This window comes from Chelonia mydas, chromosome 4 (genome assembly GCF_015237465.2).
Source record: "Chelonia mydas isolate rCheMyd1 chromosome 4, rCheMyd1.pri.v2, whole genome shotgun sequence".
Classification (NCBI taxonomy): Eukaryota; Metazoa; Chordata; order Testudines; family Cheloniidae; genus Chelonia; species Chelonia mydas.
This window is the reverse complement of record NC_057852.1, coordinates 81,676,062-81,820,240: the sequence shown is the minus strand read 5'-3', so window position 1 is coordinate 81,820,240 and position 144,179 is coordinate 81,676,062. Positions and strand designations below refer to the sequence as shown.

Genomic DNA, 144,179 nt, shown 5'->3' with positions numbered 1-144,179 from the left:
GACAGTCTGAGGCCCTGTTCTTAGGCTAAGGCCTTTGGCTAAGCAGCAGAGGCAGCCATAAGCTGGGAAGTGAACGGTCACATCCTCACATTCCAAACTAGTCACATTGAAATAAGGTGCTACTGGGCTGTTAGGAATACAATCCTGTCCTGATAATGTCTATCGCCTCCAGAGAAAGAGAAGTGCCTAGAAGATGTAAAAGGAAACTTAGTTTGATAGCATCCTGTCTGGCAAGAACTCACTTATCAATAGCTGGGATGTGAAATCCTCACTTCTGTATTGTTTTCTCATTATAGTTCCCACTTTGCTATTGTTTGTCTGTATAATCTCCGTCTGGTTCTGTGATTGTTCCTGTCTGCTGTATAATTAATTTTGCTGGGTGTAAACTAATTAAGGTGGTGGGATATAATTGGTTACATAATCATGTTACAATATGTTAGGATTGGTTAGTTAAATTTCAGGAAAATGATTGGTTAAGGTATAGCTAAGCAGAACTCAAGTTTTACTATATAGTGTGCAGTCAACCAAGAAGTGAGGGGGTGGGTGTGTGTTGGGGAAATGGGAACAGGGAATGGGGGTAAGGAAATTGCAATCATGTTTTGCTAAAGGGGGAAATGGGAACAGGGAATGGGAGTGGGGAAATTGGAATCATGTTTGGCTAAGGGCAGAAATGGGAACAGGGACACAGGTGTAAGGCTCTGTGGTGTCAGAGCTGGGAAGGAGGATACTAAGGAAGGAAACTGGAATCATGCTTGCTGGAAGTTCACCCCAATAAACATTGAATTGTTTGCACCTTTGGACTTCGGGTATTGTTGCTCTCTGTTCATGCGAGAAGGACCAAGGAAGTAAGTGGGTGAAGGAATAAGCCCCATAACACACCACACAACTGTTCAGCATTTCCTAAACACATGAAAGTTAAGTTACAAATACTTGGTAACCAAGATCCTGCATTCCAGTTATAATCCTGGATTTTTATTTAAATTACATTACAGAACACCAGAATAAAAGTAAAGTAGAATGTCACTTTAAATTGCTCAGACTTTCACACATGAAAGTCACACAGTTTTGCTATCACTGTCCTGCATTTTTTTTTTAAATGGATAAGTAAAATAGGTCCTGAGCTGTAATCTAACCTCATTGTGCCTCTCTGGCACAGTAAAAAAGCAAGAAAGCACATAGACCTTCCTAGCTGAGGATTCTGTTACTGTAATTTACAATAATGGTATGTCTACAGTACAAAATTAGGTCGAATTTATAGAAGTCGGTTTTCTAGAAAGCGTTTTTATACAGTTGATTGTGTGTGTCCCCACACAAATGCTCTAAGTGCATGTAGTCGGCGGAGTGTGTTCACAGTACCGAGGCAACCGTCGACTTCCGGAGCGTTGCACTGTCGGTGGCTATCCCACAGTTCTCGCAGTCTCCGCCACCCATTTGAATTCTGGGTAGAAATCCCAGTGCCTGATGGGGCTAAAACATTGTCGTGGGTGGTTCTGGGTACCTATCGTCAGGCCCCCGTTCCCTCCCTCCCTCCGTCCATGAAAGCAAGGGCAGACAATCGTTTTGCGCCTTTTTTCTTGAGTTACCTGTGCAGATGCCATACCACGGCAAGCATGGAGCCCGCTCAGCTAACCATCACCGTATGTCTCCTGGGTGCTGGCAGATATGGTACTGCATTGCTACACAGCAGCAGTTTATTGCCTTTTGGCAGCAGACAGTGCAGTATGACTGGTAGTCGTCATCGACATAGTCCTGGGTGCTCTTTTAACCAGGCGCCTGGGCAAACATGGGAGTGACTCAGCCAGGTCATTTCCCTTGTTTCGTCTCGTGGCGATTGAGTCCTACCGGCAGTGCACTGTCTTTTAACCTGCAGCCAGCAGAAGATGATGGCTCGTCGTCATACTGCACCGTCTTCTGCCGAGCACCCAGGTGTTGACAATGGCTAGCGGTCGTACTGCACAGTCTGCTGCCAGCAAGATGTATAAAGATAGATGAAGTGGCTCAAAACAAGAAATAGACCAGATTTGTTTTGTATTCATTTTCTCCTCCCTCCCTCCCTCTGTGAAATCAACTGCCTGCTAAACCCAGTTTTGAGTTCTATCCTTGAGGTTTTGAGTTCTATCCTTGAGGGGGCCATTCAGTTTCTCACAAAGCCACCCCCTTTGTTGATTTTAATTCCCTGTAAGCCAACCCTGTAAGCCATGTCGTCAGTCGCCCCTCCTTCCGTCAGGGCAATGGCAGACAATCGTTCCGCGCCTTTTTTCTGTGCAGACGCCATACCACGGCAAGCATGGAGCCAGCTCAGATCACTTTGGTGATTAAGAGCACATTAAACACCACATGCATTATCCAGCAGTATATGCAGCACCAGAACCTGGCAAAGCGATACTGGGCGAAGAGGCAACGTCAGCGTGGTGACGTGAGTGATGAGGACATGGACACAGACTTCTCTCAAAGCACGGGCCCTGGCAATGTGGGCATCATGGTGCTAATGGGGTAGGTTCATACGGTGGAACGCCGATTCTGGGCTCGAGAAACAAGCACAGACTGGTGGGACCGCATAGCGTTGCAGGGCGATTCCCAGTGGTTGCAAAACTTTCGCATGCATAAGGGCACTTTCATGGAACTTTGTGACTTGCTTTCCCCTGCCCTGAGGCGTAAGAATAGCAAGATGAGAGCAGCCCTCACAGTTGAGAAGCGAGTGGCAATAGCCCTGTGGAAGCTTGCAACGCCAGACAGCTACCGGTCAGTCGGGAATCAATTTGGAGTGGGCAAATCTACTGTGGGGGCTGCTGTGATGCAAGTAGCCCATGCAATCAAAGATCTGCTGATATCAAGGGTAGTGACCCTGGGAAATGTGCAGGTCCTAGTGGATGGCTTTGCTGCAATGGGATTCCCTAACTGTGGTGGGGCGATAGACTGAACCCATATCCCTATCTTGGCACCAGAGCACCAAGCCAGCGAGTACATAAACCGCAAGGGATACTTTTCAATAGTGCTGCAAGCACTGGTGGATCACAAGGGACATTTCACCAACATCAATGTGGGATGGCCGGGAAAGGTACATGACGCTCGCATCTTCAGGAACTCTGGTCTGTTTCAAAAGCTGCAGGAAGGGACTTTATTCCTGGACCAGAAAATAACCGTTGGGGATGTTGAAATGCCTATAGTTATCCTTGGGGACCCAGCCTACCCCTTAATGCCATGGCTCATGAAACCATACACAGGCAGCCTGTACAGTAGTCAGGAGCTGTTCAACTACAGGCTGAGCAAGTGCAGAATGGTGGTAGAATGTGCATTTGGACATTTAAAAGCGCACTGGCACAGTTTACTGACTCAGTTAGACCTCAGCGAAACCAATATTCCCACTGTTATTACTGCTTGCTGTGCGCTCCACAATATCTGTGGGAGTAAGGGGGAGACGTTTATGGTGGAGTGGGAGACTGAGGCAAATCGCCTGGCTGCTGGTTACACACAGCCAGACACCAGGGTGGTTAGAAGAGCACAGGAGGGTGCGGAGCGCATCAGAGAAGCTTTGAAAACCAGTTTCATGACTGGACAGGCTACGGTGTGAAAGTTCTGTTTGTTTCTTCTTGATGAAACCCCCCACCCCTTGGTTCACTCTACTTCCCTGTAAGCTAACCACCCTCCCCTCCTCCCTTCGATCACCACTTGCAGAGGCAATAAAGTCATTGTTGCTTCACATTCATGCATTCTTTATTCATTCATCACACAAATAGGGGGATGACTACCAAGGTAGCCCAGGAGGGGTGGTGGAGGAGAGAAGCACCAGGAGGGGTGGTGGAGGAGGGAAGGACAAGGCCACACAGCACTTTAAAAGTTTAAAACTTTAAAACTTATTGAATGCCAGCCTTCTGTTGCTTGGGCACTCCTCTGGGGTGGAGTGGCTGTGCGGCTGGAGGCCCACCCACCACGTTCTTGGGCATCTGGGTGAGGAGGCTATGGAACTTGGGGAGGAGGGCGGTTGGTTACACAGGGGCTGTAGTAGCGGTCTGTGCTCCTGCTGCCTTTCCTGCAGCTCAACCATATGCTGTTGCATATTGGTTTGATCCTCCAGCAGCCTCAGCATTGAATCCTGCCTCCTCTCATCATGCTGCCGCCACCTTTCAGCTTCAGCCCTCTCTTCAGCCCGCCACTTACTCTCTTCAGCCCGCCACCTCTCCTCCTGGTCATTTTGTGCTTTCCTGCACTCTGACATTGTCTGCCTCCACACATTCGTCTGTGCTCTGTCAGTGTGGGAGGACAGCATGAGCTCAGAGAACATTTCATCACGAGTGCATTTTTTTTGCCTTCTAATCTTCACTAGCCTCTGGGAAGGAGAAGATCCTGTGATCCTTGAAACACATGCAGCTGGTGGAGAAAAAAAAAGGGACAGTGGTATTTAAAAAGACACATTTTATGGAACAATGGCTACACTCTTTCACAGTAAACCTTGCTGTTAACATTACATGCACAGCACATGTGCTTTCGTTCCAAGGTCGCATTTTGCCTCCCCCCACCACGTGGCTAGCCCCTCATCCCTCCCCGTGGCTAACAGCGGGGAACATTTCTGTTCAGCCATAGGCAAACAGCCCAGCAGGAATGGGCACCTCTGAATGTCCCCTTAAGAAAAGCACCCTATTTCAACCAGGTGACCATGAATGATATCCCTCTCCTGAGGATAACACAGAGACATAAAGAATGGATGTTGTTTGAATGCCAGCAAACATACACTGCAATGCTTTGTTCTACACTGCAATGCTTTATTCTACAATGATTCCCGAGTACGTGCTACTGGCCTGGTGTGGTAAAGTGTCCTACCATGGTGGACGGAATAAGGCTGCCGTCCCCAGAAACCTTTTGCAAAGGCTTTGGGAGTACATCCAGGAGAGCCGCAAATGCCAGGGCAAATTAATCATTAAACATCCTTGCTTTTAAACCATGTATAGTATTTTAAAAGGTACACTCACCAGAGGTCTCTTCTCCGCCTGGCGGGGGGTATTGGCTCCAGGTCCAGGATGAGAAACAGTTCCTGGCTGTCGGGAAAAATGGTTTCTCCGCTTGCTTGCTGTGAGCTATCTACAACTTCATCATCATCATCTTCCTCGTCCCCAAAACCTGCTTCTGTGTTGCCTCTATCTCCATTGAAGGAGTCAAACAACATGGCTGGAGTAGTGGTGGCTGAACCCCCTAAAATGGCATGCAGCTCATCATAGAAGCGGCATGTTTTGGGCTCTGACCCGGAGCAGCCGTTTGCCTCTCTGGTTTTCTGGTAGGCTTGCCTCAGCTCCTTAAGTTTCACGTGGCATTGCTTTGGGTCCCTGTTATGGCCTCTGTCCTTCATGCCCTGGGAGATTTTGACAAATGTTTTGGCATTTCGAAAACTGGAACGGAGTTCTGATAGCACAGATTCCTCTCCCCATACAGTGATCAGATCCCATACCTCCCGTTCGGTCCATGCTGGAGCTCTTTTGCAATTCTGGGACTCCATCATGGTCACCTCTGCTGATGAGCTCTGCATGGTCACCTGCAGCTTGCCACGCTGGCCAAACGGGAAATTGAAATTCAAAAGTTCGCGGGCCTTTTCCTGTCTACCTGGCCACTGCATCTGAGTTGAGAGTCCTGTCCAGAGCGGTCACAATGGAGCACTCTGGGATAGCTCCCGGAGGCCAATACCATCTAATTGCGTCCACAGTACCCCAAATTCGACCCAGCAAGGCCGATTTCAGCGCTAATCCCCTTGTCGGGGGTGGAGTAAAGAAATCGATTTTAAGAGCCCTTTAAGTCGAAAAAAAGGGCTTTGTCGTGTGCACGGGTGCAGGGTTAAATTGATTTAATGCTGCTAAATTGAACCTCAACTCCTAGTGTAGACCAGGGCTCAGTCATTCGGTGCACTTCTGCCCAGTTCAGCTGGATCTTCCTAAGCCAAGACCTACCCATTAAGGCTGGGTAATTATCTCTCACCACAAACAGTGGCAATTTAGCAGCCTGTCCATTGAGCTCCACCTTAACATCAGTAGTGTCCAACATGGACACAGCTTCTCCCGTATATGTCTTCAGAACTGGGTTGTTTGTTTTTTGTTTTTTGGTTTTTTTTTTGCTTTAAGCAGAAGATGCTGTAGCTTCTCTTTATCCACAGTCTCAGAGACTAGTGAGACAGCTGCACCGGTGTCCAGTTCCATGCATATAGGTTTCCCGTCCCACAACAGGGTTACCCAGTATTCATGTCAGCCCACTGCCAAAGACAAAACGTGGAGTGGCTCTTTTTCTTATGATGAGGTGTCTCCTTGGTCATCCTGGGTCTGCTCTAGGGTATGCAGATTTCCCTTTTTGGTGGGCCAGACCACAGGCCTCTTTTTCTTTTGTTTACAGGCACACTCAATGTGTCCCTTTTTGCCACAATGTCGACACACCAGGTCCTTACACCAGCATTCTGATGCCTGGTGATCCGCCTTACCACAGCGGTAACATTCCTGACTCTCCACACGTTTTGTGGGTAGGTTCTTGTGACACCGCATGTACCCTACGGGATGCACTGATGTATTGTGCCTCCTTCGTAGCCAGTTCCACGGAGACTGCAATGTCAACAGCCTTCTGTAAGGTAAGCTGAGCCTCTGTCAAAAGGCTCTTCCGCATAGCTTCACTGTGCAGGCCACACACTAACCTGTCATGTAGGGCATCATTTAGTATCTCCTTAAATTCACAGTGTTCTGCAAGCTTTCTCAAAGTTGCTACAAATTGTACAACTGTTTCATCTTCTTTCTGGTCTCTTTTGTGGAACCTATATCTTTCAGCAATTACCAATGGTTTTGGAGAAAAATGGGACCCCAGGATTTCCACAATGTCACTGTAAGATTTAGTCTCTGGCTTAACAGGGTGTAGTAAACTGCGTAGCAGGGAGTAGGTCTTAGCCCCTACAACACTTAAGAATATTGGCACTTTCTTCTCTTCTGTAATGTCATTTGCAATAACAAAAAGCTCAAAATGCTCAGTACATACATGCCATTGCACTATAGTCTCTTCAAAAGATTCCAGTGGCCCTATAAGTGTAGCCATGATTTTAGTTTCAGTTTGCACCATCAGTGCAAACAAGCCAATTCTTACCCCCTTCCAGCAGCAAAAAGGGGTTTTTTTTGTACCTTAACTTCTACTTCCTTCTGTTGCTGGGGCCGCACAGACATCCCATCCCTAATAATTGCTTTCTGACCAGGCAAGCTGACTTTGACAGAAATGCATTTTCTGACAGGTGATAAAACCACAACAATGCTTAAGCTAACATTGGAACAAAGTTGTTATTTATCTTACACAAAATAGGAGAATATAATTCTTTAACACATTTTTTCTAGAGCATAACCAAAATTCATTTAATGTTTATATATATTTAATATAATATTTAATGGCCTATTATGGGATTTACCTCTGACTATCAGGTGAAAAGTATTTGCTAATATCATATTCTAAAGGAGTGAGGAGACTGATTCAAATTTCTCCCCTTTGGCCCCTGAAGAATACACAATAAGCTTAAAAGCCTTGACACATTTATGGAGCACAAATTAGTCTTATTTTGCAGACCATTGTCCCCATAAAGCTCCCTTCAGTATTGATATCCTCAAAGACAGGTATTTCCAAGCAACACAAGTGGTCCTACAAGTATTCTGGGCACATACAACAGCCAAGGTTGGAGCTGTGAGCTAAACATCAACAACAAAAACTAACTACTTATAGAAAAGAAAAAAAAAAGAGAGAGAGAGAAAAGGAGTAGCCTAAATTTTGCATCCATTTGTATATCTAAGAGATCTTAGATTTTTAACACAGCAGCATTCAGGTCTTGAGTTCCAAATGAGCCTCTCTACTTACCACACCCTCCCTCCCACATTTTACTGTAAATGTTAATTTCACTTTCCACTATTTTAGAATTTTAATAAAACAAAGCATGTTTTCCAGTAAACATGAAGGAAATACCATAGTCATAGAACCATCTGATTTACCTTCTTTTACTATTCATTCTTCCACCAATATATAATTTGCCCTGTGTGGACATTTAAAGACCTCATGGCACTTTTTGTAAAAATAGGATTTTGCCCTAGTGTCTTGGGTCAAAAATATCCACAGTATCATACACTGTGTTGTGTACCAGTTTGTTAATACCCTCTACCTCCAAGGAGCCAAATTTCAATGGCTCTGGGTGTACCTGATGTCTGGACCCTGCAGTCCTTTCTTAGGCAAACTTCTCACTGAAGTGAGTGAAAGTGCTGCCTGAATAATGATTGCAGGATCAAACCCAGCATCTCTAAAGTACCTTGGAATCCCTGGGAATAAAAATGCAAGATATTACTGAAAGTCAATGAATATTTTTATTTTTAAAATCACAGTAAATATATATGCTGCATATTTTAAAGTTACATTGGTACAGTACATCAAAATGGTATATTATACAAGTTCAGTGCTGTCCATGATATGTAATTTGTCATCTAACAGCACTGAAAGACAAAACATTTATTAGTAAACTCTGAAGTGCATGGATGTATTGGGACAAAATGCACTGCATAACAGCAGTTTTCTTACAAATGCTCTACATCACCTCATCTGCCAGCTGTGGGTGAAATGAGAGGCAATTAAGGACAATATTAAATCACAGCTCAGAAAATGGGTCTCTTTATAGACAGCCAGCTCCTACAGATACGTATATGCTGATATCAATAATTTCCCACAAGGTAACATGTATCAGCTATTTAAAAGTTCAATACTGTGCTGGAGATTTCCAGTTCAAAATCTTGGGGCTCTATTGAGAGTTTGGTTGATGGCTCAGGAGGCGATATCTGGGTGTTGAGTTGGTAATACTTGTTCCAGGGAGGTTTTGCAAAACCTAAACCAAAAATAGGTCAGAATCAAGGTTCTGCTTTATCTGAAATGAAGTGATTTAAAGCTTTTGGTTTCTTCACTCACACAGCAACAATTTTCCCAGGGCAAAAAGTGTCAACTATACTTATAGGAATCACAACATTAATCATCATTTTGTATTGCCCTGGCACATACAGGCCCCAGTCAGAGATCAGAGAGACCAGGCACTTTAGCCACATGTAATTAAAATACAATCCCTGCCTTTTTATTCTGTGTGTGTGAGCCCCTGATAACAGGAAGAAGCCTTCTGAACTTTTCTCCATTAAAGATAATGGAGACTCATTCAGTATCCCTTGTATTAGCTAAAACAACCTCATTTGGAAAAGTTCATGGATCAAAAGGTGGAACTCTCTACATGAGATCAGAGATGGGATGGGCATGTTGTGGCCAATCCTCACCTTGCAAGACATTGATACAGCTGGTTAAATACAGTCTATCCTTGCCAGGAGCTAGGATTCACAATGTGACAGAGAGACTGCTGAGACTCATCAAGCCCTCGGATCGCTACCCCTTCCAGCTTCTCCACATGGGCATCAATGATACTGCCAAGAATGACCTTGAGCAGATCACTGCAGACTGTGTGGCTCTGGGAAGAAGGATAAAGGAGTTTGAGGTGCAAGTGGTGTTCTCCATCCTCCCCATGGAAGGAAAAGGCCTGGGTAGAGACCATCAAATTGTGGAAGTCAACGAATGGCTATGCAGGTGGTGTCGGAGAGAAGGCTTTGGATTCTTTGACCATGGGATGGTGTTCCAAGAAGGAGGAGTGCTAGGCAGAGATGGGCTCCACCTAATGAAGAGAGGGAAGAGCATCTTCGCAAACAGGCTGGCTTACCTAGTGAGGAGGGCTTTAAACTAGGTTCACCGGGGGAAGGAGACCAAAGCCCTGAGGTAAGTGGGGACATGGGATACCGGGAGGAAGCACAAGCAGGAGAACGCGAGAGGGGAGGGCTCCTACCTCATACTGAGAAAGAGGGACGATCAGTGAGTTATCTCAAGTGCCTATACACAAATGCAAGAAGCCTGGGAAACAAGCAGGGAGAACTGGAAGTCCTGGCACAGTCAAGGAATTATGATGTGATTGGAATAACAGAGACTTGGTGGGATAACTCACATGACTGAAGTACTGTCATGGTTGGATATAAACTGTTCAGGAAAAACAGGCAGGGCAGAAAAGGTGGGGGAGTTACATTGTATGTAAGAGAGCAGTATGACTGCTCAGAGCTCCGGTATGAAACTGCAGAAAAACCTGAGTCTCTGGATTAAGTTTAGAAGTGTGAGCAACAAGGGTGATGTCGTGGTGAGAGTCTGCTATAGCCCACCAGACCAGGGGGATGACGTGGATGAGGCTTTCTTCCGCCAACTCACAGAAGTTACTAGATCGCAGGCCCTGGTTCTCATGGGAGACTTGAATCACCCTGATATCTGCTGAGAGAGCAATACAGCAGTGCACAGACAATCCAGGATGTTTTTGGAAAGTGTAGGGGACAATTTCCTGGTGCAAGTGTTGGAGGAACCAACTAGGGGCAGAGCTCTTCTTGACCTGCTGCTCACAAACAGGAAAGAATTAGTAGGGGAAGCAAAAGTGATGAGATTACTGGTTCTGTGGATGAAGGGAAAGCAGTGGATGTATTGTTTCTTGACTTTAGCAAAGCTTTTGACACGGTTTCCCACAGTATTCTTGTCAGCAAGTTAAGGAAGTATGGGCTGGATGAATGCACTATAAGGTGGGTAGAAAGTTGGCTAGATTGTCGGGCTCAACGGGTAGTGATCAATGGCTCCATGTCTAGTTGGCAGCCGGTGTCAAGTGGAGTGCCCCAGGGGTCGGTCCTGGGGCCGGTTTTGTTCAATATCTTCATAAATGATCTGGAGGATGGTGTGGATTGCACTCTCAGCAAATTTGCGGATGATACTAAACTGGGAGGAGTGGCAGATACGCTGGAGGGGAGGGATAGGATACAGAAGGACCTAGACAAATTGGAGGATTGGGCCAAAAGAAATCTGATGAGGTTCAATAAGGATTAGTGCAGGGTCCTGCACTTAGGACAGAAGAATCCAATGCACCGCTACAGACTAGGGACCGAATGGCTAGGCAGCAGTTCTGCGGAAAAGGACCTAGGGGTGACAGTGGACAACAAGCTGGATATGAGTCAGCAGTGTGCCCTTGTTGCCAAAAAGGCCAATGGCATTTTGGGATGTATAAGTAGTGGCATAGCGAGCAGATCGAGGGACGTGATCGTTCCCCTCTATTCGACATTGGTGAGGCCTCATCTGGAGTACTGTGTCCAGTTTTGGGCCCCACACCACAAGAAGGATGTGGATAAATTGGAGAGAGTCCAGCGAAGGGCAACAAAAATGATTAGGGGTCTAGAACACATGACTTATGAGGAGAGGCTGAGGGAGCTGGGATTGTTTAGTCTACAGAAGAGAAGAATGAGGGGGGATTTGATAGCTGCTTTCAACTACCTGAAAGGGGGTTCCAAAGAGGATGGCTCTAGACTGTTCTCAATGGTAGCAGATGACAGAACGAGGAGTAATGGTCTCAAGTTGCAGTGGGGGAGGTTTAGATTGGATATTAGGAAAAACTTTTTCACTAAGAGGGTGGTGAAACACTGGAATGCGTTACCTAGGGAGGTGGTAGAATCTCCTTCCTTAGAGGTTTTTAAGGTCAGGCTTGACAAAGCCCTGGCTGGGATGATTTAACTGGGACTTGGTCCTGCTTCGAGCAGGGGGTTGGACTAGATGACCTTCTGAGGTCCCTTCCAACCCTGATATTCTATGATTCTAAAGTGGATGGGAACCTGGGAGGCAGTGACCATGAGATGGTCAAGTTCAGGATCCTGACACAAGGAAGAAAGGAGACCAGCAGAATACGGACCCTGGACTTCAGAAAAGCAGACTTTGACTCCCTCAGGGAACTGATGGGCAGGATCCCCTGGGAGAATAACATGAGGGGGAAAGGAGCCCAGGAGAGCTGGCTGTATTTTAAAGAATCCTGATTGAGGTTACAGGGACAAACCATCCCCAAGTGTAGAAAGAATAGCAAATATGGCAGGCGACCAGCTCGGCTTAACAGTGAAATCCTTGCTCGTCTTAAACACAAGTGGAAGATTGGACAAATGACCAGGGAAGACTATAAAAATATTGCTCGGGGATGCAGGAGTGAAATCAGAAAGGCCAAATCACACTTGGAGTTGCAGCTAGCAAGAGATGTTAAGAATAACAAGAAGGGTTTCTTCAGGTATGTTAGCAACAAGAAGAAGGTCAAGGAAAGTGTGGGCCCCTTACTGAATGAGGGAGGCAACCTAGTGACAGAGGATGTGGAAAAAGCTAATGTACTCAATGGTTTTTTGCCTCTGTCTTCACGAACAAGGTCAGCTCCCAGATTACTGCACTGGGCAGCACAGCATGGGGAGGAGGTGCCCAGCCCTCTGTGGAGAAAGAAGTGGTTTGGGACTATTTAGAAAAGCTGGACGAGCACAAGTCCATGGGGTCGGATGTGCTGCATCTGAGAGTGCTAAAGGAGTTGGCGGATGTGATTGCAGAGCCATTGGCCATTATCTTTGAAAATTCATGGCAATCGGGGGAGGTCCCGGATGACTGGAAAAAGGCTAATGTAGTACCCATCTTTAAAAAAAGGGAAGGAGGAGGATCCGGGGAACTACAGGCCAGTCAGCCTTACCTCAGTCCCTGGAAAAATCATGGAACAGGTCCTCAATGAATCAATTCTGAAGCACTTAGAGGAGAGGAAAGTGATCGGGAACAGTCAGCATGGATTCACCAAGGGCAAGTCATACCTGACTAATCTGATTGCCTTCTATGATGAGATAACTGTCTCTGTGGATGAGGGGAAAGCAATGGGTGTGTTATTCCTTGACTTTAGCAAAGCTTTTGATACCATCTCCCACAGTATTCTTGCCAGCAAGTTTAAGAAGTATGAGCTGGATGAATGGACTATAAGGTGGATAGAAAGCTGGCTAGATTGTCGGGCTCAACAGGTAGTGATCAATGTGGCTCCATGTCGAGTTGGCAGCTGGTATCAAGTGGAGTGCCCCAAGGGTCAGTCCTGGGGCCGGTTTTGTTCAATATCTTCATTAATGATCTGGAGGATGGCATGGATTGCACCCTCAGCAAGTTTGCAGATGACACTAAACTGGGAGGAAAGGTAGATACACTGGAGGGTAGGGATAGGATACAGAAGGACCTACACAAATTGGAGGATTGGGCCAAAAGAACTCTGATGAGGTTCAACAAGGACAAGTGCAGAGTCCTGTACTTAGGACAGAAGAAACCCATGCACCGCTACAGACTAGGGACCAAATGGCTAGGCAGCAGTTCTGCAGAAAAGGACCTAGTAGTTACAGTGGACTAGAAGCTGGATATGAGTCAACAGTGTGCCCTTGTTGCCAAGAAGGCCAATGACATTTGGGGATGTATAAGTAGGGGCATTGCCAGCAGATCGAGGGACGTGATCATTCCCCTCTATTCGACATTGCTGAGGCCTCATCTGGAGTACTGTGTCCAGTTTTGGGCCTCACACTACAAGAAGGATATGGAAAAGTTGGAAAGCAAAGTCCAGCGGAGGGCAACAAAAATTATTAGGGGACTGGAACACATGACTTATGAGGAGAGGCTGAGGGAACTGGGATTGTTTAGTCTGCGGAAGAGAAGAATGAGGGGGGATTTGATAGCGGCTTTCAACTACCTGAAAGGGGGTTCCAAAGAGGATGGATCTAGACTATTCTCAGTGGTAGAAGAGGAGAGGACAAGGAGTAATGGTCTCAAGTTGCAGTGGGGGAGGTTTAGGTTGGATATTAGGAAAAACTTTTTCAGTAGGAGAGTGGTGAAGCACTGGAATGCGTTACCTAGGGAGGTGGTGGAATCTCCTTCCTTTGAAGTTTTGAAGGTCAGGCTTGACAAAGCCGTGGCTGGGATGATTTAGTTGGGGATTGGTCCTGCTTTGAGCAGGGGGTTGAACTAGATGACCTCCTGAGGTTCCTTCCAACCCTGATATTCTATGATTCTATATTACTCTTCTTGTTGCTCATCAGGATTTTAAAAGGAGCATTGAATTTAATGTCATTCTTTCTCTCTCATTGTTACATTGGCTTTACCATCTCATGCAAAATAAGACCTTCACCAAACATTATTGGCAAGCTGCAAGACTTCACTCAGCCAAACTATCTCATTTTGCTAATTATTGTGTAGCTGCTATATTCCAGCAATGCTCACATGTTGTCTGACATTGGAATTAAGTGCCTTCTCTTTGGGGGAAGAGCTATGCAATCTTTTTTTTTTTTTCTGGCCCTAAAGTGCCCTATTTCATACTCGTTCCTAACCATCCCAGAAAGCAACATTGATATCTGTCACGTCTTAAAAAAAAAAATCACCCTTTGTAAAATCCAAAGTCTCGTGGTAGCATTGAATATGAGAAGGAGCTAACTGCTATCCTGGTCACTTGGCAAATCAGTGGCCAAAAACAACAACTTGGACCAATTTTATTTCACCTGAGATATTTTACAAGATTTTATAATTGCTTGTCTCTCTATTTTATGTCTTTTCTCTCCCCTTTCCTTTACCCTTGTCTTTATCTTCTTTCAGGATATATTCTATTGGCCAGATTCTGCTGTGACTTAAATCCTGTGAGACCCCATTGATTTTAATGATACAGACCTGGAATATTAAAATCCCACCACTCATGCGTGGAATACCCTGCCCTGTAAACTGAATCAAATGGAATAAGACTAAGTTCCTGACAAAAAGAAGGCGGTTTCATTTTTAGGTTCACGGCTGTAAACTAGGGCAAAATTTGCCCCTCGGCATCTAGGTCTTGAATCAGAAAAAATATTTGACTATATGCTTAACCTTAAGAATTTGCTTAAATCCATCCCTATTCAGCATGTATTTAAAGTGCCAGATTGGGGCCCTACAGGTAATCTTACATATATACACTTAAATAGATAAAGCTGAGTTACATGTTTGTACTCTGGAGCAGGGTGGGAATTCCACATGCTTTAGCTGTTATACAAAGTTATTTTTAATCAAAATCCATTCAATCAAAAATTAGGAAATGACACGCTAAATAAAGCCACTGTGTAAGGCTGTCTATGAATGATTAAACTGTCATTAAAGTTGCTTTAAATTATTTTAAATAATTAAAATACCTATCTGGAAAAACACATAGCTGGAATTGAAAACTCTGCGTATATTGGAGAGATTTTCTACTTCCCAGAGCATGCTATGCTCAAAGTGCTTCAGTGAAGCTATACAGTGCTTCAAAGCTAAAGATTAAATAATGGAAGCAAAATTTATGTCTGGCATCTCTCCGCTGACTTTTAAGCAGTTACACCAAAAATGAATTTGACATGAAGAGCCCTATTTTGCCCAATGCTAAATCCTCTTACCACCACTCCTGCAGCACAAAAAGGATTGAAAGCCACCTTAAAGGGGCAGCTTGGGACTTCGCTTGTGTAGGGGAATCTCTGGGTGGAGTAGAGCTGGCATAGCCAGCTTTCTGCCACCTGCTCCTGCCCCCTGGAGTACAGGTTATGCCAGGGGCAGGAGAGTGCATGGCTGAAACGTGCTGCACTGACAATCCTTGCTAACATGGCACTGGGTGCTTAACCAGCTCCTGTTTGCTCCAGGGATAGAGAGGCAGAAAAATGGCAAAATAATACCCCTGTTTCCCCTTTCAGATGCATTAAGCAGACCCCTGGTTATCTGAGAATTAAGCCCAGAATTCTTCAGTTCAATAGCATTTGATAACCTTGTAACAAATGAGGCCTCATCCTTTTCCCAACAAAGTCAATGGAAGGAGAATTTGGACCATAATAGGCTTACAAAATCATACTTAAATATTAGTTAGAAAGATGCAGCAAGAGGCTGACATAATCCTACCACCATTTGTGCAATAAAACACTCATGCTATCTGAATCCACCGTAACACACTACATTTTTCCCTGCCGGAAGAGAAATGCTGCTGTATCTTTTCTGACAGTTTTGTCATTTAACATAATGAGTCCGCTGTAGACAAAATATGTTTTTTTCAATATTTATGACTCATTTTAAAACACAGTTTTAATCTAGTCTGAATGTTGCACCTTCAGTTAGGGCAACATTTAGCTTTCACTTTATTTGTTAAACTTCTGAATGTTAATATTCATTATTTTGTAAACCCAGTTTGGTCCCCAATTCTTCTTCCATTAACCTTCCTAGGAGCAGAAACAGTCCTCTGTGTATTATATAGATTGTCTTCCACTTAAACAATGGGTGAAATCCTTCCCCACAGAAGTCAATGGTTTTTGCCATGGACTTCAAAGGGTGCTAAGATTTCACCTTCTATCGAATTCATCCTTTAATTCTTTTAAAGTCACAATGAGGAAGAATTTGTCTCTCTGTATGTCATCTATAATCTGAGAAATAATGTTATATGACACACCAAAAGAAAGTCTTTTACATTTATGCAGCATTTTGAATTCTAGAATTTCTTTCTTTCCTAATGAAAAGATATTGTTATGATTCAAAATAATTTCAATCTGTTTTTATTTCATTAAAGTTCCATCACTTATATGGAGCTTCATCAAGGCATTACATTTTCTAGTTTTGGATTGAGTGGATTTTGAAAAAGAAACTGTTTATAACAGTGTAAGCAGATGAAGTTCTCACCATGCTCCAAGTACACTGCATAAGTTTCACATTTACCAGTTTCCTTGGCTTTGCCTTTATTGTTAAATAACAAAAGGTAAGCACAGGGAAGCAATACAGCCTATGATAGGGCACTAGAATGGGAATCAGGATACCCAGTTCACTTCCCAGCTCTTCCATTGGCCTTCTGGGTGACCTTGGGCAAGTCACTTCTCTCCCTGTGCCTCAGTTTTCCCATATGTAAGACCGGGATTATGATACTAACTTTCTTGGTAAAGTGCTTTGAGATCCATGGATAGGAGTTAGGCATTATTATAAACATCAGCCCAAGCTTCCTCCTGAGCTTGGCTGTACCTAGAGTTTGTCTGCAGGACACTTTCTCTTTCTGTCCTTACCCTTAATTCCCTATGCCTCAAAGCAACACTCCTACCCCTCTCATACTTCTGGATTGGAGTTAATGGGACCCACCTGACCTGACAGGCATGAACTACAACACCATCACCAGCACAAAATTCCAGGGTGGAATACCTGGCCCCAATTATTGAGTGAAGTCAATTCGTCTCTTGAACCTACCATCCTCTTCATAGGAACTCCTGAAATGTAATATATTCTCACGTTATTGCAATAACTGATTATGGGGAAAGATTAAAACAGCTAATTAAATTAAAATTTCTGAATTAGTAATGCTACATGTTAATAATTCAGTGGCCTGAAATTAGCATGATCTCCATCACAACTTAATTTATCCATAATAGTTAAACTAGTATATATACTCATATTCTTTGCTGAATTTCACTATTTTAAAATAGTAAATAATTAGTAGTCTAAGCATACCAAGTATGCTATTCTTGCAATACTTAAAATTCAGTGTGTTATAACTAGCATATAGTAGCACAGAACTATCAGCAAAAAGGAGTAAAAAGGAAAAGAAAGGCTTCTGGACAGGGTGTGGACCCGCAACATGGGGGATCAGTGCAACATAGAATAGCTGGTACTCCTTGGTTATTGGTGGAGGATATGTCACTATCAAAGGTATATTGTATGCTATTCTCACAACCAGACTGTGCAGTTAATACTGTTCCTGAAACAATGAGACTGACAGGTATATATATACATTTTTCTACCTTACTTAAAAATTTTCTGTTATGTAAAACAGAAATCAGATTCTGTTTAATATTAAGCATAGGCAATTCTGTTTATTTGGGATGCATAGTGGTACAATGGGCCTGATTCTTCTCTTATGAAACATTAACTGTTGACTTTAGTGGTGATCCCCATTTGCACAACTGTAAATGAGATGAGAATGAAAATCTATGACCCTGCCTTTACAGATATATAGTAGAGCCCTCAGAGAGCTTGGTGGCCTAGTGGTTAGCACACCCAGTTTTCAGTCTCTTGCCTTCTAGCAGAAAGGCCCCTCGGTCAAGTTCCTCACCCTTGTATGTAGCGTATCCTCACCTTAAGGTTTTTCAGTGACTCACCCATTCCTTACTAGCAGGGGAGGTGGGGCAAAAATAAGGTTTATGCCCCTTCTGCAACAAGGGAAGTTGGTAAGGGATCCCTGGCCCTTCCACTCCACCAGGCTCTGACCCAGCGCCTTGTGAGGGACAACAATGTCCAGCACTCTGGAATGCTCCAGAACTGCCTCTTTGGTCACTTCCTACCATACATCTCCCCCAAAGTCTCCAAGTCCAATGTAAGATAGTCAAATAAAAAGGGGAGGGGAGATAACTAATCCTTCAGCCCCTACTGGTCTCAGCAGATGGTCTTCTTCCTCACAGTGAGGCTTCTTCAGCATCCTTGTTCAGGGTCCCTTATAGCATTGATGCCTTCCTCCCTGGCTTTCTCTCTTCTGAGTTGAGTTGCTCCCTTTGAAGCTTTTTCCTCAGCTGGAGCACGTTCTGCAGGCCTGGCTGGGTGGGGCTACCTGGGCCCAATGTGGGGTTTGTACACCCCAACCCAAGGCATGAAGGGTTTGTTTATCAGTTATGTTAGTTCAGTCAGACACCTAAAAACGCTGTTGAAATGTAGGCTAACATCTTTGAAGCAGTGTGAACTGATCATGTCTTATCCATGTATAGAAGATGGCACGCCAAGAACTTCAGTACAGGTAAAAACTGAAACTATATATTGCAATCCTATCCATCAAGTGCTGTGGCCAGTGAAGGAGTTCTCCATAATTTAAAACATTAATGAACATTGACAGAAAACACACTATAAACAAGATGTGTTGGGAGGCACTACGGAGAAAGGTAGAGTGGTCCTAACAAATGATATTCACAGTACACAGATGTGTCTTGCTGCTCCAATAACAAATCTATAATCCTGACTTTTTGCAATGATTCTACTCATTAGCCAACACCTCTAGCAAGACAGTAAATAGGTGAAGAAGAAGAAGAAGAAGTGTGTATGTTTTATTGCTGGAGAATTCCCTCTGCACATACCAAACAAATGATGGGTCCCAAATTATGACAGTGCTGGGAATGCCAGCCCATTTTCAAGGAAGCACTTTTTAAGGAACATATAATGACAAAGAGATGATAGAGTTTCTTAAAGTCTCAGTTTACAAGGATGGAACTCTAGACACCATCTTCTGCTAATAGTTCTTCTAACTTTAAAGTTCAGCACAATTGTGAACTATCAGGACTGAGGATCTAGTTTCTCTGCCCAGTCCATTGGTTGGGCTTTTGCAACCATATGCAGTGTACATCTGAAAAGGGTGGTGTAAAGAAAACTTAATTTTTGCACATTTCCAAAAAGAATAGTCTCCTTTCCTGCTCCAGCATTTGGTGCAGTAAAGCCATAGGTGAAAGTCGTTCTTAAAATGAAAAATATTGATTTTTACCCTCCATTCTTTAGATATGTTTTCCATTACATGCCTGAAGTCTTCATCTACCTTTATTGATAATACCTTGGATAATGTTCAGACAATGAACACACCTGCAAAGACATGAGGTCATGGTTCCTTTTTAAGTATGCAGAAAAAACCTAGCTGGGATTCTGACTTAGATGCACAAAGTCTACTTTCTGAACTTTGAATGAATACTGACAGTGTGTTTAATATGTTTTCTGTAGCAACCACTTTTAAAGCCTACTCTATTTTTATAGAAAACAGTTTTGTGAATCCACCATTGGTGAAATAAAAGCTGCTGACTGATTGGAACTAAGTACCCTGCTACTAATGTAAGCTTTCTATTTTCAAAAGACAAATTAGGCTGTAAAATACAGAACATTTTTAAAAACTTGCATCTGGGGAGACCTGCAGTTTCATAAGTGGAACAGATTTAATTCACAACTTTTTTAAGTCTTTGAAATATTGCTTGCATTTAAATGTATTGTATTGTCTCACAAATACTTATTCAGCTAAAGGAACATTGTTTAAATCCCAGCTAACACATACAAGGTCAAAGGAAAAGCAGAAGCTCTGCCAACTAATTAAACACTGAAAGTTCATGAGAAGAGAAAGACAATTGGTAAAATTAAGGACAAATAAAAATGGTCATGTACATAGGGCCTCCCATACACATGCATCTCCAAACACTTAAAAGACGAGGGGTACGATTCTGTGCCATACCCCTTAGTCCCTGGCAGTATAAAGGAGCCTTAGTGTGAATGTCACTATAACAGATGCCCACTTCAAGGCCCCTCTACATTGCTGGAGCAATATAAAGGAGAATTAATGTACATGTGAATCAGGTCCCGTGTGTCAAATCTTCTCAGATTTGAAGTTAACGGGACTGGGATATGTTCCTAAGTGCGCATGGACCGCTTCACCCACATCTGAAATGCAGCTAATGGTGGGGTGGAAAGGCATTAGCAACCATTCTCTTCTGATAATGCTTCACAGCCACCTTTAAGATGGAAAGGTGAGAAAAGCTTCTCCAAATGAAACTGCTAGAAAAATGTAGATGGGAATAATGTGTAATCAGAGCCCAACGTTGAAATGAAACCAGGATACTAGCATTAAACACCCCCCCCCCTTTTAAGGTCAGGCTTGACAAAGCCTTGGCTGGGATGATTTGATTGCGGATTGGTCCTGCTTTGAGCAGGGGGTTGGATTAGATGACCTCCTGAGGTCCCTTCCAACTCTGATATTCTATGATTCTATGATACCCTGGCAAAAAGCAACACAGTGGTTGTAAGTATTCAGGTCCTGGATCTTGTCTCATCTGAAGTTGTCACACAGAGCCCACTAGCACCATTATCTGTTCACTGCCCTCAATTACAGACCAATTCTGTGCAGTGTTCAGGACCTGATGGAACTGGGCCCTTGGTATCCTCTCTCTTTCTTTGTTTCTCTCGTCTCCTGAATGTATTTATGGAACAATTTAACTCCAGATGCTAGCATTTTCCTTTCTTCCCTGCCTTATTTGATTCCTGGACTCTGACTGCTGGAATATATTTAGTCCTTTCAGTCACTCCCGTTTCTTATCAATATTTTGTTTGTGCGGGTAAGCTCTTTCATCAATCTTCCTTTCAGCCACATATTTTAATCTTCGTGTATATTTAAAGTGCATTGGAATGACTAGTCTTTCTATTTGCACTAGTGAGAATTTTCATTTCCACTACCCAGTATCTATCCCCTTTCCTTGTGGGTCAAATTGAACTCTCATCTTCCCAGTTACTCATAAAAGCAGCAGAACACTTATGCAGTCCTCCCACACCACTACCTCTATTGTGCTGCTGTGCTTTGATTGTAAGTTCAGCTAGTAGATGAAGTGGCTTAGCCTGTGTTTAAAAAGCACCTTGTAATTGTATGGCACTATGAAAAATGATCTCTGAAGTTAGAGGGCAATGATCCAGAAGTCAAAGGGAAACTTTTATATTCAAGTCAAGCCAAAAGACTGAAAAGTTTTTAGTTTAAGCATCAAAATCTGGGTATTCATATTCTTGTAACTGTTTACAATACACAATGAAAAAGTGTGTGCTCTCTGTGGATTCTAACTCAGGAATGTGATCCTCCTAGGACAAGAGTTCAACATTTAGCACCTGACTGTCAGATGTGCTGAGCACCTGCACCTTCAGCTTACCTGTTTTGATGTTTTTTTTGCTAACACACACATCGCAATAGCAACTCTGTCTGTACTTTGTGCCTTGTCTACACTCAGGCTACGTGCACTCACTACAGAGGACCCCTATGACAGGTGGTGAGTGATTCCAGTATTTAGTCACCCTGAGATTTATATTCCATCCTGGAACTGTGACTTCGGTAACACTTTACTCCTCAGCACAGTGATGCTCGCAGTACTGGAAGCTTTCAACTTCATCCATTGTTAAACAAACAGTAGTCACCAGACACCTGATCCTCCACTCTCCAGCTATACTAGTATAACTCCATTGACCTTGGTGGAGTTATTCCTGATTTAAACTAAAGATCAAACATCAGGCTCTGTGACTTTTAAAGGAACCTAGTCATAGCTTCTCTCTTTTCAGAGATATTTCATTAGTCACATATTGCTCCATGTCTTGAGACCTTGGGTGTGTCTCACTAAAGACAATGTCTTTAGAGGCCCTTATGCACAGTACCAATAGTGCTTACCATGCCTCCTTGGGTGGCAGCAGGAAAGGTATATTCCAGAATCATTTCTACCAAACAGCACCAGAACTAGAAACATGTAGAGCAGAAATTACAGACAAATACTTTTGATTTCAGGTTTCAGAAAAAGCTTCCTGCACTTCATAGTTTGGTCTGATAGAAATCATCAGTCAGCTAAGAGCTTTTTAAAGCCCCTCTCATCTTCAGCCTTTTCCTGAATCACCCTTGACGGGTAACTGGTCAACTACTTAAACTGATACTTCTGCCCATTTTATACTTCCTTCTATTTTCCTCAGTTTAGAAAAAATTCTGCTCATATTTTACAAGGGAGAAAGACTAGATGGGTATATTCATAGGCTTCTGGTCTATATTGCATTTTGTACAAAAGACCAATCTTATTTTAAGGGGCTGAATTTCATTTCCTACATTGACACATGTAGGCTTTCTGTAGCCAACAATCTAAAATTAATTCAGGAAATCTATATTTATTTATTCAAATCCCACAAGGAAAGCATTTTTTGCTAAGCTGATGGGTTAACTAGAAGTGGATTCGACTGCTGAAGTACCAATCCAGCCCTTTAAAGCAGGAAACAGGCTTTTCTGGAGGAAAAATAGAAAATATAGACTCTGGGACACATTCATCCCAGATCTAACTCAATTGGCCACAAAGCAATTACACCAAGTATGAATTTGGCTACCTTTTTCAGCCCTCCCATCCTGCTTAATCTTTTCTACTTGGCTTCATTTGGTATCCTCAGAAATATCATACTCTATTCAATTCTTGTCCACCTTTATCTGTGGGTACTATGTTTCCACTCAGATACTGTTAATAAGTACAGCATAAGCTAAAATCACTGAACCCCTAACTGCAGATGAGACTTAGAGAGAGCTTGCATAGGACATATTAATCAGGTTCCAGCAGACTTGTGGATCCGTGGAAATAGAGAATAGTTAGAATTCAAAATCTTTTGGCACTTATCAGAACTATAAAAGGTTTTGTAGATAACTGTAGAGGATACATTTGCAGTTCATGGTTCTTGTCGGCTTATTTAAGAATGTATGTATATGCCAAAGCAGCTCACTTGGCTGCAGAAAAAAAAAGTATTCATAAACGTTCATACAGATAAAAGCTGTAGGTCTGCTAAGGCAGTATACAAAAGCCCTCTGTTCACATTCCATAAACATTGGCATGAGTGAATTTATTGACAAATAATGTTTGTGAAAAGCAAGTGCACCACAAATACCTGTGTGAATTCACCCAAGTATTCATGCTGAAAGTATCCATACAGACATCTTGAAAGCTTTTTTGTGAAGAGAGTGTTTTGTTATTTCTATTTTTAAACCATTGACCACTGTTTGTGGATGCAATATGTGTTAATCAGAGAAAACAGCTTTTTAAAACCATAGGCAAAAACTTTCAAACTTGAATGCTTAAAGCTAAGCAAGTCCACATTTAGGTAAATAAATAAGTTGCTGCATTTTCAGAGGTGCCGAGAACCTGTACTTCTCATGGAAGTCCATTGTACGTTAATGGAGGGTGCTTAGCACTTCTGAAACTCTGACCATGTATTTAGGTGCCTAACTTTAAACACTCAAGTTTGCCAACATTTTTATCACAACAATATTTTAACAAATATACAAAGCCCACTAAGGCACAGTCTTAAGCATGCCTTATGGTTTCTGAAGGATCAAAGAATTTAGTTTTCAAAACATGGCTTATCTGTAGTGCAAACAGAGATTTAGATTGTTAAAGCACATTAAAACAGACATCAAAACTAAATGAATGATTTTTTCCTGAACAATATTCATTTAACTAGAGACTGTAGCAATTGAAACATGCCAAATTTCTAAAAAAAATAACCAACAAACTTTAAACATTCATAAATAATGCAATGTACAAACACTAGGCACACCAACTTCATCATAAATGACTAAAAACTTGATCTAATACTTAAAAATGTTCCCTGATTTTGTTAGATATGTTTACAAAGTATTTTTAAAGGGGGAAAAACCCTCCATTTTCTTTCATGTCCTCTAACAGGCTAACTATCAAGTACATTAATCTGACTAACATCTGTCTGGATGTTTATGCTTTAGATACAGAATTTATATATTTTTATATTTAGAAATAGTCAGGTGAACTTAACTATTCTTTTGAAGTAAAACTTACAAGTAAACCTTCAGAGCTGTGCATTCATTCTACAAACTGCTCAAGTACATCTGTTTAGTTGGCTTGATTAGATTTGATTCACTGTAAACATTTCATACTCTAAATGTAGGGCTTCTGTTTTTCAGGATTTAGTTTATTTTTAGTCATTTGAGTTCTATATAAATGTCAAAAAATGGGTTTTTTTCAGTTTTTTCTCTGATACTGTAATGAGAAGACTTTTTCATGTACTTTCCAAAATTATTATCTAAATAGGTTTCAGAGTAGCAGCCGTGTTAGTCTGTATCCGCAAAAAGAAAAGGAGTACTTGTGGCACCTTAGAGACTAACCAATTTATTTGAGCATAAGCTTTCGTGAGCTACAGCTCATTTCATTGGATGCATTCAGTGGAAAATACAGTGGGGAAATTTATGTACACAGAGAACATGAAACAATGGGTGTTACCATACACACTGTAACAAGAGTGATCAGGTAAGGTGAGCTATTACCAGCAGGAGAGCGGGGGAGAGGGGGGCGGAAACCTGTTGTAGTGATAATCAAGGTGGGCCATTTCCAGCAGTTGACAAGAACGTCTGAGGAACAGTGGGGGGGGGGGGTACCAGCAACCACACAACAGAACCACTAACCCAGGAACCTATCCTTGCAACAAAGCCTGTTGCCAACTGTGTCCACATATCTATTCAGGGGACACCATCATAGGGCCTGTCATAAATATAAAGGGAAGGGTAAACCCCTTTAAAATCCCTCCTGCCAGAGGAAAAATCCTCTCACCTGTAAAGGGTTAAGAAACTAGGATAACCTCGCTGGCACCTGACCAAAATGACCAATGAGGAGACAAGATACTTTCAAAAGCTGGGGAGAGGAAAAAACAAAGAGTCTGTCTGTGTGATGCTTTTGCCAGGGACAGAACAGGAATGGAGTCTTAGAATTTAATAAGTAATCTAGCTAGATATGCGTTAGATTATGATTTCTTTAAATGGCTGAGAAAATAAGCTGTGCTGAATAGAATGGATATTCCTGTCTGTGTGTCTTTTTGTAACTTAAGGTTTTGCCTAGAGGGATTCTCTATGTTTTGAATCTAATTACCCTGTAAGTTATTTACCACCCTGATTTTACAGAGGTGATTCTTTTTATTGTTACTTCTATTAAAATTCTTCTTTTCGAGAACAGAATGCTTTTTTTCATTGTTCTTAAGATCCAAGGGTTTGGGTCTGTGGTCACCTATGCAAATTGGTGAGGATTTTTACCAAACCTTCCCCAGCAAGTGGGGTGCAAGGGTTGGGAGGATTTTGGGGGGAAAGACGTTTCCAAACAACTCTTTCCTAATAAAATTAACCCAGATAAACGTTTGGTGGTGGCAGTGGAAGTCCAAGGGCAAAGGGTAAAATAGTTTGTACCTTGGGGAACCTTGACAGGGCCTAATCACATCAGCCACACTATCAGAGGCTCATTCACCTGCACATCTACCAATGTGATATATGCCATCATGTGCCAGCAATGCCCCTCTGCCATGTACATTGGCCAAACTGGACAGTCTCTACGTAAAAGAATAAATGGACACAAATCAGACATCAAGAATTATAACATTCAAAAACCAGTTGGAGAACACTTCAATCTCTTTGGTCACTCGATTACAGACCTAAAAGAGGCAATTCTTCAACAAAAAAACTTCAAAAACAGACTCCAACGAGAGACTGCTGAATTGGAATTAATTTGCAAACTGGATACAATTAACTTAGGCTTGAATAGAGACTGGGAGTGGATGGGTCATTACACAAAGTAAAACTATTCCTATCCCCCCCCGTTCCTCAGACATTCTTGTCAACTGCTGAAAATGGCCCACCTTGATGATCACTACAAAAGGTTCCCCCCCACCCCCACTCTCCTGCTGGTAATAGCTCACCTTACCTGATCACTCTCATTACAGTGTGTATGGTAACACCCACTGTTTCATGTTCTCTGTGTACATAAATCTCCCCACTGTATTTTCCACTGAATGCATCTGATGAAGTGAGCTGTAGCTCATGAAAGCTTATGCTCAAATAAATTTGTTAGTCTCTAGGGTGCCAGAAGTACTCCTTTTCTTTTTATCTAAATAGGATCATTTTAATTTTTATTATACATACAATAAATTAGGTTAGTTTAAGCTCTATTTAGTTAGTGAACCCCAGTTTAGTGTTTATTTCCTAGTGCATTTCAACATAGTACTGTTTCAAACACCACTACATGAAAGTGCACTAGGGAACCTTAATGCACAGCATCACGGTCTATAGGGCCAATTAATGTGCAACACAATTAGTGCACTTTAGAAGTCACACCCCCATAATCTGCATTAATGCTCTGTGTAGACAAGACATTAGATACAAGGAGGGAGCAAAGACATTGCCTGAATAGACAAACTGCACTAGGAAAAGAGTGAAGTCATAATGAATTGAATAACCATTTCTGGTGCTTATTGGGTAAACACATTTTTATGTATTTAATTATTTTAATTTTAATCTGGGGTGTTTTATCAGTGTTTATTGGTTAAAACCTAAAATCAGAAGTCCTAAGTACATGTTATCAAAACATAAATATTGAATGATCCCAACAGCTCAGAAATTGTTGTTGGCCACACCTGAAGAAGAGTGTGCAACAACAACATTGTAACAAATATTAAAGCCATTACTTCGCAATGGATTTCATCTTTTCACTTGAGTCCAGAATTCAAGGATTTTGCTCTTGTACTTCAACAAAGTTCCAATTGCTAATGTTAACAACAGGGTTGTATACTTGAAAACTGTAATTCTATTTTCTGAGAAAGAAACTTGCAGTGAACCCATGTTGATATTAGTGTATAACATCTATTTCAGCCTGTTTAGCATTTGTCCATTATTTCCTTTTCATATGTTGTAACAAATTGGTCTATAAATATCTGTGCAAGAAAGATTGTAGTTGCCAAAGAAACACTTTACAGAATATCACTACCTAAAACACCCTGATTCTCATTTACATTAAGGCCCCTTTATACTACTCTGAGAGTATAGAAGTACTTTAGTAAATAGAGCTCTAAGCCAGAAAATTAGTATCTGGATTTCGAAAACCCCAATGTAACGGGGAAACAAACTTCCAGAGCACACCCTCAATGGAAGAGATTGTGTTGCACCCTCTCCTGTCTGCCATTCTGGTTCTGCAGCAACCTGAAGCTTCCATGGCCCAGCCTTCTAGCCAGGTCACCTTTCAGCTTCAGTCCCCTTCCAGCATAATCCAAACAGAAAAACACAAAGTCTCACGGCCTTTACACCAGGCCTTAAGTCCCCAACTGGGACTCAGTCTTCGCCTTTTTTAGTCTTCTTCCCCTCTTTCAGGGGGAGAGGTAGGGTAACCCAGGCCCACTCTCTCCTCTGGGCTGAAGCCCAGAGATAACTGTGTTAGGCAGCTGCAAACTACTCCTTACAAACCATCACCACTTCCCTGGGCTGCTCCTACCTTTTCCCTCTTTATCAGTGTCTCTCACAGGGCTGAAGCCTCCACCACTATTCCTCCCCAGGAGTGGTCTCCTTGTGCAGCTTTTTCCCCAGCCACAGTCTTTCCCCAACTTTTCTCCAGGCCTACCTCTTTGGAGCCCTATCCTCCTTCTCAGCTGGGCCTTATACTGAATTGGGTCTTACCATCTCCCTTCTCCCGCAGGTGTAAACTGTTGGGCTACTTAAGCCAGAAGACTGTTAACCTTTATTTGCCAGTGTGGGGTATTCATCTCATCAGACCCAGATCTTAGGTTCTTTAGATCTGAGGTGTAAGTTTAGCCAAGTCTAATCACAAGGTCCATTTGTAAAATTCAGATCCAGCTGTAGGTTTGGATTCCAAAGTATGTCATTTCCTTCCTCAAAATTTATAGAATGTGATCTGGGATATTGGTTGGAGCCAACTGTAATTGTAGGCATGTTATGAATCTACCTTTTTGACTTCATCAGATACTGTACCAAATAATAGGGTGGTTGGATGTCAAGTGCACCTCCACATAATAAGACTCTCGAAACAATTGGTTGAAAATAAAAGTCTCATTTACAGAGCAGTTGAGACCCACCCTGGGATGTGTATCCTTTGCATTCACATCGGGCATTTAGTGGGCCTGAGCTTTCTGTCTGGAACCTTGCCTGAAATAGATCATATCGCATGGCCAGAACCATTACAACCACATAGCATAAAACAGCACAATCTAGAGACTGACAGAACCCATTTGTCCATCAATACCAGTGGCATAGACAGCAGCAGTGAAAGCTTTGCTATACTTTCCTAATTATTGATTTTTATGTTACAGTAGCATATGGAGGCCCATGCAAACTCATAGTAAGAGATAGTCCTTGAAGCACTGAAAGATTGTTACTTGCACAAGGAAAAACTATTGTTACTTGCACAAGCACTGAAAGATTGTTACTTGCACAAGGAAAAACTATTGTTACTTGCACAAGGGAAGGCTATAATGGCTGGGAATTGAACCAAGATCCCCTGGATCCCATTCTAACCCACAAGATCAGCCTGCCTCTCACATCTTCTAATGCGTTTCTACCCTACCCTATTTAATCTATTTATCTAGGTTCTTCTAATGTTGAACTGGAAGGACTGCTTCATTCTGGAATGAAAGTGTAATCACATCTCACTGCCCTTTCACCCTATTGCCTCTGCTGAAACTGCCAAAGGCTCCCAATGGTGGTGGTAAGTTTCGTGATGTGGACATTTTTCTATGGAGAATTGGACAAACCACCAACTGAAGTCTGTTTTGGCAGGAGGAGAACTTTTTCAAACTTGCAAAGGGTTCAGGTTAGATTTGGTTTAGGTTGAGTTTTGGTGGAATGTCTAGTTTGTATTTTATCTAAACTGACTTACTCACCCTCTGGTCATCAGGTATACAAAGTATTACCAACCCCAAGCATACAAAAAATCATGAGTCAGGCCTCAAAAATTATGAGAAATTTTTTAAATAATAAATTCAGGGCTCCTTTCTGAGCCTTTAGGCTGCACTTGAGTAACATTTTCTCCAAAAACATGAGGGCTGCAAACTTACTTTAAAAATACATGAATAACTTGAAAGCTGAGATTCTCACCTAATCCCATGAATCCAGGAGTTTGGGCTTCAAGAAAAAAATTAAAATATGATTTTATCAAGAGACTCACTATGAGAGTTACCATCATGATATATATACACTGTGAAACTCAGTATAAAACATTTGTGACATTAGTACTTGCCAAGATATGTCATTGCAGCACACATCTAAAACGTAACAGGATATAGATTTATAGGTTAGATATAGGTTACTTATGCTATACTTTATTAATTGTATTATAGTAGTGGCTAGAGGCTAACCAAGAACAAGGTCCCATTGTGCTAGGCACTCTAAAAGCAGAGTAATAGATGGTACCTGCCCTGAAGAGCTTACAGTCTAAACAAACAAAACACAAAGGCCAGGGGAAAGAGATACGACAGGCAAGTTGAATGAACAGAGTGATGGCTGGCAAACTTCATGTTAGTGCCATGATTATTTTGTTTTAAACTCTTAGGGAGGGGTTTAGTTCAGGATTAGCTAAATAAAAAGCCAAAGGGGGGCAAGGGCAGGAGGGAAGGGAGAACGGGAGGCACTTGGAGCAGGTGAAAGTTGAGACAAAGAGACTGTGAGGGAGGAGACAAAAGGAGGCGGGCGCAAACAGCCAATCAACAGCGGGGGCGGGGGGGGAACATCCAGCCAAAATTGCAACAAGAAGTCTGATGACATCCTCACTGTCTGAAGGGACCCAACTGCTTCTGGGGCTGCTCCTGGCAGCTTGAATTTGTCTGGCTCCTCCCTGCCATTTTTCTTCTTCAAACCCACATGCCTAGAGGGAAGGGGAGCCCAACATGGGTCCGAGTGCCCTCAGAGATGATGGGTTATCTCCCCAGCACCGTTCTGGGAGGTTTGGCGGGAGGGATTGGCCCTGGCTGAACACATATTAAACTGTTTGCACCACGATATAAAGTTCTTTTTTCCTCTGGTTGTTACGTTTATGGTGAAGGATCCTCAAAACTTAGCTTTGTGTCCTAGTCCTTGGGTTGTCTTTCTGCCTTTTGCTTGGATGCCTCTGTTCCCACAGGTGAATCTTCAACTAGACTGTGAGCCCATGCCTGCATATTTGTCACATTTAAGCCCAGATCCTTTCTTCCTACCTTTCATTTTCTCCCACTCCACTCCTTTTCATTTGTTCTTGGTTACTTTCCTTTTCTTGTGTTTAAAAAATTAATTGAATTTTTTTAAATAAGCAAAAACAGAGAAATGAAAATGTCCTAAATGTAAAACACTGTTATTTGAAGTAAAATGAACTGAGTGAATAGGCAAAAAATGTCTAAAAAGAAAACTGTTTCTTTCTACTGATGATAATTCAAGTCTGAAAAGTTTGCATATATTTAAAGGAAAAGACCCGTATCTTATTATTTTTGATAGTCTTGTTTGTTTACGTTATACAAAATTTATCCACCTCATCCCATCTCCACCTACTAAAAGTATTCTCCATCTGCAGTAAATGGTGCCATCCTCACTAGGACCAGTAACTTTCTGAAACACTGAACTAACAGTAGAATTGCAACATATTTACCTTCTGTTCCTGAGGAGGGAAATACTGTAAAGAACATCATTCTTGAGGTATTTGAATGCAAATTTTTCAAATGTAAGTTGCTCTGACATTCAGATTTGTTTTTATCTCTAAATTATGTAGAAACAACAGATTTTAAGACAGGAAAGAGTATGAAATGTTACTAGCTAAAGAAGCTCTTGTTTTCGGTGTTGAGAACAAGAAATATATTACTAATGAATCTTCTAGATTACGCTTAAACGTGATATACATTGTGTTTATTGTGCCTGCTGGCTGACGAAATGTGTCTAATGTGCCCAATGTCCCCACCACCTAGCCAACCTGTCTTTTTGTCAGCAACATATACTCTATGGGCACACTGGCACCCACTTGATGGAAGGTTTCAGTCACTCGCTTCCATGGTACCTTCCCCACCTCCTCTCTCAAACTTTCTTCTGCGGCTTACACTGGTGAAAGTTGGTGTAGATATAGACCGTAAAGTGAGTTTGCTACGTTAACTTTGCAAAAACAACTATAACTAATTCATAGTACTTAGGCTTAAGTCTAAAGGTACACTGCAGCACAAGGAAATTACATTTTCAGTGACCTTCACCCTTATAATGTACAGCTAATAAAAAAGTGAAATATCATTGAGTCTTGTAGAAAGGCAGCTAAATTGGGCAGAGCACAATTGTTGGATTCCAACAATGTCCTGACTCTCTATGTGACACTGAGCAAGTCTCTAAACTATTCTGTACCTCACTTGCACCATATGGAAAAGGATGACTAATGATACAACCATCTTAGAGCCCTTTGAGCTCTACAAATAAAAATGCTACACATTAACTATCATTTTTCTATGGTAGATATAGGTAGGAAAATGTCATCTTCTCAGATCTATGCCACTTTTACCAACTGCTATAACAAAGCCCTATAAAAATGTGAAAATAATTTACCTCTTTTCTCACCATTTGTTAAATGCAAGACAAATTAGAGCAAAAGTGCCACCTAGTGACATATAGCCACAATGATTTCAGGTTATTTAGGAATATATGAAAAGCAATCTCCCTTTTCGTATAATTTAATTGAGCATGGAGTGGACAATGACAAAGAAACTAGACATTTTCAGATATCTGTGGTAACCTGGACAAGGGCTCCTTTCTAGGGAAGAAATTCATGCCACCTCTTCTCCTACCATTAAACTGGCGGTTATCATTTTTAAATGCCTCCATCAGCCCATTCTGCATAAGCTGACAAGTTCATTCTTCACTATATGACCACTTACTGGTGAACAGAATCAAAACTGTTAATCAAACCCAAGGTATTATTTCTAGAAATATAAATACAGTGCAGTGAAAGGGATGCATGGATTGGCAGGGGCTGAGCATAATCAATGGAGCAGACCTTTCCTACCTTAAGGCTACTTTTACTGCTACAGAGGCACAAAAAGACTTAAAACTGGCCTGAGTGGCCTATTGAAAAATCCACTGATGTAGAATAGCAGGAAGATGACAGCTAGCTCCTGCCACCACCACGGCCCCTGATATCAGGCTGTGTAGGATAGTTGCTGTGCTCCAGTGATTCCCTAGGGGGTTGTTTCTTCAAGGCATCAGTTAGATCAGTTCCTTAGCCTGGTCTAAGGAAGCCACAGAATCATAGAATATCAGAGTTGGAAGGGACCTCAGGAGGTCATCTAGCCAAAGCAGGACCAGTATCCAATGTTTGCCCCAGATCCCTAAATGGCCCCCTCAAGGATTGAACTCACAACCCTGGGTTTAGCAGGCCAATGCTCAAACCACTGAGCTATAAAGATCAGGAAAGTATAAAGATGGCACATCTTTGCAACTCACCATGTGGCATGCAGCCACATTCACTCCCTACTTACCCAATCACCTTGAGTCATTAGCTGGATCCCAGGTCTGGAGTCATCATGTTGATTGAGGCTTCCAAAAAAATATTGTATCAATTGGGTAGCAAGCCAGGTACCAGGTGGGAGCTTCTGTTTTCTCCTTTTGTCTCATTATCACTCCTGGTTTACAATATATCTTTCATATTGCATATACACAAATGAGTCCAAAGTGGTGTGACTGGCTGGTTTCACTCTCTTTTTAATGGGGTCGTCTCCCCCAACCCAGCTCAGCTCACAAAACAAATTTAATTTTATACTCAGTACTTATGACAAACAGGAATAGCTTTTTCAAAGAAACTACAACTTCATTCACAACATAAAAATCACAGGAAAAATCTCTCCACTTATTATTCAAGTAGATGCTGGAGCATAAATATTTAATATCCTATTTCTAGTATTTTCTTGTCCAAGAGAGCCAAATGCACATAGCCCTCCATTGGAAGGGAAGTGGACTTGAAATAGTGCATAATCCAGATTTTTTACAAATTAAATCAGCCAATGGATTCTCCCTACAGAGTGAAAACTAGGCAAGGATTGAGAATCCACATTTCAATTTAATTGGGCAAATTCTTTCACTGTAAAGAACTGCCTTGCAAATAATTTTTGTTCTACCCAGTCCCATGCTTTCAAACATTTGATGCACAGTGTTTGTCTCAGCAGGATAGTCATTTTCTATTGTAAATCACAAACAGCATCCCAAAAAGATTTCCTTTAAAAACATTAAACCTTTAGCTTGTAAAATGAGAAAATCCGGATTATAATAATTTTAAATCACATTAAATCCCAAAGCATCATTCTTATTTCATTTCCATTTTTTATTTTCTCCCTCTGTCTTCTCTCTGGACAGAGGCAGTTGTTTAATGCAAACTAGATATTAAACTGATGGTAGGCTATATATCAACCTAGCGAGCCAGACATTCTGAACAAAAGAAAGCTGTAGCTCACCAACATGTGAACTTCCCATTCTTGAATAATGGCCAGGTTTTTCAGCTGAATAAATAAGCAACCTTATCAATCCCTCCCCTCAATGAACTTCTGCAAAAGGAGAGAGAGAGGGAGGGAGAGAGAGAGAGAGAGTCAGGCTGTAAATTTCTTTTGATCTTTATTATAGATCATTTTCTTATAATGCCTCCGGACATCAAAGCTCTGAGGGTGCACCTCTTTCCCTCCCCAATGTGAGTCAGCCTCCAGCAAGCTATAATAGAGCTCTGAATTAGGAAAAGGCATTTAATATAACTGTGAAGGGAAGTAGGTTGTTTCTGTATGGTTCATATCTCTTGCTAAAATAATATATCATTTACATTATTATGAAGGGTGGCCTTCAAGGAGAACAGGCTAATGGATGGTTGGTAAAAGGATTTTAGAAAGACCTTGGAGGAGAATGAATTTGCTGGATGCACCAGAAGGGGAGAGTGGCAAAGAACAATTGAGGCCTATCCCTGACTAGAGGCACTAGGACCCATCACAATACAAATAGTAAGTAGTGATGACGGTAGTACAACATAACTGGTGCTAAAGCAATTCTTTCACCTCCTTAAAATTGCTGGATCTTTACCAGTTGCACCCACTGAATTGCATTGTGTTTTCAGCATAACTAGAGGCCATTATGAATGTTTCTTTTTGAGAGCAATGTTATTTTAGAAGTGTCAACTACATAACATTGTTTACTGCCAGAAAGACATTTTGTCATAACAAGGGTCCAGATCTTTATACTGCAGTCAGAAAAATGTTAACTATGGGAGATTTAGGAGGTGACGCAAGTGTCAATTTAATCACAGAACCTTAGTTTTGGGGTCGGGGTATTCTCCGATTAACATACGTAACTCCCATAAATGTAACTTGAGGTTGCACTCATAAATCCTTCACACATTAATAGAAGAATAAATTAGTCTCTTTGACTGTAACTTCTGTTTTTCAGGTTTCATTTGGAGACCACTCAGCTCAGTCAATCCTCCAAAAAGGTTCATTTGGGTTTTGATTTACAAAGAGTCTTTACTAGCATTCATCTTATGAACTCTACAACGGTGGCTAGGCACTCAGCAAGTTCTTCATTTTAAAAAGAAATTAGCATAGAAATCTCTGCTTCTCTACAGCAAGAGCTTCATTTGCTGAGAAATCTCAAATTGCTGATCTAAATTTGTCTGAGGCTTTCCATTTTCTGACTGAAGTTGTTGAAATTCTTGTTCCTTTTGTGTATTGACTTTTCTGTATTTCTGCCTCTTCCTCTGCCTGCACCACTACTAGTTATCTGCATGGAGAATTATTGTCTGAAAGCAGAGTTTCCAAAGATTCTCCTTTTGATTGAAGAGTTGTCTCCAATTCTGGCTCTCTCACACAAATGCCCCCAAAGAATGGAATTTGCTTCTTTTATGTGCTCATTTGAATGTTCAGCAAATTTTAGCCATAAGTTAACTTTATTCTTAGATTCTCAAGCTGAAAAAGCAAAGGTTTTGTTACAGCTGGAGCAAAAATTGAGGGAAAATAGCAGCAGCAACAGCAGCAAGCAGCTTGTGTTTCATGCTGTCTTAGGTCTCTATCTTCTGAAACTCCGAAGTGACAAGGCTAATCCTACCTTTGGTTATTTTATAAAGTAAGGTCCTTAAGCATGCTTAATTCCTATGGACTTCAACGAGATTCAGATCTGCATCCCAGTCAATGCTCTATACACTGGACCGGACTTCCACTCGTAGGACTATATTGTCTCAGCCCTTACACCCCAATTCAGGAACACTTTCCTTTTCAGCACTTAAGCACATGCTTAAATACTGTTGAAGTCAACAGGCCACATTAAAAGTGCATGCTTAGGTGTTTTTCTGAATTTTGCTGTAGTCAGTTGCAAAGGGAAGTAAGGGGGAGTAGAGCCTTATTCCTCTCTTGGCCCTTCTCAGATTATGACTGGTTGTGGGTAAGAGAGGAGGAGAGTAGAGACTGCTCCCCACTGCAAGCAAATGGGCAGGACAGGAGGAGAAAGACAGGGAGTGGAAGGAACCTTAGGCCTGGTCTACACTGGGGAGGGTCAGGGAGGAGATCGATGTAAGTTACGCAACTTCAGCTACGTGAATAACGAAGCTGAGGTCGAAGTACTTAGATCTACTTACCACAGTGTCTTCACTGCAGTAGGTTGACTGCTGACTCTCCGCCGTCGACTCCGCCTACGCTTCTCGCTCCGGTGGAGTACCGGAGTCCACAGGAGAGCGCTCGGCAGTCGATTTATCGCGTCTTCACCAGACGCAATAAATCGACCCCTGCTGGATCAATTGCTCTGGAGGTAAGTGTAGACATGCCCTTAGTTTCTCAATAGCTGGGCTCCTCCAAAGAGTTGAAGTAACTGAGGTATTGCAACACTGAGCACTGAGATACTAATTTTAGGCACCTAGAAAAGCACTGGAGGAACAATGGGATCCACAAACCCTGAGTTAGGCATCCAGGCTTTCAGTACAATGAATGGGAAGAGAGGTGGCTAAGAATGGGATCCACAAAAGCCAGCATGCTGTGCAGGGAGCCACCTAACTAACCAAAGGGAGATGCCAAAGATTCCTGCCCCTTTTACAAATTTAGGGGCCTAAATCTGGGCTGCAGGGAGGTGTCTATCTCTGCTTGTGATCTACAACTGGGAACCCCTCTTCTGGAGTCAGGCAGCTTGGACACCTACCTAACCACAAAAAATTGAAGAGGAGCAGGAGCAGCTTATATCCTTTAGCCCCGTGGTTTGGGTACTCACCTGGGAAGTGGGAGACTCACTTGGGAAGTGGGTGCAATTCCCCGCTCTGTCTGACGAGCAAAGAGTTTCAGATGCACATACCCCCACCTCTCAGGCGAGTGCCTATAGAACTGAGTTATGGGTTATTCTGATGTGAGGCTCCTTCAGTCTCTCCTGCTGAAGTTATTTCACTTTAATTAAATATCAATTGAGCTAAAGAGAGTGGAAATCACTCTATAGTCCAGTGTTCAGGGCACTCAGCTGAAAGGTAAGGTAGGGAAACCTACTCTACCCTACCTCAGATCCCTTGTCCTTATCAGGCAAAGTGAGAAATTGAAGGGGGATCCCCCAGCTGCTGGGTGAGTACCCTAAATACTAGGCTGAAGGGAACATCTACTTCTTTTTCAGGGTTAGGCAGTCTCTAGGCACACACACACCAGATCAGGCAAGATTGGCAGCCCTCCACCTATCTTCCCCTGGTTTATGGATGGTGCTGGCATTTAGGTAAGAAATAGACATCTGGACACCTAAAGTAAGGGAGTGTGCATGCCCAGAGGCAGAAACTTACGGAAGCCTACGGAACTTTTGCACCAAAACTAACTGAGTTTCTATGCCTGCAGGGTTAGGCAGCAGCCAAGTAGGGGTTTTGTGAATTGCAATAGTGTCTAGATCTGGGGTTTAGACACCTACAGGTATGTCTACACAGTGTTTTAAAGTTGTGGCTTGGGCCGGAGGTTGGTCTCTGAAGCCGACCCCACTCACTAGGCTTCAGAACCCAAGCCATAATGTCTACACAGCTATCTTTAGCATGGTAGCACAAGCCCTGTGAACCTGAGTCTGTTGGCCCAGGCTGGGAGGCTCACTGCCATGGGCTGCGTGGACATCCCTGTGGCCCTTTGTGGATCTGGCCTTTACTTCCTCCCCTGCCTGTGCCCTGAGAAAGGGGGAAGCAGAGGAGGAGTTGTGACTTTTTATTGCTATATCAACAGCAGTTATGAAACTGCCCCCCACCCCCACCCCGAGTTTCATACCACATTTGGGTGAAGTTTGCAGCAGGAGGGAAGTTTCTGCCCCTCCTCCCCGCACTGTCCTGCCCCACTGCCGTCTGAAAGCACAGCTCTGCCCCTGCCCTGTCCCCCACCCCACCATAGAGCCACCGCGGGCCAACCTACTTGGGACCAGGGGCCTGCCTCCTGATCTGCTGTGCAGACTTAAGCGGGGGCTGATGTCGGGGTGTCCCTCTCCCCCTGTCCATGTCCCACTCCCCCTGCCCATGCTGAGCTGGGATGGGGGGACAGGGAGCCTGTCTGTGCTGGTGCCTCTGGCTCAGGACTGGGAGCTGCGGCTGCTGCTGTACTGGACAAGCATTCAGGCTCCTAAGTGCTCAGCTTAAACAGACAGCGCGCTGACACACACACAGTCTCCCACACACACTCCCCACACACACACAAGGTCCCTCAGTACACTGTCTCTCCCCCACAATGTCTCTCTCTCTCTCTCTCTCACACACACACACACACAGAGAGATACCCCCCACAACACACACACTTTCTCTTACACACACACTTGTATTTTTATTGTTGTTGTTGCTTCTTGTTACTTTCTGTCAACATATGCAATGCACATATATTCTCTGTAATTTTATTCTTTCAAAGTTTGTTAAGGATTGCAGTACAGTTATATTAGTTTTTTGGCTGGTCTGTGTCTTTCATAATTTTATTTCTCTTTTATGCTTAAATTTAATTCTTTGTGTAGTGAGTTCTAAAATGCCTAACCTGTCCTGGCTGCAGTAATTATCATTATTACTTTTATTACCATATTGTGCTTTGTCATTCATTAGTTGAAATGGTACAATCAAAGAATAGTGTGCTTCTAGAGTGTAATTTAGCTTGTACTCACCTTAGCAGTGCCAGTTTAAAAACAAAAACAAAAACATTGGCTAAACACACAACTTTAGTCACTGTGCAGATGAAGGTCACTGATTTTCAAATTGTATTTTTAGTGATATCTGTAAAATAATTTAAAATTTGTACAAAAATAAATGTGGTTCCAAGTTGGGGGGGGGGGCGATGATGATGATGATCACTAATAATAGTGATGATGGAGTCAAATATTAGTGAGTCACGTACATGACTGTGATCAGTAACCATAAATGCCAAAATAGCTAGAAAAATAAATTCCCTTTCTTAATAAAAGAGAAAAAAACTTAATCACATATATTAAAATTAAATAAATACATTTTAATGGAGTGAAAAACAATTGACTAAAATAGAGGAGATAATGGAAGTAACACAGAGTGTGTCTGTTAGAGAAAGTAAGCAGATTTTATTTCTATGTATTTATCCCTACTAAAGATAGCGTACAAAGTATCAAACCTGTTTCTCTGATATCTGTGTTAAGGCTTCAAAATTGATACCTCAAGGTTTGGGATTGGGAATATCTTGCTGAATTATCTCCTGATTGTTCTAAATTTACATATTAACTTAAAATATGCTTTAATTGGTGTTTGCATATATTTTTTCTTTTTTTATATAGGAATTAATACAGTGCTCCTGTCACCTAATTTCTACATTATTATCTACATACACTCACACAAAAAAACACCCTAGAGATTTCAGGTGCCTAAGTAGCACCTAGAATCACAGTTAAAGTTGTCCCATCCCCCTCCACCACCATGACCAAAATCTGAAATGGTACCCTGCCATGCTGCCCAGCAAGTGGGGGATTAGAGCCACAGCTCTGGTCTTTCCTCAGTTCTAGCAAGGGAATAAACATGCACATAGCCATGTAACTCATTCAACAGTGTAAGGGAGGTTCTCGCCCCCTCTTGCTCCCTGAAAGGGGGGTATAGCCTAAGACACAATTTAACCCAAGATTTTGATTTTAAATTCATGGGTGAATTGTGATTTTGCGTAAACTTGGATTTTTAGTGACAGACTACGAGCATGCACAGGAGAGTCCAAGGGAGTAAGAACCCGCCTTTGCATGGTTGTGCACTCCACGTCACGATCTACCCCAAAGCTGAGGTAAGGCACCCTCTAGCCTTGGATCTCAAGGCATTGTAAAGCATGAATTGAGAGCCAAATTTTGATACCTTTACTGGCTTTGATTAGCACCCTTCTTCTTGAGTAATCTCATTGATTTCAGTAAGACTACTCTAAGAGTAAAGAGGATACCAAACATGAAAAAGGGCACCCAATCTCTTTACACACAGGCAAATCAAGGACCTGAGAAGTTCAGTAACTTTAGGCCTTGTTTACACGACACAGTTAGTCGACATAAGCTGCCTTTTATTGACCTAGCTGTGCATGTGTCTACATTTAACTTTGTCTCCTGCTGCTGTATATGCCCTGTTATGGTGACACAGCAACACCACCTCCCCAAATAGTGTTGAGTGGTGGTTGACATATTGAGGTCATTGCATTACCTATGTTGATTCTAACAGTCCTCCAGCAGCTGTCCCACAATGACTGCCACTGACTGTTCTTGTCACAATTATTAATTCCACTGCCCAAGGATCAGGGAGACCAGAAGCCACCTCCCCACCTTAATAACTCTGCATACTTTTAAAAGCCTTTTTCTGATTGCCCAGCTTGGCAAGTACACCTAGCAGCTCTCCCTTGTTGTGTGCAACTGCCCACTTCACCTCCACCTTCCACCCCAGCAGCAGCTTTTCTCCCATTGGCTCACAGACGTTATGCAGGGTACAGCAGACAGCTAGAACAATTGGGATTTTTTTCCTCAAAGAGATCCAATCTTGTGAGTAAACAATGCCAGCATCCCTTAAATCTACCAAAAAGCACATGCAGTTGTCATTCTGTACCTATTAAGCCAGTAGTTTGGATCTTTCCATGATGATGTCAAGGTGCTCTGTGGTCACCTTCATGAGCTAGGGACCAAGTAGTAGGCTGAGAACGCAGAGAACATGAAACAATGGGTGTTACCATACACACTGTAACAAGAGTGATCAGGTAAGGTGAGCTATTACCAGCAGGAGAGCGGTGGGGAAAAAATCTTTTGTAGTGATAATCAAGGTGGGCCATTTCCATCAGTTGACAAAAACGTGTGAGGAACAGTAGGGGGGAAATAAACATGGGGAAATAGTTTTACTTTGTGTAATGACACATCCACTCCCAGTCTCTATTCAAGCCTAAGTTAATTGTATCCAGTTTGCAAATTAATTCCAATTCAGCAGTCTCTTGTTGGAGTCTGTTTCTGAAGTTCTTTTGTTGAAGAATTGCCACTTTTAGGTCTGTAATCAAGTGACTAAAGAGATTGAAGTGTTCTCCGACTGGTTTTTGAACAGAGTGATACTTGACTCCTCCTTCAGATAGATCACCTATTTCCATCCCTTGCTACCCATACACCCTCCAAATCACAGACCATGGTGGGCTTACCTCGTGTAAATAGTACCATTTCAGCACTTGGTCATGTAAGTTTAATTGCTATTGACTGAGCTTTAGCTGGTCTCCACAAACCACCTAGAAGTCCAATGGCATGGAGATAGGTCACCAGGTCAAGATGGTATTCAACCAAGAGTTCTGAAGGAACTCATAAATGAAATTGCAGAACTACTAACCGTGGTATGTAACCTGTCACTTAAATCAGACTCTGTACCAGATGACTAGAAGATAGCTAATGTGATGCAGATTTTTTAAAAAGTCTCCAGAGACTATCCAGGCAATTACAGGTCGGTAAGCTTAACCAGTACTAGGCAAATTGGCTGAAACTATAGTAAAGAACAGAATTATCAGTCACATAGATGAAAATGATTTGTTGGAGAAGAATCAACACAGCTTTAGTAAACAGAAATCATGCCTGACCAATCTATTAGAATTCTTTGAGGATATCAGCAAGTATGTGGACAAGAGTGATCCAGTGGATATAGTGTACTTGGTCTTTCAGAAAACCTTTGACAAGGTCCCTCTCCAAAAACTGTTAAGCAAAGAAAGCTGTCATGGGATAAGAGGGAAGATCCTTTAATGGACCAGTAACTAGGTTAAAAAAAAAGAGGAAACAAAGGTTGGGAAAAAATGGTCACTTTTCAGAATGGAGAGCAGCAAATAGTGAAAGTGAATAAGTGAAAGTGAATAAGGAAATGTTATTTACCCCTTCACATAACATAAGAACCAGGGGTCACCCAATTAAATTAATGGGTAGCTGTTTAAAACAAACAAAAGTAAATACTTCTTCACATAATGCAGTCAGTTTGTGGAACTCACTGTCAGGGGTTGTTGTGAAGGCCAAAAATATAACTAGGTTCAAAAAAGAATTAGATAAGTTAATGGAGGATAGGTCCATCAATGGCTACTGGCCAGGATGGTCAGGGATGAAACCCCATGCTCTGTCTCTCCCTAAGCCTCTGACTGCCAGATGCTGGGATTGGATCACTCAATAATTGCCCTGTCCTGTTCATTCCCTCTGAAGCATCTGGCACTGGCCACTGTCAGAAGACAGGATACTGAGTTAGATGGACCATTGGTCTGACCCAGAATGGTTGTTCTTATAAGTTCTGCTCCAACCAGCAATTAGTCTATAAGTGTGGAGGAGAATAAACCACGGTCAGCACCAATTCAAGAAAAGTGAATGCTGCTGTTGTGTTTACAACCCCATTAAAAATCTGAAATCCCATTTCAGATTTCAATCTTAGAAGTAGCTGTCAAGGCAACTTTCAGGCAAAGTTACAGAACATTAAAAAAAAGAGATAATGTTATGATGCGTAAATAACCCATTCACTGACGGATCACCAAGGGATCTGACTAGATTTCCTTCTGATTCTTCATAAAAAAAAAATTTTTTTTGAAGAAATAAGTCTAAAGTAAATATAAAAGACAAAATGTAAAGATTTGTTTGTGCAGTGCTTAGCTGCTACAGGGATGGGTAGTATAGAAATATCTATGTATGAAGTTTACTAAACAATTATAGAAATTGTGTGCCATCCTTCCTTGTAATAATCTAAATGTTACTTCAGGAGAATACATATTCCACTAACAATGATCCCCTAGCCTATTAACCTCCTCACATCACCAATGGTAAATAACCATCTCGTCACCAAACAGAGCTGAAAAATGTTTTGATATTGAATCCCAACCTGAGGCTAATGACTATTGAACTTTGTAGAGGCAGCATCAACCAAGACTGTCCTGAATTTTTTATGCTTTTTTTCTGAACCCAGAATGTATCTGTGTCCATTCACCTCTTTCTTATGCTACAGGCTGAGAGCCTTTTCCCACTGAAGAGAAAGGCAAATCTTCTCACTGACTTCAGTGGGAGAGGGACCAGGTCCAGGAGAATGATTATTGGTATGCATGTGGAAATCAACGGTTTAGAACATAGTCTTTATTATTCCAGATCAGTGACTATAAAACAGGATTTTATTTTTATTGATCTTTTTATTACATACGATAGTAAAGTCAGTTCATTCTTGCATTTCTGCCTTACTAAGTTTATCTGCTGTGCTTTAGACTAAAGAAGACCACATTTTACAGTATTTCAACATGTGTCACAAAATTGCTTTCAGGATTATTGTTTCATGCCATGATTTAGGAATCCAAATATTTTCAAGCATGTTCTTGTGCTACATGGTTTTTTCTAGAATCCAGTCTGCATATTCCACCACTTTTGTATAAACACCTGGTTGTTCTGGGCAAGAGCATCCTTCACCCCAGCTGGTAATGCCCACCACATACCAGATATTCTCATGTTTGCATGATAATGGCCCACCTGAGTCTCCCTGTATCACAGAAGGAAAAGACAGGATGTGCAAAAGATGGTTTTGGTTAGTACTTCTTTTACAAAGAAGGGCCGGATTCACCACAGCATTACTCCCATTTCAGACCATTCTAAATCCATCCGTTTCCATGGAGTTGCACTGCATAACACAGGCCCAGATCCACAAAGTTATTAGGTGCTTAATTCCAACTGATTTCAATGGGAGCTAGGCACCTAAATGCCTCTGAAGATCTGAGCTACAAGGGTGAATTAGGCTCATGTGTTTCAGGAAAGTTAACTTCTACATATTTTTCATTCAGTTAGACCAATTTCTACTCGATGTTATCCAGCAGAGTTCCAACCAATATTTACATCTGCTTGTTTAAAGCCTAATGAAAATACACATTTGCATTTCTAATTAAGAGTTTCTTCTCCTTTATATACTAGTGGGGGGGGGGGAAGATGCCAATTCGCAGGCTTTTATCTTGTGCTCTTCATCTTAACATCTCTTTGTCCTCAGCCTTTTGACTAAAGTCAAATGTAGCATAAACTTTCTATCTGGTTTGTCCTCTGTTAGGGAGACCATCTCCTCCCCACTGCTACTGTACTGTGCCAAGAAAGCAGGTGCATTATTGTTCCTGCGTGTTAACTGAAAAGGGTTCCATCTTTGTCTCAGTCATCTATGCTTTTGGCAGATACAAGTGAGAATTTATGTTATCGCCATGCATATATCTATGCATCCATCTATTTCTTAATAGCTGATGCTATTTTTAAAGTGTTTCTACAAGATTGTAGCCAGTGATTAGAATGCACGATTGGGCACTTATCATCCCATTACCTTACAAGCATCCTTTCCACCTTCTCTATAACCAGCACATATCATCTTGTCGTTTATTCTGTCCTGCTGATATCTTGTCTGGCACTCTTCATTTGATATTAGAGGAATAGTAGCCTTCTGAAGAATATCTTGCACTTGATCTATTAGCAACACAATACATGGCTAAGATCACAGAAGTGTCAGTTGTATCAAAACAAGGAAAATAAAACTCTAGGAATCCCAACATAGAGTTATTACAAAGAGGGCGCACTGAACAAGAGCCCACTCAACATGAACGTGCAAGCACCATGGGCCAGAATCTGCTCAGATAAGGCAGTGTAAATCCAGAATAATGCCACGGATTGTTGACAGAGCCAGTATGGGATGGCAAGTTAAGGTACATCATCAGCCCCCATGGGAGAAGGGGTAAAGGTAAAGTATAGGTGTCATATGTTGTCACTTATAAGTGCCCCTGGTTGCCTGTCTAGCCACATATTAGGCTGCCCCTGGTCACTATTAGTGTGGCCTCTGGGTGTGATGCAACAGGCTATGGTGTGTGGCATGGCTATATCTTGAATTTACTATGCTGCTTGCTCTGGAACCCCTCAATGTCCTTTACACATGGCATATTGTCTGTCTCCACTGAGTACGTGTGGGTTCCTCCTCACCTCCCCCATATTGCTGCTAAAGTGCTGAATTGAGGGTTATCACCAGCTACTCACTGTGGATGCTGTACTCCGTGACACCCATGCTGATGGTGCAGTTATGCACCATATTAATATCTACCCTGTTTTCCATATTTGCATCAACAAACCATGTGCGCAACTGGCTACTGTGAATCCACTGTTCCCTGAGGCTTTCAGGAGAGGGTCCCTTGCAGACTGTAGTCCTGTTTTTGCAAGTAGTTGTGAGCACAGCATATTATAAATAATTATGTATCTGTGTTACAGTAGCATCTAGATTCCCCAGCTGCAACAGCTGTGGTGCTCAGGCCCTAGCTCAACACATGCAGATATGTGCATGCATTCAAACTGACAACAGTGATAGAGGCACTTAGTCATTAGATTAGAAGGAATCCAACGTATATTTTATTTGTGTAAGTTCATCAAATTTCACATTAAACATTAGCTCTCAAATCAGAGTAGGAAGATGGGTGAAGGAGCGATCCCTATGTAATATTATAATGTATACGATTTTAATCTTTTAGTGTTCAAAAGCAAGGTACAGGGCTATACAAACAAAACTAAGCTCAATCTTTTTGTTCCTGGGCTTGCTCTTTAGACAGACTGAGAGGGAAATATCTATTTTAGCTACATATTGTTGTCTAGATTAACAAACAGCTAGAAACTAAAAGATTATACTGGATTTCAGTACTTAACATACTAAAATCTACATTTCAGATCAAGGTTGTATTCTCAAGCATTTCCATTTCTTAAATCACAGAATTAGGGTCTTTGTGAGTAACCTCTTGTAATTTTAGTCAATAAACTTAGCATTGTTTAATAAGTCTTTGAAACTCACTTTTTATAATGGAGATTAAAAGAATTTGGGGCAATGCTGGGGTTATATTATAGTGGGTGCCTGGTGGCAATACCTGTAACAAAGGTCATGATAGAATTTTCTTTAAAAACACTCTAGCCCTGAGTCTGATCATATATACACCAATGTGAAAGAAGAACGTGCCGCTAATAAAATCAAAAGAGTTACAACGTGTAAAATTTGAATAAGTGATATCAGAATCATTCATTCATGTCACATGCCTATAACTTTTTGGAAACTTCTACTTTGATACCAACACCTTCTTCTTTGGCAATTTCAACCCAAAGTGAATATTTTTGAGAAAAATTTGTACTCCATTTTTTTTAGCTGTGGATCAGTGAATTAAAAAAAAAGGACCTGATTTTCAGTGAGGCCTCAGCCATACCTATATAATTCTGGCAAAGTGCAGCAGCAAGGTTGTCCAATAAGTAGCAAGACCCATTTCAGAGGGGTTCTTTTAAAAAAAAATTTAAAAGCTCAGATTTTTTAAACAATTTTTTAAAGGAATAGATTCCATAACACAACTCCAGTGGGCCCAGGTTCCTCCAAGTGACCCTTCCTAATGCAGCTCCAACTCTCAACTGGAAGCTGGGGAGTTTTACAAAGGGCTCCCCTACCCAGAATCCTTTGGTAGGAAGAGAAGATCCTCCCCTGTCTCTCTGGATGACTGACAGCCCAGCCAGCCAATCAGCTCTTTCCCCCTCACTCTGGGTTCTACAAGAGCTCCACACCCACCATAATTATGTTCTGAGAGCCACTTATTTAAGATATCATCCCTCACGCTATTTCCTGTCATGATATGGAGTTTGCTGAAGTGCCTTGACTCAATAGGCTAGATTGTGAACCATCTCCTCACAATGGTCAGGGGAAATATTCATGTGAATAACTGCTCACTAAGATGAGTAAGGGGTTCGCAATCTAGCCCCAGTAAGAAAAATTACTCAATTGTGTAAACGTTTGAAGGACGAGGCCCTAAATGTATAACAGGTACACGGATGCACTTTGGAATGGATATCCTATGGACCAACAAATCGGCATCATTTACCTCATTATCACATTTCCATCAGTGTATGTGACATATGTTTGTAACTTGTTGGGAATGCACTGAGCATACAGTCTGAAGTGACACAACACAAGGAGTAAATTGCACTCACAGTTGTAACATCAGTAAGGCTTCTAGAAGACGTATACAGTATAAATCTAAAGGGTCCTTGTATAGTTTAGGAATAGTCTTATTCATGCACACTCATTCTGGTGGGAGCTCATTTAAGTAAAATAGTGAGCAAATGCACTGCCTTACGTGTAGAGTGAAACCTCAGTTCCTGTTCACAGGTATCAGCATGACATGGTCCTTAAAAATATAGGTATTCATGGGTTAAATATTTGTCTGTACCTTGTTCTTTTGTGTAACGCCATCCGGTCACCCGGCAGTCAGTATAAATGTGTTTGTTTCTTCTTTTGATGGCAAGCATATGGGCTTCCATCTAGCCCAGTATCCTGTCTTCCGACAGTAGCCAATGCCAGGTGCCCCAGAGGGAATGAACAGAACAGGTAATCATCAAGTGGTCCATCCCCTGTCGCCCATTCCCAGCTTCTGACTCCCCCCAGACCCCATCAACCATATATTCTAGTAAAGGAACCCTAGCTTCATGCACAGCAGTGCTGAGAACTACCATTAGGTCACCCTGCCAGGCTTCCAAATTTAGAGAAATAATTTTATTATAATGTAATATTCTATGTACCAGTAAAATTCATAGGCTTATCAAGTTTCATTAAGGCAATGTCATATCCAGTTTCTGCGATCACATATTGAGGGTGAATAATAATCTCTTGGACTTTGAAGACAGGTGTATCCTCATTTATTTCTGATAGTTTTAAAATGCCAGCATAAACATGCCAAATGTTGGGATTCTCGAGACTAAAGGAAAAAGACAAACAAGCAATCTCAGGTTCAGAGAATTTCACTATTTTATATTGTTTGCAGGTGCCAATGTTTTCAGTTACCCCTGGGTGCACAGAGGAGAGCACTGATGCCATTCTTTCCATTGCTGCATTTTCATCGTGTCAAACTAAAAAGAGATTCAGCTTTTCCCTCTCCTCTGCTTTGCATGTCTCCTGTTCCTGTTCTCATTTACATTCCCATCTTCACATCAGCTTTCTCTCTCCTTTATATTCCCCTTCTTTCTGATCCCTTTTCATCTTTCTCTCTCTCTCCCTTCTGGTCTCTTTTTAGTCTCTCCTCTCCTTATTTTCCTTTCTAAGGGCCTGATCCTGATCCAAGCCACACTGAAGTCAATGTGAATCTTTCCATTGACTTTAGTGTGCCATTTTTTATTAGCCAAAATAGAATTGGGAATGTAAATTCCAGTAGAGTATATTCAAAGATTTATCTAATATAGAGATGACTCTTACCACTAAAAATTTTGCTGTAAATGTAGAGGAGAAAATGTAATTGCATAGAGCTATATGAAAAATTCCAGTTCATTTCTCTAGATTCAAATTTCACATGAGTGCAGGTACTAGTGACTTTGTATGAGATTTTTTGATTTCAGTATTATACTAGTAAGTCATTGTTAAAAGTTCAGTAAGTGCATAAATTAAGTAATATAAATTCTCTTAAATTGATTTGCTACAGAAAGTTTATATGTGAACTGGAAAATATCAGTTAACTAATTTTCCATCAACAAAGTAAAGCTATTTTTTTTAATAGGGTGCTCTCTTGTCTTTTAAAATATTGGTAAGGTTCTACTCCTATAAATAAACTTTTGATAACATGCATGTAAAGATAATCTTTACACTATTGGACTTGACACTCTGGGCCAGAGTTTGACACCCTTAGGTAAGACTACTTACAGAGGTCCATGTGACTAAAGGTAGCCAATGTTACTGGATCAATGCTCGCCGTCTTTTGGGCCTGTCACCTGTCATCTCCTTCATGTTCAGCATGGTTCCCACAGCACTGGGGCAGCATCCAGAGACAGCACTTTCATCACTAACTGACAGGATGAGCTGCTTTTTTAAAATGTAGACAGCCCAATGAGGCAAAGGGAGCAGCTGAATGTCAGTTGTGTATATCTGGTCTCCAAAATATTAATGGCTTCGTGTGTACTCACCAACTTGTCAACGGTTAAAGGTATGTATTGTATGTTTCTATGCACTGTAGCATTCAGTACTTGCTGGCTGCACTAAATTCCACAGTAGTTTTACAATTCACTAATAATTAGAACATAAAAATAACTGATTCATACAAAGAAGTTTTAGAAGAGGGGACAGGCTATACGAGTCACTTAAATTGAAGCATTTCAAATGTAACATCCTAGTAATTATACTCTAGTGATTAGTTCCAGTGTAAATCCCTGTTTCCAGGAATTTTTAAACAGAGTAGGGCAGAATCTCTGAGGAGCTCCAGCCTCTTGACACTACTCCAGGCAAACAGAATGGAAATTGACCAGATCTTGCCAGCTGAGAGTTTCCCTAGCATTGCAGAGTCCTCAGTTAGCAAAGAACTAGTTCCTATGTCTCACAGCCAATGTTGGGGGATGTGCTGCGGGAAGAAGAGGGCATGGATACAGTGCTGCTGTATTCTAGCTATTTTCAACTGGCAACCAGATCCTAGGGGCTATTACCAGCTGTCATAGATTAGAACAGATTAGAGCAACCCCAGAGATTAGCATACAGCTCATGTTCAACACTGTATGCAATTATTCAACACTTTATTTGTAAGCAAACTTTCTTAACCATATCAAAGACGCTAATCTCCATTCATGTCCAAGTCTTTGACAAATTTTGTCTTCAACAAAAGCCCTCAGAACACAACACCCTCTTTTATTTTTTTTGGGGGGGGGGAATAACTTGGTGAAAAATACATTTTTTTCCACACTCACTGTACAGTGGCCACACAGAACTAGACAACATTTTCCAGTGAAATTCACTTTTGAGCTGAAAACAAGCCTGAGAAATTTCAGTCTGTCGGGTTTTAAAAGACATTGTAAATGACTGAAAATATTGGTACAGGAAGTGTCTTCTCATACGGGACAATAGTGCTGAGCTCCAGTTGTTGTGGAAACCTGAATTTTCTGCTTTAAAAATCTCACCTTTTTGTTTCGTTAAAATAGTTGCTTCCTCCGTACTCCTCATTTTTATTATTTATATTTATTTTTTGTGAAAGACAGGTGTTAACTGAGACCTCATGTGGTGTCAAAGATCTTACACTAATTCATTACTTTATGAGTAGTACTCACTTATAAATGCAATGTGCAGCTGTTAGAATCCTCTGATTGCTGATAATTGACCCTCCGCAGAGATGTCTCTGAGTAGATAACTTGACTTGCAAGCTCACTTGCCATGGCCATTCACCGTGGAAAGAATCCGTCCCTCCGACAACTCTGTCATCTGGTTTACGTAGTTGCATACACACTATGGAAAGAATTAAAAGCCTATACAGCTCTATTTAGCAGTTTGCATCCCAAAAGGTCTGAAAGTGTTCTGCAAATGATATATGAACTATATGTCGGAAACATTTCACCCACCAGTGGAATTTCAGCCACATCTGGAGCATCAGCTAAGTACTAAGAGGAAGAGTGACACCTACCGAATTCTGAGCCCTTTATGAGTATGATCTCAGTGTAAATCTATTGTTTACATTATTTACCACTAGATTCTGCCACTCTTACTCTTGTGGAATAACACCTTGTGGGACTATTCATGGAAAAATATACCATTTATGTGAGTCATGGTGGTAATTAGGTATACTCATATTGATGTCAATGGAGCTATACACCATCATGGAATTTTGCCCATTAACTTTGCACAGCTTTATTAAGTGAAACTTTTGCTTACCAGTGCTGGCTTTTCTTTTACATAACCTTAATGTGTAGCCAGAGATCCTTCCTTTCTCATGCACTGTTCCAATTGGGGAACCATTTGAGGACATTCTCAAGTAGCATTTGCATTTACTGTAGATCAAATTAATTTTCAGATTAAATTATAATTTTTTACCTAATATACTTGCTGTATGACTTCTTCAGCAAACTTTAAAACATTACAAAAAATTATCTTACCCTTCCTTGTTGCATGATTCTTGGAGTGGAAAATAAGTAAAAAACTGGCAGCGGAGTGTGTCTGTGCAAACTTGCTGACAGGCTTTGTGCCCTTTAACATAGGTAACATTCAACCCATCTCCCAAAAAGTTTGTGTCTGTGTAAGTGCGGGAATGATAGGCTGTAAGGCATTAACATTGCATATGTTAATAAATCAACATGTTCCTTGCACTGGTGCTCCATTCTCAGACTAATTTTCTATTGCTTATTAAAATTAATCATTTGAAATTGATGTGGGTTTTTACTGTAACACATGCTTTACCAGGAAAAGATCTTCTGCAGTTTAGAAGACTAAAACCACAGATAGCATTTTCCCTTTCTACACGTCCATGTGGTACCCCATTTCCTGAGGTCTTAAGGAAACAAAGCTTTCTAAAAGAAAAATTAAAAATAGTATTAAGTCACCGAACATGTCCTAACACTGATCTCCCAAACTAAACACCCACCAGTATAGATCAAACTGTAAATTGCACAATCTGGCTCTAGGGAAATGAGACATTGTGTAAATTGGCATAGCACTGCACTGTACCAGTTGGGGATCTGGCCTGTTATTATCAAGGTTTTGCAAAGCAGCAGCGCCTCCAAGTCCGAGCAAGTGAAGCTCCTTTTTCATTTGTATTGTTTTACATTACTGCAAAAATAATTCCATATAAAAAGACATTCAGAGAATGCTAAGGTTCCAAGGTTCGACAGCTAAGGTGCTAGAAAAGAAAGCATACGGTAGTATTTTTGTGAAATGCCATGTGGTTATGCTATTAAAAACTGCCTGGTAATAATGATTATGCAAAAGGGGTGAGTTTAGGTTCTGCACAGCCTGAGCTTCACAAGGAAAGAGGAGGTTACTTACCTGTAAGTGGAGGTTCTTTGAGATGTGTGGTCCCTATCTGTATTCTAGTGAGGGTTATGCGCGCATGCCGGGCGCCCAGAGCCAGAGCTTTCCAAAGTAGTTTTGCTTGTCGGTCCGCTCATGCACCCTTGAAATGGCAACCTCAACCGTAGGCACTGACTCCGTGGGTGCTCTGGGGCCAGAGCACCCACAGGAAAAAACAGTGGATGCTCAGCTCCCACCAGTGGCCCCGTCAATCAGTGCTGCCCCCTATCTCCCGCCAGCGCCTCCCGCCCACTGGCAGCCCCGCTGATCAGCTCTTCCCTCTTCCCCTCTTCCTTCCGGTGCCTTCCACCCACCACAATCAGCTGCTTAGTGGCAGGGGCAGGAAGAGGCAGGCGGCGGGAAGGGGTGGGTTGGAAGAAGGGGTGGAGTGCAGGCAGGTCCTGGGGCAAAGCTGGGGTGAAGCACCCCCCAGAAATTGAGGAAGTTAGCACCTATGACCTCAACATTCTTTTCACATAAGACTTTATGAGTATGTCTACACAGCCCACAGTAGCAATTTGCCCAGCCTGGACTGACAGACTCAGGCTAGTGGGGCTCGTATTAGTGCTCCATAAATAGCTGTGTAGACAGTGCTTTGAAGTTAAAAGAAAAGGAGTACCTGTGGCACCTTAGAAACTAACCAATGTATTTGAGCATAAGCTTTCATGAGCTACAGCTCACTTCATCGGATGCATTCAGTGGAAAATACAGTGAAGTTGTGGCTCAGGCTGGAGCTTGGGCTCTGAAGCCTAGAGAGAGGGGTTCAGAGCCCAAGCTTCAGATACCTGTTTTAAAAGTTTAATACGGATTCATCTTTTGCTTTTGATTATTTAGGAGAATTTGAAGTTTGATTCCCTCTTTGATATGTATTTTCTGATTAACTTTTACGGTACGTGCCTCTAGATATGCAATTTCAATAACAGTCCCCTGTGTACATTGGAGGAAAGAATTTGGCCCTTTGAGAGATTAAATGCCCCCTTTGAAAACATACACATATGAATAAAACATTTGTAAAGCTGTACTTTAGTGAGCATTCCCACAGCTATATTAATAGAACTTTTATGGTTTGTTATTAAAAATGGACATATGTATTTTTAATACTTCTAATTAAAATGTTAAAAATTAACTGTCATATTCACCTTTGTGTTTCTACCTTCCATTCCCTGGTAAAAAATGTAAAGAATAAGCAGTTTGGATAATAAGTACAAATTGTTCGACATACAAAGCTATCGGGAGTGAAAACACTTGTAAGATCAATTTCTGAAAATGTTGTTTGTTGAAAAATGTCCATATGACAATCTGTATAAAAGAAGAAGAAGAAATATCTAAACTCTAGTATTTTCTGAAAGCAGATTTCTGAGATGCATTTATATACAAGTCTTACTAGTTTTCCTCTGTTTGAAGGATATCATAAGATTTTAATAAGAAATCATATTTTTATTAACATCTTTTAAAAAAGATCTTTCTTTGTGCTCCTTCACATTTATTTCAAGAAGCAAAAGGAAAAAGACAAATATTTTAGGGCTGTCAATTAATTGCAGTTAACTCACATGATTAACTCAAAAAAATTAATCATGATTAAAAAAATTAATCATAGAATCATAGAATATCAGGGTTGGAAGGGACCTCAGGAAGTCATCTAGTCCAACCCCCTGCTCAAAGCAGGATCAATCCCCAATTTTTGCCCTGATCCCTAAATGGCCCCCTCAAGGATTGAACCACAACCCTGGGTTTAGCAGGCCAATGCTCAAACCACTGAGCTATCCCTCCCCCCCAAATCATTATTAATCGCACTCATAACAATACAATACCAATTGAAATGTGTTAAATATTTTTGGATGTTTTTCTACATTTTCAATATTATTTCAATTACAACACAGAATACAAAGTGCACAGTGCTCACTTTATCCTATTATTTTTTATTACAAATATATGCACTGTAAAAATGATAAACAAAAGAAATAGTCTTTTTCAATTCCCCTCATACAAGTACGGTAGTGCAATCTCTTTATCATGAAAGTGTAATTTACAAATGCAGATTTTTTGGGGTTACATAACTGCAGTCAAAAACAAAACAGTGTAAAACTTTAGAGCCTACAAGTCCACTCAGTCCTACTTCTTATTCTGCCAATCGCTAAGACAAACAAGTTTGTTTACATTGACGGGAGATAGTGCTGCCTGCTTCTTATTTACAGTGGCATGGCACTTATTTACAATGTCATGGCACTTTTGTAGCCAGTGTTGCAAGGTATTTACATGCCAGATATGCTAAACATTCGTATGTCCCTTCATGCTTCGGCCACCATTCCAGAATACATACTTCCATGCTGATGATGCTCATTAAAAAAATAATGCGTCAATTAAATTTGTGACTGTATGCCTTGGGGGGAGAATTGTATGTCTCCTGCTCTGTTTTACCTGAATTCTGCATACATTTAATGTTATAGCAGACTCGGATGATGACCCAGCACATGTTAGTTTTAAGAACATTTTCACAGCAGATTTGACAAAATGCAAAGAAGGTATCAATGTGAGATTTCTAAAAATAACTACAGCATTCGACCCAAAGTTTAAGAATCTGAAGTGCCATCCAAAATCTGAGAGGGACGAGGTGTGGAGCATGCTTGTAGAGGTCTTAAAAGAGCAACACTTTGATGAGGAAACTACAGAACCCAAACCACCAAAAAAGAAAATCAACCTTCTGTTGGTGGCATCTGACTCAGATGATGAAAATGACCATGCGTCAGTCTGCATTGCTTTGGATCATTATCAAGCAGAACCCATCATCAGCATGGAAGTATGTCCTCTGGAATGGTGGTTGAAACTAAATATCTTGCAACGCCAGCTACAACAGTGCCATGTGAATACCTGTTCTCACTTTCAGGTGACATTGTAAACAAGAAGCAGGAAGCATAATCTCCTGTAAATTGTAACCAACTTTGCCTGCGTGATTAGCTGACCAAGAAGTAGGACTGAGTGGACTTTTAGGCGCTAAAATTTTACATTGTTTTATTTTTGAATGCAGGTTTTTTTGGTACATAATTCTACATTTGTAAGTTCAACTTTCATGATAAAGAGATTGCACTACAGTACTTGTATGAGGTGAATTGAAAAATATTTTTTTTTGTTTTTACAGTGAAAATATTTGTAATCAAAAATAAATACTAAGTGAGCACTATACACTTTGTATTCTGTGTTGTAATTGAAATTAATATATTTGAAAATGTAGTAAACATCCAAAAATATTTAAAATAAATGGTATTCTATTGTTGTTTAACAGCGCGATTAATCATGATTAATTTTTAATCATACGATTATTCATAATTAATTTTTTTAATTGCTTGACAGCCCTAATATTTTTCAAATGTATTTAGTAGTTTGATTTCAGGACGTTTGCGATAGCTACTTGTGACATCACAACTACTGTAACTCATGCAATTCTTCTGATAACTTTCAAATTGGTCTGAATTTTTTCTCATACTTAAAAACACATTATATTGCCATATATTTTAGCCTCCCATCTATGATGGCCAAAACCAGTAAGTGTGATTCACTAAATGTCAGTGGAATTTCTTCCATATCCATGTGTGTGTCTATCTAATATAAACTAAAACTGGACAATGTGAAAAACCATTCCTTAGTTGCTACTGCTTTATGGCTGGTATGGGCACTGATACCTCTTAACATCTTCTCCCTTATTCACACCCCTATCCCATGAGTTCCTCTTCATTATCTTCTGCACTTTAGTGAGCAGGTGTCATCATTGCTCATATTAATATTGTAAAGAGTTGGATTACACTGTTTTTGAGATAGTTTCCAGAGAATATTTCTATAATGGGACTAGTAGAGTCTGATAAGACACTCTAATGCAGAAAAAGACAAATAACAGAAAGATCAAAATGGTGTTACAATTATTAGAAGAGCTTTCTAGTGAAGGAAATTCTATGGCCTGAGTTATACAGGAGAGATGATCACAGAGATCTCTTCCGGCCTTGGAGTCTATGAATCTGTGAACTAAGTTAATGCATGAAGAAGAACAATGTCACAACTAAGATCGGAGAATGCCAGACAATATGAAGAGGATGAGAGAGATAAGAAAAGGATGAAGTAGGATGTTACGTAATACTAATACCCAGAATCTGGGAATAATACTCAGAATCTGAGCCTGCAGTCCTGAGAATTTTGCCTGGATAGTAGGAACAGGCTTAAATCATACATTAGGCTTAGCAACAGGATTCCCACATTTTACAGAAAACTTATTCTCTGGTCAGTTTTATACTTGCTTTAAAGGTCTCCAAGAGCTAGTCTACACTTCCGCGCTACATCGGCGTGGCTGCACCACTGTAGCGCATCTGGTGAAGATGCGCTATGCTGACAGGAGATTGCTCTCCCATCGGCATAATTACCTCAATGAGAGGTGGAAGCTAGGTAGGGAGAGAGCAGCTCCTGCCTACAGCTTTAAGTCAATACAACTTGCATCGCTCAAGGGGTAGCTTTTTCACATCATTGAGTGACATAAGTTACATTGACTTAAGTGGTAGTGTAGCCAAGCCCCAAGTGTATACACTGCACATAATTTGAAGCAGCAAAATTTAGTCTATTCCTGATTTTCAGACTTTGATGGAATTTTATCTTACAACTTTTGTATCTATGATACAAAGGTAAAACACAGAATCAAAATTTTGAGATCTTCATCGCCAAAGGTATTTCCCACAGCAATGATAAGAGAGGAAAGTTAAAAGAGTCAGGACCTGTAGTTTGAAGTTTACTGACATAGGCTACTAGCTACAGGTTCCAAAAAAGGAAAGAGTTGATAAGAAAATGAAATTAAAGGTCTGATAAATCCAAACCATCTAAAAAATAAATACATCAAAATGTTTCTTTAGAATATAATTAACATGTGATGCAACTCATTTTAAAGAGTACTAGAGCTACCCATTATTGGGTGATTTACATACAATTTTTCTGTCGGACAGTTATTTAAAAATAACATGCAAAGTCATAGGATACAAGTGGAATGACCACCTGGTATAGATACAATAGCATGCATTAGCAGCAGAAGTTTCATACCTTGTTTATGACTGCAAGAATGAATTAAATTTACAAATATTGGGACAAATTCTGCTCGGCTCTCCAATGGAGTTACCCTGGATTTTCACATGATTAAACTGAGAGCCAAACTGGCCTGCTAATTATAAATTTCAGTATTACCAATATGACCACCTCCTCCTACTCCTTTATTTCCAAATAGTTTTTAATCTAAACAGCTCCTAGCAACAGTGTAGGCATTGCATTTAACCTTAGTATTTTAGCAAAATTTGAAAGCTTACAAAATGAATCTTAAATTCTTCACTAAAAATGTTACGCTGCAAATTTTAGGAGCAGCAAATAAATGTTTATGTCAGCAATATAACACAACCGATAATCAGATCAACATGTATTGTGGAGTGGATACTGCCAATGTTTTGTTTGATAGCAATTAAAACAATGGAAGTTATTTACTTGAAAGCACAATAGCTGCACATGTGTGAGTAGTTCTGGCTGGTTGGATAATGTGTATGCTCTGCTAGGAAAAAAAACAGCACTTCCAATTATGTTAAATATTATTTTGCATGCAATGTTTGCCTAACTTTTATATTTACTTTTAATGGGTACTCACAATGTCAACATTGTTTCTGTCTTTGGGCCAGATCCTTAGCTGGTGTAAAGTGGTAGCACTCCAATGAAGTCAATGTAGCTACAGCAGTTTACACCTGCTGAGGATCTGACCCTTTTTAAAAAAATAAATGTCTAATCCCTGTTTTACAATAGTCAAATCTTCTTCGGCTTAATGTGGCGCCCTGCACGAACTAGCAAACATTTATGTTTAAGGAAATCTTCAGGGCACAGACAAAAGAGAATCCTCCTTCCTCTGTCCTGTTCTTCCCTCTTTCCCTCCCCCACCAGGAAATGGGCCTGATCTCTCCTCACTTACATCAGTATGAATCTTACAATTATATCACTTGTGTGTTCATGAAATGGTGACTCAAGCCCAAGTGAGTTACACTGTGGAAATCTGGTGTAACTGAGGAGAGACTCAAGTCTGATGTTTCTTTCCTTTTACCACAAATTCCTGAAGTGCTGCATTTAGCAAGTGGAAACCAATACTCTTTTCGGTTAGGGGGACTGCATTCTGCTGTCTCTAACATATTCAAATTCCTAATTTTCAAAAGGGTCTCCATCAGCTACCCCACCTGTGTCTCCAAACTCAATTTTCCCTACAGTTTTTCTCACTTGTTATGCCCCCCCAACATCCTCTTTCTTAGCCACTTCCTTACTATTGGCTTCTTCTGCATTGATATCTTTTCATTTCTCCTTGTGGTTGATACTGACTCTACGACCTGTGTCCCCGTGCCTTTCCTTTCCTTCGCTAATTTACCCCTGTAATGAGAATGTGACCTTTTACAAACAGACCACAGGTCTGCAGCACTATCCTGTTTCTAGGGTGACCAGACATTAAATGTGAAAAATTGGGACGGGGTGGGGCGTAATAGGAGCCTACATAAGAAAAAGACCCAAAAATCTGGATTGTCCCTATAAAATCGGGACATCCGGTCACCCTACCTGTTTCATCCAAAACAATGGCATTCTGGAGGCTATACATATAGAGGGACCATTGGATTCTAGGCTATGGAAAGAAATACCCTATTATCCCTAGCCTACTCTGCCACAGACTTCCTGTGTGATCTTGGCTGCCCTAACCTTTGGCTTATAGAATGATTCTTGCTCTTACTCTCTGGCCCAGTGAATCAGGCAGAGGAGGAATTTGGCCAACAGCCTCCCACACCCTGGTCAGTGGTACCACTTCTTCTGGTTGTGCTTTGTGCAGAGCCCAATTCAGTAGGCATGCTCTGAGACACCTACCAGACTGGGGCCCCCCAGGCAAGATAGGTGGGGGAATGCAGAGTTTCAGAATTCTGCTAGGGCTTAGGCATGAGCTATATGCTGGCATCAGGACTGAGGCAGCAGTCTGAATGCTCACCCATGAAATTTAAGTGTCTAGGGAGTTTAGGCACCTACAGGGTTAGCAGAACCCAGAACTTTTGGATTTAAGTGCCTTAAGCGGAAGCTAGGCACCTAAATCCCTTTGTGGATTTAGCCATTGGCCTCTCTGTTCTTCAGTCTCCATCCATAAAATGAGAATAACAGTACTTTCCTGCTTCCCAGGGGTGTGTGAGGATAAATAGATTAAAAGATTGTAAGGCACTCAGATACTATTGTAATGGGAGCCATAGAAGTACCGTAGAGAAAAATGCGGGGAAACAGGGCCAGAATACACACAAGCTCCTTTTTCATCAGACCAGAGAGATATGTGGAAGGAGCAAGAGCTCTGCCTTTTTCCACTCACAGACAAAAGGCCAAAGAACCCAAGAAAGGCACTGGGTGGCCCTGTGAAAGCCGAGGAAGAGAACTGTTGGATTTATTTATCAGTGGAAATATTGTTGACTGAGAATTTTGTATTGGAAGCCCAGTGCAGGAGAAAGTTTGAACAAGGTGAGGGAATGGCCTTGGGCAAAGAGGCAGAGTGGGCTTGAGGCCTGGAATGGGCATCTGCATATTTAGCTGCCCAAGTTTCTGCCCATCATGTCCAGTTCCACCACGAGGAGGAAAAAAAGCCTCCACCCTAGGTAAAGACTGGGAAAGATATTTTTTTCCCTTGTTAACATGGAAGGGGTGGAGTTTTTGGTTTAGCTGGATGGCTAAACTACCCAACCAGCAAGAGGGAAGCTGAGGCAATAGCTGTAAGAATTAAAAAGAAAAGGAGGACTTGTGGCACCTCAGAGACTAACAAATTTATTTGAGCATAAGCTTTCATGAGCTACAGCTCACTTCATAGGATGCATTCAGTGGAAAATATAGTGGGGAGATTTATATACATAGAGAACATGAAACAATGGGTATTATCATACACACTGTAATGAGAGTGATTAGGTAAGGTGAGCTATTACCAGCAGGAGAGCGGGCGGGAGGGGTGGGACATTTTGTAGTGATAATCAAGGTGGGCCATTTCCAGCAGTTGACAAGAACGTCTGAGGAACAGTGGGGAGTGGGTGGGGGAAATAAACATGGGGAAATAGTTTTACCTTGTGTAATGACCCATCTGCTCCCAGTCTCTATTCAAGCCTAAGTTAATTGTATCCAGTTTGCAAATTAATTCCAATTCAGCAGTCTCTCGTTGGAGTCTGTTTTTGAAGTTCTTTTGTTGAAGAAGTGCCACTTTTAGGTCTGTAATCGACTGAGCAGAGAGATTGAAGTGTTCTCCGACTGGTTTTTGAATGTTATAATTCTTAACGTCTGATTTGTGTCCATTTATTCTTTTACGTAGAGACTGTCCAGTTTGACCAATGGACATGGCAGAGGGGCATTGCTGGCACATGATGGCATATATCACATTGGTAGATGCGCAGGTGAACGAGCCTCTGATAGTGTGGCTGATGTGATTAGGCCCTATGATGGTGTCCCCTGAATAGATACAGACTAACATGGCTAATACTCTGAAACCTATAAGAACTAAGTCATTGCAACACCTTTTTCTAGTTTACAAACCTTTGAATTGACTAAGTGGAATTCTGTGTCACAGGTATTCAGTGAATAATTTCTGTGTACAAATTTCATCCCAAACATTGTGCAGTTTAGCTGTTTACTGCTCTCTATTTTAGGTGTGTGATTGGCCAGTAGTATTGTTTCCTGTTCCTGACAGGGTGACTAAAACTTTTAAACATACTTTATTCACACTGTTTATTATTTTATTTCTGGCACAAATTTTTGAAAGAATGATTATTTGTGCTAAAAACTATTAAAATCTCAACTATTCAGATATTAACATTTTCACAAAACCTCAGCACTTGTCTGAATACAAGAGCAAGCTGAACTTGCTATTTTTGTTCATGCAATTATTTACAAGTCACTTTTTGAATTATTCGACCAGCTCTAGTAAAGAGTGGATGTGACCTCTGAATTTCATATTAGAAACAATTTATCTTCTCTGAGTCTTTCATGGACATCATTCAATTCCTGGCTTGCGCACCCATACACACGGTAAATTGTATTTGCATTTCTCGAAGACATTTGTAATTAGAAAAATATTAAAAATCATTGCATTAACTGTCTCAGTACAAGCAGATTATTTAAAATATATTGTTTTATTGATCTAGGGAGCAATGTAGCAAATTCAACATTTTATAAACAAATTCACAACACTGTAAGGCAACAACGTATTACAGAATGCATCTGATGAAGTGAGCTGTAGCTCACGAAAGCTTATGCTCAAATAAATTTGTTAGTCTCTACGGTGCCACAAGTACTCCTTTTCTTTTAACATATTAAGTGTCCCTCTGTTGCAATTTTAATCTTTCCATTTTGTAACATCCCCACTATATTTTTACATGGAAATGTACACTGTGTAATATGTCTTCAGTTTAAAAATATCTTTAACTAATAAAAACTTTATTGAAAAATAATGCATATTGTCCAGATAGCTAAAAATAGACCAAGGTTAGGTACATTAAATACATTACCAATATTTCCTATATGAAATGATTGTAAGGTGGGGGATTCCAATAATTGGGAGAGGGGTCCCAGGTCCCAGCCACACACCTCTGCACAAACACCAACACTCTCTCCTACAGGGGTCAGGAATATGAACTACACTTAACAATAGAACAAGACTTATCTCACCCAAGCAAACAAGGAGTAGACCTAGGTCAGGAACTCTAGCAGGGGTTATACAGACTTTCTTGCCCCGATAGAGCCACATCCCCTCCCGCGCTGGCTGGCTAGACACACACAGACTCTCTGCCCCACGCCAATGCAATCTCCCACCCCTTGGGTCAGGCTAACCTGTGAGCTCAGAACAGTGGTCTCAGCTGTCCTGTGAACTCCAGGCTGTGCATTTATGAAAGTCCCCTTTTGCAAGCAACTGGCTCTCCTCCAAGCAGCTCCAGGTTCAGTCTCTCTCTCTCTCTCTGCCCCAGCTCAGGGCTACTGCTTGCTGGCCAGCTTCTTCTTTATCCCTTCTCTGAATCTTCCCAGGCTGGTGAACCATCCCACCTCCTGTCTGCTCATTGGCTCAAACCCTTTCAGAGTTAATTCAGTGTCCTTGTTTTTGAGGGGCACTCCCCACACAGTCAATCAAGTGTGTGCTTCATGGAGTTGTAGAGAGAGAGAAGAGCTTTCTGCCCAGCCCCACAGTACAAAATCATAAACTGCCATGATATTTCACTTCCGTGTCAGCTCTTTGTCCACCCTGTGAGAATAGCAGCAATTCATGGCTGGGGGGGTCAAATTCTATTCTCAATTACTAGGTGCAGCACCAACTGACTCAAGTAGGATTTGGACCAGGAGTTGGATCTCAGAGCAGACTTTGACCCTGAATGTCAAATTGTTACCATTATTTGTGCTGGCAACCAAAATTCTCACTTTGTGCACAGGCCAGGCAAACACAGATCCACCTTGTGCTGGAGTAACTGCTCTATAACCTATGTAACCTGTCCTTGCAACAAAGCCCGATGCCAACTCTGTCCACATATTTATTCAAGTGACACCATCATAGGACCTAATCACATTAGCCATGCCATCAGGGGCTCGTTCACCTGCACATTTACCAATGTGATATATGTCATCATGTGCCAGCAATGCCCTCTGCCATGTACATTGGCCAAACCGGACAGTCTCTACGCAAAAGAATAAATGGACACAAATCTGACATCAGGAATCATAACATTCGAAAACCGGTAGGAGAACACTTCAACCTCTCTGGCCACTCAGTAACAGACTTAAACGTGGCAATTTTGCAACAGAAAAGCTTCAAAAACAGACTCCAATGAGAAACTGCTGAGCTTGAATTAATATACAAAGTAGATACTATTAACTTGGGTTTGAATAGAGAATAGGAGTGGCTGGGTCATTACACATATTGAATCTATTTCCCTATGTTAAGTATCCTCACACCTTCTTGTCAACTGTCTAAATGGGCCATCTTGATTATCACTACAAAAGTTTTCTTTTCTCCTGCTGATAATAGCTCATCTTAATTAATTAGCCTCTTACAGTTGGTATGGCTACTTCCACCTTTTCATGTTCTCTGCATGTATATATATATATATATATATATATCTTCTTACTATATGTTCCATTCTATGCATCCGATGAAGTGGGCTGTAGCCCACAAAAGCTTATGTTCTAATAAATTTGTTAGTCTCTAAGGTGCCACAAGTACTCCTTTTCTTTTTGCTCTATTAAGGGAGGTAGTTCATCATCCAGGCTACCTCGATTTTCTTTTTCTCCTAAGGAAAGACGCTCATCTACTGATTGCTTTTGTGAGCCAAATGCCAGAAACTGAACAAAAAATCCATTCTAATAATTTATAACCATTTGTAAAGGATGTCAATATCATTTAAAGTGCAGAGGTTTATATAAATCCCAATCAGATTTGACTGTTAGCTGAATGTATTATATCATACTATATAATATAAGTTACATGACAAATTAATCCAACAGTCAAGGCCGCAATAACATTCAAAAATAACTGTGAAAAACACATACATTTTGGAAAATATATTTCCCTCCCTTCAATAGGCACACTGGAAGTCATTTGTGAAATTCTCCCCTCATTCACGCAGGATTAACTCTATTGAAGCCAGTAAGACTGCACTGCTTTAAGCAAGAGGAGAGTTTGGGACATGCCATAAATTGCAGAATGAACTCAACAACAACAAAAAACAATTTTGGATGAATAATCGCTAAATATACTGAACCAGATCCTGAGCTGGTGAAAACTCACACAGCTCCACTGAAGACCATAGAGCTAAGCTGATTCATACCAGCTAAGGATCTGGCTCATTCTTTTCAGATCTCTCCAAATTCACATTCAGTTTTCTACATTTAGCCTGTCAAGGCTACAGTTCCATGCAAGAACTATAGTTGTCTGATTTCTCTCACATAAGGTATGGAGTTGCACACCAAAAATATTCTAATGAAGACTGTAACAGTACCTTGCGTTTGTAATTAAGAGACAGTGGGTGGAATACCATCTCCATACCCTTACCCTTGGGAGAGTGGAAGCTGGGCATGTCCTACACCTTAGTAACTTTTCCTCCAGGGTGAGAAGTCAGTCAGCTGACCATTTCATGGAGCAATATGAATGGTGGTCTCAGAGAAAGTGATGTAAAGTGCCAAGACAATGGATAGTAAGGATACAAGGCATTCAACTGTCAATGCTACTTTCTGAGACATCCTGAGCCAACTGAATGGGAGGGAAAGATCACATCCTGACATAAATATTTATAGGTCAAAAGGTCAAGAGATTCTGAAATATTTTGCAAAAAGAAAAGGAGGACTTGTGGCACCTTAGAGACTAACCAATTTATTATCATGCACATTGTAGGGGGAGTGGTCAGTTCGGATGAGCTATTACCAGCAGGAGAGTGAGTTTGTGTGTGTATGGGGGTGGGGGAGTGAGAAAACCTGGATTTGTGCTGGAAATGGCCCACTTTGATTTTCATGCAGGTTGTAAGGAGAGTGGTCACTTTGGATAGGCTATTACCAGCAGGAGAGTGAGTTTGTGTGTGTGGTTTTTGGAGGGGGGTGGGGGGTGAGAGAACCTGGATTTCTGCAGGAAATGGCCCACCTTGATTATCATACACATTGTGAAGACAGTGGTCACTTTGGATGGGCTATTACCAGCAAGAGAGTGAGTTTGTCTGTGGGGGGGCGGAGGGTGAGAAAACCTGGATTTGTGCTGGAAATGGCCCAACTTGATGATCACTTTAGATAAGCTATTACCAGCAGGAGAGTGGGGTGGGAGGAGGTATTGTTTCATGGTGTCTGTGTATATAATGACAGGTTTCAGAGTAACAGCCGTGTTAGTCTGTATTCGTAAAAAGAAAAGGAGTACTTGTGGCACCTTAGAGACTAACCAGTTTATTTGAGCATGAGCTTTCGTGAGCTACAGCTCACTTCATCGGATGCATAGCATATCGTGGAAACTGCAGAAGACATTATATACACACAGAGACCATGAAACAAAACTTCCTCCCACCCCACTCTCCTGCTGGTAACAGCTTATCTAAAGTGATCATCAAGTAGGGCCATTTCCAGCACAAATCCAGGTTTTCTCACCCTTCCCCCCTCCCCCCCCCCCCACACACATACAAACTCACTCTCCTGCTGGTAATAGCCCATCCCTCTTTGAAACCTCTCTTTATAATGCGCATGATAATCAAGGTGGGTCATTTCCAGCACTAATCCAGGTTTTCTCACCCCCCTCCAAAAACCACACACACAAACTCACTCTCCTGCTGGCAATAGCTCATCTTATAATGTGCACAGCAATAATCCAAGTTTAACCAGAACGTCTTGGGGGGGGTTTGTAGGAAAAAAACAAGGGGAGATAGCCACTCCCAGTCTCTATTCAAGCCCAAATTAATAGTATCCAATTTGCAAATGAATTCCAATTCAGCAGTTTCTCGCTGGAGTCTGGATTTGAAGTTTTTTTGCTTTAAAATAGCGACCCTCATGTCTGTGATTGCGTGACCAGAGAGATTGAAGTGTTCTCCGACTGGTTTATGAATGTTATAATTCTTAACATCTGATTTGTGTCCATTTATTCTTTTACGTAGAGACTGTCCAGTTTGACCAATGTACATGGCAGAGGGGCATTGCTGGCACATGATGGCATATATCACATTGGTGGATGTGCAGGTGAACGAGCCTCTGATAGTGTGGCTGATGTTGTTAGGCCCTGTGATGGTGTCCCCTGAATAGATATGTGGGCACAGTTGGCAACGGGCTTTGTTGCAAGGATAGGTTCCTGGGTTAGTGGTTCTGTTGTGTGGTATGTGGTTGTTGGTGAGTATTCGCTTCAGGTTGGGGGGTTGTCTGTAGGCAAGGACTGGCCTTTCTCCCAAGATTTGTGAGAGTGTTGGGTCATCCTTCAGGATAGGTTGTAGATCCTTAATAATGCGTTGGAGGGGTTTTAGTTGGGGGCTGAAGGTGACGGCTAGTGGCGTTCTGTTATTTTCTTTGTTAGGCCTGTCCTGTAGTAGGTGACTTCTGGGAACTCTTCTGGCTCTATCAATCTGTTCCTTCACTTCCGCAGGTGGGTATTGTAGTTGTAAGAATGCTTGATAGAGATCTTGTAGGTGTTTGTCTCTGTCTGAGGGGTTGGAGCAAATGCGGTTGTATCGCAGAGCTTGGCTGTAGACGATGGATCGTGTGGTGTGGTCAGGGTGAAAGCTGGAGGCATGTAGGTAGGAATAGCGGTCAGTAGGTTTCCGGTATAGGGTGGTGTTGATGTGACCATCGTTTATTAGCACTGTAGTGTCCAGGAAGTGGATCTCTTGTGTGGACTGGACCAGGCTGAGGTTGATGGTGGGATGGAAATTGTTGAAATCATGGTGGAATTCCTCAAGGGCTTCTTTTCCATGGGTCCAGATGATGAAGATGTCATCAATATAGCGCAAGTAAAGTAGGGGCGTTAGGGGACGAGAGCTGAGGAAGCGTTGTTCTAAATCAGCCATAAAAATGTTGGCATACTGTGGGGCCATGCGGGTACCCATAGCAGTGCCGCTGATCTGAAGGTATACATTGTCCCCAAATGTAAAATAGTTATGGGTAAGGACAAAGTCACAAAGTTCAGCCACCAGGTTAGCCGTGACATTATCGGGGATAGTGTTCTTGATGGCTTGTAGTCCATCTTTGTGTGGAATGTTGGTGTAGAGGGCTTCTACATCCATAGTGGCCAGGATGGTGTTATCAGGAAGATCACCAATGGATTGTAGTTTCCTCAGGAAGTCAGTGGTGTCTCGAAGGTAGCTGGGAGTGCTGGTAGCGTAGGGCCTGAGGAGTGAGTCTACATAGCCGGACAATCCTGCTGTCAGGGTGCCAATGCCTGAGATGATGGGGCGCCCAGGATTTCCAGGTTTATGGATCTTGGCTAGTAGTTAGAATATCCCAGGTCGGGGTTCCAGGGGTGTGTCTGTGCGGATTTGTTCTTGTGCTTTTTTAGGAAGTTTCTTGAGTAAATGCTGTAGATGCTTTTGGTAACTCTCAGTGGGATCAGAGGGTAATGGCTTGTAGAAAGTGGTGTTGGAGAGCTGCCGAGCAGCCTCTTGTTCATATTCCGACCTATTCATGATGACAACAGCACCTCCTTTGTCAGCCTTTTTGATTATGATGTCAGAGTTGTTTCTGAGGCTGTGGATGGCATTGTGTTCTGCACGGCTGAGGTTATGGGGCAAGTGATGCTGCTTTTCCACAATTTCAGCCCGTGCACGTCGGCGGAAGCACTCTATGTAGAAGTCCAGTCTGCTGTTTCGACCTTCAGGAGGAGTCCACCTAGAATCCTTCTTTTTGTAATGTTGGTAGGCAGGCCTCTGTGGATCATTATGTTGTTCAGAGGTATTTTGGAAATATTCCTTGAGTCGGAGACGTCGAAAATAGGATTCTAGGTCACCACAGAACTGTATCATGTTCGAGGGGGTGGAGGGGCAGAAGGAGAGACCCCGAGATAGGACAGCTGCTTCTGCTGGGCTGAGAGTATAGTTGGATAGGTTAACAATATTGCTGGGTGGGTTGAGGGAACCATTGCTGTGGCCCCTTGTAGCCTGTAGTAGTTTAGAAAGTTTAGTGTCCTTTTTCTTTTGTAGAGAAGTAAAGTGTGCGTTGTAAATGGCTTGTCTAGTTTTAGTAAAATCCAGCCACGAGGAAGCTTGTGTGGAAGGTTGGTTTTTTATGAGAGTATCCATTTTTGAGAGCTCATTCTTAATCTTTCCCTGTTTGCTGTAGAGGATGTTGATCAGGTGATTCCGCAGTTTCTTTGAGAGCGTGTGGCACAAGCTGTCAGCATAGTCTGTGTGATATGTAGATTGTAATGGATTTTTTACCTTCAGTCCTTTTGGTACGATGTCCATCTGTTTGCATTTGGAAAGGAAGATGATGTCTGTCTGTATCTGTACAAGTTTTTTCATGCAGTTGATAGATTTCCACTCCATGCGGCTAAATGCAGTGCCTTGCATAATGACAGGTTTCAGAGTAACAGCCGTGTTAGTCTGTATTCGTAAAAAGAAAAGGAGTACTTGTGGAAAAAAACAAGGGGAGATAGGCTACCTTGCATAATGACTTAGCCACTCCCAGTCTCTATTCAAGCCCAAATTAATAGTATCCAATTTGCAAATGAATTCCAATTCAGCAGTTTCTCGCTGGAGTCTGGATTTGAAGTTTTTTTTGCTTTAAGATAGCGACCCTCATGTCTGTGATTGCGTGACCAGAGAGATTGAAGTGTTCTCCGACTGGTTTATGAATGTTATAATTCTTAACATCTGATTTGTGTCCATTTATTCTTTTACGTAGAGACTGTCCAGTTTGACCAATGTACATGGCAGAGGGGCATTGCTGGCACATGATGGCATATATCACATTGGTGGATGTGCAGGTGAACGAGCCTCTGATAGTGTGGCTGATGTTGTTAGGCCCTGTGATGGTGTCCCCTGAATAGATATGTGGGCACAGTTGGCAACGGGCTTTGTTGCAAGGATAGGTTCCTGGGTTAGTGGTTCTGTTGTGTGGTATGTGGTTGTTGGTGAGTATTCGCTTCAGGTTGGGGGGCTGTCTGTAGGCAAGGACTGGCCTTTCTCCCAAGATTTGTGAGAGTGTTGGGTCATCCTTCAGGATAGGTTGTAGATCCTTAATAATGCGTTGGAGGGGTTTTAGTTGGGGGCTGAAGGTGACGGCTAGTGGCGTTCTGTTATTTTCTTTGTTAGGCCTGTCCTGTAGTAGGTGACTTCTGGGAACTCTTCTGGCTCTATCAATCTGTTCCTTCACTTCCGCAGGTGGGTATTGTAGTTGTAAGAATGCTTGATAGAGATCTTGTAGGTGTTTGTCTCTGTCTGAGGGGTTGGAGCAAATGCGGTTGCATCGCAGAGCTTGGCTGTAGATGATGGATCGTGTGGTGTGGTCAGGGTGAAAGCTGGAGGCATGTAGGTAGGAATAGCGGTCAGTAGGTTTCCGGTATAGGGTGGTGTTGATGTGACCATCGTTTATTAGCACTGTAGTGTCCAGGAAGTGGATCTCTTGTGTGGACTGGACCAGGCTGAGGTTGATGGTGGGATGGAAATTGTTGAAATCATGGTGGAATTCCTCAAGGGCTTCTTTTCCATGGGTCCAGATGATGAAGATGTCATCAATATAGCGCAAGTAAAGTAGGGGCGTTAGGGGACGAGAGCTGAGGAAGCGTTGTTCTAAATCAGCCATAAAAATGTTGGCATACTGTGGGGCCATGCGGGTACCCATAGCAGTGCCGCTGATCTGAAGGTATACATTGTCCCCAAATGTAAAATAGTTATGGGTAAGGACAAAGTCACAAAGTTCAGCCACCAGGTTAGCCGTGACATTATCGGGGATAGTGTTCTTGATGGCTTGTAGTCCATCTTTGTGTGGAATGTTGGTGTAGAGGGCTTCTACATCCATAGTGGCCAGGATGGTGTTATCAGGAAGATCACCAATGGCTTGTAGTTTCCTCAGGAAGTCAGTGGTGTCTCGAAACCCCCCCCAAGACGTTCTGGTTAAACTTGGATTATTGCTGTGCACATTGTAAGATGAGCTATTGCCAGCAGGAGAGTGAGTTTGTGTGTGTGGTTTTTGGAGGGGGGTGTGTGTGGTGGGGGGGGTGAGAAAACCTGGATTAGTGCTGGAAATGACCCACCTTGATTATCATGCGCATTATAAAGAGAGGTTTCAAAGAGGGATGGGCTATTACCAGCAGGAGAGTGAGTTTGTATGTGTGTGGGGGGGGGGGGGGGGAAGGGTGAGAAAACCTGGATTTGTGCTGGAAATGGCCCTACTTGATGATCACTTTAGATAAGCTGTTACCAGCAGGAGAGTGGGGTGGGAGGAAGTTTTGTTTCATGGTCTCTGTGTGTATATAATGTCTTCTGCAGTTTCCACGATATGCTATGCATCCGATGAAGTGAGCTGTAGCTCACGAAAGCTCATGCTCAAATAAACTGGTTAGTCTCTAAGGTGCCACAAGTACTCCTTTTCTTTTTGTGTATATAATGTCTTCTGCAATTTCCACAGTATGCATCCGATGAAGTGAGCTGTAGCTCACGAAAGCTCATGCTCTAATAAATTGGTTAGTCTCTAAGGTGCCACAAGTCCTCCTTTTCTTTTTGCGAATACAGACTAACACGGCTGTTACTCTGAAACCTGAAATATTTTGATATATTTACAATTCTGTTAAGTCTTCTTATGTGACTAAAGATGAATAAACTACAGGATACTACTGAGCACATGTTCTAGGATCTAAAATCCTTGTAAGCTTTATTCTTATGACACACACTCTCTTCTCCTCTTCAGCTGGATCCAGATGCCCTTATTTGGGGGAAGAATTAATTCTGCGACCAAATCAAGATCTTCTCGCTTTTGACTTGTTTCCACCCAAAAGCGTCATAGGATGATGGCTAGAACAGCTCTCTCTTCCACCTGTGCAAAGCGCTGGCCTTCAGGTTAAATTGGAACATAAACAATAGTAGTTTAGTACTAACAGCCCTCATAATTACACTTAAAGATTTCTCACAAAATGCAGCATGGGAATAACTGTGCATCTGTAGTCACAGATTATAAACCAATATGGCCCAAATTCAGGATAGTACAGATGTTACCAAGAATGGGATTTGTGATAGATCTGTTTCCTTCCATATCTACAGCAGGAAAGAATCAGATTTAAAATATGCATAGCCTCCACTTGGAGCTTAAAGTTGGCCTTAAAGTTAAACTTAAACTTAAAGTTAAAGTATCATGGAGGAAAACCTAATACAAAATGTGACCCTGTTATGTTACATTTAGGCCTAAATGAGGAGGAGGAGGGCTCAGCTCCAGGATCACCGCACATGGACAGCAGGAAGAGGAAGAGCACACATAGAAGGAAAAAAGAGAGAGCTTTGTTGATTTCATTTTTATCCTAAAAGTAGAGTGTGCTGGTGAAATAGGGAGGGGAGAAATTAGACAAATAATCAAAGGTTTAAGAGAAAAGTAGAGAGAGGAGAAAATAGAAATAAAAAGAAAAAGGAGCTAAGCAAATTGACAAGGGTCACAGACCAGGCAGCTAGCCAAAGATTATAGAGGCAGAGGATTTTAAAAGTTGTGTTGTGCTGTCTGTGAGAGCTATGGCAGTTTCCTGCAATATCTTTGGGAGATCTAATTGTATTAAGTTTATATATCATTGTGGGCCAGGGATTATATGTAATTCCATGGGGCAGGTAACCACAGCCCCTCCAGGAACTAAGAACAGTTGCAAGGTGATAAGGCAAATTCACTCAGCTAGTAAAGCCTCCAATGAGGTACCACCACCTAGAGAGGCCCGCATATACTAGTTCAGACTGGGTTCTCCAGAGGCCAACAGACAAAGAAAGGACTTTTGGATAAATAGTTTGAATTTAAACTGACTTGGGCTTTCTTTCTGATCCAGCAAATAGACAGGACCTGCTGTCCACGGGAAGGGCCCCAATCTTTTGGGAAGGGTTGGAAGGACTGAGACCAACCAGAACCCTTGTGGAGATGGGGGTAATCTTTGATAAGTTTATTAGAACATGTGTAGGTTCTTTTTGTTTGTTTGTTTTTAATATGTTTTCTCTGTAATGCTTTTATCTTAAGAAAAAGTGTGCTTGCTTAGAAAAAGCTGTGTGGTAACTTATAATGGTGGGTCCTTTTTCTGTTTATAGTCTCTGAGGAGAAAATAAAAGCAGCTCTGCATAGGCAGTCCAAGTTGCTGGGAAATTCACAGGAGGCAGGGAACTCTGCAACCTAGAAAAACCTTGGTCAGGAGGGAGAGAGTCATGAGTCTCCACCCCAGAGATGTGATGGCTGAGGAGCTGGAAGCCTAGAGTGGGTGCCCTTGCTGATCATAAAGGGAAAACATATGTGCAGTTGCTTTGAAGTCTGACAGTGTCTCTCTCCCTTCCCTCAACCCCTTCTCTGTACATTGTCTGTTCAGACTGCAAGCTGCCTAGGAAGGAATCTTTATGCCTGTAAAATACCTCAAACAATTTGGGTGCACTGGAAACAATAATTAGCCTGATTATGATAAGTTAGATCCTCTTTCAATGTGCAAAGATCTGATCAAGAGTAAAACGTAATCTTTGGCTTTGTTTGTTTGATTTGGGTTTGTTTTTTTTTTAAATTAACTTCATTTGTATTTGGACTCCTAAGACTGTCTACTTTGTATTGCTGACAGAAGAGTCTCAACAGCTGTTGCTGAGAGCTTTGCCTGCAATTGTGCTTCTGTCATTGGGACTGACCCATTCAAAATGGAGTGAAATCCTGAAAATGAAATGAGATCAGAACAACAGAAATTTGCCTTCCTCTCAATACTTTGCATCATTCATAGATAATGTGGTAGAATAGAACCTCCGGAATAAGGATCCACAAAGAAACAGTTCCTTTAATGTCACACCAACTATATACTACATACAATTCTCCAAAAGTTGTTTATTTCTGAACCTACACAACTGTGTTAGGTGCTTCAGAGAAACAAGTGCAGACACAGTCCCTTCCCTGGACTGCTTACAAGTTTTAGGAGCTCAGTGAACACCCCAGCAGTTACTGCAGAAGACTGAAAGGGGGTCTTAAATTTTCTCCTCCAGGCTGCAGTCCACCAGTGGTTGGGATCATAGAATAGCCAGCAAACATATCCCAAGGGGAGGGAGAGAGAGAGTGGCTCATGCTGTTCCCTAGTGAGCTGTCATGGTGTCTTTGAGTGACTCTGAACTCTGATGGAAACCATGCCCAGCCCTCTTGAGACAGAACTGATGTTAGCATGACACAGAGCTACATGTGGATCAAGTCCCAGTAAGGAGGAAACAAAGTAGACTCTGAAGAACCCCATGGGAAGAAAGAAAATGTAAATATTACATCAGTCTGCAGAATGAGGTACCAGTAAGAATTGCACTGCCTCAGTTATTAAGCACACAGGATTACATTTCCATTAGAATGCATAAGCTCTGCTGTGGGTACTGCAGCAAAGGTATCTTCATCTAACCAGTCTTAGTGGTAAGTTCAATAACCAAGTATGAAGGCTATCATGAGGCAACCTTGCGTGGGGCATGCTACACAGCACCCTCCAACAGCAAGCTACAGCATGACAGGTGTCCCTGCCTCAGTTTCCCCTTTTTGTTCACCCATGAAACAGTCTCTCAGTGTCCAATACAAAGCCCGCCACTCAGAGTAATTTATTCAACTATACCAGTGCATTAATTCCCCCAAAACTCTTGTAGAAAAACCATTCTTGACAAACCCACAGTAAGCATAAAGGTACAACTATTTTTCCATTCCCCTCTTCATGGACAACACCTCCAGGTTACCCACCTGGGAGTCAACAGCAGCCCTGTGTTCCCAGACCCTTTGACTCCTGATCTAGGCAGGGCCTGCTCTCCAGGTAATGCACCAGAGAGTGACCAGTCTCATGATTCTTCCCACAGCTCCCCCAAGTCAGGTCTCCCACAAGAGAGCTCTCCACAGCATTCTATTCCCCAGGTCTCCCTGTCTGGGAGCCCTACCCCTGCTCAGGGAACATCCTTCCAGAGTCCATCCTCTTGCTTCCAGGCTCAGCTTCCCCTGGCCAAGCTGGATCTTTCCTTTTTGCCTCGCGGCCACTGCCCAAGCCTTCTGCTCATCAGGGTCCCAACTTCAGTCAGTTCTCACCAGCAGTTCTGTTCCAGCTCTCCTCAGAACTCAGCTGTAACTACCAGGTCTCTTGTAGCTCTCCCAAGCAATGCTTGACAGCTCTTTCCTGGTGCTTCCTGTCTCTGACTCCTCTCAAGCTCTGATACTCCATGTCTCTGGCTCACCATGTCTCCTTCCCTCTATGGCCCAAGTATCCTCTCTTAAGTCTAATGGGGAGGAGGGGTCAACTAACCAGTCTCAGGTGCACTGAGGCCAGTGTCAGCCTCCCAACAGAGGCCTATTACACTTTGGTTTTTATCACCTACGTACCAATGCAGTTTCTGGATCCAGCAGAGAAGGGCACATACGCATATATATGCCTTCCACTAGAATTCTCAGGGAAGAATCGCTCAGGCCTGAATTCCTCAGGATCTGGGAAAACCTCTGGATCTCTGTTCAGTGCATAAGTAACAATGACTACCTCTGTACCTTTTGGTATCTTAAATCCTCCTGCAAAAAAAGAATCAACAAGCCGGTGAAGTAAGTGGCTTCCTGTAAATGGATAGAAAGCACAAAAACGGTTCTTTACTTATGCATCACCGTGACAGCAGATACCTCTCATACCTAAAAATGATGAATACAGACAAGGCTGAGATCTACTACCTGTAAACATCCACAAAATTAACTCATCCTCCTCCTTCAAAACTCTCTTTTGCAGCGAGCCCTTCAAAAACTTGACAATGTCTAGACCAGGGGTTGGCAACCTTTCAGAAGTGGTGTGCCGAGTCTTCATTTATTCACTCTAATTTAAGGTTTCACGTGCCAGTAATACATTTTAGCATTTTTAGGTCTCTTTCTATAAGTCTATAATATATAACTAACCTATTGCTGTATGTAAAGTAAATAAGGTTTTTAAAAATGTTTCAGAAGCTTCATTTAAAATTAAATTAAAATGCCGAGCCCCTCAGACCAGTGGCCAGGACCCGGGCACTGTGAGTGCCACTGAAAATCAGCTTGAGTGCCACCTTTGATACCCATGCCATAGGTTGCCTACCCCTGGACTAGACTACTGTTGTGCTGACATAAGAGGCTAACCTGCTAACCAATAGCGTCTTATTGCTTTCTTGTACTCCACATTGGTCTGTCTGTATCCATCTGCTCTTCCTTGTCTTATATGTAGATTGTAAGTCCTTTGGGACAGGGAACATCTTTTTGTACTTTCTTTGTACAGTAGTACCTAGCCTAAAAGGGTCCTGGTACATGGCAGGGGCACCTACACACTATGAAAATAAAAAATAATAATAAATACTACTACTTACTAATATGGCAATCTTCACTTGTGGTGCGGGCAAAGGATGGAACAGAAGGGAAGAGACGAAGGGCTTCTTTAATGACACACTCAAGATACCGGAGCTTCTTAAGGTCATCCATTGTGACAGGCCGGTCAGAGTTCCCTGATCAGAATGACAACAGGGGTGTGAGAAACAACTGTCCTAATCAGACTAAAGACATAAGTTATCTTAAGGGGCTCCCAACTCTCTTAAATGCTGACAAAAGTACAGCTCCACCACTGGGCTTACGTAACCTTTGAATGGGCTAGAGTTTACATCATTGCCCTTCTCCAGTGCTTAAAAGAACCCAGCTCCCATCGAAAAATACCTGGAGACCCAGAATTCAGTCACTGAGGATTTTCAGCTAGGATTGCACAAGATCAACCTCCCCACATTCAAATCCAAAAAGAACAAAAGGAATGAACTTAATTCTTAAGTACCAACTTTATAATGACAAAAACATAATAATAATAATCATAATAGTCATAATAACAACTTAATTTCTACATCATAACATGGCTCCTTTATAATCCACATACATGATCTTCACAATTAAACATACCAGAAATAAAGAAGACAAATTAAATCTTAACAGGTCAGTCCCCACAGAAACACAGTGATAAGAAACTCAGAGTTCCCAAAAGCTAAGGTAGAATTCACCTGAGTCTCAGTTACAGTCTGCTGAGTTAAAAGCACTGCAGCAATAAATTCTTTCCTCTTGCTTGCAGAAACCTCCAACTGGAATTCATGCAGACTGTTCCTCTTCCTCTGCTGCAATCACTCAGTTAGCTAGCATGGGTGGCGGGTATAATAGGCCAGGGGAGGCTAAGCCTCCCCTAAGCCAAGCCCTGGCCCTACCCATGCTCCACCCTTTCCCCAAGCCTGGTGCTGGGGATGGCTGGGGTTCCTCCAGCTGTGGAGGTGGGGGAGCTCAGGGCTGTGGCAGATGGGAGAGGTGATGAGGCGGGGCCTCCTGTGGAAGGGGCGGGGCTGCGTAGCATCCCCAAAAGGGGGGCTTACACTAGTCAGCTAATTAATTAAACGAGCACTCACTTTAAATATACAGATTAAAAAAAACCTGCTGCAAAATACTTCAGAATTAATGACAACAGCCTGCTTTCAGCTCCTGTGGCTCAGCTTCTTCCAACCCACACAAGGAACGTGGTCTTTTGTAAAGCAGCTGCCGTGACTACTAGCCCTCATGGAGTTTGAGTCCAGTAACAGGGAACCTTTTGAGCATACCCAAAATTGCCACCCACAATTCCAGAAACTTCTGAGCGTGGAGAGTTAATTGGGCATTTGCCTAGCAACAATGACCCAGACACAACTCATTCCTACCCCCTACAGATCTCTTAAAGAGATATCTCCCTGTTAGGCATGTGGGTTACACTTATGAGTTTGAATCATTTGTCCAAATATTTATTCTTGTGATTTTCTTCAACTATAATTATTATTATTAAGCCTACAATTTAATCATGGGTATTTTTAGTAAAAGTCAGACAGGTCACATGCAATAAACAAAAATTCACGGTGTGATGCTCAGTACCTCAGGGGAAACACCCCGCATCCCCATGTTCATCCTTGTAAAATGACTGCGTGGTATCCAGTGCAAAGTTTGTCATGTCAGGTATCTTTGGAAGGAAACATGAGCATTGTTGTTATACTGATGTTATAGTAATTGTTGTTACAGTAATGTTATAGTAATGTTATAGGTTGTAATTTCATGTATATAGTTATGAGGCTGAAAATGTGTCTTCATGGCTTAAAGTAAGCCCAGGCAAAAAGTCCCCAAGAGTAGAGGGGCAGTTCACACCTCATCAGGGCATGTATGGGACAAACCCAGCCCAGCCTCACAGGAACAAAGGACACTGGCTTAGGCAACAACAAAGGATCTGTTGAACTTTCGAGTGAGTCACCCCCCTTCCTTTGGTCAGTTTGGGACTGTGATGAGGTAATGCTCACCTGACTCGGGGGGCCGGGGGGAAGGGGAGAAGCCAAGAGGGAAGAAAGAACATGATAAGAGGAAAAGGAAGAGACATTTGCCATGCTCTTCCTCTCTCTTCTACCTCCATCTATAGACACCACACCAAGCGACTGAAGCTTGAATCAAAGGGGAGAGCCTGGCTGAAGGGCAACCAGCCAGCTTGTGGTGAGACGCATCTAAGTTTGTAAGGGCACTGAAAGTGTTAAGATCAGCTTAGAATGCATTTTACTTTTATTTCATTTGACCAAATCCAACTTGTTATGCTTTGTCTGATAATCACTTAAAATCTATCTTTATAGTAATAAATCTGTTTCTTTATTCTACCTGAAGCAGTGTGCTTGGTTTAAAGTGTGTCAGAGACTCCCCTTGGGATAACAAGCCTGGTACATATCAATTTCTTTGTTAAATTGACGAACTAATATAAGCTTTCAGCATCCAGCAGGCATAATTGGACACTGCAAGATGGAGGTTCCTAGGGTTTGTGTCTGGGACCGGAGATATTGGCTAGTGTCATTCAGTTGCACAATCCAAAGAGGAACTTACATGCCAGAGGCTGTGCGTGAACAGCCTAGGAATGGGGGTTCTCACAGCAGAGCAGGGTAAGGCTGGCTCCCAGAGTCAAGAACTGGAATGACCTAGCAGATCATCAGTCTAGATAACACCAGAGGGGAACATCGTGGATGGCCTGTCTGTGACTTTTCTATATACCCCTGACTAAATCTTAGCTGGGAAAGTGGGATGCTGCTCTGGGGGGAAAGGCTAGAGGGGCATTGCTCAGAGAGGGCAGGGGCTAGTGGCACCAGCTGTTGGGGGCTACCACGCAGCAACTGGTCCAGCTGCCCTCGGGGCCACCCACTCGCTTCTGCTCCCACCACCCCCAGGACCACTGCTCAGGCAGTCCCCGGGGCCAGCTGCTCCAGCCACTGCTGGAGCGGACCCCGGGGCTGCCCCAGCAGAAGGAGCTGCTCCAGCAGTGGCTGGAGTGGCTGTCCCCGGGGCCAGCTGCCTGGGTGGCCCTGGAGTTAGCCACACCGGCTGCTGCAGAAGTCATAGAGGTCATGGAAAATCAAGGAATCCGTGACTTCCGTGACCTCCAGGATAGACTCAGCGCCCTACTGATTATTTTTATTGCAGTAGCACCTAGGAGCCCAAGTCATGGACCAGGATTCCATTGTGATAAGCGCTGTACAAATATACAACAAAGAGATGGTACCTGCCCGAAAGACTTTGCAATCTTTGCGATCTGTCATACTTCCCTTAGCATCAAACCAACTACCACTGGCGTGTCTTTATACACAGAAGAGTTACAGCATGTACAGTGGCAGAGCAGGTGTTTATTTTCCTTTATAAATCTCTAGATAGAAATGACTATTAAACCATATACTGTCAGTGCAAACTTACACCTAAAAAGAAGCAAAGGATAGAAACTAACCAAACACTTCATCCAATTCTCTGTGAACTTTCTTCTGGGCTTCTGGATGACATCCAAGTAAGTAGATGGCCCAGCTCATAGAAGCAGCTGTTGTATCATGCCCCTAGAGGTACAGATTTACTCAGATGTTCAGATCTGCATTATCCTCATGAATATGAAATTAAATATATTCAAGGAATTAGAGATATTTTAGTGATGTAGCCTAACTGTACAGATACAGAGTAACAGCCGTGTTAATCTGTATTCGCAAAAAGAAAAGGTGTACTTGTGGCACCTTAGAGTCTAACCAATTTATTTGAGCATAAGCTTTCATGAGCTACAGCTCACTTCATCGGATGCATACTGTGGAAAATACAGAAGATGTTCTTATACATACAAACCATGAAAAAATGGGTGTTTACCACTACAAAAGGTTTTCTCTGCCCCCACCCCACTCTCCTGCTGGTAATAGTTTATCTAAAGTGATCACTCTCCTTACAATGTGTATGATAATCAAGTTGGGCCATTTCCAGCACAAATCCAGGTTTTCTCCCCACCTCCACCTCCCCACAAACCCACTCTCCTGTTGGTAATAGCTTATCTAAAGTGATCATCTCCTTACAATGTGTATGATTGCCATCCCTCTTCTATTACTTAGCTAGTCTATGCTGACCCGGTGAAGGGTCTTCCTCTGCATTCAAACTCTGAGGAAGAGGTTTGCTATTACTTCCTTTTAGACATAAACTGGTTGACTCACTAAATCTCTCTGGACAGTCACAATAATTTAAACACTATACAGTAATCTTAAAGTCACTATTTTCCCCCACAGTCAATTGTTAGAGGGACATTTACCTTTCTTCACTGCTTTACAATGAAATACAAAGTATATAAGTTACTCACTATTATCTTTTTCATCATGGGACTGTATATACAGTATTACCATCAATTACCACAAAAGGACATAGGAATATAATTTTCCTAAAATTATATGTTATAAACATAAAACTGATCCAGTCAGGTACTGTATGCTAACAAAAACAAGGGAATGTTCGCTAGCAACAGATTTAATCAATATCTTAATTTTAATCAAATTTGCTATAATCGAGCCCCAGATTAATAGTGACCATGGTACAATTAATTCCACTGCCTCTGGGAATAAAGAGTTACACAAGCAGAAAACGAGCAATACAGCAGTGAATCAGGCCCAGTGCAATCACTTCCAGTTATCCTGTGTCACAATGGACATAACAGTAATGGAAAGGGACTAAAGACAGCTGACAACGCGATTAGTAGCATGGAGAGATTTCAATGTGGGAAGAGATTAGCACAGTTCATATCAGGTGCAGCAATTTCTTTATTTCTAGGTATATATCTATCTAGTCTAGGTGGGTATTATACAGCTTCCTCACTAAGAGCCTGATCCAAAGTCCATTCAAGTCAACAGAAAGACTCCCTTTGACTTGGATAGGCTTTGGATGAGGACCTACGGGTCCAGGCCTGCAAACCCTGGCCCCTGGCAGTAGTTCCACAATAGTCATTGCACTATTGGTGTGAGTGGGGAGTGCTCACTTTGCAGGACTGGGCACACAGTTCTGCCAGTGGACTTTAATCCTGACTTGGAAATGTGCAACTTTCCACCACAACATTGCAACTCACAATATTGAAGATTTTTTGCTCTGGATATATTTTTTGTTCTCAAGAATGAGATTCTATATTGCAATATGTGCATCAGGCTCTTCTTACATTCCCCCTACACAATTACAGTTATGACTGAATAATAAAAGTAAAGCTTCTGTTCCAGTAAGAGGAAAACTTCAGTTCTATAACAGATCTCAAGTTCTGAAAGTCTACAGCTCTTTGGGGTACCTCAAACATGAAAGTATCCACTTCCTCTTGAATATCCATGTAACTCAGTCTGTTCCCTTTGTCATCAGTTGCATTCAGAAGCATATCAAGAAAAGCTCTTCTCTTTTTGGATCCACTTTGTTCACATTTGCCTTCAGAGTCAGTTTTACATTGTTCATGGTTCTTTATTTCATGGGATTTTTCTGCAATAATCTTTAATATAAAAATGTATATATAGTTCATGGCTTAAATTCCACAATCTAATGATGTGTGGCCCCTGTTTGTATATACTTAAAAATAATTTTTATCCCACATATTTAAAAATTCACTGTATCCCTGACTCTATACTATGCATTGGTTGGGGGTAGAAAGGGACCTATCCCATCCCCCTAGTACTTGTTTCGCTATTGCACGTTGAGATTGCACTTGTCCATGCAGTGAATCATATATATTCTGAGGTTTTATGTCCTGCTTTTTCACAAACAGGCTACTTAGGAGTATGCACCTAGTGCTACAGACAGGAACACTTTGTTGACTCCTTGCTTTGATTGTTCTTCATTTCTGAGCCTCAGCACAGTGCTGCTGCCTTAGCAGGCAACATCACAAAACTGTATAGTAATGTGGCATTGCACAGAATGCAAATCAACACCAAAAGGATGAAGAATCCCATTCAGATGTGGTACCTGAGTCTCCTGGCCTTTTCACTGGTGTAACTCCATTGACTGCCATGGAGCTACAGTGATTTAAGGGCTGATTCCTGCACCACTGAAGACAATGGGCATAGGGACTGACTCTAAATGAGAGGAAAATCAGGTCCTGTGACTGAACTTTCTTCTTTAAAGGGCAAATTCTGGTCTCAGATATGGGTGCACAGCTTCCATTAACTCAACTTCCTGTCACCACAGAACCTGGTCTTTAGGTAGTAATCACTTTGTATTGCTTGATTGAAACAGATTTAAAAATAAAGGTAGGGCAGTTTTTAAACTCTTTATTTAAAGCATGGAATAATAAAGAATGAGTCTTAGCATTTGCAACAGCTGTGATTTTTAGAGCTGTTACAAGACTAATGGTGAAGTGCTAGATTATTTTAAGCTGTTCAGTACACTGTATGTTAAGGGAATTAAGATAATTTTCTGTGGCTTCCCCTCCTCCCCCAACTAAAGTATACAAGTATAAATGGTTGTACTATTCCCATGTAAGCGTTACCCTTTAGCTGAAACCAACACTCAGGCAATAGATTCTAAGTTATCGCGTCTTTCCCTTCAGGGCATTCCTTTAGGGCCTAAATATTATAAACATTCTGTTTTCCTATCCCAGACACATCTCTCAGGTAAGGTGATGTTTCCAATGGTTGAATGCCCAGCCACCACATTCACAATCTGAAATCTCTATATTTACTACAGTATTTCTCTCCTTTGACTGGGACACAATAAAAAAAAAAGGAATAACAGGGTTACATTGTCAGTAAAACTGTGAAGAATCTTGAGACTTCTATTATGTTCCCTTCCTTCTTGGAACATAAGGTACATCAAGTCAGACCAAAACCAAGGACACCTCTGTCTCTGATGAAGGACACCACTCATCCTAGGGTAACAAAAATAACATTAAATTATAGTTATTTCTGAAAAACATCCCCAACACATCCACAAGAGCCTAACAGGGTCTAAATTTCCTGGTCCTGGACACGATGATGTAAGTACCATCTGATGTTCCAGACACAATCATTTTGTCTAGTCATTAGGGATGCCATCAATCCACTTTTTATTATTAATTACAATGCTCAGTATCATCTATCTAATTTTTCACATTTCTTTGGACAGAAATGCTTCTGTCAGGTTGTGACAGGAGTGGTCTGTCCCCTTAAGGGTAGTAGGGCCTAAGGATCATCCCACCTCTGTCCCATGGTGTGACCCTTTTAAGGTTTGGTACCCAAGAGTCTAGGAAAGTGACATAAGGCAGATATAAGGAGAGAGGAAGAGGTTCAAGGAGAATAGTCTGTATTTGAGGAAAACCTGTGCTTCTATTCCTTCAAGGGGCCAGAACCAGGAGCCTTGCAAAAAAAGGTGGGGCAAGGCTCCTCTCTCCCAACCAACCGGAACCAGCTCAGGGAAAGAGGGCTGTATCTATGCTGCTGCCTCCTCCCTCAGAAGAGGGAGACACCAGCAGGACAAGGTGACCTGCTGAACCCCTGGAGCCTAGGGACTAACTGGAGAAAGAGACTAGGTGAAGGAGAAGGTGGTTGAAAGCAACAGCTGGGCTGTGCATGTTACTTCAGACCATTAAGGGGTACTGTGGGCTTCATGTGTCCCAAAGGGAACAGCTTGATAGAAAACCTCAGCCACAAGGGAGAGAGCTGTTAAGACCCCATAGCTTTCGGGGAAGCTATGTAAACTAAATAAATCTGAGCCCAGGAGAAGAGGAAATGTTTAAAGACTCCAGAGGCGAGTGAATTTCTTCTGAACTCCTCTAGAGAGAACTGAGGGAAGTGTGCCTGTAGGATCTCACTGTGCCACAAGGGGAATTGTGTAGCCCTTTGCCACACAAATTAAATCTATTCCCATCTAAAAATCAGTATTAATAAAAAAAGTTTGTCACTATGAGAAAAGAACATGTGCCCCCATTTTCTCTCACTCAGGTATATTTCTGTACTAGCTCTGATGTCAGTGGGTATACTGAGAACAAAAGGTTGAGGGTTTTTTTAATTAAATCTAACAATTTACATGACCTTTCCTCCAATTTCAACCTCTCCACAATTCAGAAGCATAAGCAATGCCATCTGATAAACAAATTATGGAAAGAAATTCTGCCAGGACAATTTTTCAGTGAGACAATCACACAATTGTGACTAAATAGAAATTATGGAACAGAAGTATTAGCCTTGCCCTATGAGGGGTTTGGCCCAGGCATTTGTAACATAGCTTCAAATATTTTACAAAACCTAAGAGTCAGTCACAAAAGAAATCATTGTCATAGAATTTAAGGCCAGAGGGGACCACCATATCATTTAGACGACCTCCTGTATATTACAGGCCACCACCACCACCAACACACTAAACCCAGCAACAGAAATGAGACCAAAGTATTACAGCCCAGAGGAGACTAGACTATTATGAGCCACAGAGAATAACAGGTATTGCGGTGTACCAGTGCCAAAGGCCCATGCAATGGCAGGGAAATTAATAAACGAGGAATACCCAGGTAATCCTGACATGTGACCTGCCCCCACATACTGCAAAGGAAGACAAAAACCATCCAAAGTCACTGCCAATTTGACCTGCGGACAAGTCCTTGCTGACCTCATATATGTGACCTTAGCATGTGAGCAAAAACTATCCAGCCAAGCGCCTGCGAGAGAGAATGCTTAGTGCTACCTCAAAGCACTGGCCCTCCCCGTCCAATAGTCCATCGCTAGCTGTGGCCATCTCCGATGCTTCAGAGTAAGGAGACCAATCATATCCTCTCTGAGCCTTCTTTTTGCTACGTTAAACAAGACAACTCTTCCAGTCTCCTCTCATAAAAGATAGACTCTCCATTCCATTGATCATCCCATTAGCTCTTCTCTGCACCTGTTCCAGTTTGAATTCATCTTTCTTGAACATAGATGAACAGAACTGTACACACTATTCCAAATGAGATCTTACCAGTGCCTTGTACAATAGCATCAACACTTCTCTATCTCTAGTAGAAATGCCTTGCCCAATATAAACTAGTATTTGATTTGCCTTTTTCCGCAGACACATTACATTAGTGGCTCATAGCTATCATGTGACTGAGGGTTGTTCAAATATAATCTTATACAACCTTTTAGGGTCTGATATTCATTTATCTCTGGCAGCATAAAGGAACCTTGAAGCAAGAGTAAATTAAAGATGCACCCACTTTATGCTACTAGAGTAGTATAAACGGACTTTGGTGCAAATGAGAATCAGGTACTTTAACTCCAAATTAGGCAATATTTTATGTTGATATATATGCAATATGCAACTCCATTGAAGTCATGCACTGTAGCACTGCATCTTGCACACGGTTTTTTTTGTTTGTTTGTTTGTTTTTTGGTCTGGTTGATTTTTCTGGTTTTTTTACAGTAATGCATCCTGGGTGCAAAACATTACCATTCTAATCAGATAGCATTTCACTCCCGCTTTGCACCAGTGGGAGTGCAAGATGCAAACCAACAGTGAATTGGGCCCAATGTGCTATGTGGATTCAATGTCCCACCCTCCAGAGAAGGCTCAAAAGAGCCATGGCGGCTATTCCAGCCAACATTAGCCATGGAGAGACTGAACTGCAACTGAAACCTGTTCACAGGTTGGAGCAGCTGGCCTTGTGTAGCCATTATAGAGGTCTCCTCTGTGCATGGACAGCTTCCATAGGTTCTACCATTGTCCTGACACCATACCTCCATATACAGCCTCCCTCAGCCCCACAGATAAGCAAGGGAGGACCAAGGTGGCACAGAATGCCTTGTGCAGGTCTACGCCTACTTATAAACAGCACGGACATATTCAGAATCCTTATTGTTCTGTTCACCGACATTCTTGCCCATCGCAGTTTCTAGAAAAAGAGAAAAGATAAATTTACTAAAGTTAACTGGGTGAAAAGTCAAATTCATTGACAACATACGGCCAGGTGTTGCATGAAAGCATTGCAGCCATTTACATCCTCATCTCATGGCATTTCTCTTTTTTTAGAATGTGTACTCTCTTTGTGAGTCTAGTCCTAATATCCCTATTCCTTTCATTCTCCCTCAGTTTAGATTCCATGTCCCTGTTTTACCCCATGGACAAAGGATTCTCATAACACAATATTTGATTGTTCAGACAAATACAAAAATAATTAAAATGGAAAAGACGCATTCAGTGTAGATAATGCAGAAGTATTGTTACAAGACAGGCAGGGCCTTTTTGTTAGTTATCTCAACTAATGAAATTGCAGCATTGTAACTGCTGTACTTTTAAGTCTCCTTATCATTGACAGCACTTTTATAGCAACTGCTGAATCATCACCAGGACTTACCACAGATTATATCCAGGGCACAGAGAGTGATGTCTAGAAAGCAATCAAATGGCTCTTTGTCAACGTGCTTTTCAAGTTTATCAACCAAAATATTGGGTTGTTCATTCATAACTTCTAGAAAATCAGCTAAGATTGTGAAGTGGAATGTGGGAGTTATCATTTTCCTTCTGGAACGCCACTTATCTCCAGTGCTATAAAGTAAAGCGTTGGAAATTAAGTACAGTATAAACAACTCATCAAAAAGGTAATAATAAAACGCTTGAGTAGCTACATCTTGTAGACAGATCCTTAAAGCTAATATTTTAGAAGTTTGTTAATGGCCAATGTAGTCTCTCTGTCAGCCCATCTTCATTAATGACATTGATAACTAGCTCTAATGATTTGTAATATTTTAATACATAAATTAATGTCAGTAGTTACAGCCAGCACCAATCACCATACGGGGCAAAGTGGAAGTACATTTTGCTACAAAACTCTTCTAATCATACAGTGCTACTAACAGCTTGGTGCTAACTGTAGCTGCTGCAAGATAAATACTGTGAACAGGTTATCTCAAGTGCTTATATACGAATGCACAAAGCCTTGCAAACAAGCAGGGAGAACTGGAGGTCCTGGTGATGTCAAGGAATTATGACGTGATTGGAATAACAGAGACTTGGTGGGATAACTCATATGACTGGAGTACTGTCATGGATGGTTATAAACTGTTCAGGAAGGACAGGCAGGGCAGAAAAGGTGGGGGAGTAGCACTGTATGTAAGGGAGCAGTATGAATGCTCAGAGCTCCGGTACGAAACTGCAGAAAAACCTGAATGTCTATGGATTAAGTTTAGAAGTGTGAGCAACAAGAGTGATGTAGTGGTGGGAGTCTGCTATAGACCACCGGACCAGGGGGATGAGGTGGATGAGGCTTTCTTCCGGCAACTCGCAGAAGCTACTAGATCGCACGCCCTGGTTCTCATGGATGACTTTAATTTTCCTGATATCTGCTGGGAGAGCAATACAGCGGTGCATAGACAATCCAGGAAGTTTTTGGAAAGCGTAGGGGACAATTTCCTGGTGCAAGTGCTAGACGAGCCAACTAGGGGGGGGAGCTTTTCTTGACCTGCTGCTCACAAACAAGGAAGAATTAGTGGGGGAAGCAAAAGTGGATGGGAATCTGGGGGGCAGTGACCATGAGTTGGTCGAGTTCAGGATCCTGAGGCAGGGAAGAAAGGTAAGCAGCAGGATACGGACCCTGGACTTCAGGAAAGCAGACTTCGACTCCCTCAGGGAGCGGATGGGTAGGATCCCCTGGGGGACTAACATGAAGGGGAAAGGAGTCCAGGAGAGCTGGCTGTATTTCAAGGAATCCCTGTTGAGGTTACAGGGACAAACCATCCCAATGAGTCGAAAGAATAGTAAATATGGCAGGCGACCAGCTTGGCTTAACGGTGAAATCCTAGCGGATCTTAAACATAAAAAAGAAGCTTACAAGAAGTGGAAGGTTGGACATATGACCAGGGATGAGTATAAAAATATTGCTCGGGCATGTAGGAATGAAATCAGGAGGGCCAAATCGCACCTGGAGCTGCAGCTAGCAAGAGATGTCAAGAGGAACAAGAAGGGTTTCTTCAGGTATGTTGGCAACAAGAAGAAAGCCAAGGAAAGTGTGGGCCCCTTACTGAATGAGGGAGGCAACCTAGTGACAGAGGATGTGGAAAAAGCTAATGTAATCAATGCTTTTTTTGCCTCTGTCTTCACGAACAAGGTCAGCTCCCAGACTGCTGCGCTGGGCGTCACAGCATGGGGAGTAGATGGCCAGCCCTCAGTGGAGAAAGAGGTGGTTAGGGACTATTTAGAAAAGCTGGACGTGCACAAGTCCATGGGGTCGGACGAGTTGCATCCAAGAGTGCTAAAGGAATTGGCGGCTGTGATTGCAGAGCCACTGGCCATTATCTTTGAAAACTCGTGGCGAACGGGGGAAGTCCTGGATGACTGGAAAAAGGCTAATGTAGTGCCAATCTTTAAAAAAGGGAAGAAGGGGGATCCTGGCAACTACAGGCCAATCAGCCTCACCTCAGTCCCCGGAAAAATCATGGAGCAGGTCCTCAAAGAATCAATCCTGAAGCACTTACATGAGAGGAAAGTGATCAGGAACAGTCAGCATGGATTCACCAAGGGAAGGTCATGCCTGACTAATCTAATCGCCTTCTGTGATGAGATTACTGGTTCTGTAGATGAAGGGAAAGCAGTGGATGTATTGTTTCTTGACTTTAGCAAAGCTTTTGACACGGTCTCCCACAGTATTCTTGTCAGCAAGTTAAAGAAGTATGGGCTGGATGAATGCACTATAAGGTGGGTAGAAAGTTGGCTAGATTGTCGGGCTCAACGGGTAGTGATCAATGGCTCCATGTCTAGTTGGCAGCCGGTGTCAAGTGGAGTGCCCCAGGGGTCGGTCCTGGGGCCGGTTTTGTTCAATATCTTCATAAATGATCTGGAGGATGGTGTGGATTGCACCCTCAGCAAATTTGCGGATGATACTAAACTAGGAGGAGTGGTAGATACGCTGGAGGGCAGGAATAGGATACAGAGGGACCTAGACAAATTGGAGGATTGGGCCAAAAAAATCTGATGAGGTTCAATAAGGATAAGTGCACTTAGGATGGAAGAACCCAATGCACCGCTACAGACTAGGGACCGAATGGCTAGGCAGCAGTTCTGCGGAAAAGGACCTAGGGGTGACAGTGGACGAGAAGCTGGATATGAGTCAGCAGTGTGCCCTTGTTGCCAAGAAGGCCAATGGCATTTTGGGATGTATAAGAAGGGGCATAGCGAGCAGATCGAGGGACGTGATTGTTCCCCTCTATTCGACATTGGTGAGGCCTCATCTGGAGTACTGTGTCCAGTTTTGGGCCCCACACTACAAGAAGGATGTGGATAAATTGGAGAGAGTCCAGCGAAGGGCAACAAAAATGATTAGGGGTCTGGAACACATGACTTATGAGGAGAGGCTGAGGGAACTGGGATTGTTTAGTCTGCAGAAGAGAAGAATGAGGGGGGATTTGATAGCTACTTTCAACTACCTGAGAGGTGGTTCCAGAGAGGATGGTTCTAGACTATTCTCAGTGGTAGAAGAGGACAGGACAAGGAGTAATGGTCTCAAGTTGCAGTGGGGGAGGTTTAGGTTGGATATTAGGAAAAACTTTTTCACCAAGAGGGCGGTGAAACACTGGAATGTGTTACCTAGGGAGGTGGTAGAATCTCCTTCCTTAGAAGTTTTTAAGGTCAGGCTTGACAAAGCCCTGGCTGGGATGATTTAATTGGGGATTGGTCCTGCTTTGAGCAGGGGGTTGGACTAGATGACCTCCTGAGGTCCCTTCCAACCCTGATATTCTATGATTCTATGATTCTAACAAAGTTAGGCACTTGGGGTGGAAGTGGGTGAGGAGAAGGGTAAATAAAAAGCCCTTGTTAAATATTTAGTATCCCAGCCCTGACTAAGCTTGTCTTCACTGATAATCGTAAATGGTGGCTGCCCTAATTTTTCCCCTATGTAGAAAAGTGAGGGTTAGGGATAGTTATAGCCTAAGCAGCCAAGAGAGATGAAGCAACCACTGGGAGTGGAGCAGGCTCCAGTGGTAAAAAGGGAGAAAGGTTGGCTGGGAGAAGGCCTAAGAACAGTCATGGTTACAAGAAGCCCAAGGAAATGGAAGCAAGTAGTCTGAAGGAGCAGACCTTGGTGACTGATTATAGGATCCCTGGGATGGAACCCTAGTGTAGTGGGAGGGCCTGGGTTCCCCTATCAGCCACTGCAGAAGGTGGCATTGCGATGTCCTGTTCCTTCAAATATTTGGGTGCTCTGCACTCGTTCTTCCCAGTGCTGAGCCTCACTTCAGTTTCGATTTCTTGTTTGCTGCCAGAACAAGGACGCCATCACAGCAGGCATGTGTTTAAATCAGCTCCCCCCACACTCCCCCACCCCGCCATGTCTATGTCCTCTGCTGGGGCCAAAGATAATGGACATGAAGCCAGAGAAGGAGACAAGGATTACAGAGCCCTGAGAGAAAGGTGTGAGGATAACAGGGCCCAGGGGTGAGGCTGAAGGCCTTGTTATGAGGGCATTGGGTTTATCTGTAGGAGTTTGTTACCTGGGAAGGGGTGGTCTTAAATTGTGACCTGGCCAGAGGGTCAAATCACAGGAAGAGATGGACCACTGGAGGACCAGAGAGGACCCATCAGCAAGGTGGGTAATGGGCTCTCAGAGAACCTCTGGACGGGGAAAAGAGCTCTTATCCTGTGGCAAAGAGCTCATTTCCAAGCAACCAGGATTCTGCTAAAGGGTCCTAAATCAAGAAGTTTTGACAGAACCATATTCTGTCAGAATCTGCAGTTCTGTCCAAATTGAAACAATTTGCAAAACTGGGCGGATTTCACCAGAGTTTTGTTTCAAAATAAAACTGGGGGGAAAAGTTCTGACCTAGCTGAAATGTTCCATTTTGACACTCTCAGAATGAAATATTTTGATTTTTTTTGTTTTGAAATGACAGTTGATCTCTACCAAAATACAGTCAGTTAACAATGCCACTTACAAACATTTACTTTCAAATACTGTGGGAGATTTTGCTGATTAATATTGTTCATGTATATAACCATATTGAGAAATTATACCATATACAGTGTTGACTTGGACCCCACTGACTTCAATGGAAATAAGGGACTTTGGCTCATGATCATAAGACGATGAGCCAATTTATGAAACAGCACTTTCCAGGAGGTAGTATGTATTACCCCTTAGATTGCACATGTAGATAGGACAATCTCTTCTGATCAATTAGCAGTAAACAAGGGGTATAGTCCACATTCATTCTGGGCATGAATTACCTCTTATAAAATAAAAAAGAATTGTTGAGAGGCTTTCTAGGGGTTTTCAGTGTCATAGATCTTGAGCGTTATAGCTAGGAGGGTTAGTTCAGCTGCATCAGTTTTAAATATGAATCCTTTAATCTAAGGCAGTAACCAGCAGGTGTGCCCCTAGAAGTTCTTTGCATGGTATGCACCACTGAATTACTCTCACTTGAACTTAGCATGGTGTCTACATATTCACTTTTTTAGCTTACATTTAGCAGCAAAACAGACAACTAATAAAAATAAAATTTCAGTAAGTGGCATTGCGACCCGATCATGGGGGTGCAGCACTGCTCGGGTTTGGCCCAGCAGCCCCTTCCTGAGGGGTGCAAACAGAGCTGAGTTCTGATCTTAGAGGTAAATGGTTCCCACTGAAGTTCATGAAGGTGAGTCTGAGCACAGCTGGGAGCTAGATCACTAAGAGTACTTGTATCATTTGTGTGGGGATACTAATTGATTTTCCTAGATTATAATTGGCTGATATTCTTTTGTTGAAGAATTGAAAGTTTTTTCTATCAATTATGAAAACTCGAGCTCTGTGCATTTGAGTGAGGTCTTGCTACATCATTTGCTCTAACGTTCCATTCACATTCTTCACATCACATACCTTTTCAAGAACTGCGGTTTTTTCTAGGCTCTTGATAGCGGCAGAGAGACTCCATTTTAGAACACTAACAGGCCACACATGGCTCTTTGGGCATCTGTTCTTTTTATTCAAATATTTATATCATAACTGAGTTATTCTGCCTATTTGCAAATAAAATGTAACATTATAGTTTTAAGGCAAATTCAACTTTGCATAACTTTAAAGGGACATGACTCTATTTGTATATTACTATACCTTGTTAGAATCATAGAATCATAGAATCATAGAATATCGGGGTTGGAAGGGACCTCAGGACGTCATCTAGTCCAACCCCCTGCTCAAAGCAGGACCAATTCCCAGTTAAATCATCCCAGCCAGGGCTTTGTCAAGCCTGACCTTAAAAACCTCTAAGGAAGGAGATTCTACCACCTCCCTAGGTAACGCATTCCAGTGTTTCACCACCCTCTTAGTGAAAAAGTTTTTCCTAATATCCAATCTAAACCTCCCCCACTGCAACTTGAGACCATTACTCCTCGTTCTGTCATCTGCTACCATTGAGAACAGTCTAGAGCCATCCTCTTTGGAACCCCCTTTCAGGTAGTTGAAAGCAGCTATCAAATCCCCCCTCATTCTTCTCTTCTGCAGACTAAACAATCCCAGCTCCCTCAGCCTCTCCTCATAAGTCATGTGCTCTAGACCCCTAATCATTTTTGTTGCCCTTCGCTGGACTCTCTCCAATTTATCCACATCCTTCTTGTAGTGTGGGGCCCAAAACTGGACACAGTACTCCAGATGAGGCCTCACCAGTGTCGAATAGAGGGGAACGATCACGTCCCTCGATCTGCTCGCTATGCCCCTACTTATACATCCCAAAATGCCATTGGCCTTCTTGGCAACAAGGGCACACTGCTGACTCATATCCAGCTTCTCGTCCACTGTCACCCCTAGGTCCTTTTCCGCAGAACTGCTGCCTAGCCATTCGGTCCCTAGTCTGTAGCGGTGCATTGGATTCTTCCATCCTAAGTGCAGGACCCTGCACTTATCCTTATTGAACCTCATCAGATTTCTTTTGGCCCAATCCTCAATTTGTCTAGGTCCTTCTGTATCCTATCCCTCCCCTCCAGCGTATCTACCACTCCTCCCAGTTTAGTATCATCCGCAAATTTGCTGAGGGTGCAATCCACACCATCCTCCAGATCATTTATGAAGATATTGAACAAAACCGGCCCCAGGACCGACCCCTGGGGCACTCCACTTGACACCGGCTGCCAACTAGACATGGAGCCATTGATCACTACCCGTTGAGCCCGACAATCTAGCCAGCTTTCTACCCACCTTATAGTGCATTCATCCAGCCCATACTTCCTTAACTTGCTGACAAGAATGCTGTGGGAGACCGTGTCAAAAGCTTTGCTAAAGTCAAGAAACAATACATCCACTGCTTTCCCTTCATCCACAGAACCAGTAATCTCATCATAAAAGGCGATTAGACTAGTCAGGCATGACCTTCCCTTGGTGAATCCTGTGCCAAGAAGTCCTGTGCCAAGCCATGGTTGCAGAAATTTGTATAGATAGGATTTTTCCATGTGCTTCAAACTGTTTAGAATAACCTACCAAAAGAAGAAAAGATGGAGGGGAAATCTCTCGTTAGATGAAGTTAGTAAAATTGTTTACTCATTCTATTTTGCTAGAGGACATTTGCAAGGTATGGCCAAAACAATGACACACATGACTCAGTCAATAAAGCTAGTCTGAAAACTTTGACAGAACCATTTTCTGTTCAAAACTGCAGTTCCATCACAACTGAAATGCTTCAGAAAATCATGTTGATTTCATTGAAATATTATTCTGGAGGGGAAAATGTATTAAACAAGTTCTGACAATGTCTTGTTTTGACATTTTGGAGAGTAATATTTCAGTTTTTCATTTTGAAATGATTATTATAGTACAAAATTTAAAAAATTGGACGTGAACATGTATTGTAATATCAGTTAAAAGGTCAGAGGAATGAAATGTTAGTCCCGTTTTTTGGCTGGATTGTCATTAATGTAACTGCAAAATTGCAAGAGTGGCTCTAGTGCAGGCAGGGGAGTAGCTCAGGGTGCAGTCAGGGGGGTAGCTAGGGGTTGTGTGCTAGGAGCGCTCCCCTACAGTCTCTGTTCCCTGAGAGCAAAGCGGGCTGGGAGCAAAGGAGCTTCAACCCCTGCACCACCAGCAGCAGGCGATGAGGGAACACCGCAGCTGCCTGCTTCATGGCACCAGCCAGAGCAGCAGCTGTCCCGTATTGCCCTGCTCCGGCTTCCCGCCTCCGACCTGGCCAGGCGACAAGGACAGAAGGAGGTGTGTGGCAGGGGTGAAGCTGCCCCAGGACTGCCCTGCTCTTGCAGTGTAGTTTCCGGGGGGGAGGAGGGGCAACCCAGAGGCTCAGGGCTTCTGCCCCATGGGGAGCACCAGGGCATGGAGCTCTGGGATTCAGCCCTGCTGCTCCTGGCTTCAGCCCCGTAGAGGGCACTGGGGATCGAGGCTTCAACCCCTCAGGTCCTGGCTTCAGACCTGCGGGATGTGCTGAGGCTCTGACTCTGGGTTTTAGCCATGGGGCAGCACAGCCCTCTTGAAAAGATTCACAGACCCCCTGTTGAGAACCGCTGAGATAGACTGTCCAATATCAAGTCCTGTAGAGAGATTTCTTTGTATTCTTTGCACTTTATTAAATAAATGCTATAAAATGTATCTCACCCATGTATCACTTGCTAATAAGAAAAACTGTACCACGAAGATGATAGCACAACACTAATGTTTGAAAACGAGTGGATCCTTAACACAGTATCTGCATTCAGAACCTGTTATGTTGATCATGCAAAGTGAAGTTCAAGGTTTTCCACGGTCCAAAACCTGGATAAACATTTCCTCTCACTTAGTCGAGAATCACAGAAGTATTTTCAATCAATGTAAAGGCACAGAACAAGAATTTCTGCATTTATCTCCGAGCAGACTACAAACCATTCAGGGCTAGACTGCACTATTTGCACACTGCCATAGTAAAGAGGATTGGTACTCACACCCCGGCAGTGAGAACACCAGGGGTACTGTGTCACAGTTGGACTGACAGGGAGTGATTTGTGTCATCCCTTTAGCTCATGCAACATACTCCTGGGAGGAGCATCTGGCATGCAGTCCCTGTGCTCCCCTACGTGCCTGTGTAACACCGACAGACCCCGCTCGGCGGCAGGCGGGATCAAATCTGAGACCTTTGGAGCTTACTGCATGAGCTTCTACTGCATGAGCTAAAAGCCATACAGCTCTTAGCTAAGGCTGTAGAGCAGACTCATTTTAGCTCTCTCCTTAAGTAGTCTTGGTGCCACTACATGGGACGGAGCACCACATCCAGGAGGTGTGTGGGTTACATACTTCCCCTAGCTGAGGAAGCGCATCCAAAACGTCAGATACTTCCCAGTTGAAATCCTGGACAAGCCCCCACCTGTAACACTGACAGACCCCGGTAATAAATCTCTCTCTTTAAGTGATCTCGGTGCCACTAGATGGGACAGAGCACCACACCCAGGAGGTGTGTGGGTTACACCTAGAGTTATAATGCCCCTGTGTAAAAGGGAGCAGGGGGACCAGCATGAAGCCTAGGCTCTAGGGCCATCAAGAAGTTTTGAAGACTGGTGTCAGTGGTGAATGGCAAGCTATTTTCAATCTTTTCTGTAAATTCTGGAGATAAAGCAACTTAAAATTTCAAATTAGGGAATAACTATAATGATTAGTTAAATCCCTGGATGTGCCCATATTTGCTCACTCAAGTGAAGAGAAAACAGGGTTTAATTTAAAAAAAATGAAACAAGATTATATCAGTATTGCAATTTACATTTTAGGGGTCCTGTTGTCCACTGATGTGTACGTAAGCTTCAGCTGTCATCAGCGGCACATACAGTGCACATAGAAATAAAGGGGAAAGAGAGACCCATTCATGGCAAAAACTTTAAATAAAGTTGAAAAAATAATCAGTCATTTCTTAAATTTTTATACTGAAATTTTCCTTGGCAATTTGCTCTTTATATTGAAACTTTATTAGCACTGGTTCACAAATTGTTGCCCTTGAACCTTGAAATTACATCAGTTCAAATATTTTGACGTTCCCTATTTATAAATTACACTGAGGGAATGTAAAATTTCTGACATGTTTTTTGCTACAATTGCATGACTTGTACAAACAGATTTATTAAAAATGAGATCAGAATACTCACCTCAACAGTATCTGGGTAATATAAAAACAGAAAAGGCAATGGTCCAAACCAAAGTTTTAACAGTGGTTGATTCCTGAAATCGTTATAGTATTGCATCATTTGTTTAAAGAAATCTGGAAAAGAAAATCTATTTGAATGGGCCCAAACCAGGACTTCTGTGATTAACTGATTATAAATTCACTGTAGCATTATATTTGTTACTGTAACAAAACTGGTTTGTTTTGCACTTATTTATTATTTTGATTACCGTAGCACTTAGGGATCCAAACAGAAATCATGGCCTTAATCTGAAAAGCACTCTACAGACACAAAGAAAGAGCCACCCTCCTCCCCTGCTTGCAATCTACTAGGGTGCCCAGATGTCCCGATTTTATAGGCACAGTCCCAATTTTTGGATCTTTTTCTTATGTAGGCTCCTATTACCCACACACACACACACACACATCCTGTTCCAATTTTTCACTGTCTGGTCACCCTAATCTAAACAGAAAGGATATATCCTTTTCAGTATCCAGAAAGATAATGGAGCAAATATTTAAGCAATCAGTTTGCAGACACCTAAAAGATAAGAAGGTTATAAGTAACAGTCAGCATGGATTTGTCAAGAACAAATCATGTCAAACCAACTTAACTGCTTTCTTTCAGAGTAACGAGTCTTGTGGATGGGGGGAAGTTATAAGGTGGGTGCTTAACTGGTTAGAAAACTGTTCCTAGAGAGTAGTTATCAGTGGTTCATAGTCAAGCTGGAACAGCATATCAAGTGAGGTCCTGCAAGGATAGTTCTGGGTCCAGTTCTGTTCCATATCTTCATCAGTTATTTAGATAACCGCATAGAGAGTACACTTACAAAGTTTGTGGATGATAGCAAGCTGGGAGGGGTTGCAAGTGCTTTGGAGGATAGGATTCAAATTCAAAATAATCCTGACAAACTGGAGAAATGGTCTGAAGTAAATAGGATGAAATTCAATGAGGACAAATGCAAAGTACTCGATTCAGGAAGGAAGAATCAGTTGCACACATACAAAATGGGAAATGACTGCCTAGGAAAGAGTACTGCAGAAAGGGATGTAGGGGTCATAGTAGATCACAAGCTAAATGTGAGTCAACACTGTAAAGAAAAAAATCATTCTGGGCTGCACTAGCAAAAGTGCTATAAGCAAGACAAAAAGTAATTATTCTGCTCTACTCCACACTGATTAGGCCTTAACTGGAGTATTGTGTCCAGTTCTGGGCCCCACATTTCAGGAAAGATGTGGACAAATTGGAGCTAATAGACCCCATCCTGAGGAACTCTGCCCAGAGACGTAAACAAATAAGTGATCAGAAATGGGCACCATGGTCACAATCACAAAGAATGTTCCCATTCCAACCTCCTCCTCCTCCTCCACTGATAAATAGCCATTTTGGTCGGGGCTAGGAGGAGACCCCAAGACTTTGTGGGAGCCACAAATAGGACATGAATAAATTTTTAAAAAGAGTGGAACAGTCCAGCCAGAACCTCAACAAGAGAAGGAGGAAGAAAAGGGGCTTCAACCTGCAGATATGCACACACCACGGTCTCCCTCTGCCACCCCAGTAGAGGACTGTCACTGTGAGGCTAGCAAACATTGATTTATTAGAAGGCGGGTTGTCCAGCACCAGTTTGTCATGGCAGGCGTGCATTGTTTTATTTGAGGAGTGGGGACCAGCATTAATAGATTGGGCATGGGGCCTTATATTAACAGATTGCCGTGCTGTGTACAGTGGTGGCAGCATTAGCTGGGGGCTCAGAGTTCAGCCAACAGTAGACCAGTGTCTTCAGACCCAAGAAGTGAGATATACTGAATCATCAGGAGAGCCAGCAAGGGTGGGTTTGCGGCTCAGTGTACCACTATACTGCAGCTTGCAGAGTAGGTTTAGTCCTAGAGCTAGTAGGTAGTGGGTGTTGTCAAGCCCAACCCTGATCTATAAAATATACTGGGTGGTACACAGTCAAATAAAATCAGAAACAATATATTTTCATATTATCATAATTTAAACGAATAGTTGCCAAGACTAAATTACAACTTTGGATTGCACAGGATCAAACAGGGATGTTACTGGGTGTAGCCAGGGAATTGAGGTCCTATGACTCCTGTTAAAGAGGGTGTATGCTCCCTGACAGTGCAATGGCTGTACAAAAAAGCCCTCTGTGCAAAGTATCAGTTTCAGGGTAATTGCATCTGTATCCCCCCCTTTGTGGTAAATTTCAGGCATGCCCAGTCAGGTCTCAGGACCTTCGCTGTCACCTCTCTCTGGGTAGGGACCCGTGGCCCACTCCATTCTGACCAAGGGCTTTAAGGTTGCACAGCTCCCTGCCTCACACTGTGATGTTCAAAGAAATCCAGTCTGCCTAACAGCCAGTGCCTTTTTCTCCAAGGGCTATGAACAATGTATTCCCAGCAGGTACAAGTTATCATACAGCTCTTTCGAAGCAAGCACCTTATTCCTAAGGAAAAAAGCATTATAGAGAAAACAAAAAAAAACAATAAAGTTCCTATATGCATGCCAGAAGCTTACCAGTGGTCATGCAATTAGTCTTATGGGGCCCTAGTAGGCCAGAGTCTTTCCAACCCTTCTGCAAGGGTTGGTGGCCTCCTTGGAAAGAAGGTGCAGTCTGTTTGCTGTATCAGAAGAAAGGTCCTGTGTCAGTTCAAGTTCATCCTTTTATACCAAAGACTTTTCTTTGTACCCTAATCTCTGGAAAACCCAACTGGAACCAGTATATGAAAACCACTCCAGAAGGTGGCACCTCTTTAGAGTTGTTTAGTCTCAGTGTTTCACCTTAATCACCTCCTTCTGATCTAGTTTCTGAAGGAGCAATGGTAAACCTCCCTTGTGAAGTAGAATACAATCATACATACAATTCCTGGCCCACAGTGATACATAAACTTAATACAATTCATCCCCCCAAATATACTACATGTGGTTACATTATCTGTCATAAAGAAAAGTAGGACTTGTGGCATTCGATTAAGTGAGCTGTAGCTCACGAAAGCTTATGCTCAAATAAATTTGTTAGTCTCTAAGCTGCCACAAGTCCTCCTTTTCTTTTTGCGGATACAGACTAACACAGCTGCTACTCTGAAACCTGTCATTATCTGTCATGTCTCCCCTAGAAATAAATGGGTATCCCTAGGGTTTCCAACCGACATCCTAAGGGCACTCATGGAGAATTTTCTTCCATTGCCTTTCATAATTTCACATTTTAACTATTCGTATAATAAATATTCTAACAATCGAGCACACATCATTCAAAATTTCATACAGAGTCGTTTGACAAATGTCCTGTGTAATCTCTCTCTTTCGGCCTGTAGAGGGTTGTCAATCACCTTCTCTTACCCTTGTCACTCCAATATTTTTGGGTGTGAGCTTGATACCTGGTGCTCCCACACCCATCTCCCATCTGGCTCCTAGGGAATGTGTGTGGTGCCCTTTTGGCTGCCCTGAAGATGGGTGAAGTTTCCTCATCCCCCTTTGGTATATTCCATGAAGCATGTTTTTGGACAAAATGGAGAAAGAAGGCAGGGCTGGCTCCCTGGAAAGCAAATCTTAACCATTATTTTAACAGTGGAAGGTGGCCGGAAGCTGCTGGAGCAGCCCCAGCCCTGGGGCCATACGCACCAGCCACTGCTTTGGCGGCCCTGGGCAGCTGGCCCTGGAGACCACCTGAGCAGCAGTCCCAAGGGCAGTGGGAGCCGCCACAGCTTGGTGGCTCCTGGAAGTGGTCCCGGGTGGGCCAGAGCAGTCACTGGCCCCCGGGGCTCCCTCCCCCCCAGCATCTGGGGCCAGGGGCTCACACACACCTTGCATAGCTGGTGCTGTGGGCTCCCCCCTCCATGGAACCCTTCCCCCCATAGGATTAAATCAGGAATATTTATGGTGTAACTCATGGACAGGTCACAGGCTGTGATTTTTTGTTTCTTGCCCATGACCTATCCATGACTTTTACTAAAAATACCTATGATTAAATCGTAGCCTTAATTATGAGATATGTATATAGATTGTGGTTATGAATTTGTGGATTTGTATAGCTATAAAATGTGTTCATAATTTGTGCTACAACATTCAGCTCCACCTCACAACAGGGAGGTGATCAGCCAGGCAAAAAGGGGCTGCCTCCCCCACAAGATGAGACTGGCTCCAAACACTTCGCATCCTACAAGCCAGGAAGAGACATCGGATGGGCCATTAAAATGAATGGGGACACACTGAAACAACTTGAAACTGAAAAGAAAACCCCAGTCTTGAGAAACTAAGAAAGGAGGGAATTTCCCCCACCATGAATCACCATAGTCTGAGAAAAAGAAGAAGAAAAAACCCCTACAAACCCTATTAAAAGGAAAGGGGTTTGAAGGGAAGGCTATTCAGAAACTAGGCAGCATCAAAGTAGGATGCTGTCCATGAAACACTGGATCCCATCTACAACAGGAGCATGGTGGGCAAGTGTTTAGAAACAGTACGTAACTTGTACTAGAAAAGGTAATTTGTCTAATATAGAAATGTAAAGGCTGAAGTTGCAGCTTTATGTTTATTTTCTGTGTAACTTGTATGCGTTTGCTCTGCCTTACTATGTCATCTTTGAATCTGTGATTTTGCTATTAAATAAAGCTTTTGTTATTTTTTGCTGCAAGCAGGTCTCTGCTGTGCAAACTATATAGAATGCGTGTCCAAAGTGATCTGATCACTGGGGGAAGGTTTCACTCCTTCGGAGTTGACAAACCAGAGAGGAAAAGACCAAGTGTCTGGTAGTCAAGACTGGAAGGGGCTGTTGAGGTCACCCTACAAGGAGTAACTAGGCTGGTAGAAGCCAGAGCGAGATCTTTATGTCCGTAGGCTGGCTACTGGTGTCAGGGCTCTGAGCCATAATAGCATAGCATTAAGGCACCCAAAGTTACAATGCAGGCAGTGATAGAACCCCTTATGGTCTGAGTGATCCCCAAAACCTTACAGTACTCCTGTGAAAACTTTTGAAAAGTCTTTCAAAAACAATTTGCATTGTGGAAACTTCTCACATTCTGGTTCAGATCCTACTCCCATTCAAGTCAGCAAGAAAGACTGCCTTCTTATGGGAGTAGTTTGGGGCCCACAGAACTTGGAGTTATATTAACCCTGGTTCTGGCAATGCACATGTGTGTCCATTTGGAGAGTCACTATCCTAAGTGTGTGCAAGTATCTGGCCTTCTGTAGTTACAGTATTGTCTTCCACATCACGAACCACCACCCACCTGCATCAAAGTAAAGAAATTAAATTACCCTTAAAAAAGAAAGAAATTAAATAATTATTTTCTTGATTCCACTAGAGGTTACAAAGCAAGTATTACTTATCTGAAAGATCACTTTTGTTAAACAATTAGAGCTAGAGAACACTGCACAAACAAAAATGCATATTTGCACCGCTAAAAAAATTCACAGGACATCACAAGCATATTGATATTTTCACAATCTCATTGTGCAGAGAGTGGCACAGTACTTTCAGGTCCCTACAAAAATATTACATAATAATAATTGTGGTGTATGAAAAAAAGCTCGTGGAGAAAAGGAACTAGCACCAGGCCTGATTAGTCTTGAAAACCCCACAAGTGTAATGAATGGTCTCATGATACTGCACGTCTGCCTGTACAAGTTTTGAGGTAAACACTGCATACACTTCCAGAGTTAACATAAGAACGGCCATACTGGGTCAGACCAAAGGTCCATCTAGCCCAGTATCCTGTCTTCTGACAGTGCCCAATGCCAGGTGCCCCAGAGGGAATGAACAGAACAGATAATCCTCAAGTGATCCATCCCATCACCCATTCCCAGCTTCTGTTTGTTTGCAAACAACTCTTATGCCTATGAGGGAAGCAGCTAAATTTGTAATTATCCAACAATTTAGTATGACTCCTTTGTTTTTGCAAGAGATTCTAAGACATGTATCTAGGCAGTTGTTTTTAAGCATATAAACCGAGAAAGTAGATGTTTCAGGTCTATCTCATTTTAATTGTTTTACTGACCTGATTGTCCATTTGACAAACCATCTCTCCTGTATATCTTAATTTGTACTGGTAATATGGGCCATTATATATATTTAAACCTTAAATGTGTGGAAAGGTCGCCCCTGAAAAAAGTTAACTTCTTGAACACCCAAAACAAAAAATAACAAATAAATTAGGGAAAATTTGACAAAGATCAAAACAAATCATTTGTCCACAGTTAGGAGCTTATTTACAAATTCTAATAATAAGCTCCTTAGAAATAGGGATAAACAGGAGCAACACACTGAACCATAAACTGCTCAGAGCTCCGGTACGAAACTGTGGAAAAACCTGAGTGTCTCTGGATTAAGTTTAGAAGTGTGTGCAACAAGAGTGATGTAGTGGTGGGAGTCTGCTATAGACCACCGGACCAGGGGGATGAGGCTTTCTTCCGGCAACTCACGGAAGCTACTAGATCGCATGCCCTGATTCTCATGGGTGACTTTAATTTTCCTGATATCTGCTGGGAGAGCAATACAGCGGTGCATAGACAATCCAGGAAGTTTTTGGAAAGCGTAGGGGACAATTTCCTGGTGCAAGTGCTAGGGGAGCCAACTAGGGGGGGCGCTTTCTTGACCTGCTGCTCACAAACCGGGTAGAATTAGTGGGGGAAGCAAAAGTGGATGGGAATCTGGGAGGCAGTGACCATGAGTTGGTTGAGTTCAGGATCCTGACACAGGGAAGAAAGGTAAGCAGCAGGATACGGACCCTGGACTTCAGGAAAGCAGACTTCGACTCCCTCAGGGAACAGATGGCCAGGATCCCCTGGGGGACTAACATGAATGGGAAGGGAGTCCAGGAGAGCTGGCTGTATTTCAAGGAATCCCTGTTGAGGTTACAGGGACAAACCATCCCGATGAGTCGAAAGAATAGTAAATATGGCAGGCGACCAGCTTGGCTTAATGGTGAAATCCTAGCGGATCTTAAACATAAAAAAGAAGCTTACAAGAAGTGGAAGGTTGGACATATGACCAGGGAAGAGTATAAAAATATTGCTCGGGCATGTAGGAAAGATATCAGGAGGGCCAAATCGCACCTGGAGCTGCAGCTAGCAAGAGATGTCAAGAGTAACAAGAAGGGTTTCTTCAGGTATGTTGGCAACAAGAAGAAAGCCAAGGAAAGTGTGGGCCCCTTACTGAATGAGGGAGGCAACCTAGTGACAGAGGATGTGGAAAAAGCTAATGTGCTCAATGCTTTTTTTGCCTTTGTTTTCACTAACAAGGTCAGCTCCCAGACTGCTGCGCTGGGCATCACAAAATGGGGAAGAGATGGCCAGCCCTCTGTGGAGTTAGAGGTGGTTAGGGACTATTTAGAAAAGCTGGACGTGCACAAGTCCATGGGGCCGGACGAGTTGCACCCGAGAGTGCTGAAGGAATTGGCGGCTGTGATTGCAGAGCCACTGGCCATTATCTTTGAAAACTCGTGGCGAACGGGGGAAGTCCTGGATGACTGGAAAAAGGCTAATGTAGTGCCAATCTTTAAAAAAGGGAAGAAGGAGGATCCTGGGAACTACAGGCCAGTCAGCCTCACCTCAGTCCCTGGAAAAATCATGGAGCAGGTCCTCAAAGAATCAATCCTGAAGCACTTACATGAGAGGAAAGTGATCAGGAACAGTCAGCATGGATTCACCAAGGGAAGGTCATGCCTGACTAATCTAATCGCCTTCTATGATGAGATTACTGGTTCTGTGGATGAAGGGAAAGCAGTGGATGTATTGTTTCTTGACTTTAGCAAAGCTTTTGACAAGGTCTCCCACAGCATTCTTGTCAGCAAGTTAAGGAAGTATGGGCTGGATGAATGCACTATAAGGTGGGTAGAAAGCTGGCTAGATTGTCGGGCTCAACGGGTAGTGATCAATGGCTCCATGTCTAGTTGGCAGCTGGTGTCAAGTGGAGTGCCCCAGGGGTCGGTCCTGGGGCCGGTTTTGTTCAATATCTTCATAAATGATCTGGAGGATGGGTGTGGATTGCACTCTCAGCAAATTTGCGGATGATACTAAACTGGGAGGAGTGGTAGATACGCTGGAGGGGGAGGGATAGGATACAGAAGGACCTAGACAAATTGGAGGATTGGGCCAAAAGAAATCTGATGAGGTTCAATAAGGATAAGTGCAGGGTCCTGCACTTAGGATGGAAGAATCCAATGCACCGCTACAGACTAGGGACCGAATGGCTAGGCAGCAGTTCTGCGGAAAAGGACCTAGGGGTGACAGTGGACGAGAAGCTGGATATGAGTCAGCAGTGTGCCCTTGTTGCCAAGAAGGCCAATGGCATTTTGGGATGTATAAGTAGGGGCATAGCGAGCAGATCGAGGGACGTGATCGTTCCCCTCTATTCGACACTGGTGAGGCCTCATCTGGAGTACTGTGTCCAGTTTTGGGCCCACACTACAGAAGGATGTGATAAATTGGAGAGAGTCCAGCGAAGGGCAACAAAATGATTAGGGGGTCTAGAGCACATGACTTATGAGGAGAGGCTGAGGAGCTGGGATTGTTTAGTCTGCAGAAGAGAAGAATGAGGGGGGGATTTGATAGCTGCTTTCAACTACCTGAAAGGGGGTTCCAAAGAGGATGGCTCTAGACTGTTCTCAATGGTAGCAGATGACAGAACGAGGAGTAATGGTCTCAAGTTGCAATGGGGGAGGTTTCGATTGGATATTAGGAAAAACTTTTTCACTAAGAGGGTGGTGAAACACTGGAATGCGTTACCTAGGGAGGTGGTAGAATCTCCTTCCTTAGAGGTTTTTAAGGTCAGGCTTGACAAAGCCCTGGCTGGGATGATTTAACTGGGAATTGGTCCTGCTTTGAGCAGGGGGTTGGACTAGATGACGTCCTGAGGTCCCTTCCAACCCCGATATTCTATGATTCTATGATTCTATGATAAAGACCTCTCAGAGGTTTCTGGGGGAGGTTTGGTTGGTAGAAGTAGAGTCTCGGTAATACTGCCTGTCTGTTTTGCCTGGATCTAGAAATGCAGCAGGATGCTGAGTAATGAACTGTTTTGTTTTTGTTTGCAGCTTGGAAAAAATCCTTTAACCCAGGACCAGCTCGCTCCTACTCTGTTATTCTACAACACCACCACCACTTAGTGATGGGGCCAGTCCAGCTCCACTGCTGCAAATCAGCTCCTATTTCTACAGCCCCTGGAAATCGCCAGCCACTTCCCGAGCACTTTACTAATGTCTACACCGCTGTACGGCCAAGTTGGCAGGGCTGATCCCCAGGGCACTGCGGTCACCCGGGAGAGAGGGTGCTGCAGGCAGCAGCTCCAGGAGGGAAGAGGGGTTTGCAGGCACCCTCCCCCCCCCTACGTGTCTGGGCGGCCGTTACCTGCCCCTTTGCGCTCGAAGAGCAGAGCATTTCCCAGCAGCGGGTAACAGGGGCTGAGCCCCGGAATCGGCTTCAGCGCCTTCCACTTCCCCAGGTAATCCGGCAGCAGGCGGAACGTGAAGGCTGCCAGCAGCGTGAAGAGCAGAGTGACGACTCCAGCCCCCCAGTAGAGCAGCCGGTCCCCCTCCTGGGGCAGCTGCAACAGCCCCCCATCGCTGCCCGACCCGGCCGCTGGGCGTGCACTGAGCCACAGTCCTGGGGTGCTGCACCGAGAGTAGGACCCGGACTAGGGCTCCAGCCGAGGGCAGTGGAGCCCAGGGGCGTGGCCCACTGCAGTGGGGGGAGAGGCCCAGGAACAAGGAGTGGAGGGCAGGAGGGATCCCCAGAGGCTGCATGAGGAGGGAGCAGAGCAGCGAAGGCATAGGTGTTGGACTAGAGGTGCTGGGGGAGCTGCCACACACCCCTGGCTTAAAGTGGTTTCCATCACATACAGAGTTTACAGTTTGGTTCAATGGCTCTCAGCACCCCCACTTTACAATTGTGCTCCAGGTGCCACACATACCCTCCGCCAACAGCGGAACCGCCCCCACTCCCCTGATTTCCTATGGCCAGAGCTCCCTCAGACCTGCTATGCCCAGTGCCCCCCCACAGACCCTGCCACAAATGCACAGTGCCCTGCACACCACCAGTCCTACCCCGCACCCCCCAGCCCCCAGCCCCACCACAACTGCCCGCGCCCCACACAGAACCCCCACTCCCCAGTGCTCCAACACACAGATCTTCCCCGCTCCCTCACCGCCCAGCACCCCACACCCATGTCTCCCAAAGACCCACTCCCCCATGCCCTGCCTCCTGGCCACACTCATTGGCCCTGATGGGAGGCAACTGTGTCTGCCGGGCATGAGCTGCAGTGCAGCCAGGGCTGGTTGCGGGGTGAACAATCACTCCAGCCCCCCAAGAGTGGCATGTTCAGCCAGACCAGGGCCTGCCCCAGCCAGCCTCCTTCAGGAGCCACTTGCCTGGAAGGGCCCAGCCATGTCCCCCACACTGCCGCCCTACAACTGGCTGAGACTGGCCAGGCTTCTACACCAGTCCCAGGTGGCTCAGCTCCAGCGAGACAGGTGGGGCCGCACAGGTGGTGGGAAGCGGAGACTGCACAGACCCAGAGGTGCACTGGCGCCTGGCCAAGGGGCAGAGAGAATCATAGAAGACTAAAGTTGGAAGAGACCTCAGGAGGCCATCTAGTCCAACACCCTGCTCAAAGCAGGACCAATCCCAACTAAATCATCCCAGCCAGGGCTTTGTCAGGCCAGGCCTAAAAAACCTCTTAAGGATGGAGATTCCACCATCTCCCTAGGTAACCCATTCCAGTGCTTCACCACCCTCCTAGTGAAATAGTTTTTTCTAATATCCAACCAAGACCTCCTCCCCTGCAACTTGAGACCATTGCTCCTTGTTCTGTCATCTGCCACCACTGAGAACAGCCAATCTCCATCCTCTTTGGACCCCCCTTCAGGTAGTTAAAGGCTGATATCAAATCCCCCCTCACTCTTCTCTTCTGCAGACTAAATAAGACCAGTTCCTTCAGCCTCTCCTCATAAGTCATGTGCCTCAGCCCCCTAATAATTTTTGTTTCCCTCTGCTGGACTCTCTCCAATTTGTCCGCATCCTTTCTATAGTGGGGGGCCCAAAACTGGACACAATACTCCAGGTGTGGCCTCATCAGTGACGAATAGAGGGTAATAATCACTTCCCTCAATCTGCTGGCAATGCCCCAACTAATGCAGCCCAATATGCCATTAGCTTTCTTGGCAACAAGGGCACACTTCTGACTCACATCCAGCTTCTCATCCACTGTAATCCCCAGGTCGTTTTCTGCAGAACTGCTGCTTAGCTAGTCGGTCCCCAGCCTGGAGCAGTGCATGGGATTCTTCCGTTCTAAGTGCAGGACTCTGCACTTGTCCTTGCTAAACCTCATCAGATTTCTTTTGGCCCAATCCTCCAATTTGTCTAGGTCACTCTGGACCCTATCCCTACCCTCCAGCATATATACCTCTCCCCCAAGCTTAATGTCATCTGCAAACTTGCTGAGGGTGCAGTCCATCCCATCATCCATTGATCACTACCCATTGAGCCCGAAAATCGAGCCAGCTTTCTATCCACCAGACCCAGGTGCGGCCCGGGGTGGCACAGACCCATGATTGGCCCACGGCATCTGACTTGCGGGACTCAGGATAGGGCAGGGGCAATGGATTCTTCCTAAACGTGCGGGGGCCATAAGGTCCCACCCCCTCCATGACCCCATCCCTGCCCCTGTAGTCCTCTTCCTCCTGAGGTCCCACCCAAGCCAGAAGCTGGAGCCAGGCCGGGGAGCCCAGGCTCCTCCACCTGACTGTGCTCCCCAGCCTGGCTCCATCTACACAAGAGCAGCCCCCGGCCCATGTCCCTGGCCCCCCCAACCCAGGGCAGGTGGCGGGTCTGTGGCTCCCCACATGGCTCTTACCCCAACCCGGCTCCGGCTTCTGTCCTGGCCTGGGGGTGTTGCCTTGGTGACCAAAGAGGAGCGGCAGAGGACCAGGACTGTGGCAAAAAGTGGGAGGGCCATTGCCCCTTGGCTCCCCCCCCATTCCGGTGCCCCTGTTCTGGGACCCGCTCACCTCACAGAGTCCTAGAGCCCAAGCCTGGGAATTAAACAGCCCCTTAGCCTGTCAGATGGCACAGGCCAGCCTTGGGTTCTTAATTTCAGTATAGGCATACCCTTAGGTGCCTGAATCTAACATCTAGGCACCACTGGCATTCATGAAACCACTGCCTGGCTGCTGCTTGACCCTTTAGGTGCCCGAAGTCCCTACGTGCCTAAGTTTCTGCTGGTAAAGTCCCCTATGTTTCTGTCAGTGGGCATGCGGAAATCTAAGTCCTGACACTACCAAGCTGCTCTTTACATCTAAGCCCTAGTGGGATTCACACACTGATTTCCTCAGCTGGGCCTGATCCAGTAAGTGTGCTCTTTGCACACTCAACCACACAAAAAGGAGCAGAGGAGTGTGCTACTTCCCTTACAGTCAGTGCCCTGTCTAAATTTCCTGGAAGGCATGGAAATTATGAAAATGCCCCCAAACTGTGATCTTTTCTTTGTTTTTCCCCTCCTTCCTTAAGAACAATGGCTACAAAGTCTTTAATACAATAATTATTTTAGCTAGTCAATTTTAAGGGATAGAAAGAATTTTACAAGTAACTAGTCAAAATTGACTAAGGTTACTTCTAAATTTCATTCCTTCCTAGAAATTCAGTAGCATTACTTTAAAATCCATGGAAAATCTGTGAAATTCAATATTTTGCCATTTACACTGTCATGAATTTTCTACAAAAAAAAGTATGAAAATCATGATGTATACAAGGCCCTGTTAATGCTGAATAACCGAATAGTTTGAGTACTTGGCTGGGATGTGGAAGACCCAAGTTCAAATCCCCACTTTGCCTGATTTGGGGCAGGGATTTGAAGCCAGGTCTCCTACTTCCCAGGTGAGTGCCCTAACAAGTGGGCTAACAGTTCGACAGGTCTCCTGTTGGCATAAGTAGCCTCTTCATTAAGTGCTACAGCGCAATAATTGTAGAGAAACCATGGGAAATTGCCAGGAGCAGAAGTGCCAGGCCCAGAGATGCTTGGGAGGGGCAGCCTGGAGCCAAAGAATGAGATAAGAACAAAGAACAGGCCCTCAGTGCGATCTGCAGCCAAAAAGGCTAATGCAATCCTTAGATGCATAAACAGGGGAAGATGGAATAGGTATGAAAAAGTTCTAGTACCTTTGTATGTGGAACTGGTACAATGGCTACTGTGCCCAGTTCTGGTGTCACTGTTCAGGAAAGATGCTAATGAACTGGAGAGGGTTCAGAGAATCAATGTACTACTTCTTAAGTGGCCACAAAGATCATAAAGTGGGCATATTATGCTCGCAGTTGCTCAAAACAGTGAACAAACATACTTTTAGAACGCAGTAGTAACAGAGATCCAATGTCGCAAGCCCTGTTAAGAGAGAATGACAATGATGAAACCTGGAGGTGGTCATGACACCATGTGTAGCTATTGCAAGGTCCTAGTCTGCACCCACTCTGCCGCTGAAAGTACAGAGATAAAGGGATGCCAGGATCCTTAACCCGACTCCATTTGAGTACCTTCAGTAAGCATGACAATAAGGGAAGACTTTGCCTGATTATTCTGAGAAGGCTATAACATGTCGTGCTGACACAGAGCTAATAAGATTCACTCAGTATTTCCCGAGTCCAGACAGTGAATTTGCAGGCTCTGTAGGTAAGAGATGTGTAATTATATACCATTGGCATCTTTGCGCTATTTCTGATGACATTTTTAAGCAACGGTAAGCAATGGGCACTTCTGTAATATGCAGTCAGAACCACACTGCAAAGTTATGAACACAGCGTATGAAGTGTATCTTGTGGCAGACCCGTCCATGTTTCTCAGCAGCTGCTGGCCCAGAGAAGTACAGTTCCTTTTGGAAATACCACCTGGCAGTGTTTCTGAAACAGATTTTTTTTTCTTATTGAAGCGAGAACCTGAAAACCTCCAGTTTGACTAGCTTAGTTTTTCCGTTTGGTCCCTGAATGTAAGAACAGCACATTAGTCACGACACACCCCAAAATTCCCAACCTATAAACTTTTCCCACCTGACAGATGACTGTGGAGCATTGATTAAACATAGCATCACTCTCTGACATAACAGCAACTTAGTGGCTCCTCTATATACAAGGCTTCCATATCAAGTATTTTTCTGCAATTCGCGGCATTACCCTAATGTTAAAACCCAATTCTGAGATCACTGTATAATAATAGTAGTTTTTATCATACTACAGCTCAGGTATGTAATTTAGTGTACATAATTTACTGCTGTCAGAAGGTTATTCAGTCATCCATAAAAGGCACAAACACACAACAAAGACTCAGCAAGGCAAAGTACTTCACCTGGTTACTTTATCCCAGTATACCAAAGCTTTAACACACTACAGTCAAGATGTCTGCATTAAACAGCCATACAATCTGCTAATACATAGTAGTGAGTACGTGGGACATATTCCAAGTCAACCAGTCATTCATGTTATAATAGGCTAACTTCACAGATCCCTGCATGTGACAGCCTGCAGCATTCTATAGGGAAAGATGGTGCACCAGACCGTCAAAGCTGTCTGCATCTACACATCAGCAGGTGTTTTCCCCCACATGAAATTGGTAACCCAGTTACACAATATTTTCCTTTTTGCATAATCTTTCCTGCTTCAGCATAATACTCCTTCTATGGGCGTACATAGGCCCAGCATTACCCAAGGGATTATGGCTACTTGGATTCCAAACATATATTTTTCTTTTCCACCTTCTGTGAGGCGTGGTGTCAATTGCTTTTGAGTAAAATAGACAGCCAAGATTTCTGCGACTAGGTACCTCTAAAAAAGGATGCCGACACTATAGATTATCTTATTCAAAACTGCATCTGTTTTTGTCTCGTTACTATTGCATACTCCTTACCATTGGACAAAGCAAGTTAGTGAGCTCAATAAAAGATAAGTGACAAAAAAGACATTTTAAACGACTACGGATGTTCTCATTTTTGTGGATTCCCTACACTGATTTATCCTGCAACTGGCATTAAGTGAAAAGCTGTAGTGAAAAGCTGCAGTGAAAGCTGCAGGTACTCCGCACTTAAGGCCTGATCCTGCACCATTAAAGTCAGTGAAAGATTTGCCATTGACTTCAATCTGCACAGGATTAAGCCCTTATAGAACTAGGTACCTAACTCTAGGCCACCCAGTTTGAAAAGTTTTGTCTAGGTAATTTGATCAAGGTCACAGGGGGAGGTGGTGTCAAAAATGGAATGAGGCCCTTGCACAGGGAACGTGCTTCCTCACATGATAGTGAGCTTCCTCTCAACGGGTATTAACAATTAAACCTACTGAAACAGTATATTGTAAAACAACATGTTACAAAATAGGCCTGAATAATGATCAGAATTTTGGACCCTACTGAGACAACTGAAGGGCTCAAACCTGGCTACAGTTTTCCAACCTTGTTGGAACCTCTTATTATGTTAACTAAAAAATTTAAACTTTTTGCATGTCAAGGTCAGTCACAATCCCTTAAAATGTGTTGACACCCACTCTTGACCTTTTAGTGGCCGCCACTTGCTCCAGGAGTTCCGTACATCTGAAAATCTGATCCAAGCTCTTCTCTGCATTCCACTTCTGTAAATAAACAGCGTGCAAGGTGACATTGGCCTGAAAGACTACATGGATAATTAGCACTTAACCTTACCAGATTCAGTTTGGTGGGGGTTCCTTTCAACAATACACTTTGATGTACCATGTGTACTGCCAACAGGCAAAGAAGAGACTAGGGTGCTTAGGTGAAGCTAATGATCAAGTTAGTGACTTGGTTTCACTACACAGCTGAGCCCAGAAGATACAAATGCTTATTGGGATCCTCATCAAAGCATACTTCTTATAGTTCTCCATAGAAGGAATTAGGTAGTGCAAACCAAACGTAAAAGCATACACACAAAGGTAAGAAGACCAGAATAGTAACTTAAAAAAAAAAATCATGGGTCTTAATGCAAAAAGAATGGGGCAACGAGAGCCGGGAGAAGAGAAAGTCCTAAATATGGGGCCGAAAAAATCAGAAGAAGAAGAAAAGCACCTTTCCAAAGAAACTTGCCTTGTTTGTGTTTTTTATATAAAGTGGGAAGGGATGGGCTGAGACCCATGCCAAGGGGAGCAAGTTTCATTCCACAGGGCCCCCTGAAGCAAAGTCATGATTGCCTCAACCTTTTGGTGCTCAGCGGGAGACACTTTAAATGGGGCTTGACTTTCAGAGACTGCTGAGCACTCTCTGAAAATCATGCCCCAAAAACCAAGGCAACCAAAATCCTGAGTTGCTTTGGAAAATCTTAGCCAATATAGAGTTTAAGGCCAGAAGGGACCACCAGATCATCTAGTCAGACCTGTTGCATATCACAGGCCACCAACACCACATGGCATCCACACACTAAACCCAACAAGGGAAATTAGACCAGATATTTACTTATCCACCTCAAATGAGTGGAGGAAGGTTTAATGGAGTCATTTGTTAATGTTTGTAAAGTGTTGGCTAAGTGCTGGATTGTAGTACTAATATATGGGTATGCGCACAACCTATGTGTTGTGATGCTCCACTAATTATGTATTGTTTCCAAATCCCCAGATACAATCACCCACTTCTGAGATTGTGAACAACATGTGACAAGTCATAGTCATGATGCTTAATGCAGTACTGGAAGGTATTCGGATACTACAGTGATGACATGAGAACCTATATGGAATGGAACAGAATAGAATATAATACTAATGTATATGTGGTCCCTTGTGTTAATATTTGTCATGAATCAGATACACACTCATCTAGCCACCCCATATGTGTAAGCCTACTCCTAGCAATTACACATTCATGACATGTATAATCTATAATTAAGTAAATATTCCACGTAGCCCTGATAATCTGAAGACAGCATCCACTCTAATTTACATGTCAGGATTACTCCTTTTCTCCCACTGTGACAGCCTAACCTGCTTCATCCATGTCTTAACCTGAGTCATCCAGGACCCAAAAATAGGATATGAAAAGGGATCCGTTCCACTGGGAAGACTGCTGCATTTGCACTTGTAGAGATGCAACCCAATTCATGTCTCCTGTCACCTATGAGAACCCAGTGATGGGCTCTTGGTCCAATACTATTCAGTATTTTTATCAGTTGTGTAGACAATGATACAAAATCTTTGCTGGTAAAGTTTGCAGGTGACACAAACATTGGTGGGGTCATAAATAACAAGGAGGCTAGGTTACCATTACAAAACAATCTGAATCACCTATTTAAATGATCACAATCGAACAAAATGTGTTTCAATACAGCCGAATGGAAGATAATACATCTGGGAACAAGGAATGCAGGCTATACCTACAGGATGGGTATAGGATCTGAAACTGCCTGAGGGTGACCCCTGAGGAAGGCAAGGCCTATCACAAGCTTATTGATGGGCAGGTTGAGAAGTGCTTTGATGGCTGTGCTTAGGTACATACCCATGGAAAAGATATCTGATAGTGGAGAGCTTTTCACAGGCATAACACAGATCCAATTGCTAGAACTGCAGTGAAACAATTTAACCTTGAGATAGGATGCAATTCCTTAGGTCAATTCACAATCACTTAGAGTCTTTAAGGTGAGATTAGACATGTTTTTAAGAGAGATGCTTTAGTCCAGCTTCTGGGAGAAATTGTATGGCCTATGTTTTTGGACGGGTGGGCTGCATGGTCATGGTAGTCCCTTCTGGTTTTGGAATCTGTGAATTTTATGAATCCCCTGTTCATGACCTTCCTTTGTGGGCCAAGAAAAGAATAGGATTACCTGCACTGCTTCAACATGCTCATAACACTTGCAGCTCAGCATTAAGACAATGACTATAATCGGCTCTCATGTCTCAGTTGGTCACCTACAATGGCCAGAAAAGAATCTCTTTCCCTAATGCATAGTTGGCCAGATGTATTTTGGGGGTTTTTCTGCCTTCCTCTGAAACATCAAGAATTGGCCACAGCTGGAAACAGAACATAGGACAGGGTGGACCAGTGATCTGAGATGGTACAGAGAAAATCCTTTTTCTCAGCTGCCTGGCTGGTGTGTGTTTCTCACAGGCTCAGGGTTAAACTGATTGCCACATTTGAGGTCAGAAATGAATTTTCCTTAGGTCAGATAGGCAGGAACTTTGGTGGGGTTTTGGCTTCCTCTGCAGCATAGGAGTATGGATCGCCTGCTAAGATTATCTGGGCATATCTCACCTAAATGATTCATTGCTGTTGCAGGAGACTCACACCCACTGGTGGCAAGTAGGGGCTAGGAACCAGCTCCTCAAAGATATTTAGCTGCCTAACTCTCAAAGAAATCAGTTAGAATTAGGCACCTAAATACTTTTGAGGATGTGGGCCTAGGTTCAAAATGGGGATTTAGATTCGGTGTTACAATGCCTGAGGTTAAGGTGCCCTGCCACCTAATGCCTGGGGAGAGTTAAGTGGCTAAGAAGGGGATTCATAAAAAGCCAACAGCTGACCAGGAAGCCAAATAAGCTAGCCAGTGGGAAATGCCTAAGCCCCCAGCCCTTAAAGGGATACTGAGCCTGAAAGATAGTGAGAATGACTCAGTAGCCCAGCAGCTAGAGCACTCATATGGGTGACCCCGGCTACAGTCCGAGCTCCAATGAATATTTTATTTATACAAGTCGAACAGCTTCATTTATTTCATTTCATTTATTATAACATTCAATTATACAAGTGGAACAGCTTCATCAGGAGAGACTGAAAGACAACCTGATCAGAACACCCTACCCTGTAGCCTGGTGCTTTGGGCACTCACCTATAAGATGAGAAATGGAGGGGGAGGGTTTCAGATCTCTACTTTGAAGCAGGTAAAGTGGGGATATGAATCCATATCTTCCCCATCCCAAGTGAGTGCTCTAACTCTTAGAGTATGGGGTGGGGGCAGCAGCACCTCCCTCAGCTGTGTTTTGTGTGGGGTACAATCTGGTAGACAGCTACTAAGCATGCCTACCAGATCAGATAAGATAGGAGGGAGACCGCCTAGACTGAGGATCCTGCTGGGGTTTAGATGTCCAGCGGCTCGGCCGTGTCAGAACAGAGGTTGCAATTCCTAGTAATTCATGATGACAATGGATAAGCATAGGGCTATGAGAAAAAGCCAGACAATGACTCCGTAGCCCAAACCCTGCATCAGAATATGCCATAGCTCAGAAGCGAGGACACTCTCCTGAATGTGGAGAGTATTTGTGAAGTTCAAATACATTCTCTATATCAGGGAGGGAGAGAAATGAATCCGAGTCTCCCACATCCTAGGAAAATACCCAAACCCCTCGGCTAAAGGGTACTAGGAAGCTCTTTCCCACCCCTTCTCAGGAATCCAGCCTTCGTTTTTATAAAAATGCCCAAAACTAGAACGAAAATTTTCAGCTCAAAACATTTTGTTTTGACTCAATTTAAAATCTGTTGACTGTTCAATACACTGAATAATTTCATAATGGTTCAATCTAAAACAAAATGGTTTTTTTTTTTTTTTTTTTACTTGCCAGCAAACTTACAAATCCATTATTCATGCAGCTCTAAGTATGATACAGTCTTTAATTACATGATCAACATACTTGTTTTTCCATAGGACCTGGGTATCTCAACAGATTCTGGCCCTGCATGCTAAATTGTTAGAATTATTTGTGCTGGCAACCAAACTTCTTATTTTGTGCACAGGCGAGGCAGATATAGAACCCCCACCTTGTCCTCCAGTACCTGCTCTATTAAGGGAGGGAGGTTACGCTCGACACTATCTCCGTTTTCATTGTAACGTGAAAATCGTGCTGTGTGAACAAAGTGCCAGAAATACAAACTGAACAACAAGAAAAACCCCTTCTAATAATTTGATACTGAGTTCCTTTATAAATGGTTACAATAATTTAAAATGCAGAGATTTACATAAACCTCAGCGAGAATCAACTGCTAGCTGATCTTATAATGGCACATGTTTTAGGAGCTTTCTTCTTATAACACACACACTCTTCTCCTCTTCAGCTGGATCCAGATGCCCTTATTTGGGCGAAGTATTAGTTCTCCCACGAGGCTAAGCCCTTCTCGCTCTTGACTTGTTTCCACCCAAAAGCGCCGTAGGATGATGGCTAGAACAGCTCTCTCTTCCATCTGTGCAAAGCGCTGGCCTTCAAGTTAAATTGGAACAAAACCAGTAGTAGTTTAGAAATTGTAATTACACGGCAAAGGTTTCCCACAAGATGCAGCATGGGAATAACTGTGCATCTGGTATCACAGATTATAAGCCAATATGGGCCAAATTCAGGGTTGAATGGATGTGCACACACAGGGGAAATGATAGAATTATGTCTATTTTTTATCCTAAAAGTGGAGTGTGCTGGTGTGGTAGAGAGGGAGAGGAATTAGGCAGATGATCAAAGGTTTACAAGAAAAGAGGAGGGGCGAAAAAATAGACAGAAATAAAAAAAGAACTAAGCAAAGTGACAAGGGTCGCAGACCAGACAATTCGCCTGGGTCTACACTAGAAATTGACATCAGTATAGCTTTGTCTCTCAAGGGCGTGAAAAATCCACTTCTCTGAGGGACGCAGCTATACCAGCCTAACCCCCGGGGTAGACAGTGCTAGGTTGATGGAAGAATTCTTTCTTTGCCCTAGCTACCGCCTCTCGGGGACATGGATTACCTACACCAAGGGGAGAATCCTTCCCGTCAACATACACAGTGTCTACACTGAAGCACTGCAGCTGTGCTGCTGTCGTGTTTCAAGTGTAGACAAGCCCTTAGCCAAAGATTTAACTCAAAAGAGGTGTGGATTTAAAAAAGTTGTTTTCTGCTGCATCTCACCCTTCCATCAACACCTTCTCTGTACATTGTCTATTCAGACTGCCATCTATCTAGGCAGGAATCATTATGTCTGCAAAGCGTCCAGACTTCTTTGGGTGCTCTAGAAACAATAATTAATTAGCCTGGGTATAATAAATTAGATCAGCTTTCAACAACGAAGATCTGATCAAGAACAAAAAAGTAATCTTTGAGGGGGGTTTTTAATTTTAGCTTCACTTAATATTTGGACTCCTGAGAATATCTACTATAACTTCGCATTGCTGACAGAAGAAGAGCATTGCCAGTGATTCTGTCATTGGGACTGACCCATACAAAATGGAATGAAATCCTGAAAATGAAATGAGATCAGACCCATGGAAATTTACCTTCCTCTCAGTATTTTGACCCATTCAAGGCTGTTAATATAATAGAATAGTGCTTCTAGATGAAGGTTCAATAGAGGGACAGCTTCTCTGACGTCACAACAACTATATAATACATACAATACTCCAAAAGCTCTTTATTTTTGAACACCCATAGCTGTGTTAGGTGCTTCAGAGAAACAATTGCAGACACAGTCCATTCCCTGAAGAGCTTACAAGTTTAGGAATTGAGTGAACACCCCAGCAATCAGTGCAGAAGACAGAGGAGGGTATTTAAATTTTCCCCTCCAGCCTGCAGGTTAGGATCATTGTATAGCCAGCAAACATATCCCAAGGAAAGAAGAGAAAGACAGTGGCTCATGTTCTTTCCCTAGTGAGTTGTCAGGGTGTCATTGATGGGTTCTGGAGTCTTGAGGATATGTCCAGCCCTCTTGAGGCAGAACTGAAGTTAGCATGATACAATGCTACATATGGAGCATGTCCCAACAAGGAGGAAAACAATAAAGTGGGTGTAATGTGGACTCTGAAGAACTCCACGGGAAGAAGGAAATGTTTGTGACAATGATAATGTGAGATACCGGTACTGCTTTGCTGCAGTTATCAGCCACAGGGATCTGAAATCTCCATTCAATTCATAGGCTCTGTTGTGAGTATACAGCAAAGGCACCTCCACCTAAGTGTAAGAAAATAACCACATATGGGACTTATTACACTTTATCATGTACCAATACAGTTTTCTGGGTCCAGCAGAGAAGGGCACATATGCATATGGGTGCCTTCCCTTAGAATTCTCAGGGAAGAATCGCTCAGGCCCTGAATTCTTCTGGGTCTGGGAAAATCTCCGGTTGTCTGTGCAGCACATAAGGAACCACGATTACCTCTGTTGCCTTTGGTATCTTAAATCCGCCTGCAAAAACAGTATCAACATGCCAGTGAAGTAAGTGGCTTTCCTCTAAATGGATACAAAGCTCAAACCAATTCTTGACTTGTGCACCATCTTGATGGAGCAGATATTTATCATACCTAAAATGATGAATACATACAAAAGGCTGAGAACTACTTACTAATATGGCAATCTTCACTTGTGGTGCGGGCAAAAAATGGAATAGAAGGGAAGAGACGAAGGGCTTCTTTAACAACACACTCAAGATATCGGAGCTTCTTCAAGTCATCCATTGTGACTGGCCGGTCAGAGTTCCCTGATCAGAATCACAACAGGGCTGTGAGAAACAACTGTCCTAATCAGACTAAACACAAGCTAGCTGAAGAGGCTCACAGCTATCTTAAACGATGACAAAACTACAACTGCACCACTGGGCTTACGGATTTGAATCATTTATCTCAATTTTCATCTTGCTATGTCCTTAAACTATTGTTATTTATAGTTTGTATTGAGGTAGCATCAAAGACCCCCAGTCATGGACTAGGACCCCATTGTGCTAGGCACTGTACAAATATAGAAGAGATGGTTCTTGCCCAAAAAGCTTACAACGTCAGTACTGAAGTCTGTCACAACTCCCTTAGCATCAAACCAGCTCCTAGTGACATCTCTTTCTCCACAGAAGAGTTTACAGCACATACAGCTGCAGTAGAGTTGGTTTGCCTTTCTAAACCTCTACACAGAAATTAATATATAAACCATATACTGTACCATGCAAACTTACACCCACATCCAAGGAAAGAGTAGAAACTTACCAACACTTCATCCAATTCTCTGTGAACTTTCTCTGGGCTTCAGGATGCATCCAAGTAAGTAGATGACCCAGTTCATAGCAGCAGCTGTTGTATCATTTGCCCCTGGAGGTACAGATTTATTCAGATGTTCAGATCTGCATTATCCTCCATGCATATGAAGATAAATATATACAAATAATTAGGGATATTATAGTGGTGTAGCCTAACTGTTCAGATACTTAAGAAAAGGTAAGACTATATGAAATCCATGTAATAATTTGGCACCCAAGACATAACAAAAAATAACCAGTTATGTAATAGGATGGATGGAGACTAAGATAAGAAAAAAGCTAAAACAAATCATAATAATTAATAAGCAGAAGTCCCTTTGCCATCCCTCTTCTATTACTTAGCTTTTCTATGTTGGCTTGGGTGAAGGGTCTTCCTCCACATTCAGTCTCTATGAGGAAGAGGTTTGCCATTGCTTCCTTGTAGACATAAACTTGTTGACCCACTAAATTGCTCTGGACAGTCACAATAATTTAAATATTATATAGCAATCTTAAATTCACTATTTTTGTCCTCAGTCAACTGTTGGAAGGGCATTTGCCCTTCTTCACCACTTTACAATGAAATGTAAGTTATACCTGACTTTTTAGTTACTCACTATCTTTACTATCCCATGATAAAATATACAGTATTACCATCAATTACCAGAAGAAGGCAAAGAAATTTAATTTGCTAAGATTATATATTACAAACATAAAACTCATCCATTCAGGTACTATATGCTAAAGAAAACAAGATAATGTTCACTAGCAACAGATTTTAGTACACGAAGTTTAATTTTAATCAAATGTACTCTAATTATGCCATAGAGTAATAGCAACAACAGTACAATTAATTCCACTGCCTCTGGGAGTACAGAGTTACATCATCAGAAAACTGGAGCAGTACAGCAGGGAACCTGACCCAGTGTGATCTTTTCCAGTCATCCTGTGTCACAGCGGATCTAAGCGTTATGGAAAGGGTCCAAAGGACAGCTGACAAAAGTGATTAGAACGTATAAAGAGATTCATGTGTGGGAAAGAGACTGGGACCATTCAGTTTAGGTTGGAGTACCTCAAACATGAAAGTATCCACTTCTTCTCGAATATCCATGTAGCTCAGTTTGTTCCCTTCATCATCAGTTGCATTGAGAAGCATATCAAGAAAAGCCCTTCTCCTTTTGGGCCCACTTTGTTCACAGTTGTCATCAAAGTCATCTTTATGTTGTGTGTGGTTCTTTATTTCATGGGCTTTTTTCTTCAATAACCTTAGGTATAAATAAATCAATATATTATTTTTTCCACAATTTAGATTCCACAATCTAAGCGTGTGGCCACTGCACACATACTTTAAAATAACTTTTACCCCAGATATTTAAAAAACGATTCTACCTCTGACTCCATACTATGCACTGGTTGGTGATAGGAAGCGACATCTATACCCACCCCCTCCGTATTTGTTTTCCTATTGTACACTGAGTTTGCACAGGTCAGGGTTGTGAATCATGTAGAAGCTGAGTTTTTAAATCCATGCTGGCTCTTTGCTTTGATTGTCCTTCATTTCTGAGTCTTCAACACCGTGTCTCTAGTAAGCAATATTATAATACTGTACAGCGATAGTACATCACACAAAATGCTAATCAGCATCAAGTTGTTATAGAAAGAAAGACAGGATTTGAATGGTAACCCATGTTAAGAACACCATTGTAGCTGGAGAAAGTTAATTAAAATCAGATGTTACTTCTATGGATTTAAAATTAAGAGAAAATAGTGGACTTTTATAAAAAGTAGGTCATCTCCACGTATTTTTTCCTTGCTGAAGTGTATTCATTGGGGTTTTTATTTTTAAGTATTCCATGCAGTCCAAATTTCTATCATTTTCTCAAAATTCAGATCTGAACTGAAATATTTAAGTACTGGACAAAGCACCGGAACAAAGCAGAATGCCGTTTTCAAATATTTTAGCTGTTACAAGCCTTAGGGTGAAGTGCACCAATTATTTTAAAATGTTGAGAACATTGTACGTTAAAGGAATTAGGATGATTCTGTGTGATTTTTTTTTTTTACCACCAATTACAACTAAGTCATACTATTACCATGTGAGGGTGACCCATTGACTAAAACCAACACTCAAGCAACGAGTTCTAAGTCACATTATCTCTCCTCTTCAGAAGATTTCTTTAGGGACTGAATATCATAAATATTCAGTTCTCCTATTATATATGTACCACAGATAAGGTGATGTTCCCAGTGACTGATTCCCTGTCACCACATTCACAACCTGGAATCTCTATATTTACTACATTATTTCTCTCCATTAATGGGAACGCAATAGAAAAAGGAATAACAGGTTACACTGTCAGTAAAACTGTGAAGGATCTTGAGGCTTCTAGTATGTTCCCTTCCTTCTTGGAACATAGGGTACATCAAGTTAGACCAAAGCCAAGGAGACTTCTGTCTATGATGAATGAGGTCACACATCCTAGGGTAACAAAAATAGCATTGTAATATTTATTTCTGAAAACATATTCACAACATGACTACAAGAGCCTAATAGGGTCTAAATTTCCTGGTCCTGGACAGGATGATGCAAGCACTGCTTGATGTTGCAGACACAAACCATTTGGTCTAATCTTTAGAGATGCCCTCAATCCACCTTTAATTCATTATAATGCTCACTCCCAGCTATAATACTTTTCACATTTTTATTTATAGAAATGCTTCTGTCCAGTGAAATCTATTTTCCCATACAAAAGCAGTATTAATTCAAGAAGTTTGTCACTATGAAAAAAAAACCTAGGGTCAACTTTTTCTCTTGGTCACACTAATGTAAATCTGGAATAACTCTACTGAAGTCCACAACATTAATCTGCATTTGCAAAAGGATCAGTCACAAAACAAATCATTGTATAACCAATGCAATGCTTGTTCTAATATAATCTAATGTAGACCCATATGGTCTGATTCTTATGGTCAATAAGGTACCTTTATACTGCTGTGGCAATAAAAAGGGGCTTTTGAATTAGAATAAATTACAGTTACACCCACTGTAAGGTCCCTTTACGCTGCTATGGTGTGACTGATTTATTCTCACTTCATTGTTGTGTTGCACCTCCTGTAGTCTTTTACACTAACGCATGACGAGTGCAAAACATCATCATTCAAACCAGACACCATTTCGTACTCACTTTGCACTGTGTAAATGCCTATACAGGTGCAAATCAACAGTAAGTTGGGCCCAATGTGCTATATAGATTCAGTGTCCTCACGCCACCCATAAAGAAGACTGAAAGGAGCTGTGGTGACTAGTCCAAGCAATGTTAGCTATGGAAGGGCTGATTTGCAACTGCAACCTGTTCACACCGTTATAGCAGCTGGCCTTGCGGAGCCAATACAGAGGTCTCCTCTGTGCACATACAGCTTGCATAGGTTCTACCATCGTCCTGCCACTCTACCTCCATATACACTCCCCCAACCCCACACATGGGCAATGCAGGACCTAACTTGCACATCAGCGGGCCTTGTGCTTGGGTGAACTGTTGCTCTTGTGCAGGCCTGGTTGTCCTACCAGATTTTGCTTTCGTAAGCTTTGAGGTGCTATAGCTGGCATTGGCGTTCTCAATCCTTCACCAACAAAACTATAAGACAGACATGAAAGATCTACACTTACTTATAAATAGCACGGACATATTCAGAATCCCTATTGTTCTGCGCATCAACATTCTTGCCCATTGCAGTTTCTAGGAAGAGAAAAGAGAAATTTTTGAAGAGTACATTAGTGGGGTGGAAAGCCCAAAGTACATTGACAACATACGGCCAGGAGTTGCATGAAAGCATTGCAATCATTTACATCCTCATCTCATGGCATTTCTCTTTTTTTAGAATATGTACTCTCTCTGAGTCTAGTCCTAATATTCCTATTCCTTTAACTCTCCCTCAGTTTAGATTCCATGTCCCCATGTTTTACCCCATAACACGATGTTTGATTGTTCAGATAGACACAACATAATTAAAACAGAAAAGATGTGTTCAGTGTTGATAATACAAAAACAGTGGTACAAAACCAGCAGGGCTTTTTTGTCAATTATCACAACAAATGAAACTGTAGCATTGTGGACAGCTGTAGTCTCCTCATCATTTACAGGACTTTTATAGCAACTGTTGAATCATCACCAAGACTTACCACAAATTATATCCAGGGCACAGAGAGTGATGTCTAGAAAGCAATCAAAGGGCTCTTTGTCAACATGCTTTTCAAGTTTATCAACCAAAATACTGGCTTGTTCGTTCATAACTTCTAGAAAATCAGCTAAGATTGTGAAGTGGAACGTGGGAGTTATCATTTTCCTTCTGGAACGCCACTTATCTCCAGTGCTACAAAATAAAGAGTTGGAAATTAAGTATAAAAAACCTCACCAAAAAGGAAACAATTAATCATCTACCAAACGTTTCTCAGAGAATAGGATTCATCTCCCACAGAGCTGTTAAGGTGATGGGACAGAGACTGCCCAAGTATACGCTTCTGTGGTCCCTCCCCGCTGCAGGGAGCTGTTCCTATTGCAGTGAGACCAACTAGTTTCGTTCCTCCCATGAACCTCTTTCAGGGTGCTTGATCCCAGCCTCCCAAGCCATCTGGCTCATTCTGGGTGGGCCAAATCTACTTCCCCTCCCCTCTCCTGGGGTGCCACTGATGCTTCTCCAGGCCCCTCTCCCAATTACTGCTAGTCTTTAAGGTATGGATGTGCTTGATCTTGTACCATCACAACACCGGCTGGCCAAAGGAGGCAGTGGGCTTCTCTTCTTAGCTACTCTAGCCTGTCTGCTCCTTATGCTGAATCCCTACTGCAATCTTAAGAGGAGACCTAGCCTGTGTCTCAGACGGTTTCAGCAGGGAACACAGCATCTTCCTGTTTTGAGCAGGGGAGCGCACAAACCCCCCACCCCTAAATCGCTTATTTTTAAATGTCCCCAAACTCAGCATTTCCTTGAACTGACCCTCCTTTGTCTATTGAGTGAAAGTCAGGAACACAGCATTGCTGAGATCCAGCCACAGTGTTAGTTCATTCTGAGTCTCTAATCAGCAAAAAATTATGGAGGAAATAATCACTAAAATATTTACAAAAGATCTGAAATGGCAGATACCTACATTACACTTGTGCTTCCAGAACAGCATAAGTAGGTACTATTGCACTGGGGGAGGAGTAAAGTGGGGCCCAGCCAGAGCCACCCCTCCCTCATGAATGGTATCCCCAGCACTGTACAGGGGAGACATCCCCGGTGGACATTAGGTGCCTTCCCTTCCCAGGCACATGTCCGCTGGGGCAAAAAAACAGCAGAGGAGCCAGCCAGAGACTGAAGCCAGCAGAGCAGCAATGGAAGCAACTGAAGCAGGCACCCAGAAACACTAATAATATTTTCCACAGCTTTGACTGGACTTTCTCTGCCTTGTAGTGACTGGGGGAAGGGACTGGAGCAAACAGCCAACATCTCTACTCCTCAGCCTCCCTCCACATCTAACCTTCCCCATATACCTTCCTCCCATCCTGCTTCTCATCTGCTCTGTCCCTCTCATCACTCTCCTTTCCTGCCTTTTCTGTTGTGTGAATCTCCTCTTAGCCCCCTTCAGAAAAAATCATCGCACTAGTATGACATCTGTGCTTCCACATTATTCACTTTGCTTGTGGGTCATATCCCTTTCCCTCACCCTGTGTCTGTCTTGTCTACTTATACTGTAAGCTCTTCACGGAAGGGTGTATCTACTGCTGTGAATGTGTATGGTGCCTAGCACAAAGGGGCCCAAGGCATTACCCTAATAATCATGATTCATAATAACAACAGACTGTCCCTTCAGCAGAGGTATAAGTGTGTATAATTGATAAATACATAAACACACCACCTTTGATAAAGCACATAAATCCAAGCTGACTGTGAGTCAGGTTCTGTCTGCAAGCTTGCTTTTCATTACACCCCAGCAGCTGCACTTAAAGTTCTAAGAACATAAATGAAGGCAGAATTTAATAATTCTGAATCAGATAACTGGCAAGGCGCTCAGGGTGTGCTTCACAAAGGGAGTTAAGTGCTGAATTCAGATACCTTGTGCAGAATTTAGGTCTAGATTCCTTCAAGTACAAAAGGCCCTAATAATGAATGCAATGTTACAGTGGTGGCTAAGGAGCTGCTCTGTAGCTTTGAAGGGTGGAGAAGGATTCTCCTGCTCCATTCCCCCACATAGTGGTGCTCAAGATGTGCACTATTCTCCTTCTTTTGAGCCCCAGGGTTTGAAAATGAGCTATGTTTATTGTGCCACTTGCTCTGCATCTAAGCTGCTTGGTAGTCCTGCTGAGGGGCAGTGTGGTCCAGCCGATCAGGTACTAGAATAGGAGTCAAAAGACCTGGGGTTTTGTGCCGCTGTTCTGCTAGATGAACTTGGGAAAGTCACTTCACCTTTCTGTACCTCAGTTTCCCAAAATGTAAAATGAGAATAATATTTACCCTTCTTTTAAAGGCTCTTTGAGATCAACAAATTAGCAGTGATACATGAGAGGCAAGTAGAAGTAGCAATAAAACACACACAAAAATATTCAAAGGATGGAAGGAAGGGGAAGTAAATGGCAATGAATACAAGTTAAAAATGTAGGCAACTGATATACGAAGATAAAGAAATATATGAAATATCAATGTCCAAATAGGTTAGAGACAATAATAAGGTATTTTTTAAACATATCAGGAGCAAAACAACCCTATGTCAGGTAGCAGAACATTGCTAGATGTAAATGATTTAATTGTAAATACTGATGCAGAAAAGGGAGAAATGTTCAACAGATATTTCTGTTCTGCGTTTGGAACCATGCAGCAGCCTGAACCCATTACACGCAATATTGTGGATGGAACAGAAAGGTCAACGTCTATAACAAAGGAGGATGTGAGGAAGTGACACTCACCTCTCACGAGCACCCCTTCTGGTTGGATGTGTCTACAGTCTTTCAGTTCTGGTGGCCTCTGCTGGTGGTTCCTCAGGTGGTTTTTCAGTAATTCAGCCCTCTGGCTGAGTCACCCACACTGTCTATATGTGAATCAGAACAGACCCTTTCCAGGATATACAGTCCACCAGAGGCCTGTCTCTCTATCCCTTCCCGAGCTCAGTCTCTAAGTAGTCTCGGCCCTGGTATCAGTACGTGCCCCTGCAGCCCTCCCCAGACTCAGTCCCAGCAACTAGCCAGGAGCTCCTTCTTAGCTCCCCCAGTCACTGCCCAAACTGAGCTGTCCGTTGTCCTGCTGTTCTTTCAGACAGCCAGTAACCTGGTCCTCTCCCTTCCAGCTCCACCCAGCAGCTGACTGCTCTGGGCCTCTTGCTCCTTTTTATATTGCCCTTCTGGCCCCTGATCGGCTGCTCCAGCAGTCTCTCTGATTGGCTGCCTTCCTTGCAATCACTCCTAGGCTGCTTGGAGTACTTCTCCTCTGATCCTCTCTGGGACGAGGTGTGGCAGGACCCTGAGGCCTCCAGCAGGGGGCCTGTGAGCCTAGTCTTCCCTGGCACACAGCATCTGCTTAAATTAAACATTTCCAAATTCACAGATAACTTACACCCAAGAGCCTTAAAGGAACTAGCTGAGGATCTCTCTCAATCACTAATGTTAATTTTTAACAAATCTTAGAAAACTGAGGAAATGCCAAAGGATGAGAGCATTGCCAACGTAGTTCTAGTATTTAGAAAGGGAAACAGGGATGACCCATGGAACTATACACTGGATAGCCTGATGCTGATCCCAAATAAAATAATGGAATAGTTAATTTGGGACTCTTATTAAAAAAGAATTAGAGGCTACAAATATAATTAATGCCAGTCAACATGGTTTCATAGAAGGTAAGTCTCATCAAATTAACCTGCTGTTATTTTGTACCTGCCGCTGCGGAGAGCCCCAGGTCCTTTAAATCGCTGCCGGAGCCCTAGGTCTTCCAGCTGCTACCGCTACCCCAAGGCTCTGGCAGCGGGGCTCTGGCAGCAATTTAAAGTGCTCGGGCCTCCGGCTGCTGCCCGGAGCCTAGGGCCCTTTTAAATTGCTGGCCTGGAGCAGCTGCCCCCTACTGGTACAGTCGGCTGTGCAAAGCTCTTGCAGGTACGCCGTACCGTACCGGCTTACTTTCACCTCTGACAAAGGCAGAACACAATCCAACAGCTGGAAGTTAGACAAATTCAACCTTGAAATAAGTTGCCATTTCCTAGCCGTGGGGGTAATCAGACTTTGGAACAATTTACCAACGTAGGTGGAAGGCTCATTGTTGCCTAGAGTCTTTAAAATGAGATTATATAGCTCTCTAAAAAATATGCTTTAATCCATCTTCAGGCTGGATGGTCATTGTGGGCTCTTTGGGCTCAGAATCTGTGAATTTATTAATTCCCCCCTTCGTCCCTTTTTTCATGGGCCATAGGGAGAAGTAGGTGTGTCTGCATTGCCCTCAGCATACTCATTTACACTTACAGCTCTGTATTAAGACAATGATTATCATCAAATCTCATTCTTCAGGGTTTCAGCCAGTCACCTGTAAGCATCAGGGAGGAATTTTTTCCACAATGCACAATTGGCCAGATTTCTTGTGGGGGTTTGTGTGGTTTCACCCGGGGTGAAAGTAACTAAAGGGACTTACTGGTACTCAGGGCCGGGGCCTCAACTGGAAGGGGCGGGGCTGTTATATCCCCAGGCCCTTTAAATCACAATTTAAAGGGCTCCAGAGCTCCAGTGGAGATTTAAAGGGCCCGAGGTTCCCAGCCGCTGCTACCACAGCAGAGCCCCTGGCCCTTTTAAATCACCACCAGAGCCCCAGGGCTCACGGCCGCTACTCCAGGGTTCCGGCAGCAGGGCTTTGGCAGAGATTTAAAGGACCGGGGGATCTGGCCGCTGCCCAGAGCCCAGGGCCCTTTTAAATTGCCAGCCTGGGGAAGCTGTCCCCTGCTGGTACGGTTAGCTATGTACGCAGTACCATACCGTACCGACTTACTTTAACCTCAGGGGTTCACCTTTCTCTGAAACATCAAGGATTGGCCACTACTGGAGACAGGACACCAGACAGGGTGGACCACTGCTCTGAATGGTACAGAAAATCCTCTCTCTCAGAGAATGCCTGGTGTGTCTTGCACACAGGCTCAGGGTCAAATTGATCACCCAATTTGGGGTCAGGAAAGAATCAGCAAGTCAGATGGGAAGGGTACTTGGGCATTTTTTGCCATCCTCAGTAGCACAGTGTGTGGATTACCAGCCAGGATCATCTGTGTGTAGTTTACCTAATCAATTCCCTGCCATTGCAAGGGCCTTGGGTATTGGTAGTACCTTAATCTTTCTTGTTCTCTGCCCGTAGCACACCACAGTTTCGTCTCCTAGGAACTGAAATACTTTACTTTAACCCAAGTGTGACAGATATGGCAATTTCCCGCAATATCCTTGGGAATTAAGTTTACATATGTTTGGGGTACATTGCATTAAATGAATGGTTGTGGGCCTGGATGATCAAATGACTATATTGAACAAAGTAGCAGAAAAAAATGGATTTTGGGGATAATACCAGTGAAATGGATTTCCTGGGAAAAATCTAGGGGGAGGTGAATGCAAATTTCACACCCACCCCTACCCCACCTATGGTTATGCAACTGCACCCTAAGGACAGCACAATCATCAGCTGATTCCAGAATCCCGAGACCAAAGGACCAAGCTGTGTAAAGGAAAGATGAACCTATGCATCAGTGTGCTTGTTCTGAGCAAAAGCTGAATGAACCTGTAACTACAGAAAAACCCTTTGGTGGGGTTGGAAGGACTGACTCCTACCAAAGTCCCTGCTGGAGTAGGGAGTGGTTGGGGGGGTCATCTTTGGTAAGCTTTTCAGCACATGTGTAGATTCTTTTACTGTTTTTTATATGTTTTCCCTGTAATCCTTTCACCTTAAAAATAAATGTGCTTGCTTAGAAAGAGCTGTGTGGTAACTTATAACTGTGTGCAATTTAACTGTCTATAGCCTTTGGAGAAAAAGCAAAACACAGACACTGGCCTGTTCAGGCAGTCTGGCTTGCTGGGAATATCACAGTATAGGCAGGGAACCGTGCAGCCTAGAAAAACTCCATCAGGAGGGAGAGAGACAAGAAAAGGTGATGGGTGAGGAGTTGGGAGCCTAGAGTGGGTGCCCTTGCACATGGCTCGCCTTGAAGTTCATGAAGCTGAGTCTGAGGACAGCTGAGGGCTAGCTCAAAAAGACTACTTGTGTCATTTGTGTGGGGACAATATTTGATATTGCTGGCTTATAATTGACTGATATTCTTTTGCTGAAAAATTAAAAGTTGTTTCTAACGATTATGAAAACTCGAGCTCAGTGCATCCAAGTGAGGTCTTGCTACATCATTTGCTCTAAAGTCCCATTCACATTCCTCACATCACATGATCCTTTCAAGAACTGATCCTTTCTAGACTCCAGATGGTGGCAGGAGGACCCCATTTTATGGCCCTGCAGGCGATACGTGGGCCTAAAGCTGCTCTTTGGGCATCTGTACTTCAGATTCTAATATTCAGACTCTAATTATGCCTTTTATTCTGCCTATTAGCAAATAAAATATAACACATTCTAGTCTTCAGGCAGTAAATATACATAATATCTTAGAATTAAACTTTGCATAACTTTAAAGGTACATGACTCTATTTATATATTACTATACCTTGTCAGAAGTCCTGTGCCAAGCCATGGATGTAGAAATTTGTACAGAAAAGATTTTTCTATGTGCTTTGAACTGTTCAGAACAACCTACCAGCAGGAGAAAAGACAGAGGGGAAATATCTCTTTAAAAGAAGACGTTGGTAACACCGTATACTCATCCTATTTTTTAGGAGGAGGGCACTTGCAAAATATATTCAAAGCTATGACTGCTCTCCTATATACTTGCACACTCATTTACAATCAGAGATTGCTTTATATGGCTCAGTCAACTTTACAAACCCTGGAGGTACACGAGAGGTCATTAACAAGGAAATATTTATCACAATAAAAATACATCACTTTGACTGTAAGACCAGGAAAATGTTCCAATGGATTGTAATAGTCAATAGTCTGAATGCGACATTCCTTTTTTATATATTGCAATATCTCCCAGGCCAAAGAGAAGCTGGATATCTGGACTGACAACCTGAACTGCAACAGAGGTTCTGTCTCTCTCATGTGACTGGTAAAAGTACATCTTCCTAACAGTAATATTAAACACGAGACACAGAATATAATTATTTATGTAATATATCTACAAACTTTGCCCAACTAGAGTAGGAGTCTTTTTTGGGGAACGACACCATCTTGTGCAGAATCTAAGCTTTCATTTTTAAAGTTAGGTTTCCAGCCCTTCGTCTTGTGAAAATAACTTGATTTCTGGTTGGATGGTTTACACCAAGGCAGCGACATCTTCCCAAGACAAAGGAGGTCAGTCTCCGGAGCGGGGCTGAGAGCGAGAACCATATGTTTATGAAGAAGAGTCTTTTCAGCGGCAAAAAATGGGTTGTTTTCTTGAGAAAGGGCGGTGGACATAAACACAGACTCTTATTAACAGTAAGATAAGTCATTTTGTCAGCCTCCTGGATTTTTAGTTGGGCTAGTAGATTTTTATAGGAATTCTGCAGGTCTAAACTGGTGCTGTGCTTCTAGGGGCTCTCCCAGCAGCTCATTTAACTACCCCTCTTAGCTCCATAGAACTGATATATCCCCAGAGACATTTCCATGGGGTCAGGAGGAATGGGCGAGCAAACTAAAGAGGCAGATTTACTCCAGTCCACGACATACGGTAGAAGGGGCTCCTAGGGGTGACGCTGAGTCAACCTGAATTTCTTGGACATATATTTAAAGACTGAATTATATACACACCTGGAGGCTGATGGTAGTGGGCAGATTTTATACACTGAAATACATAAATAAGTGTCCTGATAATCAGTGGCAGAAGAGATACCTGAACATCAAAGCTGCCTTAAGGCTACTCTAAATAATGCATTCTCCTTTATAAAATAATGCCTATGGTTTTAATTAAAACACTTTTTTCAGTTTTAATCTGATTGATGCAAGTTATATCATTTCCATCCCTTTTATTATGGCAGTGTGCAAATAGTGCAGTCTAGCCCTGAATGGTTTGTAGTCTGCTTGGAGATAAATGCAAAATTTCTTGTTCTGTGTCTTTCCGTTGATTAACAATACTTCTGTGATTCTCAGCTAAGTGAGAGGAAATGTTTATCCAGGTTTTGGACTGTGGAAAACCTTGAACTTCACTTTGCATGATCAAATTAAGAGGTTCTGAATGCAGATACTGTGTTAACGATCTACTGATTTAATGTGTATGATAATCAAGTTGGGCCATTTCCAGCACAAATCCAGGTTTTCTCCCTCACACACACACACACAAACCCACTCTCTTGTTGGTAATAGCTTATCTAAAGTGATCACTCTCCTTACAATGTGTATGATAATCAAGGTGGGCCATTTCCAGCACAAATCCAGGGTTTAACAAGAACGTCGGGGGGGGGGGGGGGAGGGTAGGAAAAAACAAGGGGAAATAGGTTACCTTGCATAATGACTTAGCCACTCCCAGTCTCTATTCAAGCCTAAGTTAATTGTATCCAATTTGCAAATGAATTCCAATTCAACAGTCTCTCGCTGGACCTTCGAGACACCACTGACTTCCTGAGGAAACTACAATCCATCGGTGATCTTCCTGATAACACCATCCTGGCCACTATGGATGTAGAAGCCCTCTACACCAACATTCCACACAAAGATGGACTACAAGCCGTCAAGAACACTATCCCCGATAATGTCACGGCTAACCTGGTGGCTGAACTTTGTGACTTTGTCCTTACCCATAACTATTTTACATTTGGGGACAATGTATACCTTCAACTCAGCGGCACTGCTATGGGTACCCGCATGGCCCCACAGTATGCCAACATTTTTATGGCTGACTTAGAAAAATGCTTCCTCAGCTCTCATCCCCTAATGCCCCTATTCTACTTGCACTATATTGATGACATCATCATCATCTGGACCCATGGAAAAGAAGCCCTTGAGGAATTCCACCATGATTTCAACAATTTCCATCCCACCATCAACCTCAGCCTGGTCCAGTCCACACAAGAGATCCACTTCCTGGACACTACAGAGCTAATAAATGATGTTCACATAAACACCACCCTATACCGGAAACCTACTGACCGCTATTCCTACCTACATGCCTCCAGCTTTCACCCTGACCACACCACACGATCCATCGTCTACAGCCAAGCTCTGCGATACAATCGCATTTGCTCCAACCCCTCAGACAGAGACAAACACCTACAAGATCTCTATCAAGCATTCTTACAACTACAATACCCACCTGCGGAAGCAAAGAAACAGATTGATAGAGCCAGAAGAGTTCCCAGAAGTCACCTACTACAGGACAGGCCTAACAAAGAAAATAACAGAACGCCACTAGCCGTCACCTTCAGCCCCCAACTAAAACCCCTCCAATGCATTATTAAGGATCTACAACCTATCCTGAAGGATGACCCAACACTCTCACAAATCTTGGGAGACAGGCCAGTCCTTGCCTACAGATAGCCCCCCAACCTGAAGCAAATACTCACCAGCAACCACATACCACACAACAGAACCACTAACCCAGGAACCTATCCTTGCAACAAAGCCCATTGCCAACTGTGCCCACATATCTATTCAGGGGACACCATCACAGGGCCTAATAACATCAGCCACACTATCAGAGGCTCGTTCACCTGCACATCCACCAATGTGATATATGCCATCATGTGCCAGCAATGCCCCTCTGCCATGTACATTGGTCAAACTGGACAGTCTCTACGTAAAAGAATAAATGGACACAAATCAGATGTCAAGAATTATAACTTTCATAAACCAGTCGGAGAACACTTCAATCTCTCTGGTCACGCGATTACAGACATGAAAGTTGCGATATTACAACAAAAAAACTTCAAAACCAGACTCCAGCAAGAGACTGTTGAATTGGAATTCATTTGCAAACTGAATACAATTAACTTAGGCTTGAATAGAGACTGGGAGTGGCTAAGTCATTATGCAAGTAACCTATTTCCCTTTGTTTTTTCCTACCCCCCCCCCCAGACGTTCTTGTTAAACCCTGGATTTGTGCTGGAAATGGCCCAACTTGATTATCATACACACTGTAAGGAGAGTGATCACTTTAGATAAGCTATTACCAGCAGGAGAGTGGGGTGGGGGGAGAGAAAACCTTTTGTAGTGGTAAACACCCATTTTTTCATGCTTTGTGTGTATAAAAGATCTTCTATACTTTCCACAGTATGCATCCGATGAAGTGAGCTGTAGCTCACGAAAGCTTATGCTCAAATAAATTGGTTAGTCTCTAAGGTGCCACAAGTACTCCTTTTCTTTTTGCGAATACAGACTAACACGGCTGCTACTCTGAAACCAATAAAATGTATCTCACCCCTATATCACTTGCTTATAAAACACAACTGTGCCTCGAAGATAATAGCACAACACTGACGTTTTAAATCAGTAGATCATTAACACAGTATCTGCATTCAGAACCTCTTAAGTTGATCATACAAAGTGAAGTTCAAGGTTTTCCACAGTCCAAAACCTGGACAAACATTTCCTCTCACTTAGTTGAGAATCACAGAAATATTGTTAATCAACGTAAAGACACAGAACAAGAAATTTTGCATTTATCTCCAAGCAGACTACAAACCATTCAGTGCTAGACTGCACTATTTGCATACTGCCATAATAAAAGGGATGGTACTCACACCCCTGCAGTGAGAACACCAGGGGTATTGTGTCTCGGTTGGACTGACAGGGAGTGATTTGTGTCATTCCTTTAGCTCAGGCAGCATACCACTGGGAGGAGCATCTGGCATGCAGTCCCTGTGCTCCCCTGAGTGCCTAGAGTTATAAAGCACCTGCACAAAAGTAGGGAGGGAGGGCAGGCAGGGAGGAGGGGGAGACTAGCATGAAGCCTAAGCTGTAGAACTAGCAAGAAGTTTGGTGACTGGCATCTGTGCTTCATGACCAGCCATTTTCAAGGTTTACTATAAACTCTGGAGATGAAACAACACAAAATTTCAAATTAGGGAATAACTGTCATAAATTGTATGACTTATACAAACAAATCTATTAAACCTGAGATACAAACACTCACCTCTACAGCATCTGGATGATATAAAATCACAAAAGGCAATGGTCCTATCCAAATTTTTAGCAGTGGTAGATTTTTGTATTCTTCAGATTTGTCTACCATTTGTTTAAAGAAATCTGTGGGGGGGAAAAAATCAATTTGAATAGGCCAAAACCAGAACTTCTGTAATCATGTAATTGATCATGAGTTCACCGTGGTGTTAGTTTTGCTACTGTGACAAAGCAAGTATTTTTTGCACTTATTTATTATTTTGATCATAGTAGCACAAAGGGGTCTCAGTCGAGATTGTTATAAATACTGTACAGACACAGGAATCTTGCAACTTAACTAGAAAGGACAAATGAAAGAGTATAAAGGAAATATTTTTATCCCCCTTTTACAGATGGGGATCCAACACACAAATAGGTTATGTGACTTGCTCAAGGAAGTCCATTGCAAAAGAAGACTATGACTTGCCAAAGGAAGTCTTGCCCAAGGAAGTCTATGGCAAAGCTAGAAATTGAATACATTTCTCCAGAGTCCCATTCCAGTGCATTAACACAAACCCATCCTCACACTGATTAATTTTTCTGAACAACATGGAAGATGGAATATAAATCTTGGGGGGGGAGGTAAGGATCATCTATTAAGTACAAGAGAACCTCTACTAATTGATTTTATAGACCTTAATTGAGTCCCTCTAAAATGGCACCACGAGCATCTGAGATAAAAGGGGAAATGAGATTGTGCAGATTAATAAATCTTTCCACAATAATGCTAGAGTCCCACATTCGAAAGAGATTTATACACAAAAGCCCAGAGGGTCACCACCTATTATAAACATTGCTGACACTTTCCACTGTAAGGCCTCATTTTTAGTTGCTTATAATTTTGCCAAACTTTAACAGTTTGCGTTGCAAATTTCCACGCCAGGTGCCCACCTCAAGCCAAATTTCAGCCAAAACCGTTCAGTTGTTTAAACAAGTTGAACAAGGCTAAGTACAAATATATTGTTGTTTTGCTCATGTTAAAAAATTCTTGAGACCTTTACTTTTAAATGCCTTAACACCTCCATGCAAGGGAATGGACTGTGTGTCAGGAATGTACCTTGTGCCACCCCAGTAAAAATCCACCCAAATTTGACCATCGTTAGCCTTTGAAAAAAACATTTTATACTTGTTCAATAGAGACTTGCTGGGTTTTAAAAGCTAAAAATCTCTGAAGATTCCTTCTTCACTGAGCATGCTTGAGTCTCTCACAGCTCCTTTGTGTGACCTCACATTTTATGTGCCATCCCTGCAGAGCAACTGGCTATGCTGCATCCCCTCCCCACCCTCACACGTGACCAGACCATGCATGTGCCATCCTCACAGAGTGACTGAGCTGCCTCCATCCCCTCAACAGCTCCTGCGTGGGACTGGACTGCACATGCCCTCTCCAGCCAAGGGTTACGAGGCTCAGAAGAACTTTCCCCAAAATGGCTGCTTCAGCCCAGCGTGCAACTGGGCACCACAACTCAGAGCAGGGAGCCTCTCTCTTCTGTGCTCTCTATGACCCTCCCGCTGGTACCCAGGCAGCATGGAGAAGGAAACTGCAGACGGGGAAAAAAGTCAGACGGGGGGAAGGAAAGGAGTAGATTGGGACAAGAGAGCTAATGAAACTGGGACCGAGGGGGAGAGAAACTCTTACTGGGATTGGACAGGGAATACTGGGCTGACTGGGCAAGGAGACTGGGAGCTAGGGAAGGAAGGGCATGTTGGGATTTGTTGGGTGGGGAGACAGGGACTAATTGGGCAAGGAGACAGGAATCATTGAGGGAAATGGGAAGATAGGGGACTAGGATACAGTTAGCTGGAGGGCTGGGTGGAGGGAGGGAAACTGGGACTGTCTGGCCACAAGACGGGGACAAGGAACCAGGGGGAAATGGGAGCAGGTGAGAGGAGAGACAGATCTGACAAGGAACTGGGGTGAGTGGAAAGAAGTGAGACTGGCTGGGCAAAGAGACTGGGACAAGGAGCTAGGGAGGGAAGAGAGAGATACTGAGAATGGATAAAGAATCCTGAGAGGGAGACTGGAGACTGATAGACAGTACAAGAGGGAGAGAAAAGGCATATCAGATGAGGAGCCAGATGGGAAAACGGAGAGTTGCTGGGCAAACAGACAACGACTGGATGTGGGGACAGGGAGAGATTTGGAATCATTGGGATATTTGGATTCAGACAGTGAGACCAGAGGGGAAGACAAAGACTGGCTGGGTAAGAAGACTGGGACTAAGATAAAAAGCCTGATAAGAGGTGACTGGGTAGGCAAGGAGGCCAAGGCTGGAACAGAAACCCAGAAGTGAGGAAGATATAGGACTAGAACAGGGATAGGAACAGGTTGGAGGGGACAGGGAAGAAAGGGATCAAAGCTTGGGGAAAACAGGCAGAAGAGTTTGTGGAGAACATAAGCCTCCAGAGTCTGGAATAAAAGCCAAAATTCCTGAATCTCATCATTCCTCTGTTGACAACAAATATCTGTGAAACTAACTGGCAAATCTGTGTCTCATCCCTCTCTAGTGCTGGCCCACAAAGAGATGACACTGTACTACTGCTATCAGATACTACATTAGTTTAAGTGGCAGAGGTCTGTGCAGTGGATTTAATGGTCTCAACCTTGCTGATGAACCATGTGGGTGTCAATACAATGATGGACTACATGATGGAATTTCTGGTTTTTCAGCTTGCTTTTTTAAAAATTCTGAAAATTACATACACACAAACTATGTTTAAAAACACTGTTAAGGTTACAAAGTCAATCACTTAAAAGTTAGGAAATGCCAGAATTAAGGTTCCCTGTGCATCCTTAAGAATATACATTATGATACAGTCTTTATCTACATGATCACATATTTTTTCCATGAGCCCCGTGCCTGATTCAGTGAATGGGATGGAGCTGCTCTGAGGATTAATCAGGGCCGTGTAAGTGAAGGAATCTGTGTCTGTAGGATCCCTGCCTCATATGTTATAGAAAAGGTGCATAGTTGGGGCTCTACCAAATTCACGGTCCACTTTGGTCAATTTCACGATCAGAGTACGTTTAAAATCATACATTTCATGATTTCAGTTATTTAAATCTGAAATTTCATGGTGTTGTAATTGTAGGGGTCCTTACCCAAAAAGGAGCTGTGGGCAGGGTTGCAAGATCATTGTACGGAGAGTTGCAGTACTGCTACCCTTACTTCTGTGTGGCTGCTGGCGGCACCACTGCCTTCAAAGCTGGGGAGCTGGAGAGTGGCGGCTGCTGGCCGAGAGCCCAGCTCTGAAGGCAGAGCTACCCGCAGAGCTGGGCCCTCAGTCAGCAGCTGCCACTCTCCAGCCACCCACCTCTGAAGGCTGCAGCGCAGGGGTAAGGATGACATGATCTGGTATTGCTAACCTTACTTCTGCACTGCTGCTGGCAGAGCGCTGCCTTCAGAGCTGGGTACCCAGCCAACAGCTGTCGCTCTCTGGCCACCCAACTCTGAAGGCAGCACAGAAGTAAGGGTGGCAATACCACAACCCGACCTAAAATAACATTGCAACCCCCCTGCAACTCCCTTTTGGGCCAGGACCCCCATTTGAGAAACACTGTTTCTTCCCTTCCCCTCCCGTTTCCCCTCCCCCATGTGAAATCTGTATAGTATAGGCTACAAGAACATAAAAGACCACATTTCACACGGGGGAGGGGACTTCACGGTAATGCTTTTTCATGGCTGTGAATTTCGTAGGGCCGTATGCATAGCAAATGCGGGCAAGAGGTTGCAGAAAGAGAAAGGAGGTTTAGATAGTGGAATTCTGCCCTGGAGAACTGCAGGTTAAGCAGGTCACTTAACCCAAATTTTCCACAGGTAGTCATTAATTGTGTGTTCCTCATTTTCTGGATGCCCAAACGTGGCCTGTTCAGGAGAAGTGCAGGGGCTCATAATTGCAGCTGAAGGCAGGGGACCTGTGCTTGAATATATAAAGTGTGATACATTGTTAAGTACTATAAAAAATCAGGTCTTCAGCATCTCAGATTGAGCACCTAAAATTAGTGGATATTTTTTACCTTAATCTCTCTGTGCCTCACTTCCCCATAATAATACCCCCTCACCTCACAGTGGTGATGCAAAAAATTAATTAATTAATGTTTGGGAAGCAGATGGATACTACTGTGATCAGTATCATAGAAGAGACCCCGAGGAAACTAATAATTCTATCTTTATAACAGAATTTGACTAGCATGCAGTAAATACAGCCTATGGCAACATACTGAACTATGGGGTTAAAACAAAACATTGAATAGCTGCTCATTAACTGAGCACTGTCCATCCTACATGCAGAATGACGCTGGGGTCCTATGGAAAATATAGTACGTGATCATGCAATTAAAGACTAGATCATAATCCTTATGCACAAAGAGAGCTCTTTTATGGTTCTATAGCCAACCTTAATTCTGGCATTTCCTAACTTTTGAGTGCTTGACTTGAAAACCTTCATAATGTTCTTTTAAAATAAATGTGTGTGTGTGATAGATATATATGTAGCAAATGCTGTCTAAGGCCCTGAACTTGCAAGGAATTCCACACAGGCAGCCGCCTGCACTTGTCCAGAGCAAATGGCAGGATTGTGGCCCTGGTGTAGTCTTTTAACCCACTTATGTCATAGTACAAAGTCAGAAATGACATGTAAAAAGAGCAGTTCAGCCAACTAGATCTTCATCAGAATGTATGGTACAAAACAAACACATTTAAACAACCCAGAACCTTGAAAATTTCCCTGGTACTGGCAAGACATTCCTACAGAAGCATTATTTATGCTTACCCTGATCAAAACAAAATTCTGCTTTTAAAGACACTCATTTGCTTTCCAAATAAAATACTGTAACATTTCCACATATGAGCCCTGTCTGCTCTGTAACTGGTTTCCAGGCCCTGGGCAAGGAATTGAAACAGGAAGACTTGGAATCTTCCCTAAGTGAGAGCTATTGATTTCCGTAGAATCTAAGATTTCTGCTTCTTGTGGTTGTGAAGATAACTTTCCAAACATGACCCAAGTATGATCTGATGCAGCATTTCCTGGTCTTTCATAGAATCATAGAAGATTACGGTTGGAAGAGAACTCAGGAGGTCATCTAGTCCAAGCCCCTGCTCAAAGCAGGAAACACCAACTAAATTATCCCTGGCAGGGCTTTGTCAAGCCGGGCCTTAAAAACCTCTAACGATGGAGATTCCACCATCTCCCTAGGGAACTCATTCCAGTGCTTCACTACCCTCCTAGTGAAACAGTGTTTCCTAAGAGCCAACCTATACCTCCCCCACTGCAACTTGAGACCATTGCTCCTTGCTCTGTCATCTGCCACCACTGAGAACAGCCAAGCTCCATCCTCTTTGGAACTCCCTTCAGGTAGTTGAAGGCTGCTATCAAATCCCCCCTCACTCTTCTCTTCTGCAGACTAAAAAAGCCCAGTTCCCTCAGCCTCTCGTCATGTGCCCCAGTCTGCTGATCATTTTCATTGCCCTCCGCTGGACTCTCCAATTTGTCCACATCCTTCTGTAGTGGGGGGCCCAAAACTGGAGCAGGTGGCCTCACCAGTGCCAAACAGAAGGGAATAATCACTTCCCTCGATCCGCTGGCAATGCTCCTACTAATGCAGCCCAATATGCCATTAGCCTTCTTGGCAACGAGGGCACACTGCTGACTCATATCCAGCTTCTCGTCCACTGTAATCCCCAAGTCCTTTTCTGCAGAACTGCTGCTTAGCTAGTCAGTCCCCAGTCGACAGCAGTGCATGGGATTCTTCCATTCTAAGTGCAGGACTCTGCACTTGTCTTTGTTGAACCTCATCAGATTTCTTTTGGCCCAATCCTCCAATTTGTCTAGGTCACTCTGGACCCTATCCCTACCCTCCAGCATATCTACCTCCCCCCATCTTTGTGTAATCGGTGAACTTGCTGAGGGTGCAATCCATCCCATCATCCAGATCATTAATAAAGATGTTGAACAAAACCGGCCCCAGGACCGATCCGTGGGGCACTCCGCTTGATACTGGCTGCCAACTAGACATCGAGCTGTTGTTCACTACCCATTGAGCCCAACAATCTAGCCAGCTTTCTATCCATCTTATAGTCCATTCATCCAATCTATACTTTTTTAACTTGCTGGCAAAAATGTGGGAGACCGTATCAAAAGCTTCGCTAAAGTCAAGATATGTCATGTCCACTGCTTTCTCCATATCCACAGAGCAGTTATCTCATCATAGAAGGCAATCATGTTGGTCAGGCATGACTTGCCCTTGGTGAATCCATGTTGACTGTTCCTGATTACCCTCCTCTCCTCCAAAATGCTTCAAAATGGTTTCTTTGAGGACCTTTCTAAATCAACAGAGAGATTGTGCTGGTTAGGCTTTTGGAATGGGGAAGAGCTGCCACCGTTAGGAGAAGGGTTCCGTGTGTGTAAGTTTGTAGGAGGGCTGCACTTCCCACCTACTGGAACAGAGGCTTGAGTGCAGTCTCACCTCCTAAAGCAAGATCCATGGGAGTATTCAGCCTCCCAAATAGAAGGCTCTTTGGGTGTAGGTGGGGACATCAACAACACCCCATCGCCCCTTAGAAACAGTTCAGTGGAGAAGAGTCTCTCTTGCTATAGCAACAGAGGAGGAGGATGCTAAGTCCATCAACCACAACCTACCCCAAGAAGAGTTTCATCTAGCTCCCAACACAGACACAGCTGTCTGTTGGGATGGCCAGAGGGGCCCCAACACAGGGCTCTGTGCCGAAATGTCTGCTCATAGTTTTAATTGGCCCTCACAGGAGTTTGATTAAAGAATAAAGGACCCCTGGGTCTTTGAGGCTCTTGAGGTGTTAGTGCTTCAAAGCTCCACCCTCAGAATACCTATGCTGGCCTGGTGGCTAATTGAAGCTGCTCTTTGTGAGCACTTGTGCACCAACTGGGACCCAGTGCCTCTAGATGGCTTCCCTGCCCAAGTGTAAAAGGTCCAGGCCATTGTAGTTTCTCATGGTGGCTGTGCTGCAGCAAAGAGCTCTGGGGCAGCTTGGAACTTTAAAGCTCCCCTCTACAAGGCCTGTGCTGGCAGCTGTTGGGCCATGGAGTGGGAGGTGCTGAGAGGAGCCAATGTGCCCCGCTGCATTTGCCTTAGCTCCAGCAGGTAGGGAAGGGTCCAAGAGGTTACATAACAGTTATATATAATGTGCTACAAATGGACTTTGTGTTGTTTCTCTAGTAAAAGAGTTGTGGCAGATGTACATTAATTACACATAATATTTACATAAGATACTAAGTCCAGGAGTTATATAGTGTTATAAAATGTAGACTTCATATTTTACAGATAGAAGAACACAACGTGAAATACAGCTCACAATTTATAACCTATAGTACATCTATTATACTTCTGTTTTGCCACAGAAACATTTTGCAGATGGAAGACCATATCAATCTATATTTTAATGAAAATTCTACAAGTGTGAGAAGGGCAGGACTGGGCCTTACATTTAGCAAAAAGCTAACAATAAACCAGATCAGCTACCTTTTGGGATATCCAGACACCAGATAAAATTCACCATATTAGGTGTTTAGTTGTTGTAAATCAGCAGCACTCCACTGAAGACACCGGATTTACACCAGCTGCAGGTCTGGCCTATTGTTTTCCCAAATGACATCAAAAAGAAAAAACTTCACCAGCAGGAGCATTAAACCTACATTTATAGTATTGTCTTCTTCAGCACAACCACCACACCCACCCTGCAGCAAAGTTAAGCAAAAAAATAATCCTTTTTCTTCATTCCACTTCAGGTATAACTTACCTGAAAGATCCCTTTTGTTAAAAAAAATCAAGGCTCAATAATACAGCACAAAAGCCCTTAGTTGCACAGGTACAATAAGCACAGAAATCCATGCATATTGATATTTTTACTATCTCACTGGGGAGAAAGGCACAATAACTTCAGCACCTTAAGACTCATATGAATATAGGTGTATAAAAAGTCTCACAGTAGAAAAAGAACTAGTAATGTCCGATTTGTCTTGCAAATCAGAGGAGCATAATGAATGGATTCATAACACTGTAATGTGGAACTGTTCCAGTTTTGCATAAATACTGCATACACTTTGAAAGTTTGTTCTGAAACAACAATTCCTATGTACATAACAAGCTCATCTAATTATGTAATTATCCAGCGCTTTAGCATAAGACTCCTTTACCGTAGAATCTAGTGGGAAAGCATGTACCATGGCAGTTGTTTTTAAATGTATTAGCCATAAAGAGGCTGACCAAGGGTCTCTAAAGTTTCACTGAAAGACAAGAAATGGATTTCAAAGCATACAGGGGTGGAAAGGTAGCTTCTGAAAAAGGTAAACTTCAAAATGTCCTTTTGAACTCTTGAAAGTTAAAAATATTTGACATCAGTTAGGAAATATCTGGTAAAAATCAAAACAAACAATTCGTCCAAGTTTAATGTTACGTTTGGACCAAGACAGATGGGGAGCTGAAAGCAACACAGCTGTCTGCCGGGTAGCTATTATTCCGGCTGCAAAAGAGAAACTAACACAGAAGGAGGCTTTGCAATGGGGAGGGGAAGTGCTCAAATAATTAAAAGGACAGGGCATCATAATTAAGAACTGGTTTTCATGAAACAAATTATAATCAATTTATAAACTCGTTGGAAATAGCGGGGGGGGGGGGATACCCCAGGAACCATAAAGACCTGTCAGAGGTTTCTGGGGGAGGTTTGGTTGGTAGAAGTAGAGTCTCGGTAATACTGCCTGTCTGTTTTGCCTGGATCTAGAAATGCAGCAGGATGCTGAGCAATGAACTGTTTTGTTTTTGTTTGCAGCTTGGAAAAAATCCTTTAACCCAGGACCAGCTCGCTCCTACTCTGTTATTCTACAACACCACCACCACTTAGTGATGGGGCCAGTCCAGCTCCACTGCTGCAAATCAGCTCCTATTTCTACAGCCCCTGGAAATCGCCAGCCACTTCCCGAGCACTTTACTAATGTCTACACCGCTGTACGGCCAAGTTGGCAGGGCTGATCCCCAGGGCACTGCGGTCACCCGGGAGAGAGGGTGCTGCAGGCAGCAGCTCCAGGAGGGAAGAGGGGTTTGCAGGCACACCCCCGCCCCCCCCCCCGCTACGTGTCTGGGCGGCCGTTACCTTCCCCTTTGCGCTCGAAGAGCAGAGCATTTCCCAGCAGCGGGTAACAGGGGCTGAGCCCCGGAATCGGCTTCAGCGCCTTCCACTTCCCCAGGTAATCCGGCAGCAGGCGGAACGTGAAGGCTGCCAGCAGCGTGAAGAGCAGAGTGACGACGCCAGCCCCCCAGTAGAGCAGCCGGTCCCCCTCCTGGGGCAGCTGCACAGCCCCCATCGCTGCCCCGACCCGGCCACTGGGCGTGCACTGAGCCACAGTCCTGGGGTGCTGCACCGAGAGTAGGACCCGGACTAGGGCTCCAGCCGAGGGCAGTGGAGCCCAGGGGCGTGGCCCACTGCAGTGGGGGGAGAGGCCCAGGAACAAAGGAGTGGGAGGGCAGGAGGGATCCCCAGAGGCTGCATGAGGAGGGAGCAGAGCAGCGAAGGCATAGGTGTTGGAACTAGAGGTGCTGGGGGAGCTGCCACACCCACTGGCTTAAAGTGGTTTCCATCACATACAGAGTTTACAGTTTGGTTCAATGGCTCTCAGCACCCCCACTTTACAATTTGCTCCAGGTGCCACACATACCCTCGCCCAACATCGGACCGCCCCCCACTCCCCTGATTTCCTATGGCCAGAGCTCCCTCAGACCTGCTATGCCCAGTGCCCCCCCACAGACCCTGCCACAAATGCACAGCGCCCTGCACACCACCAGTCCTACCCAGCACCCCCCTGCCCACAGCCCCACCACAACTGCCCAGCGCCCCACACAGAACCCCCACTCCCCAGTGCTCCAACACACAGATCTTCCCCGCTCCCTCACCGCCCAGCACCCCACGCCCATGTCTCCCAAAGACCCACTCCCCCATGCCCTGCCTCCTGGCCACACTCATTGGCCCTGATGGGAGGCAACTGTGTCTGCCAGGATGAGCTGCCAGTGCAGCCAGGGCTGGTTGCGGGGTGAACAATCACTCCAGCCCCCCAAGAGTGGCATGTTCAGCCAGACCAGGGCCTGCCCCAGCCAGCCTCCTTCAGGAGCCACTTGCCTGGAAGGGCCCAGCCATGTCCCCCACACTGCCGCCCTACAACTGGCTGAGACTGGCCAGGCTTCTACACCAGTCCCAGGTGGCTCAGCTCCAGCGAGACAGGTGGGGCCGCACAGGTGGTGGGAAGCGGAGACTGCACAGACCCAGAGGTGCACTGGCGCCTGGCCAAGGGGCAGAGAGAATCATAGAAGACTAAAGTTGGAAGAGACCTCAGGAGGCCATCTAGTCCAACACCCTGCTCAAAGCAGGACCAATCCCAACTAAATCATCCCAGCCAGGGCTTTGTCAGGCCAGGCCTAAAAAACCTCTTAAGGATGGAGATTCCACCATCTCCCTAGGTAACCCATTCCAGTGCTTCACCACTCTCCTAGTGAAATAGTTTTTTCTAATATCCAACCAAGACCTCCTCCCCTGCAACTTGAGACCATTGCTCCTTGTTCTGTCATCTGCCACCACTGAGAACAGCCAATCTCCATCCTCTTTGGACCCCCCTTCAGGTAGTTAAAGGCTGATATCAAATCCCCCCTCACTCTTCTCTTCTGCAGACTAAATAAGACCAGTTCCTTCAGCCTCTCCTCATAAGTCATGTGCCTCAGCCCCCTAATAATTTTTGTTTCCCTCTGCTGGACTCTCTCCAATTTGTCCGCATCCTTTCTATAGTGGGGGGCCCAAAACTGGACACAATACTCCAGGTGTGGCCTCATCAGTGACGAATAGAGGGTAATAATCACTTCCCTCAATCTGCTGGCAATGCCCCAACTAATGCAGCCCAATATGCCATTAGCTTTCTTGGCAACAAGGGCACACTTCTGACTCACATCCAGCTTCTCATCCACTGTAATCCCCAGGTCGTTTTCTGCAGAACTGCTGCTTAGCTAGTCGGTCCCCAGCCTGTAGCGGTGCATGGGATTCTTCCGTTCTAAGTGCAGGACTCTGCACTTCTCCTTGCTAAACCTCATCAGATTTCTTTTGGCCCAATCCTCCAATTTGTCTAGGTCACTCTGGACCCTCCAGCATATATACCTCTCCCCCAAGCTTAATGTCATCTGCAAACTTGCTGAGGGTGCAATCCATCCCATCATCCATTGATCACTACCCATTGAGCCCGAAAATCGAGCCAGCTTTCTATCCACCAGACCCAGGTGCGGCCCGGGGTGGCACAGACCCATGATTGGCCCACGGCATCTGACTTGCGGGACTCAGGATAGGGCAGGGGCAATGGATTCTTCCTAAACGTGCGGGGGCCATAAGGTCCCACCCCCTCCATGACCCCATCCCTGCCCCTGTAGTCCTCTTCCTCCTGAGGTCCCACCCAAGCCAGAAGCTGGAGCCAGGCCGGGGAGCCCAGGCTCCTCCACCTGACTGTGCTCCCCAGCCTGGCTCCATCTACACAAGAGCAGCCCCCGGCCCATGTCCCT

General features: G+C 43.1%; 2 protein-coding genes across 2 annotated transcripts; both read right to left on the bottom strand.

Moving 5' to 3' along the window:
- Positions 1-43,007: 43,007 nt before the first annotated feature.
- On the bottom strand, positions 43,008-53,940 carry KLKB1 (kallikrein B1). The gene is given in 11 exon segments (XM_027833326.3): positions 43,008-43,163; positions 43,980-44,119; positions 46,891-46,941; positions 46,944-46,994; positions 47,240-47,415; positions 49,739-49,913; positions 50,337-50,452; positions 50,558-50,717; positions 50,859-50,968; positions 52,607-52,766; positions 53,886-53,940. Coding segments are annotated over 11 exon segments (1,350 nt in total).
- Positions 53,941-73,485: 19,545 nt separating this feature from the next.
- On the bottom strand, positions 73,486-142,026 carry LOC102938005 (cytochrome P450 4V2). Its single transcript, XM_043545815.1, has 9 exons — positions 141,742-142,026; positions 132,594-132,706; positions 128,091-128,176; positions 121,578-121,768; positions 121,065-121,134; positions 118,470-118,662; positions 77,911-78,013; positions 74,483-74,617; positions 73,486-73,673 (listed from the first exon to the last, which is right to left on the bottom strand). The coding sequence occupies exons 1-9, from the start codon at positions 141,950-141,952 to the stop codon at positions 73,486-73,488; spliced, it is 1,290 nt and encodes a 429-aa protein (XP_043401750.1). The 5' UTR covers positions 141,953-142,026.
- Positions 142,027-144,179: the final 2,153 nt, after the last annotated feature.

Excerpts from the sequence above, each read along its gene's own strand:
- LOC102938005 (XM_043545815.1), bottom strand. The coding sequence starts at position 141,952 with ATGGGGGCTGTGCAGCTGCCCCAGGAGGGGGACCGGCTGCTCTACTGG. Across the intron at positions 121,135-121,577 it reads TGCCCTGGATATAATTTGTG|AAACTGCAATGGGCAAGAAT; the intron begins GTAAGTCTTGGT and ends TTCTCTTCCTAG. Across the intron at positions 74,618-77,910 it reads AGAATTGGATGAAGTGTTTG|GGAACTCTGACCGGCCTGTC; the intron begins GTTAGTTTCTAT and ends CATTCTGATCAG.